The sequence below is a fragment of the Anolis carolinensis genome, chromosome 4, assembly GCF_035594765.1.
Source record: "Anolis carolinensis isolate JA03-04 chromosome 4, rAnoCar3.1.pri, whole genome shotgun sequence".
In the NCBI taxonomy this organism is placed as follows: Eukaryota; Metazoa; Chordata; class Lepidosauria; order Squamata; family Dactyloidae; genus Anolis; species Anolis carolinensis.
The window spans coordinates 245,818,487-245,931,184 of NC_085844.1; the positions used below are offsets into that span (position 1 = coordinate 245,818,487).

The 112,698-nt window shown below is 40.3% G+C and overlaps 1 protein-coding gene across 4 annotated transcripts; it reads left to right on the plus strand.

The window, feature by feature from the left end:
• The first annotated feature begins 17,964 nt into the window (after nucleotides 1-17,964).
• On the plus strand, nucleotides 17,965-86,265 carry uckl1 (uridine-cytidine kinase 1 like 1). 4 transcript variants are annotated; one of them, XM_062979074.1, is made up of 15 exons: nucleotides 17,965-18,096; nucleotides 41,653-41,846; nucleotides 43,092-43,198; nucleotides 48,717-48,887; nucleotides 51,228-51,299; nucleotides 55,028-55,217; nucleotides 57,233-57,294; nucleotides 66,748-66,767; nucleotides 73,401-73,499; nucleotides 75,457-75,550; nucleotides 76,680-76,742; nucleotides 80,067-80,189; nucleotides 83,589-83,696; nucleotides 85,401-85,557; nucleotides 85,834-86,265. In XM_062979074.1, the coding sequence occupies exons 1-15, from the start codon at nucleotides 18,038-18,040 to the stop codon at nucleotides 85,908-85,910; spliced, it is 1,596 nt and encodes a 531-aa protein (XP_062835144.1). In that variant the 5' UTR covers nucleotides 17,965-18,037; the 3' UTR covers nucleotides 85,911-86,265. The 4 variants fall into 4 exon arrangements, with proteins under 4 accessions (XP_062835144.1, XP_062835146.1, XP_062835142.1 ...); XM_062979076.1 differs by lacking the exon at nucleotides 17,965-18,096 and adding an exon at nucleotides 24,873-24,995; XM_062979072.1 differs by lacking the exon at nucleotides 17,965-18,096 and adding an exon at nucleotides 31,518-31,917.
• Nucleotides 86,266-112,698: the final 26,433 nt, after the last annotated feature.

The window sequence follows — 112,698 nt, forward strand, 5'->3', positions numbered from 1 at the left end:
ATCTGTACAAACCACGTGGCAGGATTCTGTCCTTCCAATGCCACAAGATCTGTTGAAAGCAGTTGTTTGAAGCTACACAATGTTTTCTGGGTATTTTTGACAATCAGGTTCTCTATTGAGTGAATCGTAGCTTCATAAAGTTAGAAGAGACCTCAAGGGCCATCCAGTCCAACCCATTCTGCCATGCAGGAAAACATAGTCAAAGTCGTCCTGACAGGTGGACATCAATTAGACCCCCAAAGAAGTGCCCTAATAGTATTTGCATGCCCCAAAATTCATGAAAACGGTGTGCCTAAATTACACAGCTCCCATCCTAATCCTAAAGCGAGGCTTAGCCTGAAAATGAAATGTGAAATTAAACTTCAATGCCCTAAGTGTGCATAGGATTGGCCTTCCAGTTGCAAACATATGCTTAAAGTGAAAGGACTTGCAGGGGAGAGAAAACAGACACATCAGTCAAAGTGTGCAAGGGTGGGCATTGGAGGGAGGAAATAGCACAGTTAATATTGGATGGTCTTGAAGACAATGTTGCTGTAAACTTTTGTCTACAAACAGCATTATGGTGATGATCCAACGCAGGGAAATTCCTGTGTATACTCGTGTACAAGTCTAGAAACTTTAGTTCAAAAAATCAGTCCAAAAAACCTCGGTCAGCTTATCTGCACAGATCAGTGTAAGTACTGTATCTTAACTCTTTCCAAAAAGGACAATCCTTTTTTCCAAAGCAGAGTGGTGACAGGTTAGAACATTATCCATCCTGGGAGAAACTAAAAGATGTACCGATCCCTTATACTCTCTCCAATATGGTGCCATTTCTGGAACCTTTTTTGAATGCCTGGGTGAGAAAATGTTTTCAGTTGCAGCCAGAGGAGGGTGGTTCAGGAGAAACACTGGCATGTTTCTCCTCTTGATGAAATTACCCTCGACTTATCCATGGATCATATCAAAATCCATAATGATGGCCCCAAAACCTGCCCTTGACTTATACATGAGTATCTACGACAGGCCCTTTAGCTACTGTATTTTTCCATGGAAACCCAACTCCACGGAGTCCAAAGAGCCTGAATTCTGTTGCTGGTCCTCATCCAGAATAGACGCATAGCATCAATGGGAAACCCAATTCCACAGAGTCCAAAGACCCTGATTCCTATCACTGGTTTCCAACCAAAATAGACCCATGGCATCAAGGGAATTTACTTACATGTTGGCTCACTGTAACAATTTTTTCCATGGGTTTCTTAGGGCCAGGCAATATAATTCAGGCCAAAGTCTTGTTCTAGAACTATTGATGGCCTCCAAACCAGTCCAAAGTCTTGTCCTAGAACCAATGATGACCTCATATATCTGCCCTCGTCTTATACATGAGTATGTACAAGCCATATTCATGTATAGCTACTGAAGTTTTCTATGGAAACCCAATTCTACTGTGTCTAAAGAGCCTAAATCTTATTGCTGGTCTCCAACAAAAATAAACACATGGCATTAGTAAGATTTGCCCATAGGTTGACTCACAGTTTAACAATGTTTTCCATGTGTCTACTGTAGTTAGGACCAGGCAATACAATTCAGATTTACTGACAATCGTCAGACTTGAGAGCACCATTGGAGGAAGAAGATACTCCCATCAAAGTCAATGGGGAAGGATTCACTATATATAGGAAGACTTTGCTTCTTCTATTGAGCTATGATTTGAGACATGTCTTCTTCATGTCAACATGCCAACAGAGAATGGTCACATGACTTTTGACTACAATGCCCCAAATCCCCAGGCTGGGATTCTGGACATTGTAGTCCAAAAAAGTCACTTTCGCAAGCAAAGAAAGCTTGAACACTGGTATGCAAAACCTTCCATCCCTTCCTCTTTTTCCTTTTTCGTGGTACCTTTCCAAAATGTCGTTCTTTGATTTTCGTTTTCTTTTAAATGCCAGGCATTAATGCATATGTGTACTTTGAAAAATTCTTTTAAAAAAAGATTTCCAGTCTATCACTTGTAACCATATATAAATAAATATATATAAATATATATTAAAAAGTGTTTATTTGCAAAAAAAAATCCAACAAAAAAAATCAAAAAAATCAAAACGTTTTAACTGTAATCTATCTTATACACTCCTGATTTGTGACAAACTGTCCTTTTGGTAATCATTGATTTTAAAAAAAATTCCTCAGCTTGAGTACTGTAATAAATAATTATTAATATCAGCGCCACTGAAACCCTTGAAGGGACAAATCTATGTACTGTATGTATTTAAAAAAACCCACGGCTGTATCAAATAAATGTTTATTGCCTTTTTTGTACTTTGGTGTGAGTGTCTACAGTGCAAAAAAAAAAAAGAGTAATAAGAAAAAAAATGCATATTTTCATTCTGGTCCATAATTCTTTGTCCATTTTGATGTTCCGTTTTGCAATGGGAAATGGCATTGAACATTAGGGATGAAATGCTTTGCTGATTTTCCTCTGATAAAAAGCAATGAGTAATTTTAGTAATTCTGTTCCTCTCACAAGAAACTGCATTGTTTTCAAAGACCAGTTATAATCAAAAACATTACAGTAGAGTCTCACTTATCCAACGTTCTGGATTATCCAACGCTTTTTTGTAGTCGATGTTTTCAATATATCATGATATTTTGGTGCTAAATTCGTAAATACAGTAATTACAACATAACATAACTGTGTATTGAACTACTTTTTCTGTCAATTTTGTTGTATAACATGATGTTTTGGTGCTTCATTTGTAAAATCATAATCTATTTTGATGTTTAATAGACTTTTTCTTAATCTCTCCTTATCCAACATATTCACTTATCCAACATTCTGCTGGCCAGTTTATGTTGGATAAGTGAGACTCTACTGTATATGGAAAATTTCCATGTTCTATTTTTGCACCGAGAACACTATTTTCTGTGCAAGGGGTTTTTTTTTGTACAGAAATGTCTTTTCAGTGTATAAAATACTGTTTTCTGTCCAAAAACTTGAATTTTGCTCAGAATACGTTTGTAAGCACAACATTTTTGGGTTAAACCACTGAGCTGCTGAACTTCCAGACCAAAAGATCGGTGGTTTGAATCCAGGGAGTGGGGTGCGCTTCTGCCAACATAAAAATCTGAAAACATGCAAATATGAGTAGATCAATAGGTACCACTCCAGCGGGAAGGTAACAGTGCTCCATGCAGTCATGCCAGCCACATGACCTTGGAGGCGTCTATGGACAACGCTGGCTCTTCAGCTTAGAAATAGAGATGAGGACCAACCCCAGGAGTCAGACACGATTGGACATAATGTCAGGGGAAAACCTTTACCTTTACCTTTCTGTACAGAAGTATTATTTTCAGCATGTTTTCATGGGGGTGCCTAGCTCAACAGCAGTATGTGTGAAAAAGATCTTTCAGTCCTCGTGGACAACATGAGCCAACAACGACATGCGGCAGCTAAAAGAGCCAATGGGCGACTAAAATGATCAAGGGTCTGGAGAACAAGCCCTATGAGGAGCGGCCTAAAGAGCTGGGCATGTTTAGCCTGCAGAAGAGAAGCCTGAGAGGAGACATGATGAGGGCCATAGATCAAGATGAGAGGGGAGTTCATAGGGAGGAGGGAGCAAGCCTGTTTTCTGCTGCCCTGGAGACTAGGACACGGAACAACGCCTTCAAACTACAGGAAAGATTTCACCTGAATATTAGGAAGAACTTCCTCACTATGAGATTGTTTAGCAATGGAACTCTCTGCCCCAGAGTGTGGTGGAGGCTCCTTCTTTGGGGTCTTTTAAACAGGCTGGATGGCCATCTGTTGGGAGTGCTTTGAATGCAATTTTCCTGCTTCTTGGCTGAATGGGTCGGACTGGATGGCCCACAAGGTCTCCTCCAACTCTATGATTTTATGCACAGGCAATATTGACCCCCTTTGACAAAGCAAACATGTTTAAATTTTGAACAAAATAGTTCTTCAGTTGTGCAGAAATGTTATTTTCTTTTAAAAAATCCTGGTGCAGATTTTCATCATTCTGGGATTCTTTTCATCGGGGTTCCTCAACACTTGAGAAATTTGTATTCAAATCTTTTAGAACGTGTGGGTCCCCAGATGTTTTGGCCTTCAACTCTCAGAAAGCATAACAGCTGGTAAACTGGCTGGGATTTCTGGGAGTTGGAGGCCAAAACACCTGGGGACCCACAGGTCGAGAACCACAGTTTTAGAATATTTTCACATCCCAACTACACACAGCTGTCATCAAACAGCTCATTTCCTGAAATTCAAATTAATCATTTGACTTCAATGAAAAAAATACTCAAAAATAGTACTGTATATACTCGAGTATAAGCCTAGTTTTTCAGCCCTTTTTTAAGACTGAAAAAGCCCCCCTCGGCTTATATTCGGGTGAGGGTCCTGGTTGGCTTATATTTGGGTCAGCTTATACTTGAGAATATATGGTACATTTATTATTTTTCTCTATTATTATTGCTACAATTACATTTATTTTACTCTATTTTTATTATTAATAATAATACATTTATGATTTCACTCTGATATTATTATTATATTTATTATTTTACTCTATTTATTACTACGTGTATTATTTTCCTGTATTTATTATTATTATTATATTATGACACAGCAAACAAGATAGATTAACTGGTTATAGCTCACTGCTATGCAATCCTGGGAGGTTGAATTTGGTAAGGCACCAAGAACACTAAAGACCTCATAAAGCTACAACTCCTGTGATTCCATAGCATAGAGCCTTGGCAGTTAAGGTGGAGCCAAACTACATGAATGCACCAGTGTGGATGTACCTTACATTTGGACAAATCCTTGGGAAGGGACTTCAAATAAATATGGGATTGCTAAAGAGGGGGAAATGTTAGCTTGGCATTTTAGTTGCAAATTCTCTTTCTTGTGTGTGTTTGCTTTTAATCCTTCGATGTGTACATTGTTGGTAGGAGGACAAGCAGCCCTTGAGAGAGCGGCTGACAAGCCTTCTCCATCTGCTCCCCGCAGCCCCAGCCTGGCAGCTGTCTCCAGGGCCTGCAGTTGTAAAACCAAAGCTGTTCCATTGCTTGAACATGACCCACCCGGGAACAGCTGGATGGAGCAGAACGACAGAGCCACCTGACACATTGGCAACGAGGCAGAGAAGCATCAGGTGGAAGAAAGCCAACCCAGACATGCAGCTCTGGGGAGAAACAGAGAGAAACAAGCGTGCAAGGAACCCTTGGAAGCTAGTGTTCCGGTCCTTTGCAAGAAAAGGGCATTGGCACAACCAAGGAACATGCACCTGCCTGACTTCTAAGAGCTTGTTCATCTGTTGGATTATTCCACTAGGAAGCTTGCTATGGTCAAAGAAAATGCTGACACCCAACACTATGAGAAGAGCACAAAGCAATGTCTTTTCCTCCCCTGACTTCAGGGCATAATTCTGCCATTATATTCCATAGAGTAGTGGTGTCAAACTCATTTTCTTCAAGGACCACATCAGCCTTATGGTTGCCTTCAAAGTGCTATTGAATCCATGGATAGAGAACTATAATTTTTTACATACGTAGTAATTGGAGCTCTTTAGTTTTTACCCGGAGCCCCCAGTGGCGTAGTGGATTAAAGCCTTGTGACTTGAAGGTTGGGTTGCTGATCTGAAAGCTGCCAGGTTCGAATCCCACCCGGGGAGAGTGCGGATGAGCTCCCTCTATCAGCTCCAGCTCCATGTGGAGACATAAGAGAAGCCTCCCACAAGGATGGTAAAAACATCAAAACATCCAGGCGTCCCCTGGGCAATGTCCTTGCAGACAGCCAATTCTCTCACACCAGATACGACTTGCAGTTTCTCAAGTCGCTCCTGACACACACAAAAACATTTTACTCAATTTGGCTCCCCAGATGTTATCGAACAACAACTCCCATCATAGTCAGAAGAGACCACAAGGGCCATCCAGTCCAACCCCCTGCCATGCAGGAAGACACTTTTGATTATTCTCTATGTGGACTGGGGATAATGGGAATTACAACCCAACAGCCCTTGTGGCTCTGGGTTTGTGGAAAAGTTAAAGGGCATTCTAACATCAAACATCATATCCACAAGCATTGTATTTAATTCCAAACCCCACCCTCCAGACTAAACAGAACAAATTGCTACCTTCCAGATGTTACTGTATTACAATTCCCATCAGCTCTAGTGATGATGTCTAATGATGAGGAATATCAGAGTTGGAGTCTAGCATTTGGAGGTCCACATGAAATGACATGACGGGCCAGATTCGGCCCACAGGATTTGACACACGTGCCATTAAGGGAACACTATAGGAAAATAGGAAATCTTGCAGATAGAAGTGAAAATAAAATGCTCCATGCCTCAACTTGACTAGAGTTTCCATCATCCCCAAGTCAGCAAGGCATTTGAGTGTATTGGTTGAGATGATGGGCAATGTAATCTAACTCATCCAAATCATGCCATGTTGAGGAGGGGATCTTCATCAGTTCACCCCAAAGGCTATGTTATTTTCTACACAGAAAAGCCGGCAAACCATGGAAGGGGAAAAAAATCCAGCAAAACTGATTTGCCAATGACCAACAGTGTTATAAAAAAAGGATTATACTGCTGTGAAATCATTTTCTGAAACCTTAGCCTCTGGGGAGAGAGAGCAGTCTAGAAATAAAGATTTATTCTTATTCTTATTCTTAAAGCATACTGATATAAACAAGGACTTTTATACTTACTTCCCATGCAATCTAGGTATCAGGTTTTGCTATGGTCCCTGTGTCAATAGGAAATCCCCAACTGTCCCTGTCACTCTTCTATTTTTACTTGGCATGAGAGGCTTTGTTTTTCTTTTAACATTACCTCTTGTATTAAAAAATAGCAGCTTGTCTAAGACCACACAGCAAGTAGACAACTGACGTGAAACATATGTTACTTCCACACTTAAATCTTTTAGTGCTGCAGAAATATTGCTTTCTCACAATTATGTGGAAATAGAATGACAATAATGGCCTCGTGTGGCACTTAATCTAGTTTCCATGCCTTGCAATATTCCCTATGGTCAAGATCAGGCATGGGCAAACTTTGGCCGTCCAGGTGTTTTGGACTTCAACTTCCACAATTCCTAACAGCCGTAGGCTGTTGAAGTCCAAAACACCTGGACAGCCAAAGTTTGCCCATGCCTGATCTACAATGTCGAATTAATGCAATCTGACACAACTTTAAATTCTATAGCTCATTACTTAAGAAATGATGGGAATTGATGCCTCACTAAATTACAACTTCCGGGATTCCATAGCAGCTAAAGTGGCATCAAGTTGCATTCGTTGTATGGTGTAGATGCACCCAAAAGCTCATGGCTCCCGTGATTTAACAGTGGTATGGTGTGATGCTCAAATTATTATTTCATGAGCAGTAGATACATTGATTTATTTCCTTACCATCCTTTTCAAGCCACTGGGTGGAGCTGAAGTGGCATAACACCTCTTTTCAAGCATGACTCAAATGTTTACAAGTGCTAAAAACATCAATTTAAAGTATGCCTTTTCACACATGGACAAAAGCTAAGACTTAAGCACTATATATACATACACATAGGCAAGCACACATTTAGTGGATTTGCCCATTTTGTTTGCAGCATTTGTGAGGCATGCAGATCAACATGCCCTTTGTGAATGCACCTGGAACATGTAGGATTTGCATCTGGAGTGGATGAACCTAATGATCTCCAGAGAAATGAATGTAATGGCCATGAATGCAAATCTCACTTTTTCCCTGGCTGAGTGATATTCTAGGAAGGTACAGCAAAATCTGCAAAACAGCAATATCCTTTCAAGGGATCAATTAAAAAGCGCAGAACACATCATGCAAGCTTTCAAAGCTTCGCTGGCTTCTTCCTCAAGCAAAACATGTTTTTAAAAAATCATACAAGAGAAGGAAAGTAACTGCGGGTGCATCTCGAACAGAGAAAGAATGCATTTTGGGACCACTTTAAATGCCTTGGCTCAATGCTATGGAATCCTGAGAGTTGTAGTTTTATAAGATCTTGATCAAACTACAACTCCCTGATTCCATAGCATTGAGGTATGGCAGTTCAAGTGAGGTCAAACAGTGAATATGTGCATCTCTGTCATTTGAAATGTGGTGCCAGAAAAGAGTGCTATGGGTATCATGGTCTGCTCAAAATGCAAATGAATGAGCAGTAAGCAAATGGAGCTTGAAGTCTTCCTGGAAGCCAAGATGACTAAACTGCGGTTGTTGGACTTTTGATGCATCATGAAATGACATGACTCACTGGAAAAGATCATGATGCTTGGTAAAGTCAGCAGTGCTTGGAAAAGCAGAAGACCATGTGCAGCAGAGGGATTGTTTCAATCAAGGAAAACTGACTGTCAAAGCTGACCTGATGGCAAATAACAATAACAAATGTATTGGTATCTTGTTGGGTATGTTGAGTGATTTCAGCCACTGCAAGAACAACGGGTTCAGAAGCCCGGTGTGTCTAACTAATCCAGAAGGCCAAATCGGGCAGACGGGTAAAAGGCAAAACCAGAAGTTTTTTCTCAATGGTCAAAGAGGATGTCAGCAGAGAAAGCACACCAAAGTACTGATATATTATATTAACTATGACTTGTTTAAATTGTTTTTAAATTGTGTTGTCTGATGTCTAAATTGTTATTTTATGATTTTATGTGATTATATTGGGCTTGTTCCCCGTGTGAGCCGCCCCGAGTCCCCTGTTGGGGAGATGGAGGCGGCATACAAAAATAAATTTATTATTATTATTATTTTATTATGACACAGCAAACAAGATAGATATGCTGGATTTCGTATCACAAAATCACAAGTTGAACACTTCCCAAGTGTCTAGGACTGTGTGATATATTTTGGATGATGCACGCAGATTCCAGTCGGGTGGCCTTTTGCAGTTGGCAGATCGTGATTTTGTCAATGTCTATTGTTTCTAAATGCCGACTGAGATCTTTTGGCACGGCACCCAATGTGCCCATCACTAACGGGACCACCTGCACTGGTTTCTGCCAGAGTCTTTGCAGTTCAATCTTGAGGTCCTGATAGCGGCTGAGTTTTTCCTGTTGTTTTTCGTCAATGCGACTGTCACCTGGAATGGCGACATCAATGATCCAACCCTTTTTCTTTTCCACAACTGTGATGTCTGGTGTGTTGTGTTCCAGAACTTTGTCAGTCTGGATTCGGAAGTCCCACAGTATTTTTTGCGTGCTCATTCTCCAATACTTTTGCAGGTTTGTGATCCCACCAGTTCTTTACTGCTGGCAGGTGGTATTATTATTATTATTATTTTGCAACGGTGAACACAGAGCATTTTTATTTCATTTGACAGCCATTCAAGAAACTCATGACAGTTCCTGATTGGTTGGAAAACAGACCGGCTAGGATCCGCATCCTGAGTGGCTCAGGACTCCATCTGATGTTATCGCTGGTTGGCTGTTAGTGGTGGCGGGAAATTTGATAAACAGTCATTGGAGCATTTGAAATGCCAGTCCCTTTAATGGTTCACCTCCAAGAGGGACAGGATCTGAAAGGAATGTGATGCAATACTATGTCATGGGTCCATGACAAGTTCAATTGTCTGGCTAATCCAATTAATCCAATATGTTCAATGGATATTTGGAGATGATGTTCATCTCAATAGTTGGCTTCCTCACAGATAGCCCCAATCTTATCAATGACAACAGGAAGTGCTCTTGTAAGACAATTACCTTCAAAGGGTCCTGGCTCAGGAGGGAAATCAGGCAGAAAAACTCAGTCTCGTGAGAGATGCAAAAAGCAAAGTTTATTTTCACCACAGCTGTGAGAAGGCAAACAGCCGTACACCCCAAAAGGTTTGTACTTGCAAATGGTTGCCGCAACATGTGCGTAGCAAACAAAGAATATATACCTTTGGCTTATCTAAAATTAACCAATGTCTGAGGATCTTCGTCACCTTCCACACCTACTTGGCATAAGTGATACCTGTGACCTCACTTGTTGATTTCAAGCTAACTTTTGGTCTTGGAACCTTCTGGAGAAAGGCACTAGCTCATAAGAAGGGAGGGGCATATGCAGAGGCAAAGCTACATAGGCAAAAGTTTATTATTTTCTGTCTTATGGTCCCTTCACTCTGACATACATTAAGTAATCCCACCCCCACATCTCCCAGTCATTTGTCAGAGGATTATCGAAATTAAAGGCAGGATTCTTGGGTGCAACCAGACAATATTTCAGGAGCAATTTACACAAAGGGTTAATGTAAGACAAAAAGCATGGCTCACTGGATTTTAGGGACCTTTGGTTTCTATTTCATATAATTTTATATACAGTAATTCATAATTGCGGAGTCTTCCATTCTTAAAATATAGAAATCTCTCCCACTGCAAGAAATAAGCTTTTTATTCAGCAGACCTCCAATTGTTTCCCGCAGTGGACCTCTCTGCCTCAGGGTCTGATTCCTTGGAAGATTTTAAACAGAGGCTGGATGGTCATCCGTCAGGAGTGCTTTGATTGTGCTTCTCTTGCATGGCAGGGGGTTGGACTAGATGGCCCATGTGGCCTCTTCTAACTCTATTATTATATGATTCTATATAACTACTTATTGTAATATTTATTTATTGCCGGTGCAGCATCGTTTTAGTTAACATTTTAATAATCCGTGTATGTGTGCTTATACTTAGATATAATAATTATATATACCGTATATACTCGAGTATAAGCCGACCTGAATATAAGCCGAGGCACCTAATTTTACCACAAAAAAACCTAGGAAAACATTGACTCCAGTATAAGCCGAGGGTGGTAAATTTCAGAAATAAAAACAGATACCAATAAAATTACATTAATTGAGGCATCAGTAGGTTGAATGTTTTTGAATATTTACATAAAGCTCTAATTTAAGATAAGATAGTCCAACTCTGATTAAATCATTATTCTCATCTTCTTCAATGTAAATGTGCTTATGTATCCTTTTAATAATAATAATAGAGTAAAATAATACATGTAATAAATAAATAAATAAATAATACAAGAAAATAATATATGTAGTAATAAATAGAGTAAAATAATAAATATAATAATAATAAGATCAGAGTGAAATAATAAATGTATTAATAATAATAATAATAATAAAAATAGAGTAAAATAAATGTAATAGTAACAACAATAATAGAGAAAAATAATACATGTAATAATACCAATAATAATAGAGAAAACTTATAAATGTACCATATATTCTCGAGTATAAGCTGACCCAAATATAAGCCAACCAGGACCCTCACCCGAGTATAAGCCGAGGGGGGCTTTTTCAGTCTTAAAAATAGGGCTGAAAAACTAGGCTTATACTCGAGTATATACAGTGTGTGTGTGTGTGTGTATATATATATAATAAGATTAAAATGTATGTATTAAAACACATAGAACAAATGTTGACACCAATGCTAATAAAATCTAAAGTTAAAACTCACCGTTTAAAACATCCTGCCAAAAACATATCTTTGTGTATGTAGATATAGAGAGATAGATATGCAACCTTTTGAACAATAGTGGATGCTACCCTACATCTTATCTGGGAGGAAGACCAAATATAAACCAAATAAATAAATAAATAAATTGCTCCTTTTGGGGGAACCCTTAATTTGTAAGTGGATATTTTAACCCTTTCTGACCCTGAATTTGTAAGCTGATATTTTAACCCTTTCTGACCCTGTTGCTATTAATGGCTCCCCAGACAGCTGTTCCAAGTGCCAGAGAAATAGTGCTCTGTTTTCTCTCTCGCACCTTTGGCCTCAGCAAGAATATGTGCTTTTTCCAAGGCCGGATAAGTTATCAGAGCCTACTGGTTTGGAAAGCGGAGAGAGACGTGTCCTGTTCTCCAGAATTAAACAAGGAGGAACGTGTCTGAAGGTGCATCTACACTGTCGAATTAGTGCAGTTTGACACCAGTTTAATTGTCACAGTTCAATGCTGTGGAATCCTGGGACTTATAGTTTGGTGAGGCACCATCCCCCTAACAGAGAGGGAAGAAGATCTGGTCAAACTGCAGCTCCAGTGGCAGTTAAAAGAGATGTCAAACTGAATTCATTCAAAAGTGTAGATCCACTCTGTGTGTTCATATATAAGTGGGTTGTTGTGTGTTTTCCAGGCTGTATGGCCACGTTCCAGAAGCATTCTCTCCTGACGTTTTGCCCACATTTAAGGCAGGCATCCTCAGAGGTTGTGAGGTAGATCATATATACAGTATATACTTGAGTATAAGCCTAGTTTTTCAGCCCTTTTTTAAAGACTGAAAAAGCCCCCCTCGGCTTATACTCGGGTGAGGGTCCTGGTTGGTTTATATTTGGGTCAGCTTATACTCGAGAATATATGGTACATTTATAATTTTTCTCTATTATTATTGGTATTATTACATTTATTATTTTTCTCTATTATTGTTGCTACTATTACATTTTTTACTCTATTTTTATTATTAATAATAATACATTTATTATTTCACTCTGATCTTATTACAGTAGAGTCTCACTTATCCAAGCCTCGCTTATCCAAGCCTCTGGATAATCCAAGCCATTTTTGTCATCAATGTTTTCAATGCATTGTGATATTTTGGTGCTAAATTCGTAAATACAGTAATTACAACATAACATTACTGCATATTGAACTACTTTTTCTGTCAAATTTGCTGTATAACATGATGTTTTGGTGCTTAATTTGTAAAATCATAACCTAATTTGATGTTTAATAGGCTTTTCCTTAATCCCTCCTTATTATCCAAGATATTCGCTTATCCAAGCTTCTGCTGGCCCGTTTAGCTTGGATAAGTGAGACTCTACTGTATTATTATTGCATTTATTTTACTCTATTTATTATTACATGTATTATTTTCCTGTAATATTTATTATTATTATTATTATTATTACATGTATTATTTTACTCTATTATTATTAAAAGGATACATAAGCACAGTTACATTGAACAAGATGAGAATAATGATTTGATCAGAGTTGGACAGTCTTATCTTAAATTTGAGTTTTATGTAAATATTCAAAAACATTTAACCTACTGATGCCTCAATTAATGTAATTTTATTGGTATCTATTTTTATTTCTGAAATTTACCACCCTTGGCTTATACTGGAGTCAATGTTTTCCCAGTTTTTTGTGGTAAAATTAGGTGCCTCAGCTTATATTTGGGTCAGCTTATACTCGAGTATATACGGTATAAGTGCTTTTTGTGTCTTATAAACTCACCTGGGTGTATGGCATTCTTGCAACTCTGCAGCCCAACACTGGGTCAACATTGCCATATAGTTGCTGAATGCAAATTCTCTTATTTGAACTGGATTATATAAATATACACTACAATACAATCCAGTTCAAAGATGGATTCAAGAAACTGAGTCATATGACAATGCTAATAGGGCCTATAGGTCCTTATCGCAATACACGGAGTGCATCTACACTGCAGAATAAGTGCAGTTTGGCTCCACTTTTACTGCTACCCCTTACTGCTATGGGGTCCTGGGAGCTGTAGTTCTACAAGCGCAATAACTTCTCTCCCAGAGAGTGCTGGTGCCTTACTAAGCTACAGCTCCTAGGATTCCGGACCACTGAGCAAAGGCACTTAAAGTTGTGCCAAAATGAATTGCTTCTACTGTGTAGCCCAGGCATGGGCAAACTTCGGCCCTGCAGGTGTTTTGGACTTCAACTTCCACAATTCCTGACAGCCTATCAGATTTTTTATTATTATTATTATTATTATTAGTATTAGGTAGTGATGGGGAAATCCAATCAACCCTCATGATTCCATAATTATGAATATTATTATTACTACTACTATTACTACTACTACTATTATTAAATGGTAGTGATCCAATCAACTCCCCTCCATAATTACATTATTATTATTATTATTAGTAGTAGTAATACTATTACTACTACTACTACTACTACTACTATATGGTAGTGATGTGGAAATCCAATCAACCCATAATTCCATTATTATTATTACTACTACTACTACCACTATTACTACTACTATTATATGGTGGTGATGGGGAAATCCAATCAACTCCCCTCCATAATTACATTATTATTATTACTAGTAGATCTATTTATTTATTTATTTATTTATTTACAGTATTTATATTCCGCCCTTCTCACCCTGAAGGGGACTCAGGGCGGATCACATTACACATATAAGGCAAACATTCAATGCCTTAACATTGAACAAAGACAAAGTCAAACACAGGCTCCGAGCTGGCCTCGAACTCATGACCTCTTGGTCAGAGTGATTTGTTGCAGCTGGCTGCAGCTGGCTGCTCAACAGCCTGCGCCACAGCCCGGGCCCTATTATTACTACTACTACTACTACTACTACTATACAGTAGTGATGTGGAAATCCAATTAACCCCTCATAATCCTATTATTATTATTATTTTATCAACATTATTATTATTATTATTATTTCTATCCTACTTTTATATCTTCAACCTGAGACCTAGGCTCCTTCTACACTGCCATATAATCCAGATTATTAAATCATATAATCCAGATTATTTGAACTTGATTATATGAGTCTACACTGCCATATAATCCAGCTCAAAGGAGATAATCTGGATTTTATCCAATATTTATCCTCTAGACTGGTTCACTATCTGATGTCCCTGTCCCTCGAGGTTTTTATTCTGATCCCTTTCTCACCCAGAGTTTTTAATTTTTAATCTAGTTTTTAAATGTAGTGTTCATGCGGCCCGCCCTTGTTATATTGCTGTTTTGATCTTATGTTGTACTGTTTATTTTATGTATTGTATTATTTAATTGCATTATGATATGGTTATATTGTATTGTCCTGGGCATGACCCCATGTAAGCCGCCCCGAGTCCCCATTGGGGAGATGGTGGCGGGGTATAAATAAAGTTTTATTATTATTATTATTCTATATGGGAGTGTAGATGAGGCCCTAAAACAGGGGTCCCCAAACTTTTAAAGCAGAGGGCCGGTCCACAATCTTTCAGACTGTTGAGGGGCCGAATTATCATTTGAAAAAAATAATACAAATTCCTATGCACATCTCACATGTCTTATTTGTAGTGCAAAAACAACAACAAGAACAAGAACAATGAAAGAACAATACAATATTTAAAAATGAAAACAATTTTAACCAACATAAACCTATTAGGATTTCAGTGGGAAGTGTGGGCCTGCTACTGACAAATGAGATAGTCAAGTTAATTAGGATTGTTGTTGTTGTTGTGTGCCTTCAAGTCATGTCAGACTTTGGCCGAGCCTAAGTCTAAAATTTATTATTTATTTACTGCATTTATTTACTACATTTATATCCCACCCTTCTCACCCCGAAGGGGACTCAGAGCAGCTGTCTGTACATACATTATATTATTAGCATAACACAATATTAGCATTATATATTACTATATTGAACTATACCACTATACTATTATATAATATGTAATATATAACATATCATTAATATTATTATATGGTATTACTATTAGTATTATATTGTATAACATAAGATTATTATCAATATTATATGTATATACAATCTATATATATAAAATGATAAAGTTGTTTGCGCAGTGACTATAACAACAAAACTAAACATCCCAGAAATACGAAATTTGGCAACACAATGCAAAAGGCTTGCCTCCCAGTTGTAACAACACAACCACACCACAAAACCACACAGGACCCACAAAACTCACAACAACGCATCATGCGATAACAACACAACTAAACACCCCAGAAATACGAAACTTGGCAACACAATGCAAAAGCCTTCCCTCCAGGTTGTAACAACACAACCACACCACAAAACCACAATCCGGACCCATAAAACTCACAACAACGCATCGTGACTATAACAACACAACTAAACACCCCAGAAATACGAAACTTGGCACACAACTAAACACCCCAGAAATATAAAACTTGACAACACAATGCAAAAGACTTGCCTCCCGGTTGTAACAACACAACCACACCACAAAACCACAATCCGGACCCACAAAACTCACAACAATGCATCGTGACTATAACAACACAACTAAACGCCTCAGAAATACGAAACTTGGCACACAACTAAACGCCCCAGAAATACAAAACTTGACAACACAACACAAAAGCCTTGCCTCCCGGTTGTAACAACACAACTACACCACAAAACCACAATCCGGACCCACAAAACTCACAACAACGCATAGTGACTATAACACAACTAAACGCCCCAGAAATACAAAATTTGACAACACAATGCAAAAGCCTTGCCTCCCGGTTGTAACAACACAACCACACCACAAAACCACAATCCGGACCCACAAAACTCACAACAATGCATCGTGACTATAACAACACAACTAAACGCCTCAGAAATACGAAACTTGCCACACAACTAAACGCCCCAGAAATACAAAACTTGACAACACAACACAAAAGCCTTGCCTCCCGGTTGTAACAACACAACTACACCACAAAACCACAATCCGGACCCACAAAATTCACAACAACGCATAGTGACTATAACACAACTAAACGCCCCAGAAATACAAAATTTGACAACACAACGCAAAAGCCTTGCCTCCCAGTTGTAAGAACACAACCACAACACAAAACCACAATCCGGACCCACAAAACTCACAACAACGCATCATGACTATAACAACACAACTAAACGCCCCAGAAACACAAAACTTGGCAAAACAATGCAAAAGCCTTGCCTCCCAGTTGTAACAACACAACCACACCACAAAACCACACTGGACCCACAAAACTCACAACAACGCATCATGACTATAGCAACACAACTAAATGCCCCAGAAATATGAAACTTGGCAACACAACATAAAAGCATTCCCTCCCGATTGTAACAACACAACCACACCACAAAACCACAATCCGGACCCACAAAACTCACAACAGTACATCGTGACTATAACAACACAACTAAACGCCCCAGAAATACAAAACTTGGCACACAACTAAACGCCCCAGAAATATAAAACTTGACAACACAACACAAAACCCTTTTCTCCCGGTTGTAACAACACAACTACACCACAAAACCACAATCCGGACCCACAAAACTCACAACAACGCATTGTGACTATAACAAATACAAAATTTGACAACACAACTCATCCACCTCCCCAATCACTACATTCACACTTGGCCTCCAAAAAAACAATTACAATAATAACAATGACAACAACAACAACAATAAGAAACCACACAATCACAGGCAAGAAACAGCCAGGCACTGAGGCTGAGAGGCCAGTCAGTGCTACACTGGGCCTCCAAAAAACAATACAGTAGCATCTAACTTATCCAGCCTTCATGACCACAACAACAACAATAATAATAAACACATACACAGGCAAAACAAAAAAAGGACTATTGTACCACAATAAAAATATAAACCGCACTCAGCAGAATCAGACATTACAACTAACAACAAACCAAAGACAACAGGGATCTCAACCAATTATCAATCAACACAAAAATTGAAGAAGGTAACAGACTTCAAATACTACTACTAATGTGAGTATAAAGAAGGGTGGAGGTCACAGCATCAATACAACGTAATGTAGACTGACCAACACCACCAGACTAAGCCACAGCAACGCGTGGCCGGGCACAGCTAGTATATTATATTATTAAAACTGATATAAAAATATTATATTATAAAACTGAGGGCGGGGGCCAGGTAAATGACCTTGGAGGGCCGCATCCGGCCCCCGGGCCTTAGTTTGGGGACCCCTGCCCTAAAATCTTAAGACTGTATAACTCTTTCGGTTTCCTTTCCCTGGTTTGAGTCCGCTTTCCAGAAGACTCCAACTCCCATCCTACAAGGGGAGGCGCGGCTTCCTGGTTCTTGTAGTCCTGGGAAGGGCAAAGCCGCGTGGGAGTCAACAGGGCCGTCGCTCTCTGCGGACTACACCTCCCGTGATGCCCCGCGGCGGCGGACGGAGAGGGAGGAGAGCCCCGCCCCTGGCTTGCCTAAGCCCCGCCCCCTCCTGGGCTGGCTAACAGCTGATCGAGAGCAAGCAGCGCGCCATGGCTGCAGTCCCGGCCGGGCTGGGAGGCGGGGGCGAGGGCAGGAGGGGCGAGGACAGGTAAGCCAGCCAGGCAGCACACCTGGGGGACCGGTGAGGCCTTGGGAGGGGAGAGGGGCGGGGGGAGAGGCTCTGGAGGGGAGAGACTGTGTGGGATGACCAAGTGAGGGCTCAGTTAGTGCAAAACCCACAGACTCCATGGCCAGGATATGCATTTTCAGTGGATATCAAGAGGCGTCTAAGTTTCCAACCCAAAGGGTTCAGCAGGTTTCCTTGGCTAGCCTACTTACTGCATGTACGAGGTGCACTCGAGAAGTACAGTATGGTGTTTGGAGGAGAAGTTGGGGGTAAAGGTGCTCATCAGAAGTTTGCTAAATAATAATAATAATAATAATAATAATAATAATTGTGCCGTGCCAAAAGATCTCAGCCGGCATTTGGAAACAATAGACATTGACAAAATTACGATCTGCCAACTGCAAAAGGCCACCCTGCTGGGATCTGCACGCATCATCCGAAAATACATCACCCAGTCCTAGACACTTGGGAAGTGTTCGACTTGTGGTTTTGTGAAACGAAATCCAGCATGTCTATCTTGTTGGCTGTGTCATACAACATCGTTGTGTCAATAATAATAATAATAATAACTTCAAAGACTCTGGCAGAAACCAGTGCAGGTGGTCCCGGTGGTGATGGGCACACTGGGTGCCGTGCCAAATGATCTCAGTCGGCATTTGGAAACAATAGACATTGACAAAGTTACGATCTGCCAACTGCAAAAGGCCACCCTACTGGGATCTGCGCGCATCATCCGAAAATACATCATACAGTCCTAGACACTTGGGAAGTGTTCGACTTGTGATTTTTGTGATATGAAATCCAGCATGTCTATCTTGTTTGCTGTGTCATACACTAAAATAATAATAATAATAATAATAATAATAATTACAATCTGCCAACTGCAAAAGGCCACCCTACTGGGATCTTCATGCATCATCCGAAAATACATCACACAGTCCTAGACACTTGGGAAGTGTTTGACTTGTGATTTTCTGATACGAAATCCAGCATATCTATCTTGTTTGCTGTGCCATAATAAAATAATGATAATAATAATAATAATTTATTTATTTATTTTTAACCCACACTATCTCCCCAAGGAGAATCAGGGCGGTTTCCATCAAAAGCGGCAAACATTCAGTGCCATAAAACAGACAAACGACACATCAATCAGCATGATAAAAAAAACAGGCAGGAAGCAGCCAGGCTTTGAAGCTGCAAGGCTTTTCAGTGCTAATCAGGGCAGCCAGTTGCAACATTCACACTTGCAAGCGGCAAACATTCGGTGCCATAAAACAGGCAAATGATACATCAATCAGCACGATGAATAAAACAGGCAGGAAGGAGCCAGGCTTTGAAGCTGCAAGGCTTTTTCAGTGCTAATCAGGGCAGCCAGTTGCAACATTCACACTTGCAAGCGGCAACATTCGGTGCCATAAAACAGAAAAGCAACACATCAATCAACATGATGAATAAAACAGGCAGGAAGCAGCCAGGCTTGGAAGCTGCAAGGCTTTTCAATGCTAATCAGGGGAGGGCCAGTTGCAAGATTCACACTTGCAAGCGGCAAACATTTGGTGCCATAAAACAGACAAGCAATACATCAATCCGCACGATAAAAAAAAAAAACAGGAAGCAGCCAGGCTTTGAAGCTGCAGGGCTTTTCAATGCTAATCAGGGCGGCCAGTCGCCACATTCACACTTGCAAGCAGCAACATTCGGTGCCATAAAACAGACAAGCAACACATCAATCAGCACAATAAAAAACAGGCAGGAAGCAGCCAGGCTTTGAAGCTGCAGGGCTTTTCAATGCCAATCGGGGGGGGGGGGCAGTTGCAACATTCACACTTGCAAGCAGCAAACATTCGTTGCCATAAAGCAGGCAAACGACACATCAATCAGCACGATGAATAAAACAGGCAGGAAGCAGCCAGGCTTTGAAGCTTTTCAATGCTAATCAGGGCAGCTAGTTACAAGATTCACACTTGCAAGCGGCAAACATTCGGTGCCATAAAACAGACAAACAACACATCAATCCGCAAGATAAAAAAAAACAGGCAGGAAGCAGCCAGGCTTTGAAGCTGCAAGGCTTTTCAATACTAATCGGGGGGTGGTCAGTTGCACCATTCACACTTGCAAGCGGCAAACATTCGGTGCCATAAAACAGGCAAACGACACATCAATCAGCACGATGAATAAAACAGGCAGGAAGCAGCCAGGCTTTGAAGCTTTTCAATGCTAATCAGGGCGGCCAGTTGCAGCATTCATGCTTGCCTGAAACAGATAAGAGTTCTTTCTTGTTCCACCCTGGACTTTCCACAGATATACATAAACCTTCCTTGCCTAGTTTCTCCATACCTCACAACCTCTTGAGGATGCCTGTTGCCATAGATGTGGGTGAAATGTCAGGAGAGAATGCTTCTGGAACCTGGCCAGACAGACAGTGCGGAAAGCTCACATCAACCCAAAACAAGAACAGTATAAGCTTATAATTACTAGCCAGTAATGACCCAAAGTTAGAACTTAAATAAACATATGTCACATTACACACATTGGTTGCTAAACAATTCGTGTGATGGGAAAATGCAATAAAAGTCTTTGATAGACATCAAAAAACTCTACTGTAATGTTAAATCTTCAAATAATAATAGCCAATAGTAATGTATTACAGTAGAGTCACTTATCCAACATAAACGGGCCGGCAGAACGTTGGATAAGCGAATATGTTGGATAATAAGGAGGGATTAAGGAAAAGCCTATTAAAAATCAAATTAGATTATGATTTTACAAATTAAGCACCAAAACATCATGTTATACAACAAATTTGACAGAAAAAGTAGTTCAATATGCAGTAATGCTATGTAGTAATTCCTGTATTTACAAATTTAGCACCAAAATATCACGATGTATTGAAAACATTGACTACAAAAATGCGTTGGATAATCCAGAACGTTTCATAAGCGAGTGTTGGATAAGTGAGACTCTACTGTACATGCAAGGATACCAGGAGTGTATGATGTGCAGAAGGAAAGGGTGATTGACCAATTAATAGCATGTGCTCAAATTGTTTTAGTGAGGGGTTGGAAAGATAAAACAAAGCGGACTCAGACAAATTGGTATAATTATATAGTTAAGACATTAAATGTGGAAATAACACATTGCAAATTGAACAATATGGATAAAATAGAAAACGTTATAATAATTAAGAGTATGTGGGATCCAGTTAGGAATTGCTTAGAGAATGTGTAGAAAATTTGAGATTAAGGCTGATATTTCAAATGTAATTTCTGGAGTTAATTGTACATACTGTATGTCCAAGGGGAAAGGGTGGTAGGTGGGAGTGGGGTAAAACCATAAGATAAATAAATCAATAAATCAATAAAAAAAGGAGAAGGGGGCAAACTTGTTTTCTGTTGCCGTATTGACTGGGACATAGTGGAGCCATGGATTCAAACTGCAGGAAAGAAGATCCCACCTGAACATTAGGAAGAACTTCTTGACAGTAAGAGCTGTTCAACAGTGGAACACGTTGCCTGGGAGTCTGTTGGAGTCTCCTCCCATGCAGGATTTTAAGAGACTAGATGGCCATCTGTTGGGAGTGATTTGATTGTGTTTTCCTGTCTGTCAGAATCAAGTTGGGTTAGATGACCCTTGAGGCCTCTTCCGACTATGAGTCTATGAGATGGCATCCAAAGTGTTAGCACAGTGTGACATGTCACCATAAGAGTTGGCATGGTAGGAGATGGCACCATACCATGGATTGAAATAGCACCGGCGGAACTGACGTTGTATGAGATAGCAGCAAAAGTCTCTGTGTGGTGTGAGATGGCACCCACAGTGTTAGCCTGGTATGAGATGGCAGCAGAGGCATTGGCATGGGGTGAGATGTCAGTGCCAACTCTTATGGCATCATAAGAGTTAGCATGGTGTGAAATGGCACCATAGGAATTGGTATGGTGCGAGATGTCACCTTAAGAGTTGGCACCATGGGAGTTGCCCATGGTTGAGATGGCAGTAGAGGCATTGGCATGGCATGAGGTGGTACGCAATGGGTTGGCATGGCTGAGATGGCACTACAGGTGTTGGCATGAGGTGAAAAGGCAGCCAAGGCCACCATAAAAACTGGTATGATGTAAGCCGTCACCATGATGTGAGATGGTACCACAGTTGGAGTTGTGTGAGAAGGCAGCAAAGGTGGAATGTGATGACACTACAGCATTTGATGTACTGTGAGATCACACCAAAGGAGTTAGCACCAAGTCAGAGAGTGGCAGTAGTGTTGGTGTGGGGTACAATGGCAACTCAAGAGTTGGCATGGTGTGAGATGGCATCATAGAACTTTGTGAAAATTGGAACCAAAGATATTGACATGGTGTAAGACAGCACCATGGTGCATGCTGAAACGAAACCATGCTGGCCTGTTTGTAGCTCAGTTTGCTTGTTTCACAAGGAGTTTACTTGCAGCCAAGTTATGATGACCCTATGAATGAGAGCCCTCCAAGGAACCCTTATTTCTTTTGCACCATGCAATTGTACCATTGTGATTCCACTTTAGTTGGCTCTGTTCCAATCCTGGGATTTGTAGTTTAGCCAAAGCTTTGGAATTTTCTGCCAAGAATATCATAGAAGTGAAATCCCAGAATGTATTTACACTGTTGCAGCTTGCCTCCTCTTTAACTGCCATGGTTCAAGGCTATGGAATCATGGGAGGTGTAGTTTTACAAGGCCTTTCAGCTCCTCTGCCAAAAAAGACTGATGCCTCATCAAACTGAAAATCTTAGGTTTCCATAGCATTGTACCATGGCAGTTCAAGGGGTGTCAAACTGCATTAATTCTATAGTTTAGATACACTCATAGTTCCTTCCTGCTTTCGTTTATCTTCAAGCTTCTAGTCCTCATTTCCACATCCCACCCCCAATTTCCTTCTCTGCAAGTGCAGCTGTTTCCTACATTCCTCCGAACTGCTTTTTCCAAATGAAGGCTTGTTTGTGCAAACTGTTCAGCTGTCATAGAGAAGGGAGTCAGGCACAAAATATATCTTCTCTCTCTCCATGTTTGGTGTTATGTGTGTGTCAGAAGTGAAGTGTGTTTGAGTCAGAGCTTTGGGAGGGGGGAGTCCCATTTTTGCACACATTTTTTGCCATGCTGGTTGCTGAATTCTGAGAGTTGGAGTCTTTTGTTTTCATAGGAACTTTTCTGAACTGTGCTCAGGCCAGCTGCTGAAGCTCTTGCACAAAACTGCAACGAAAGCAGTGTTCCAGCCGACTGGCTTTCCCTCCTGTTTTGTTTTCCTGGACCTGGAATTTAATCCACAGTAGAGATTAGCTTTCTGAGAAGCATGAAGCTGGGTTAACCAGTTGCTGAATTGCCTGGTTATTCTTTCATTCAAACACCAGCGATATTCTCTTTTACAAGGCTCTCTTCAAAGCAATGCACTTTGTGCCCAAAAAAGATGCCCTCTCTGCCACTGTGTGCCTTTAGTTTGCTCCCAATTCATGGCAAGCTTAAAGAAAACTCAAACTCTGTTATAGGTTTACTTTTGCTTCTCCATAAATTGCAAGACTTGCTCAAACTATTTGTAGTTCCCTTCTTCTGATGTTGAAAGAGAGATGATGAGAGCTGCAGTCCAACAACATCCATAGGATCGCACTCTTCCTGATCTGGTTTACATATCACCTGTAGTAGCCCACCTAAGTGGAATTCTTGGTCGCATCTACATTGGAGAATTAATGCAGTTTAATATCACTTTACCTGTCATGGTTCAATGCTGTGGAATCCTGGGAGTTGTGGTTTTACAAGGTCTATATCCTCCTCTGCCAAAGAGTGCTAGTACCTCACCAAACTGCAACTCCCACTATTTCACCCCAGTGATCCATGGCAGAAGTAGAACACTCTCTAATCTAGGATAGTCATGAAACTGCATTCCAGGCATCATTCCAAAATCTATAAAAGATCCTACTGGCCAGAATTTTTTTAAAAAACACACCCTTTTCCCTTCTCGGCAACAATAGTTTTCTGATTGAATGGTAAGAAAAAACAGCATCCATTGAAACGCAAACATTGGCCTGTTTCCTCCAGGGATTAATTCTGAATTCCATGTGCATGAATTAATAACAGCACACAGAGTGGTATGCATCTTGAAAGTGTAGCTACACTAAAGAATTGATGCAGTTTGACATCATTTTAACTTCCATGGTGCAATGCGATGGAATCCTGGGAGTTCTAGTTTGGCGAGGCACCAAAACTCTTTGGCAGAAAATGCTAAAGACCTTGTAAAACTATATTTTCCATGATTTCAAGGCATTGAGCAGAGTGCCAAGGAAAAAGAGTTGCTGTAGAAACTGGAAGTCCTGAATAAGGATTGAATTCATATTGAAGTAAGTGGTAAACTTAGGTCCAAGTTGTACCAGTTTAGAGGATTTTGGATCATAAAACCTACTTTTTCTATTCAGAAAGTTAGCATGTCATGAGACAAGAGAGTTTGAAATGCTGATGTTCTGGATGCAAAGATTGTGATATATTTTGCTTGAAGGAGTCTTGCGTCACCAACTGGCCTAGTCCAGGTACGGGTCAGCCATCGCAGGTCCAGAGTTAACTTGCATTATCAGCCTTGTATTTTGGCCAAAACACAAGCCTTTTGTTGCACCCATTTGATCTAGAGGACACGGCCCCCTCTATAAACCATTAACTTTCAGAAACAGCTTGTACTTCTCTTCTTGTGGTTGGAAGCTCTCTTTTTGCCAAGCTGCGGTGAAAGTACATTCTGTCTCTATGTGTCCGCATACACCGGATGAAGTTCACAACTATTGGGGTGCATCCGTATGGTAGAATTAATGCAGTTTGACATCATAACTCAATGCTATGGGATCATGGAAGGTCTTCAGCCTTCTCTGACAAAGGTAAAGTAATGTCATGCTGCATTAATTTAACAGCGTATATGCAGTCTAGTTGTTGTTTTCCTAGTATGGGAATAACTTTTCGTGTAAATGACTGGTACTTTGTGCTCATGTGCCACTAGGAGGCAATGTAACCATCCCAAGGGGAGGGCAACTCAAACTCAATGGGAAAATTGCCAACTGTAGGTCAAGTCAACAGCTATCTTTCCTTCTTCTGCATTGAGCCCCTATATTGGGAGAAAGGAAGGATAAAAAAATAAACAGATAGATACATTTGCTCTCTTGCACTTAGCTCCACAAAGCACTTTTTTTCAATGATAGCATTCCTTCTGTCTCAGCGGCTATAGATCTTGAAAGCTCCGTCCGCTTGCACGTATATACTTAAGTAAAGATCTTTTTATTGTTTCAGCCTATTATATAAGCACTTAGTACTTCTGTTAATCCTTTAGCTATAATAACATCGTACATTTAGCCCCCCCCCCCCCCCCCCCCGTATCTATGGATTCTGTATGCACATTTAAAATATCCCCCAAATGCATGCCAATGTGCCTTGAAGTCACTTGTCAACTTATGCCAATCCCATTGATTTTGTGGTATTTTCTTAGGCAAGGAATCCTCAGAGGTGGTCTTCCTCTGAAATAGAACCTACAATATTTGTTTGTCTCCCATCCAAATACCAACCAGGGCTAACCCTGCTTAGCTTCCAGAATCAGACTGGATCTGGCCTCTTTAAGGTGTTTAGGCTTCATTGAATTCCAAAGGGCTTTCTCTTCCACAGTAGCCAATTGACGATATTTGGTCTAATTGGGGTTTCCAAACACATGACTAGACTCCATGTGCAGACGTATTCAGTTGGCATATAGGACAATGTGCCCGCCCGTTTTGTATATGTATGTACAGTAGAGTCTCGCTTATCCAACCTTCACTTATCCAACATTCTGTATTATCCAACGCAGTCTGCCTTTTAGTAGTCAATGTTTTTGTAGTCAATGTTTTCAATACATTGCGACATTTTGGTGCTAAATTCGTAAATACAGTAATTACTACATAACATTACCATGTATTGAACTGTTTTTTCCATTGATTTGTTGTAAAACATGATGTATTGGTGCTTAATTTGTAAAATCATAACGTAATTTGACGTTTAACAGGCTTTTCCTTAATCCCTCCTTATTATCCAACATTTTCACTTACCCAACGTTCTGCCGGCCTGTTTATGTTGGATAAGCGAGACTCTACTGCATGTCCATTTGGCGGCCACTTCATGTTTACTTTGTGTTTTAAAAACTGGTCCAAGGAAACTCCAACATCTGATGAAAATGCCTCCAAAACCCCTTGAGGAAAATTGGGGGCATTTAGGGACAATCCTTTTGGTTTGATTTTTAAAGAAATCTTTTGGCAGATCCGGGGGTTGCATCTAGCTTGCATTTTGTTCATTCCTGATTTACACCATGCAAAGAGCTTTGTGTGTAGGGAAACAACAAGAATCTGAAAATCCACTCTCTTAGCCTCTGAGAGTAAATGTTTCTCAGAATCTGGCCAACTCTAAATTCATTTTCAGACTCAGCATCATGGCAGAAGTCAGCCCTCATCCATCCTGTCCAAATGGACACTTAGAAGCTTTTTCAGAAGACAACGAAGATGCATGGCGCTCCCATTGAGGAGGAGTTTTTCCAGTTCAAGTTTTAGCCTGAAATTTGAAGGAGCTATCTATGATGCTGGGCTTGTTTTGGGTGTAGGTTCAGCACCTTGGATAGTATATCCCACTGGTATTTGGCACTGCCACCATTGGCAAGAGAGGAATATACTGGGTAAACTCCAGGACTTTCCCAGAATCTGGAACTTGGGAAACAGATCAAGGTTCTTTTTGATTGTGGCCTGAATATTGGGTGCATACTGATAAAGTAGCAAATCAACCTCTTCCCAATTCTAAGTAAAAGTAAATATAATACAACCTCTGTATTCTCAAGACTGGCATCGACAGTTTCATTTATTCCAGGCATGAGCAAACTTTGGCCCTTCAACTCCCACAATTCCTAACAGCCGGTAGTTTACCCATGCCTGATTTATTGTCATCCAACAAAATATGCTCTCTCTGGGCATTTCTAGATTCTCTACTGTAGCTAAATGGCATTTTTGGGCCAGATGTCCTTCATCCATCTCAATAGGATTTGCTATTAGTCACACAGAGTCCAGGAACATATCCTGTGGATACAGAGGTCATGGTCTCCTTTTTTGGACAGCACCCCCTAAACCTCTTTGCCACTGACTGGGGATTTTGGGAGAACCTCCAATGCTGATGTTGGAGATGTAACCTTCGTTCTCCCTGTTCCTCTCCTAATTTAGGTCAAATTTGGTTGGCAATTTTTTTTTCGTGTCAGGAGCAACCAGAGTTGCTTCTGGAGTGAGAGAATTGGCCGTCTGCAAGGACGTTGCCCAGGGGACGCCCAGATGTTTTGATGTTTTACCATCCTTGTGGGAGGCTTCTCTCATGTCCCCGCATGGAGCTGGAGCTGATAGAGAGAGCTCATCCGCGCTCTCCCCGGGTGGGATTTGAACCTGGCAGCCTTCAGGTCAGCAACCTGAAGTCACAAGGCTTTTATCCCCTAGGCCATCGGAGGCTCCGGTTGGCAATCAAATTCTAATATGTTTACAAGTGGTGATACCTACCTGGAATGTGTGGAACCGTTTGTGAATTTGTTTTGCATGAAAATATTATTTTATCTTTATTTTAATACTTCGTTTCCATAAATGTGTTCCATGTTCAGGCATAACTAATGCTGTCAGATTGAAGACTGGAGGCGACTCTTTTACCTTTTATAGATGCGTAGAAGAGGAAATTTCAACAAATGTTAGTTGCTTTTTGGTTGCATGACAAGCAGCACTTGCTGAAATGTCTTCTTGTGGTTGTGGTACGCCTTCAAGTCATTTCCAACTTATAGCAACCCCAAGGTGACCCTGTTGTTGCGTTTTCCCTTCTACATAATCTAGTAGATGTTTCCAGTTTTCACTTTGATAATTAAGTGTACAACTTCTATGAATTATTGGTTTGGCCCTGTGTAGGAGGAAATAGCTTTGGAGAGGAGGAGAAGGAGAAGAACAGTATTTGCCAAGGATAGGAATTGGCACCTTATCATGCAGTTTTCCTGCACAGAAAACATTTGTGTGCATGCGGATAATAATAATGATATTGATAATAATAATAATAATAATAATAATAACCTCAAGATTGAACTTCAAAGACTCTGGCACAAACCAGTACAGCTGGTCCCGGTGGTGATGGGCACATTGAGTGCCATGCCAAAAGATCTCAGCCGGCATTTGGAAACAATAGACATTGACAAAATTACGATCTGCCAACTGCAAAAGGCCACCCTACTGGGATCTGCACGCATCATCCGAAAATACATCACACAGTCCTAGACACTTGGGAAGTGTTCGACTTGTGATTTTGTGATATGAAATCCAGCATATCTATCTTGTTTGCTGTGTCAGACTATGTCGTTGTGTCAATAATAATAATAATAATAATAATAATAATAACAACTTTATTCTTATATCCCGCCACCATCTTCCTGACGGGACTCGGGGTGGCTCACATGGGGACGAGCCCAACAATAACATAGGTTAAAACACAATCCATGAACTAAAACAATATAAACAATATAAATATAGATAAAACAACATAAAACAAACAGCAATTAACCTTAAAAACCTGGCCATAGATACTGCATATACGGAGGGAGGCTTGTGCAGAACTCTTTCTGACAGGGACATTTACAAATTGTTTCCCTTACTTTTTAATATATCTGTGATGAATTCGAATGGTATATTGTCTGAACTATGGTTTGATGTTTAATGTGCGATGCTTAGTCCCATTACAATGGGTCAACTCAGGAACTCCCAAAAAGCTGATGGAGGGACATGGTGATGTAAAATAATTGTTAACTAGAATAGGATTTGGGGTATCCTGGATAAAGCAAATTAGCTGTGTTGGTCTTTTGCCTAAAAAGTGGCATGTGAACGTTAATATTCATACATTAAACTAACCTTAATGATATATACATTATGATCTCCATGGAACATATCCAGAGGAAAAATGGTCTCTTGAGAAATTTGCTTGCTCTCACAGACAATCCCACATACTATTTCCCTTAGAAGTCGCTATATGAGAGTTGCATTGGAGGAACTTCCTAGAGAGATTCCCTGTTTAGGAATCTCTAGATCTTCCAATGCTAGCACTAGAAATGAAATAATTCACTAGCATTTGGCCACATCCATAGTTTCATCTAACCATTGTCTGACCAAGAGGATCTTATTGTACATCAAGTAAAGACAAAATTCAGGGACTTTGGAAAGTTGCAAAGCAATGCCTTTCTTCTGCTAGCTTTGCCATTTCTTTCATTACAAAAGTCTGTGTGGCATCTTACTCTTACTCCAACTTTGGACTTGTTTTGGAGTATCTAAGGGCTGGGTTTATTTCCCACAACAGAACCTGGGTTGTCATAAGACGGTGTAACATACACTTGGGTCAAATATCCCGTCAACTTGCTGGGAATGCAGAGTGGGAATTCCTTGCCGGGGGCGTAGCACAAGGTGACGAAGAAGCAAGTTTATTCTTAAGTGGCTTTATGGCTCAGTGCCCTGCTGAGCTGGCTTTCACAGAATGGTGCTTACACAAGACCCCTTGTGTGTGTCTGTGTGTCTTCAAGGCCCCTGTTGATTTATGGTGACCTCATGAATTCCTTAGGGTTTTCTTAGACAGGGAAGACCCAAAAGAGGTTTTGCCTGTTCCTCCCTTTAAATACTGCCTACACCACTTGGGATTTATTGGCAATCTTCCATCCAAGTACTAGCCACAACTGGCCCACCTTAGCTTCAAAGATCAGGTGGGATCTGGTGTCTTAGTATCCTCTCATAATTCAACAAAGTGGAGAAAACTCAGAGAGAGGATCCAGTGGTGGCTTGAATATTAAGCTAGTATTCTGGGAGACCATAGTTCAAATCCTGGCTTGGCAACTGGGTCCATCACACTCTCTCAGCCTTAGAGAATGGCAATGGAGTCTGAAGGAATCTTGACAGGAGAGCCTTACGACAGAGTAACCATAAGTCAGAGTTGATTTGAAGGCACACAACAATAACAGTAAATAATTTCATCTTAACTGACTATAGGTAAAGGTTTCTCTTGACGTTAAGTCCAGTCGTGTCCGACTCTGGGGGTTGCTGCTCATCTCCATTTCTAAGCCGAAGAGCCGGCGTTGTCCGTAGACACCTCCAAGGTCATGTGGCCAGCATGACTGCATGGAAGGCCGGTGCCTTCCCGTCAGAGCAGTACCTATTGATCTACTCACATTTGCATGTTTTCGAACCGCTCTCCGGATTTGAACCTGGGACCTTTCAGTCTGCAAGTTCAGCAGCTCAGCGCTTTAACACTGAGCCACCGGATGATCCATAATCCCGGGGTGAGGAAGATGTGGCCTTCTAGATGCTGTTGAACTACCACTCCCGTATACACTTTCCAAAATTCCTCCTTTTCTGAGCTTCTTCCCCTCTTTTAAAGATTGGAAAAGCAAGGCCAAGCCAATAAATCTGTGAATCTCTGTTTAGTCCTTCCCTGCTACTATTTCATTGATGTTGCATGCCTTCAAGTTGTTTCCAACTTGTAGTGACCCTCCAATGACTGTCATCTGAGACAAAGAGTGTGTGACTCACCCAAGATCACCCAGTGGGTTTCCATGACCAAACAGGGATTCAAACACTATTCTCCAGAGTCTTATCCAACGCTCAAATCACTATGCCATGCTGGCAGAGGCATTCAAGAACTAATTAAGCATCTTCTATCTTGCCTTTTCTCATGTTCTTCTGTTCTGACAGCCTGCAATTCCTTGCTGATCTAGCACGTCTTTCATGTTCTGCCAGCTAGTGTCCCTCCCCATCTTTGAAAGTGACCATTTCGATTGGTACCAGTTGTACCATACCTTCCTTATCCAGTGACGTCAGGTTGCGTCCAAAGCTCAGTAGTGGGGTACATCCATTGTGCATGCAGGATCTAGTCCACCTGTTGTTCACTTTTGAGATCGGAGAGCTACTTCCATCCAGAGTGAACCATGATTTCTTTGGGATCATAACTTCTTAAGACCTTCCCTGTTGCCCAGATAGGACAGAGCTTCTTTGTAAAACACACACTTTGCATAGAGAAGGACCTAGAGGTTGTCTCTCCAGCATGACCAACTAAAGAGATCTCAGGTAGCTGCCTGCAAAAGGCTTCAAGGACTCCATCAAGGTAGGCATAGCTGAGCAACAAGATGCAACGGAGCTGTGCTGCTCATAGTGCTTCTCCGATGAGCCCAGGATAGACTCTGAATGTCTCATAAACATCCGCTTGTGGCCTTGGGCCAACTGCCGTATTTTGGTGTCCCAAGAGCGGAGGGGCTACTCCGGGTTGTACTGTGTAACTGCTCTTCTCTTTGCAAAGTCAGTGCTATTAATATCAGGTAATGAACATAATCTCTAAGTTAAGCTATCCTCTTAAGCAACTCTCACCCGGTTCTCCCTTCTTCTCTCCCGGTCCTTCTCTTGCGGTTGCCACGCCAGAGCCTTTCGGGTTTTCTCAAAACATTTGGCAGGCACTTCCCAAGTCCTATTTTCCATCCCGTATTACCCAAAAGGATAGACCTGTATTACTTACCACTTTAATAGTCGGAATGCACTCAGTTTGCTTCCATATGTATTCCCTATATGTTTTGAGCTTGGGATGAGACACCCACGTTCAACACCGACACACAAACAACTTGTAAACTCCCTACTAGAGTAAACGGAAATATCACACTTAGACCCTTTTGCATCTAAAGAGGGAAATGAATAGATCTCCCAACTACTCAGGAGTCAGGATCTCAGGCTGTTGGGCCCTTGGAGCTGAAGGCAGGTGAGTTCTGTCATTTTGCTTTCTCTAAATAACTTAATGTTTGTTTGCATGGGGGAATGCTTTGCCACAAGAAGTAGAGAAGGGGAACAAGGAGATGAGATGTGTGGTGGTAGAAATGGTTGGGGGAGAAGTTGCATCATGTTGGGTCAATGTTGTTTGGCTAGGTATGTTTAGCTTGGAGAAAATAAGGCCATGTTTAAATATCTAAAAGGCTGTCACTTTGAGGATGGCAGGCTTATTTGTTGCTGCTTTGGAGACTAGGACACAATAGAGCAATGGATTCAACTTGCAGAAAAAGAGATTCGACCTAAACATTAGGAAATACCTTCTGGTGGTGAGAGCTCTTTGACAATGAAATACCTGTCTGCCTTAAAATTTAGTAGAGTCTCCTTCTCTGGGGGTTTCTAAGCCGAGGCTGGATGGACATCTGTTGAGAGTGCTTTGCATGTATTTTCCTGTATTGCAGGGAGATGGAGTGGATGGCCGTGTGGCCTCTTCCAACTTCATGATTCTAAAACAAAAGGTGCAAATGACACTAGCTTTATTATTATCTTTATTGTCTGCAAGAACTGGGTGTTTTGCAAATATCCAGAAACAGTTGGATATGGAAGACTGAGTTAAGAATTCGGCATCTTTGGTGTTGTTGATTGGTACCAATTTAGTATGTCTTCACTGGGCTGTAGGAGTGGAAATAATATTTGGAACTATTTTAAAAAGAGTCAAAACCATGTTTTTTCAGTGTTGAGAAACCCTGGCTATAAGACTCCAGCACCGATGAAAATATTTGCAGTTCCAGACCTGTTCTGCGGAAAATTTACATAAGATTGATTTGCATATAAAGCAGGGAACGGCATTATCTGCATAGGTAACATATACCGTGCAGAAAATGGATGTTTTTCTGTGCTAAGCAACCATGTACAAATTTCCACAGAACAAACCCCAACTTGCAAATGACTTTTGAAGATGGTGTAGTTTTCGAAGATTTTCTTGCAACAGGAAATATATTGCTAAAACCATTCCTTGCTTCTTAGAGATACTTAAGGAAGAATAACATCCTTGCAAGGCCAGTCTTTTGGAGAATTGTTCTGTAGCTCCGTGCACATTAGTCCAGGTGGGAACCCAATGAATGTAAATTGGATGCCATAAGCCTTAATAAAACATGCAGACTTTAGATGTTGTTTTTTTTAAAAAAGCCCATTAGCAGCCCATAAAATTAATGGGGATTATGAAATAGTTATTTTAAAAAAGCGTAATTTAAAAATCCATGGCTGTTAAGGTGGTGTCAGTCTGAATTATTTCTACAGTATATATGCATACCTATAATCCAAATTTTCCTCCGACAATGTTCAATCCAAAACTACCCTTCTGTAACTTGAGCTGATTATAAATGGTACTGTTATCCATTCAAGTTGCACAGGATCAATATTGCAGTGTCAAAATTACATTGGAGATGTTGTCAATGCCTAAACAGTTGGGACCATTTATGACTGTTACGTCCAAGGATACAGAGGATTTGGGGAAAGGGCTTCATTTGGGTAACCTGAGTGAATTAATCCACTTCAGAGGAGCATTGCTTCATACCTCTTTATTTCAAAACAGAAATGAGAATTTACTGACGTCATATTATTTCTGGTATCGCGCTGCAAGGATGGAGATATTATGGGAAAATGAAAGGATCTATCCAGAGAGAAATGAATAAATAGCATGTAGGCTACAGCTTTATCTTTAACAAAGGGTCATTTACACCAGCCATGGGTAATTCCTGATTTATACTGTACAAATAATTTATTTATTAATTTATTTATTAATAAATGATTTATTGCCCATTCCTGATTTATACTGTACAAATAATGCAGTTTGACACCACTTTACCTGCCATGGCTCAGTGCTATGGAATCTAGTGCTATGGAGTTTTGCAAGGTCTTCTCTGCCAAAGATTGCTGATACCTCTCCAAACTGCAAACCACAGGATTTCACAGCAGTGAGCCAGGGCATTTAAACCAGTGTCAAGCTGCATTAATGCTGCAATGGAGATGCACTCGAGGTAATGTTAGAGAGAGAAGAAAGCCTGTGTAAATTACCAGTAAGTTTTGGCATATTCACAAGGAGCAGCAAGTCGTCTTTCCATCCCTTTGGAGATGTGTATTCTGAATGCAAACATCTTGCACATGGAAAGCAATCCTGATGGGCCTGGTTTTGTTTTCCATCTTAACAGCAGAGCTTGCTTGTGTCAGCATCCCTTTGAGACTCGTGTTTGCCGGTTAATTGGTACAGCAGCAACGCACATAAGTGAACCTCCCACAACGCTTTTTCCTCTGGGGTGGATTTTTCCCCTCCTTCCTCCCCAGATCTTATTCCTTATTGCCACCTCTAAACGGAATTGTTGAGGTTATTTGTCATATGGGGGGAAAGCAAGTGAGCACCAATCTGTTTTGCATGAAATTGATGCATATGCGTAGTTAGGGTTGCCAGGTTGGGAGTATCCCAGACCGAAATCTGAGAAGTTCATATATCTGTGTGTGATGTTCTAGAAGGCTGGCCCTGGAGGTGACATTAAGCACAAGACATGATCAACCACAGCTGCACAGAATAAAAAACACCAAGTCTAAGGAAGCATCTACACCAGACCTGCACAACCTGGATTCAAACTAAGGGAAAAAAGACATCACCTATTTTATTTATTTATTTATTTATTTATTTATTTGCAGTATTTATATTCCGCCCTACTCACCTTGGGACTCAGGGCGGATCACAATGGGCATATCCCAGGCAAACATTCAATTCCATTGACATACACACACACAGACAGAGACACAGAGGCTATTTAACATATTCCAGCTTCTGGCTTCATGAGGGTATGCTCAATTCCGGCCACAGGAGGAGCTGTTGCTTCATAATCCACTGTGACGCCGAGTCCTTGATGGAATACTTCCTCATCTGCTGGCACGCAGGCTGCTGGACATTTTTATGGCAACGTAAATTAGTTAAATTAGCCACCCCGGGTAAGCGGTCCCTAAATTTTCCTGCTGACAGATGCAACTGTCTTACGGGTTGCTTAGGTAAACAACGAGCTGGTGCTATTTAATGGTTGGGCACTCGATCTGATTCGGGCTTTGAACTCATGACCTCTTGGTCAGTAGTGATTTATTGCAGCTGGCTACTAACCAGCTGTGCCACAGCCCGGCCCTAAACATTAGGAAGAATTTTCTGATGGAGTCTTTTAGAGCAGAGGCTGGATGACCATCTGTCGGGGGTGCTTTGATTTTGTTTTCCTGCATGGCAGGGGGTTGGACTGGATGGCCCTTGTGGTCTCTTCCAACGCTATGATTTTAACATTTGGCTCGTGAGCCACATGCGGCTCTCCAAAGTATTTTGGATGGCCCAAAGAGGCTTCCACTCTCACTGGTTCCCTTGCATAATATACCTGCCATGACTTATTCACATTCAGCAACGTTTGTGTAGAATAAATGCAGTTTGACACCACTTTAAAGGACATAGATCCTCCGTTGGCACAGTGGGTTAACCCGCTGAGCTGCTGAACTTGCTGACCAAAAGGTCAGTGATTTGAATCTGGGGAGCGGGGTGAGCTCCTGCTGTTATCTCCAGCCTTTAGCTCCAGCTTCCAGTTTGAAAACATGCAAATGTGAGTAGATCAATAGGTACCACTCCAGTGGGAAGGTAACTGCGCTCCATGCAGTCATGTCGGCCACATGACCTTGCAGGTGTCTATGGACAACGCCGGCTCTTCAGCTTAGGAGTGAAGATGAGCACCAACCCCCAGAGTCGGAGATGACTAGACTTAACATCAGGGGAAAACCTTTACCTTTAGCTTAAGGACATGGCTCAACATTGCTCAAAGTTATCATCTAGCCCTGAAATTCTGTGGTAGGGATATGAGAACTTGTGGATATTAGCTTTATAGGGAATTTTGACTCTTAAAGAAAGCCCTCCAAAGTTGAAACTGCATTGTAGATGTCATGCAGTTTGCCACCAAGTATAAGGACATTGCAAAACTACAACTCCCAGGATTCCATCACATTGAGTCAAGGCAGTGTCGCACTGTACCCTTGGTCCAAATGTTAAGCCACTATTCCACACTGGGTTTCATTTACACCGTAGAATTAATGTGGTTTGACACTACTTTAGCTAACGTGGCTCAATGTGATGGGATGCTGGGAGTTGTAGTTTGATGAGGCACACTTTGGCAAACCGGAACCCATAGCGTTCCATAGCACTGAGCCATGGCAATTAAAGTAGTGTCAAACTCATAAAGAAGGCTGAGTGAAGGAAGAGAGATGCTTTTGAACTTTGGTGTTGGAGGAAAATCCTGAGAGTGTCTTGGACCGCAAGAAGATTCAACTAGTCCATACTCCAGGAAATAATGCCCGGCTGCTCACTGGAGGGAAGGATATTAGAGGCAAAGATGAAGTCCTTTGGCTACATCATAAGAAGATAGGAAATCTTGGAGAAGATAATGATGCTGGGGAAAATGGAAGGAAATAGGAAGAGGGGCCGACCAAGGGCGAGATGGATGGATGGTATCCTTGAAGTGATTGGCTTGACCTTGAAGGAGCTGGGAGTGGCGACAGCCGACAGGGAGCTCTGGCGTGGACTGGTCCATGAGGTCACGAAGAGTTGGAAGTGACTGAACGAATAAACAACAACAACAAAAGAAATAGGCGGAAATATACACTCACCCTCCATATTTCTAGTTTGGACTTTTGCTAATTTGGTTATTCGCATATTTTATTACAGTTGTTTTCTATAGGTTCTGTGGTCACTTCCTCCAGACATGCAGGAGAAGCTAGAGATTTCTACAGAGAGCAACTCTCTAGGAATTTCTGTGCTGTCCAGTGCATTTCTGTGGCCAGTTTGCTGTGGAAATCAACCATAGATTTGTGCTGGAAAACCTATTGGATATAATGGAACATGAGCCTCCACAGCTTTGGGTCTCCACAGGGGTCCAGGAGATACCAAAGCCCCACTGTATAGACCAGGCATGGGCAAACTTGGGCCCTCCAGGTGTTTTGGACTTCAACTCCCACAATTCCTAACAGCCGGTAGGCTGTTAGGAATTGTGGGAGTTGAAGTCCAAAACACCTGGAGGGCCCAAGTTTGCCCATGCCTGGTATATACCCATACAGTTGGCTTTGGATATTTGGAAGACTTAGATGTTTGTAATCCAGGGACTGCCTTTGCATTATTAACCCCTTGTTTACCTGAGCTGTGTTGCCCATTTCGGATTTTGGAAACTGTAGAGCCAAAGTCACCCTGCCCTGGACTAAACTTGTGCTTGTTGCCATTGCAATTGCGTCTGTTCAGCAAGTTTGGAAAGGTTAATAGTGGAAGATTGACCTCCGTTTTCATGATCTCCCGTGTCCTCAGATTTCAAGTTGTAGCAGCAAGCTTGGCCATGTGATGTGTGTTTTAAATATGAGATTCATACGCTGCAGGTAGAGCCTCTTTCCCACTGGTGGAAGCAGAAGATTTAGTGGATCGCTTCCCTCCTTGGTCCAGTTCAGCTTGTCTTGAAGAACTGGGATAGACCAATGAGGTTTAATATTTGGACATATTCTGCTTCACAATCTCATACTCTCCAATTCATAGGAAGGGTCGGTTCCAATTATTCCTCTGTCTTCCCAGTTGTCATGGAAGTTGTAGTTTTACAAGACTGGTGTCTCTTCAAGCTACATCTCCTAGGATTTCATAGCATTGAGCCATGGGAGTTAGAGCGGTGTCAAACTGCATTCATTCTGCAATGTAGATGCACCCTAAGATAGGCCTTTGGCATGGTTTGCTGAATCCAAACCACCTGATTTTGCTCTCACACACATACAAATCAATGTTGTGTTTCTCTTTGCTATTCTTTGAGCAGCTTGGAACCCGAGGTCCTGGGCCTAAATCCAAGGGCTCATTAATAGCTGACTGGCAAGTCAAGGCTTATATAAATTCTGTGGCTTGAATGGATCCACCCACGGATCTAGCAATTGGATTCAGGCCATGGTCTGGCCTCAATCTAGCTAAATCTGTGAGAGCTTCCTTTATACAATATATATATGTATGTATGTATGTATGTATGTATTTATTTATTTATTTATTTATTGCTGGTCTTGAATCCTCCAGCAAGGATAAGTTGGGTTGTAAACATGCTAGAGAGCCACTTATTGTTTGGTTCAGCACTTCTGCTTTTCACATGCCTTTGCCTGGCAAGTACAAACCAAACAGCTGATGTTTCAATTACGTGAATAGTTGGGAAGTATCCACAAAGCTGGAAGGTGCCATAAAGGCCATCTAGTCCATCCCGTTGCCATGGAATTGTGCATTTTTGTGCAGCAGGAAGTTTGAGTAGATGGACATCATGGTCCCTTCCAGCTCTGTGATTCTGCATTTCTATACAGCAATACACGATTCAAGCACGCTCGAAAGATGGCCATCCTATCTTGGTTTAAAGACCTTTGAAGATGGAAAGTCCACCACCTTCTGGCATAGTAGTTTCCACTGTCAGACAGGTCTTAACAGTAGAAAAGTTCTCCTTAAGGACTAGGTGGAATATGTATTCTATATCTGTACTAGCTAATGTGGGTTCCAGGAAAGTTATCTTTATTTATTTAATTTATATCCCACCCTTCTCCTGGCATGAAATTCAGATTGTATTTGCTACAATCCTATATGAGTTTTTACTGAATGTCAGTCTGCATATGTTATGTAGCAGAGGTGCTAAGAAATTAAAGTTATCTTTATTTTTTTAATTTATATCTCACCTTTCTTCTGGTATGAAATTCAGATTGGATTTGCTGCACTCCTATGTGAACTTTTGCTGAATATAAATCTGCATACGTTATGTAGCAGAGATGCTAAGATACTCTGAATTACAAAGATTGCTTGTTTGCTTGTTTGTTTTCTTGTGTCAGGAGCAACTTGAGAAATTGCAAATCCCTTGACCATCTGCAAGGACGTTGCCCAAGGGACCCCCAAATGTTTTACCATCCTATGGGAGGCTTCTCTCATGGGAAGCTGGAGCTGACATACGAGAGCTCACCCCACTCCCCAGATTTGAACCGCCAACCTTTCAGTCAGCAGCCCTGCCGACACAAGAGTTTAACCCATTGCGCCACCGGGGTCTCCTATTACAAAGATGAGTGACAGGACATCAGTAGGAAAGTGTGGTGGGTGATGTGCATGTGACAGGATGTACATCAGTCCTACTATACATCGTTCCCATTGCTAGCTCTGCTACATATATATGTAACAGCAAACTTTTATTGAATACGGCCATTCTTCAGAATTTGAATTCCCACACACATTAAGTCCACTTATGAAAATGCAACTCCCATATACATCATGGACCAGTGCCATACTGGTACTGGCTACAATTATTCTTTTTTTTTCCCCAAGGAAATTCCAGATACTGGTAACCAATGGAACTGGAATTGGTGCCAGTCCTTTGACCGCCAGGTTGAATAGCTCTGTTTTGTATACAGTTGGCCTTTGGTATCCACTGTGGTTTGGTTCCAGGTCCTCCTGTGGATAACAAAATCCATGGATGCTCAAGTCCCATGATATACAATGTCGTAGCAAAACGATGTCCTTTGTTTTAAAAATGGCAAAATCAAGGTTGGCTCCGTGGATGCAGAATCTGTGGACTTTTTAAAATCATCTTGTCCTTGACCCAATGCCAAGTTGCTTTTAAAAAATCATCTTGTTCTTGACCCAATGCCATCACTCCTTCGGATATGTGCAAGAACATGAGACCCGGGGTTCTGAAATGGGACAAAGCTTTCCCCAAAGGTGATGAAGATGGGGTGAGCATCTTACCTGGGAGCACAGAAGAAAGGCACTTTTTCTCTCTTTCTCTCGCTTCATCCCCACAGATCATTTTGAAACTCTTGTTTTGCTCGGTTGCTATAAATGCATCAGCGAAAGGGGATGCGGCCTGCCTCGGAAATGGAAAACCAGAGGAGGGGTTGGACCAGCTGGCCTCCGAAAGATCAGCTATAAATAACCTGTTCTCTGCTGTCCCTGGCGCAAAGGGAGCGAGCCCAGCCGCTGCTCCAGTCCGGGCACAAGCTTATCCGCCTGGCCCGGAGCCACGGCCAGGCCATGGTTTTTGCTGCAGGCCGTTGCCAGCCCCGAAAGAGCCCTCGGAGGAGGTTTATCTCCTCGCTTCCTGCACTCAGGCTGATAAAAAGGGGCAGCTTTGGTGACCTCCGTCCGGTTGAGCCCTTTGGGATTTATAAATATTAGATTGCTCATTGCGTGATTTCATGGCATATAAAAATAGAAGGCAGCTCGTTGTCCCTCTTTAGAGAGCCTGATCGGTGTCCTAGTTTGAGCATTGGGACACAGGCACATCTACGTTATAGAAATAATAATATGTCACTGCTTTAACTGCCGTGATGTGGTGCTATGGAGCAAGCATGGGCAAACTTCGGCCCTCCGGGTGTTTTGGACTTCAACTCCCACAATTCCTAACAGCCGGTAGGCTGTTAGGAATTGTGGGAGTTGGAGTCCAAAACACCCAGAGGGCCGAAGTTTGCCCATGCCTGCTATGGAGCCTTGGGAGTTGTAGTTTTAGTGGGTCTTTTCTGCTAAAGAGTGCTGGTGCCTTCCCAAATTACAGATCCCAGGATTTCATAGCATTGTGCCTTGACAGTTAAGGTGGCATCAAACTGTATTAATTCTGCAATGTCAATGCAACTTTCAGCTCCGTAGACCCTGCTCGTCCATAGAAATCCATTGGGTGATGATCAAGTCACACTCTCTCAGTTGGATGGCAAGAGTAACTCCCGAACAAATTTTGCAAAGAAAACTCATAAGTTCACCTTAGGGTTGCAATAAGTCATAGAACAACAAGTTTACTCCTGATAGGATCTCTGAGGTGTGAGACATTCAACTCACAGGATTCAAAAGAATTGAACAATTATTTATTATTTATTTATTTATTTCCAGCATTTATACCCCACCCTTCTTACCTGGAGGGACTCAGGGCGGCTTACAACAGTTGGCAACATTTAATGCCAAGAACATAATAATAAAACAAAAACAGTACATATCATCAATTAAAACTATAAAAATACATCATTAAAATAAATTATAACATTTAAAACATATGTAAATTAGATTCATTTGTCTAAAAAACCTCATGCTTCAGCCTTAATTCGGCAAATGGCAATTAAAGCAGTGTTAAAGTGCACTAATTCGACAATGTAATTGCGCCTTCGGAGTGACAACACTTTGTGCAGTAGTCTAGACTAACTAATAGTGAGTGGCCAAAGAATACCATATACCCTCCAATTACAGTATATTGATTTGGCAGACAGTCCCAACCAATAATTTGTTATTTAGCTTTTTCAATAGCTTTTAAAGTGTCCTGGTTTCTCTTTCTTCCTCCCACTTCCCTCTCCCTGAGTTCAAAGGACCAAAATAGTCTGCACTGAATTAATTCATGGTGAGAGGAAAAGGCTCAAACAAAAGCAAAATGCTGCAGCCTCTTCTGATTTGGGCATTTTTGCCTCATTAATAACATTTTCCATTGTGGCAACACTTCCATTTTGCTTGGCCGTACCCTGTCCTCCACGAAACGTTGGAGAGTGTGATGTCAAGTAAATTTTATAGCTGAGCAAGAATTCTTCATCCAAGTCTTGCAGTTTCAGGTTCAGCAGTCTTTTGGGTGAAGCTGTGCCCTTTCAGGTTTACCATCTCACCTACCCATTTATTTCTCCCCTTGTCTTTCAGCAACAGTAGTGCTGAATCCTTGGACCGACTCCTGCCTGTGGTGGGTACCACCAGGTCGCCCCGAAAACGGACCACCAGCCAGTGCAAATCGGAGCCGCCTCTCCTGCGGACGAGCAAGAGGACCATCTACACCGCTGGCCGCCCGCCCTGGTACAACGAGCATGGCACCCAATCCAAAGAGGCTTTTGTCATCGGTAAGAGCACTCTCTTTCCCACGGTGCCATTTGGGATGCCCACCCATTTGCACAGAGTTTGGAAAGACATTAGTTACCCTTCATTAACTTTTTTTGCGTTGCACTTAAACATTAGAAAGAACTTCTTTAAAACTGTAAGAACTATGCAACTGTGGAATAGTAGCAGAGGACTCTCTTGCTTTGGAGATCTTTAAACAGAGATTGGATGGGTGCTTTATTTGTATGGCAGGTGGTTGGAATAGATGACCTTTGGAGTCCCTTCCAACTCTTAAGACAAATTTGATCCTTTGATACTATGACTCCAGTTTTCCTTCCCTTCTTTCTTCCTTTCTTCCTTCCTTCCTTTCACCTTTTTTCCTTCTTTCTTTCTTTCTTTCTTTCTTTCTTTCTTTCTTTCTTTCTTTCTTTCTTCATTTCACCTCCCTTTCTTCCTTTTTTCTTTTTCAAAGTACAGTAGAGTCTCACTTATCCAACGTTCTGGATTATCCAACGCATTTTTGTAGTCATTTCAATACATCGTGATATTTTGGTGCTAAATTCGTAAATACAGTAATTACTACGTAGCATTACTGCATATTGAACTACTTTTTCTGTCAAATTTGTTATATAACATGATGTTTTGGTGCTTAATTTGTAAAATCATAACCTAATTTGGTGTTTAATAGGCTTCTCCTTAATCTCTCCTTATTATCCAACATATTCGCTTATCCAACGTTCTGCTGGCCCATTTATGTTAGGTAAGTGAGACTACTGTATTCTTATCTGGCCCTTTTTATCCTCAATTTCAGGGCAGCAAACAAGATAAAAAAGGTAACAACAATCTGAACAATTCCAAATTAAAAATTTGAAAACCAATTTAAACAAGACAAGAACATATGATGCATTTGAAGCAAGTTTAAAAGAACTTTAAAGGGCTGGAAGATTTGAAGTCACATACGTGCTCGAAAGTAAACAAGGCTCTAAAGTGTTTAATAAGAAGTCGTGTCTTGACTTGGCACCAGAAGGAATCCAACGTGGGTACCAATTGTAACTCTGTTGCCATTACTTAATTTACCTTTTAAAACAGGTTGCAAGACTTTCTTGTACTGTTATATCAGGCATAGGCAAACCTCAGCCCTCCAGGTGTTTGGGACTTCAACTCCCACAATTCCTAACAGCCTACTGGCTGAAGTTTGCCCATGCCTGTTTTATATATTGTTCCAAAAATTCCATCCCATGTTTTCATTCCTCTTCCATTTCCAACAGGCCTTGGAGGAGGCAGTGCCTCTGGAAAGACCACCGTTGCCCGGATGATCATAGAGGCGTTGGATGTGCCGTGGGTGGTCCTCCTCTCCATGGACTCCTTCTACAAGGTAAGTTGGGAGCAACTGCTACTCACTAATGGAACTTTGATTTATATATTTCAAATACTTACATTATATTCCAGATCACCTACTTACTGTAAACATAGGTTGAGTATCCTTTATCTGAAATGTTTGGGGCCAGAATAATATACTTTATTTATATTCCACTTTATCTCCCCAGAGGGACTGAGAGTGGATTACAGAAACACATATAAGGTAAACATTTGATGCCTTTTGCACAACGACATACAATGACACTGACAAGGTAAAGGTCTCCCTTTTTCAACTCTGGTTTCTGAAGGCAATGCTTAACTCTGGCCATGGGGAGGTGCTCTTGTTCCATTTTTCCATGCTGAAGAACCTGTTACCATAGACATCTCCAACTGTATTGCCGGCATACGGCAATATCTTATCTGTACGGGGTGTCCTTTTACCTTCACGCCTAGGTGGTAACTAATGATCTACTCACATTGCATGCTTTCGAGCTACTGGGTTTACAGAAGCTAGGGCTGACATTCAAGAGCTCACCCCAACTCACAGCTTTGAACTGCCAACCCTCCAGTCAGCAGATTTCCTGCATCTAGCGGTTTAACCCCCTGCATTACCCTTTGGGTTACAGATTTTTGTAGAAGTAGGGACACCGGACCATTGTGAAAGTGGGAAACCACAAATAAAGGTGTTGATGCTGGAACAGATATAAAGAAGTGATGTTCTTATGAGGTGGAGGAAGAGACCGTATTGTCCTGTATCATCTCTCTCTGGCAGCCTCTGCAATCAGATGAAATACAGTAGGGCTGATATTTCATAGAATCACAGAGTTGGAAGAGACCCCAAAGGCCATCCAGCCCAACTCCATTCTGCTATGCAAGAAGGCAGTCAAAGCACTTCCAACATATAGCTATCCAGCCTCTCTTTAAAAAAAAAACTCCAGAGCGGTCAATCAGCCATGAACTGTCAGTACGTTCTTCCTAATGTTTAGGTGGAATTTCTTTTCCTGCAATTTGAATCCATTGCTCCATGTCCTAGTTTTTGGAGCAGCAGAAAACAAGCTGACTTCCTTCTCAATATGACACCTTTTCAAATATTTAAGCATGGCTATCAGGTCCCCTCTTAACTTTCTCTTCTCCAGGCTAAAAATATCCAGTTCCCGAATGCATTCCTCATAGTCCTTGGCTTCCAAACCTTTGATCATTTGGTTATTTTTCCTTTTCTGGACACCTTCCAGCTTGTCAATATCCTCCTTAATAACATTGAGACAACATCCGTGATGCCATGAGATGCCCAGCTGGAACAGAGGATAGAACTAGCTTTGTTCCTCCGTGAGTGGAAATAACAGCAGAACTCCTATCCCCACCCTAAGGCCGACGACCCCACTAACATCTATACAGACAGGCTTGGAAACCTCCATAGGTTAATAATTTCATATGCTCAATGAGGCCTGTAAAAGTTCTTCCTTCTCACACCCCACCCCTGTCATCAAAGCTAAGGCATTAATTGTGGCAGTATCCATTTTTGGTCAGCCAAAATGTCATAACGTTCTCTGTACAAGATTTCCAACCATATTCATCTAACCACATGAGCGGAGGAACCATTCCAAGAAACTGTGCAAAACATTAACCAAAAGTAAAGCTTTGAGTGTCCTTATGGAGAGAAAAAACAAATAAACATAATAATAATAACAATAATAACAACAACAACAACAACAACAACAACAACAATCTGGCAACTGCGAAAGGCCACCCTACTGGGATCTGCGTGCATCATCCGAAAGTACATCACACAGAGACTTCGGAAGTGTTTGACTTGTGGTTTTGTGATATGAAATCCAGCATGTCTATTTTGTTTGCTGGGTCATAAAATAATAATAATAATAATAATAATAATAATAATAATAATAATAATAGTAATAATAATGCAGAGCAGAAGAGAAAACTTGCAAAAGAAGGCTCTCCACAGACAGTTCCTGGAAAAAACTGAGAGCAAAATTGACAAGGAAAAATCATGAATGTGACTCACAAATGAAACTTTGAAATAGGAGACAGAGGGCCTGATTCTTGCAGCCCAAGAACAAGCCATTAGAATAATAATAATAATAATAATAATAATAATAATAATAATAATACGAAATCCAGCATGTCTATCTTGTTTGCTGTGTCATACAATAAAATAATAATAATAATAATAATAATAATAATAATAATAATAATAATAATAATAATAATAATAAATCACACAGTCCTAAACACTTGGGAAGTGTTCGACTTGTGATTTTGTGATACGAAATCCAGCATATCTGTCTTGTTTGCTGTGTCATACAATGTCATTGCGTCAATAATAATAATAATACTTTATTTATATACCGCTCTAGCTCCTCAAGGGATTCAGAACGGTTTCCAGCATAACAGGAAACATACAGTCAGTTAAAACATACAGCAATTAAAACACTTATACACATAAACAAGAATACATAAAACAGATAATCATAAAACACATAACCAAGAATTAAAACCTAACGACAGGTTTTAATGCCAACAAATGCCATCAAAGCCAGAATTGAAAAGTCAACGACAGATTCCAAGTGTAGACTCTGCAAGGAAGCAGACGAAACGATGGATCACATCCTCAGCTGCTGCAAGAAGATCGTGCAGACAGACTACAAGCAGAGGCATAATACTGTTGCTCAGATGATCCATTGGAACTTGTGCCACAAATACTTTCTGCCTGAGACAAAGAACTGGTGGGATCCCAAGCCGGAAAAGGTCACAGAAAATGAGCATGTAAAACTACCTGGGACTTGCGAATTCAGACAGACAGAGTTTCGGAGCACAGTACTGCTGACCTCACAATCGTGTTAAAAAACAAAGTATCAATTGTCAATGTTGCAATCCCAGGTGACAGCAGAATCGACGAGAAGCAACTGGAAAAGCTGACACAATATGAGGATTTAAAGAACAAACTGCAGTGACTGGCACAAGCCAATCAAGGTGGTCCCAGTGGTGATCGGCACACTGGATGCAGTGCCTAAAGACCTTGGCCAGCACTTAAAAATAATTGGCGCTGACAAAATTTCCATCTGTCAGCTGCAAAAGGCCACCCTACTTGGATCTGCACACATTATTTGCCGATACATCGCATAGTCCGAGATACTTGGGAAGTGTCTGACATGTGATCCAATACAACAGCCAGCATAGTGATCGTGTTTGCTGTGTACTAATCTTGTTGTGCGTCAAATAATATAATACTTTAAAGTGTTCTCTTCCATGTCACTCTCTCTGTTTTCTACTCCTGAGTAAGCGTGCTTAGTTGCAAACCACAGATTCCAGAAAATTCATCCTTTTGTCTTATGTTTGCACACATAACAAACAAGGTACACATCCAAATATGCTCTGAAAGTATTGTGTTTATTAGTAGAAATAGGTTTTTCTAATAACAACCTCCTGGTCCCTTGTGATTTTTCCCCATCTGTATTATTTAATGTAAGCCATCGCTAACCAGCATTTATAAAAGGAATTCTAGAATATTTATCTGGTCTAGTTCAATAGAATTCCTCATTCTTTATTATGTTAGGAACCGCGGTAGTGCAATGGGTTAAACCCTTGTGCTGGCTGAACTGCTGACCTGAAGGTTGGGTTGCTGACCTGAAGGTTGCTGGTTTGAATCCGTGAGACGGGGTGAGCTCCCATCTGTCAGCTCTAGCTGGCGGGGACGTAACAGAAACCTCCCAGCTAACACATCAATTTCCCCTGAGAAACATCTCTGTAGACAGCCAATTCTCTCACACCGGAAGCAATTTTCAGTATGTTCCCAAGTCACTTCCGACACAATTACAAAAAACCCTTTGTTATGCGAGTGGGGCATAACTGGAAGTTGTGATTGAACATCTGGAGGATTTCATGATATTTACTCCTGGTTTAAATGCTAAGTTGACTGTAGGGCTTTTTTTTTTTAGCCAGCTATTCTGTTTTCTCATGGATATTGTAACTTTGCTTCTCAGGCTTTATTACCAAAACCTTGCACTGTTCACTTAATTTAACAACTATTAACTGCTAGCAACTAGTCAATAATTAATCCCAAATTAGCTTGTCTTTTTCATCCTTAAGGTGATATCGTTCACATCATGTCAAAGATTTATTCTAAATCTTTTTTCCGCCCTTTTAAGTCCCAGCGCAATCTGTTTTATTGCCTGTAATCCTGGGAGTCAAGTCTGTAACCAAGCTGAGCAATCATTAATCAGAAACCCGAGCTGGGATTTTGCCACCTTCCTAGTTTTCTAATATTAACCGGTTTAACCGCCTTAAACAAAGGCGAACTAATATAGGGCGCACTGTACCATCCATCATTCAACAACATTTGAATAACATATTCATTGCAAACAATCAGTGAACACAAGCAAGGGAACTGAAAGGCCATGAAATATTTGAATTGCTATGCAGTCCAAACCACCAATGAACACTGCAAGTGCTTTGGAAGACCATAAAATCGCTCTTCCTGGATGAAACAAAGAGTCCATTGAGAATGGCATGCCCTTGGGGGCAAACTTTGGCTCTCTAGATGTTTTGGACTTCAACTCCCACAATTCCTAACAGCCCAATAAAGGATTCCCCCAGGCAGGAAGCAGCCAGGCTTTGAAACTGCAAGGCTATTCAATGCCAATCAAAGTGGCCAGTTGCAACATTCACTCTTGCCTCAAACAGACAAGAGTTCTTTCTCCCAACCTGGACTTTCCACAGATATATAAACCCCACTTGCCTCATTTCCAACAGACCTTACAACCTCTGAGGATGCCTGCCATAGATGTGAGCGAAATGTCAGAAGAGAATGGCCATACAGCCCGGAAAATTCACAACTGTGGTGCAGCTGGTTAGTAGTCAGCTGCAATAAATCACTACTGACCGAGAGGTCATGAGTTCGAAGCCGGGTTGGATTAAGTGCCCGACCATTAAATAGCCCCAGCTCGTTGTTTACCTAAGCAACCCGAAAGACAGTTGCATCTGTCAAGTAGGAAATTTAGGGACCGCTTATGCGGGGAGGCTAATTTAACTAATTTACATCGCCATAAAAATGTCCAGCAGCATGTGTGCTGGAAGATGAGGAAGTACTCTATCAAGGACTCGGTGTTACAGTGGATGATGAAGCAGCAGCTCCTCCTGTGGCCGGAATCGAGCATATTCTAATGAAGTCAGAAGCTGGAAAAAATGTTAAATAGCCTCTGTCTTTGTGTGTCATATGTCTAATGGCATTGAATGTTTGCCATGTATATGTACATTGTGAGTCCCCATTGGGGTGAGAAGGAAGGGTGGAATATAAATACTGTAAATAAATAAATATTTTCTAGGACTGAGAATGTGTGACTTACATAAGATTGACCATTGGATTTTGATGGGCAAATGGGGGGATATCTAAAGTCATAGTCCAGCCTTCGAACTACTGTTATGAAGATGTAAATCTATAAAACCCAAACAGAATGCTGGCCTAATTCTCTGCTTTAATTTGGGATGCATTATTTTTTTTCTCCTCCTTCTGGCAGGTCTTGACCAAGGAGCAACAGCATCAAGCGGCCAGCAACGATTACAACTTTGACCACCCGGATGCTTTCGATTTCGACCTGATCATCTCCACCTTGAAGAAGCTCAAGCAAGGGAAGAGCGTCAAGATCCCCATTTACGACTTCACCACCCACAGCCGCAAAAAAGAATGGGTGAGCCGTACTTCTTCATTAACAGTTTGGTTTTTCCCCATTAAGTAATATGCTTTAAGTATCCAGAGTATTGTGGCTAGGAAAGGAGAGCATATTGTCAATGACTCATTTCCAGATTGAAATGTGGATTTATCAACCATCAGGAGAATCCACTGGAAATAATAATAATAATGAAGACTTTTTGTGCAGTTTTCCTCTGGCATTTGAATGTCTTGAAGTGTTACAGAGGAATTATTGTGTGAAGAAAAATACATATAGTGGGTTGCTGTGAGTTTTCTGGACTGTATGGCCATGGACAACCCAGTGATTCCAGCCATAAAAGCCTTTGACAACACAAAATACTGTATATTCTTGAATATAAGCCAAGTTTTTCAGGAGAAATTTTGAATTGTCCTATAGTGGATACAAATATATAGCAACTACTAGCTGTGCCCGGCCACACGTTGCTGTGGCGAAGTATGATGGTATGGGAAATGAAGTATTGAGGAATTGGTGGTAATTAAGGTAAAGGGTAAAGGTTTTCCCCTGACATTAAGTCCATTATAAATGGGTTATATAGCTGTGTGGAAGGGCCTTGAGTCTACACTGCCATATAATCCAGTTAAAATCAGATAATTTGTATTTTATAGGCAGTGTGGAAGAGGCCTAAGTGAGGCCTAACTCTGCCTGTCCCCTGGGCTGAGTGGGTTGCTAGGAGACCAAGTGGAAGGCTTAGCCTTCTAACTGGCAGCAATTGGATAAAAACAATCATTTCTCTCCCTCTAATTAGGACTTTATTTTTCTTTTCTTTTTGTTGTATGAACGTAGAGGCATGGATGAGGGGTTGTGCTGCCAAGTTTAGTGTTTCTGGGATGTGTAGTTTTGTTGTTTTGTCCTAGGCCAAAATTTCATTACCCTTTTATATATATAGATTATTCCTTGTGAGTAGCTGCAGTGGCGCAGTGGGTTAAACCCTTGTGCCGTCTGAACTCCTGACCTGAAGGTTGAGTTGCTGACTTGAAGCTTGCCAGTTCAATCCATGAGACAGGGTGAGCTCCCGTCTGTCAGCTCTAGCTTGCAGGGTCATGAGAGATGCCTCCCGGCAGGATGGTAACACTTCTGGGTGTCCCCTGGGCAACGTGCCTATAGAAGGATAATTCTCTCACACTAGAAGCGACTTGCAGTATGTTCTCAAGTTGCTTCTGAGATGATAAGAAATTATTCCTTGTATGTCTGGATGGAATAAGAGAGATTTTTTTCTCCCATATTAGGGTTGCCTACCACTTCTTTTGATCACTGGGGTTTGCCAGTTTTAGAGATGGGATGTATTTATTTATTTATTTATTTATTTACAGCATTTATATTCCGCCCTTCTCACCCCGAAGGGGACTCAGGGCGGATCACATTACACATATAGGCAAACATTCAATGCCTTTTAACACAGAACAAAGACAAGACAAACACAGGCTCCGAGCGGGCCTCGAACTTATGACCTCCTGGTCAGAGTGATTCATTGCAGCTGGTTGCAGCTGGCTTGCTCTCCAGCCTGCGCCACAGCCCAGGCCTATTTATACTTACATGTGCTTTTTTTTAATGGTTTCATGTTTGCAAGTTTTAGAATGAACAGTGATCTTAGACAGGTAAAGTAAAAGTAAAGGTTTCCCCTGACATTAAGTCCAGTCGTGTCCGACTCTGGGGGTTGGTGCTCATCTCCATTTCTAAGCCGAAGAGCCAGTGTTGTTCATAGACACCTCCTAAGTCATGTGGCCAGCATGACTGCATGGAGGGCTGTTACCTTCCCGCAGGAGCAGTACCTATTGATCTACTCACAATCAAATCAAGTATGTCAAATTAATCCTTCAATGAATGCATTTTCTCTCCCATTTGGAGTTTTCCTCTGACAGTCATGTTTGATGCAAGTCATTTAGTTGAATATATGAAAAGAAACATTACTGGTAGACTTTGGCCCTGTGCTTTGAGTCCATTTTTGTAAGTTCTGTACTATAAAGAGCTGGAATGTATTCTTCCAGATGCCTTCGTTTACTACTCTCAAAATCCTATTCCATTGACTATAATGGAATTGTGGGTCAAAACATCTGGAGAGTCAAAGGTTTCCCATCCTTGCCCTACAGAAAATAGCATTTGACCAACTTTGGCCCTCCAGATGTTTTGGACTTCAACTCTCGCAATTGTGAGAGTTGAAGTCCAAAACTCCTGGAGGGCCAAAGTTTGCCCATGCCTGCTTAATAGAGTAACTTGCTTAAAAACTATTGCTTGCTGTCAGCCCTCCCTTCACCTCCACTTTTTCACTTGGCCTTGTCTCTTTGTCTTAGGTTTTTAATGACAACCTTTTTCTTCCAGAAAACCCTTTATGGAGCAAATGTCATTATATTTGAAGGCATCATGGCATTTTCCGACAAGGAGCTTTTAAAGGTAAGAGGATCCGGGCCAGTTTGTGTTCTTTTTTTAAAAAAAATCATAATTTTGTCCTCTTACAAAGAAAGTCCGTGTTCATGTCAGAGCCGTAAAGCATTAGCAATACATTATGAACCAGCCAGGACCTGCAGTTTCACCTATCTACTTCCTTCCACTATTACAGTATGTAACAAAATTTGAAAATAAATTCTGTTCCTGGTTTGAACATGTCATTTCCTGCTTAATTGTGCAGTACTGACTTTGAAATTAGTTGCTATGCTCCAGAAACTTTGTTTTTTGTGGCTGCCACAAACTAGGTTGAATTGGTTGAGTCTCAATGAGCTATTTATTTAAAAAATATAGCAAAATGTGCTGCAGAATGTCTCTCCAAAACAAAGTTTTTACAGTTTTTTCAATGCTTCTATGATGGAACCAATTAGGAAATGACATTTATAACCTAGGAACAAAAGTCTTGTTACATAGTGTTATCTTTGACCCACCTGCTGTTTGGAATTAAGCCCCTGGCACCTTCTCTGAACTTCAATTTGCCTTGACTGACAAAGTTTCCTCACTTATGGCCCAAAAAGTCATTGAAAATACATTATTTTGGTCTCTGCTTTCATTTAAGAATATCAAACCTTGCAGCTCTAGCTAATGTAACAGTGCCCTCTAGTGTCCAGTTTAGGAATTTTCAACAGGGAAGACTTTCCTACAGCTTTCAAATCATTTAAGATTTATTTTATGATGACCTATCATTGGGTTTTCTCTGGGAAATAACGAACAGTAATTAAAGGAATAATAATAATAATAATAATAATAATAATAATAATAATAATAATAATAATAATAATAATTCCTTGACAAAAGTGAAGGAAAAGCTGATAAGGAGAAGACCTGGCTCTGGCTCACAAATGGGACCCTGAAGAAGGAGACAGAAGGCCTGATCCTTGCAGCCCAGGAGCAAGCCATCAGAACAAATGCAATTAAGACCAAGATCGAAAAATCAGCTGATGACCCAAAATGCAGACTGTGCAAGGAAACCGACGAAACCATTGATCATATCCTCAGCTGCTTTTAAGAAAATCACACAGACAGACTACAAACAGAGGCACAACTATGTGGCCCAAATTATTCATTGGAACTTATGCCTCAAGTACCACCGCCCAGCAGCAAAGAACTGGTGGGATCACAAACCTGCACAAGTATTGGAAAATGAGCATGCAAAGATACTGTGGGACTTCCGAATCCAGACTGACAAAGTTCTGGAACACAACACACCAGACCTCACAGTTGTGGAAAAGAAAAAGGTTAGGATCATTGATGTTGCCATCCCAGGTGACAGTCGCATTGACAAAAAACAACAGGAAAAACTCAGCCGCTATCAGGACCTCAAGATTGAACTTCAGAGACTCTGGCAGAAACCAGTGCAGGTGGTCCCGGTGGTGATGGGCACATTGGATGCCGTGCCAAAAGATCTCAGCCGGCATTTGGAAACAATAGACATTGACAAAATCACGATCTGCCAACTGCAAAAGGCCACCCGACTGGGATCTGCACGCATCATCCGAAAATACATCACACAGTCCTAGACACTAGGGAACTGTTCGACTTGTGATTTTGTGATACGAAATCCAGCATATCTATCTTGTTTGCTGTGTCATACAATAATAATAAGAATAATAATAATAAGAAGAAGTTTTCATATGAAATCCAGCATATCTATCTTGTTTGCTGTGTCATAATAAAATAATAGTAATAATAAGTTTATTTGTATCCCGCCACCATCTCCCTCAGAGGGGACTCGGGGCGGCTCACAGAGATATCAAATACAAAACAATAACAATATACAATACATCAATAAACAATAACATGCACCAATTGTAATATTTGCACATTAACCAAAAAGAATAAAAACACACTTATTAAAAACATAGAATTTAAAAACAGTGAGGTTGTAATAGTAGATTAGCAAAGTTCACATCATAGGTTGTAAACTCAAAACATAGATAAAGTTGAGGTCAATTTGGGATGAGAGGAACCCTGAGGTAATGTCAAGTAAACAAGGCAGTGACATCTCCAGCCCATCCCCTGTTCAAATATCAGCCAGTACGCCAACTCCTTAAATCAAGAAATAGTTTTCTAAGATCTACAGAGAGACTCGCAGGAATATCTCAGCAAGCGAGAGTCCAAAAGTGGCAGACTAAAACCCAAATCCTTGTCTGATACCAGATGAGAGACTCCCTCCTGGGCACACAGATGACTGAGTGACTTGGACTGCGCTCTGGCATCACGAGATGCAGAGCCAACCTTAAGAAATGGGGCTACAAAGTGGAGTACATGACATGCGAGTATGGAGAAGAGCAAACCACAGACCACTTACTACAATGCAGTCTGAGCCCTGCAACATGCACAATGGAGGATCTTCTTATAGCAATACCAGAGGCACTCCCAAGTAGCCAGCTTCTGGTCAAAGGAAATCTAGTATAATGCCAAGTTTTAACTTTGCTTGTGTTTTTAAATACATTACAACTGTACCCTCAGTTCGGTTCTTTTCGTTCGTGTCAGGAGCAACTTGAGTCGCTTCTGGAGTGAGAGAATTGGCCGTCTACAAGGACGTTGCCCAGGGGACGCCCGGATGTTTTGATGTTTTTACCATCCTTGTGGGAGGCTTCTCTCATGTCCCCACATGGAGCTGGAGCTGATAGAGGGAGCTCATCCTCACTCTCCCCAGGTGGGATTCGAACCTGGCAGCTTTCAGGTCAGCAACCCAACCTTCAAGTCACGAGGCTTTAGTCCACTACGCCATAGGGGGCTCCTAGTTCGGTTCTGATATGATAAATAAATAAAAATAAATATTGGGTTTAATAATAGTAACAACAACAACAACAACAGCTGTTTTTATATCCCGCCTCCATCTCCTTGAAGGTACTCGGGATGGCTCACATAGAGACAAGTCCAATCAACATAGATTAAAACAGCAAGGTTTGTTCAGGGTGGGGTTGCCATTGTCTTATATATACGTTTTTAAGGTTTTTATAATGTGTTTTAACAATGTTATTAACAGATCTGTTTATATTGTTTTGTTTTTATGATTGCAATTTGGGCATTACATTTTGCCAATTTTTGTAAGCCGCCCTGAGTCCCCTCGGGTGAGAAGGGCGGGGTATAAATGTTGTAAATAAATAAATAAATAAATAAATAAATGGTCTTTGGACTGAGAGTGTGTGATTTGTCTAAAGTTAGGCAGAAGATTTCTATGGTCAGCCAGGTTCAAGAGTCCTGGTTCACCATTCAAATCAGCGCAGCATGCTGCCGGTTGATAACAGTATTCAGATGTATAACCTTATTCTTCCATCCTTTGCATTGACAAGAGAGTTGTCATCAGTGCATTTGCCGTAAGTTTCTATATGGCAAGAGGTTGGCCATGATGTCTCCTGTCCCTTCCAAATCTATGACTTGGAGTCCCTCAGTGGTATCATCTGTTAAGAGCATGTCCTTCAAAGATATGCACCTGGTGCATAGAGTTTAGCATGGTGTCCAGGTTTCTGTGTATTGAATAGAGTGGAAAGAAATTGGAAAGAAGTGGAAAGAATAGAGTGGAAAGAATACCTTGCCCAAGGTAGCACTAGCAAGCATTTTTGACCTATTATTTTTAGGAAAGGGACCTCCTATGATTGCCATTCCTACTTCAAAGAGCGATAATATTCTATCCTGCTTCTTCTCTTTCATATGTCTGTGCTCTCCAGCTTCTAGACATGAAGATCTTTGTGGATACGGACTCCGACATCCGCTTAGTCCGGCGCCTGCGCAGAGACATCACTGAGCGCGGGAGGGACATCGAGGGGGTCATCAAGCAGTACAACAAATTCGTGAAACCCGCCTTCGACCAGTACATCCAGCCCACCATGAGGCTCGCTGACATTGTTGTTCCACGAGGTATGTGTCCCTCCCTTTGCCCTGTTTGATGGATCGCTGGTTTCTCAGGTGGGGTTCTGTCTCAGGCTGGTATAGCCTCATTTATCTGTGTCTCCAAAATCTGAAATGCTCCAAAATTGGAAACCACTTTCATTTGAATTGATGAGTCTCCACAATAATTGCAATTGGTTTTAAATGTTTTTAATGCTTAATAATTATTTATATCTTATTTCTGGATGTTATTATGCTTTGTGTGATTTTTGTCTTGTATTTTATGTTTAATGTGCTTTGATTTGTATTGTATCATATTTATACACTGTGTATTTGCAATGTGTCTCTCAAGTGGCCAAACTGTAAATAAATAAATAGATCAATTCTACTTTCAAGGCTGTGGCTGTGGCACTTCTGCTTGTTGGTTTGCAAAACCACAAAATACCCCAATAATAATGATGATGATGATGATGTTGATGATGATGATGATGTCATGACAAATGAGCACGCAAAGATACTGTGGGACTTCCGAATCCAGACTGACAAAGTTCTGGAACACAACACACCAGACATCACAGTTGTGGAAAAGAAAAAGTTTTGGATCATTGATGTTGCCATCCCAGGTGACATTCGCATTGACGAAAAACAACAGGAAAAACTCAGCCGCTATCAGGACCTCAAGATTGAATTTCAAAGACTCTGGCAGAAACCAGTGCAGGTGGTCCCGGTGGTGATGGGCACACTGGGTGCCGTGACAAAAGTTCTCAGCCGACATCTGGAAACAATAGACATTGACATAATTACGATCTGTCAACTGCAAAAGGCCACCCGACTGGGATCTGCGCGCATCATCCGAAAATACATCACACAGTCCTAAACGCTTGGGAAGTGTTCGACTTGTGATTTTGTGATATGAAATCCAGCATGTCTATCTTGTTTGCTGTGTCATACAATAAAATAATAATAATAATAATAAGAAGAAGAAGAAGAAGAAGAAGTATAATACAGGGTATAATACAATAAGAATAATAACATAATGCAAGATATATGTTGTAATTTTACTGATGTTTTAGTTTACTATGTCTTATTGTTTTTGATTATTTTCATCTCAGTGCTTAATTTTTTTGTTGTAAGTTTACTGTTGTTACTGTGCGTTATCTTGCATTATTTTGATATGTTTGTACTCATTTGAGGCATTGATGGTTTGCCTTTTTGTTTTGTGTCTGTAAACCACCTTGAGTCCCTTTGGGGAGAGAGAGCAGTCTAGAAATAAATTATTATTATTATTATTATTATTATTATTATTATTATTATCATCATCATCATCATCATCATCATCATCATCCTCTCCTGATGGCTTGAGGCAGGGTACAATAAATTCAGAAACAAATGAAAATAAAAATACATTAAATTTCTAAATTTCATAGATAAACACACACACATACATATATACACACACACATATATGAAAACGTATACCAAACACTGCTATAGAATTGACATACAGTGGTAACAGAATGCACATCAAAATTCATGACTGAAAGTTGACTGGGTGAAATGGCGGCCTCTAAAAACAATTTAAAATGTTCTCAATATAAGTGTTATAAATATAAATTCTAATCTTGGACATGCTTACAATTTTATATAATGTGATTTTATTTTGCAATGGTATCTGTTTTATATGAATTGTTGTTTTGTAGATTTTTTTATATGAATTGTTGTTTTTACATTGTTTTTAGGCATTGAATTTTTGGCTATTTATTGTAAGCCGCTTTGAGTCCCCTCGGGGAGAAAGGCAGGGTAAAAGTGATGTAAATAAATAAATAAAATGTTAGAAAATCACTAAAACTACGTAAAAATAATATAAAAACATTTAGAAAGCAAAGGCAAGTTCTAAAAGAATAAAACAATCCATAGAAAGCCCTCCTGCTTACATATTCAAAGCCTGCTTGAATAGGAATGTCTTCATCTTCTGGCAAAAGGAAAAGCAGAGAGGGGACTAGACTCAAAACACACACATGTTTTTCTTCTTTTTTTTGATTCAGGAAGTGGGAACACTGTAGCCATCGACCTGATTGTCCAGCACGTCCACAGCCAGCTGGAGGAGGTAAGGGCCACTTTTGCAATGCATGTGAACTATGCATTTGGGGTGGGGTGGCTTTTGGTTTGTAAGTACTAGGGATACCCAACCTGTGAATGCAATGTTGCAATTTTTTAACCTAGAGAACTAAAACATTTAGCAAAGGCCCTTGGGCAGCTGGAGGGAGGCTAAAGGAGGCTGCGCGATATCCCAAATCCCCTTGCAAACTAACCGCATGGGCCCCTTTTGTCATCACCACATTTAGTTGTCAGTTTGGGTTGGTACTTTCAACTGTTTGCTTCTCTGACCTTTTCCTCAACACTCAGTTCTGCTGCCACCCAACTCTTGAGTATTAGATACAGAGCTCCAAAAAGTTTCCTTTTGGGACTGCAGCTTTCACGGTTCTTTGATACTGTGTGCAATCCAAAAAGGTAACTTTTCAGAGCTCTGATGGGATGCAATATGTCATTGGCTCCCAAATTACCCAGAAAGTCCCCAAACCTGTCCCCGCAATCATCCAAGAGACTTGTACCATCCCAAATATCTCCACTTTGCTCATTATGTCTCGGAATAGTGATAGAAGTGATGCCACATTACTTCCCCGCTGCCCTTTTGAGAGCGTCTGCAGAGGAAAATGGAGATAACTGGCACCAAAGGGGCCGGGCTGTGGCGCAGGCTGGTAAGCAGCTGCTGCAATAAATTACTCTGATCATGAAGTCATGAGTTCGAGGCCAGCCCATGGCGGGGTGAGCACCCGTCAATTAAAAATAAAATATAGCCCCTGCTCGTTGCTGACCTAGCAACCCAAAAGATAGTTGCATCTATCAAGTAGGAAATAAGGTACCACTTATAAAAGTGGGGAGGCAAGTTTAACTAATTTACAATGTTAGAATGAGGAAGTGAGGAAGTGCCATCAGAGTGGATGATGAAGCAGCTGCTCCCCCCTGTGGCCAGAATCGAACATCCCCTCAGGAGAAGGTTAAATTGCCTCTGCGTCTGTCTGTCTCTGTCTCGGTTCGATGTGTTTATGGGCATTGAATGTTTGCCCTATGTGTGTATAATGTGATCCGCCCTGAGTCCCCTTCGGGGTGAGAAGGGCGGAATATAAATACTGTAAATAAATAAATATTCACATCTGACCCTATACAGTTGCACGCCTCTATTATAAAACTTCATAACTTCATGCTGCCTTTTCCACCTCACCTCCCATTAATGCTTGTGCATTCTTATGCAAAATTAATGGGTAGATTCATTGAAAGACATCTGCAATGTGGAATTAATCTAGCTTGACACCACTTTAACTGCTATAGCTAAATGTGATGGCATCCTGGGACTTGTAGTTTGATGGGGTACCAACAACCTTTGATGCAGCTCCCATGATTTTTGTTACAAGTGGTATCAAACTGCAGTAATCTTGTAGTGTAGATGCATCCTTAGAGTCATAGATTTGAGAGCTAGGAGAGACCTCATGGGATATAAAGTTTAAAAACTTTTTATTTTTCCGTGATCATCATGGCTACCCCTGAAACATTTCCCAAATCTTATATATGGACTCATTTATGATAATTTGCCCTCCATATTTGCTGAGGTTAATGCCACAGAACCCTCATGTGAATGAAGAAATCCCTAGGAATATTTGGGTCATCTAGCATGACTTCATGACTTCATGGTCTACTTCCATTTGCCATTGAACTGCATTGGGGGACCTGGAGATTTCTAGAGAGAGCATTGTAATCAAAATTGCAAATAATTAAATTTCCCAAAATGTCAAATCCACAAATGCTGAGTGCTAACTATGTCAAGACGGGATTTATAGTTTTCTCCAATCACACCCACCCTGGATATGCTGCACAATAGACTGAATGTCTGAAAGGCAAGCTGAAAAAACGGACTCATACACAACAGAGTGCTTATCAGTTGTCAGCAGATTTTAACTGAACCATGTGACGTTGTTCACTGTTTAGGAAAACTCCCTGAGTCAGTTTTCATCCAAACTCACAGGAGGCTTTTAATCTTGACTCGTTGCTCTATGTACAAAATATACACAGACATAGATCAAGATCCCCTCTATCAGTCACTGGCCTATAAAGTGATATACTCACAGTGTAGGTAAAACAGATATCAGCAATGGTTCTGCAAGAGAATTCAGCAAGGATAAATGGCAAGAGAAAATACGTGCTTTCTGCTCTCTTTTATATTTATTTATTTGCAGTATTTATATTCTGCCCTTCTCACCTCGAAGGGGATTCAGGGTGGATCACAATGCACACATACACGGCAAGCATTCATTGCTGGTTTTAGACATACAAGACAGACAGACAGATAGAGGTATTTTGGCATTTTCCAACATCAGTATCTGGAAGTTATGCTCAATTCCTGCCATAGGGAATGCTGTTGTTCCATACACTATGACGACGAGCCCTTTTGGTCGCAGAATTTTCCCTCCTTGCCAGCATTTTTTATGATGTTGTAAAATATCTCCCCACTTTAAGTGGTGCCTAATTTCTTTACTCACCGCTCATCTGTTTTTGAACTGCTTAGGTTGACAGTAAGCTAGGCTAATGGTCGGGCGCTCAGTCTGACCCACCCCAAAGGGGACTCAGGGTTGATCACAATGCACACATACATGGAAAACATTCAATGCTGTTTTTAGACATACAAGACAGGCAGACAGGCAGATAGAGGTATTTCTGCGTTTTCCAACATTGGCGTCTGGAGGTTATGCACGATTCCAGCCATATGGGGGTACTGTTGTTCCATACACTATGACGACGAGCCCTTTTGATCGCAGAATTTTCCCTCCTTGCCGGCATTTTTTATGATGTTGTAAAATATCTCCCCACTTTAAGTGGTGCCTAATTTCTTTACTCACAGCTCATCTGTTTTCAAACTGCTTAGGTTGACAGTAAGCTAGGCTAACGGTTGGGTGCTCAGTCCGACTCGGGCATCAAACTTGCCAATCTTCTGGTCGGCAGTGATCTATTGCTGCTGCCGATTAACCAGCCCAACCCTTTATACTCTCCCTTGCTTGTCACCAGCCAGGGACAAAAGTGAGTGATGAAACCCTCGTCATGAATGTCACATGGTTATGACCCGGCCTTTTCAGCATATCCCCTAAGTTACATACATATCACCACCCACTTAATCATTCAGCTGGTGTGTGATCTCATATCCATTAGAACTGTATTTTCCACCAGTTTTACACAATAGGGTTACAGCCAATTGTCAGGACCCAGGCTGCAGAGCACCAATAACCATGCGCAGAGACCAGAATCTATCTAATATCTTTATTAAAGGAATATATAAAGTCAATAAAAACAAGTGAAGAATATAGTTCAGAAGTAGACCTTTCAGGAAAGGTCAAATATAGTCCAAGAAAACAATGCCCAATATGTGATATTAGAGTCCAAAGTTATAATCCAATAACCGAAACACACACTTTGCCAAGCAAAGTGTGGGGAAATGACAGGGTCCTTTAATCCAATGGAGCTTGACAACAAGGCTGGAAGCAAACTAGATTCTTGGCAACAAGGCTTGATACGTGGCAACAAGAGGCAAGAAACAAGGACAAGGTCCGTGGCGAGGTCCGTGGAAACAAGGAAAGCTGGATGCAAGAACGAGGTCCGTGAAACAAGGCTTGGAACTTGGTCCTGGAGGCAAGGGACTGGAGTAGCGTAGTCCACACACAATCTCACTCCACAAGGTGACGAATTGACTCCGCAAGGATTTCTTTGCGGGTAAACACCTATATAGGATCTTGTTTTCCCGCCAAGGAACACTTTCCCTGGGAAACAAGAAACGAAACCCATACTGTGTCCAGATGCATGACTCCTTAAGATTTCCCAAGGGAAACAGGCTTAATCAGCTAATTGTCTGGCAGCAATCCTGGCGCTTCTGCGAATCGCCTCCCTAGCGCCTCTATCTCGATTATAATAATCCCGGCGAGAAAATGGGGGAGATTTCTGCTCAAGGCTTGTTTGGCTGACTTCTTGTGGGCAAACATCTTGCAGGTGCAAGGGCTCCAATTCTGGCTGAAACGGTGGGAAACCCAAGTTTTCCTCTTCATCTGCCACAATAGTACTAGGAACGGGACTACATGGCCCATGAGTCATCACACCAATGCATTCCTGTCTAAAAATGCATTATCTGTCTAACAAACTGGTATTGAGTTCTGGATCTGTTGGGATTTGGAGGATAGTTTTGTATGCATAGCTGCAGCTACTTTGCAACGCTACCTCCTGCCCTGAGCAAAAGTGAGAAAAATCCCACCCCATCCCCTAAATACTAAGCTGCTAACTACTCCCAGTGCTGTGAATAAGGGGATTGTACTCCTGTTCCATGTTTTGTTGTTGATTTCCCCTTTTGCCTCTTAATGCTGCGTCGGTGTTGCCCTGTTCTAATACCGGTTGCACGGTGCCCTTTGTTTCGTTGCTGCAGCGCGAACTCAGCGTCAGGTAAGGATCCCTCACTCTTTCTGTTCCTAACTCGACCTTCTTTAGGTTATTTTGCAAAAACCAAGGCATTTTAAGAACTGGGAGTGTACAAACCATTTTTTCCTATCTCCTTTTTAAATATATATGGATAAATGAGATTCTAAAAATCCAATCTAGTTTGGTCTTGATGTGATTCGGTCATCCTGTGAAAGGGAAATTCAGAATGGGAAATCACACAGAGCTGTCTCTTTAATTGCAATCTCTGCACAGACTCCACATCATAGTTAGAAGTGACCCCATGGCCATCTAGTCCAACCCACTTCTGCTCGGCAGGAAGACACAATCAAAGCATTACCAATAGATGACCATTCAGCCTCTGCTTAGAAACTTTCAGAGAAGGAGACTCCACCACATTCCCAGGAAATCTATTCCACTGCCCAAGAGCTCTAACCATCAGGAAATTCTTCCTAATGTTTAGGTGGAATCTCTTTTCCTGCAATTTGAATCGATTGCTCCATTGTGTACTAGTTCCCAGAGCAGCAGAAGCCAAGCATGCCCCGTTCTCAAAACGACTTCCTTTCAGATATTGAAACATGGTTCTCATGACCCTTTCTCTCAGCCTTCTCTTCTCCAAGCTAAACAATACCCATGTCCCTCTACCAGTCCTCATAGGGCTTGGCTTACAAACTTTTGATCATGGTGGGACTTATTCCAAGGAAACAAGAACACATTTCCACTGTCAAGCCCCTACAGCAATATTGACACCTTGACACATAAATAGGATCAATTAATAATCTCAGGCCCCTTCTACACTTCCATATAATCCATATTACCATGTTTCCCTGAAAATAAGACAGTGCCTTATTTTAATTTTTGCTCCCAAAGATGCACTAGGTCTTATTTTCAGGGGATGTCTTATTTTTCCATGAAGAAAAATTCACATTTATTATTGAACAAAAAAGGAACATTTTATATATACTGTACAGTAGTTGTCATCACAAACCAGCATAACTAGACAAACTGTGAATCCTATCAAGAATTTCTTGTTACTACCATTATTTCCATGTACAACACTCTATGGTACGTACATTTACCGATCCTGCATGCTCTGGTGTTCTCTTCGGCGGGCATACTTCCAAACAAAAACTTTGCTAGGTCTTACTTTCAGGGGAGGCCTTATATTTAGCAATTCAGCAAAACCTCTACTAGGTCTTATTTTCTGGGGATGTCTTATTTTCGGGGAAACAGGGTATCAAATCAGATAATAATAATATATAATCAAACTTTATTTATATTCCACCCTATCTCCCCAGAGGGACTCAGGGCAGATTCCAAACATAAAAGGCAAACATTTAATGCCTGAACACAATAATGATACACCCATAATAACAAAAATTGACGACCCAACATATAAAAACAAATTATGATTTAACAATTAAATTTAAATAAAAAAGCAACCTGTTATATCAGACATAAAACAAAACATCAGACATCGAACAGAAGCGTTAATTTCCCAGTTCCTTGGGTGCAAATAGATTGATCATTGCTGAAGATGTCTATTGAGCTGGTGGGGCAAACAGGGCACAGATACGGATGATAGCTATTAATCAGAGGTATAATTGTAGTATCACCATCTACTCCTCTGCCTCTTTGTAAGCCAGTGAATAAAGGTATGTCTTCGTCTGTTTCTTGAAGGCAGGGAAGGAGGGGCCATCTTCAACCCCTTAGCTCAATAAACATCTTGAGCAATGATCAATCTGTTTGTCCCCAAGGAACTGGGAAATTGACACTTGTCCAGGGTGGGAGAAAGAACTCTTGTCTGTTAGAGGCAAGTGTGAATGTTGTAATTGGTCAGATTGATTAGCCTCTCAACAAAGGATTCCCCCAGACAGGAAAGCAGCCAGACCTTGAAGCTGAATCATAGAATCATAGAATCATAGAAATGGTTTTCAGTGCTAATCAAGGTGACCAATTGCAGCATTCACACTTGCCTCAAACAGACAAGAATTCTTTCTCCCATCCTGGACATTATTCCACAGATATATAAACCCCACTTGCCTAGTTTCCAACAGACCTCACAACCTCTGAGGATGCCTGCCATAGATGTGGATGAAATGTCAGGAGAGAATGCTTCTGCGTCTATTGAGCTGGTGAGAAAACTCACAGCAACCCAGTGATTCTGGCCATGAAAGCCTTCCACAACAAATAGTGGATATATCTGCTAATTTAGGGGTACGGGAGAGTTCCTGTTCCAATAAGGCCTTAAAAACTCTTGAAAGAAGGGCTTGAAAGCTTCTAATGACTGAGAACCAATTAAAGGAAACAGAGTTTTGGCTTTATTCCCTCTTTTATGTTGAAAGAAATAAAACATTTGGAAGACAGGGTCTAGAAATAGATTCCTGCCGGCTAGATCTAAGTTGCCACGCCTTTTGCCCATTCCGGCATGCCTTGATGATTTCAATGTCATCCTTGGAATAATAGTTCCAAACGTCAAATTCACGGCCTCCATTCTCCATGCACGGCCCCTTCTCCACCCCCAATATTGAAATGCCTTGGCCAGCATTTGCTGCTTCGCTTTCCTTCCTTTGCTGCACCTCTCCGTCTCGTCTGTCTTCGCTTTCTCTCGTCTGCTTCCTGTTTGATTTTCAATGAAACAAGAGCCGGTGACATTTCGACATAGGCTTTTTCAAAAAAAGCGTTCTCAAGGCAGCCACTTTTCTTTCTTTCTTTCTTTCTTGACATTTTCTGAAACCTTTCTTCTCAATGAGGAAGGCTGCAGAAGAGAGGCAAAAAAATGCGAGACTTTTCAAAAACGAAAGAAAGAAAGAAAGAAGAAAGGGAAAACGGAAAATAAAACCCAGAAGCTCACACCTTCGAAGCTGCTTATCAGAATTTTCCACTACCGGTCAAAGACAGTAAAATAGGGGTGATTGGAAACTTTTGAGACCTGCGGTTGAAGTGGGGAGAAGAAGGGGGGAAGATCAGAGAGGCAAAGCCCTCTTGGCCACAGCTGCGAAATTTGGTTATTTTAGTTTTAAATGCCTTACGTTTGTTGTCTCCACTTCACTGTCTGCCATTCTGATTGAACTGTTTGGCCCTTCCACATTGGACAGTTGTAGTGTGATGACAGCACTTTCATTGCCATGGTGACATCCTATGAAGTTGAAGAGTATTTAGAAATCTCAGCTAGAGAAATCTAGTACTGGTCCAAATTGCAAATCTCATGATTTCATATGATGTGGCCATGGACATTAAATAGGAAATGCGGTGCTATCACTGTTGTTTAACTTCAGCTGCATCTACACTGTGGAATTAATGCAGTTTTGACACCGCATTAACTGCCGTAACTCAATGCTGTGGAATCATGGGATCTGTAGTGCGGCAAGGCACCACTACTACCAACATCAACAACAACACTTTATTTATATTCTGCCCTTCTCCCCGAGCAGATTACAGTGTAAATAGTACAGGCAAACATTCAATGCCTTGTTACAATACAATGAGAAACACATACACAGGCAAAGGCAAAGGCTTCTCCTTTCATTTCTGGCTCTGGAGGAGGTACTCTTCTCCATTTCCAAGCCGAGGAGCCTGCTTTGTCACCTCCTGGTCATGTGACTGGCATGACTGCTTGGAGCATCTTTATGCCTTTCCTGCCAAAGCGGTTCCTATTTATCTACTCACATTTGCATGTTTTCAAACTTCTAGGTTGGCAGGAGCTAGGGCTAAAGAGCGGGAGCTCACCCCGTCCTGCGGATTCAAACTGCCAACCTTCAGGTCAGCAGCACAAGGATTTAACCCATTGTGCCATTCAATGCCTTGTTACAATTCAATAAGACACATACACAGACCAAGGCAAAGGCTTCTCCTTTAATTGCCGGCTTTATTTATTTACAGCATTTATATTCCACCCTTCTCACCTCGAAGGGGACTCAGGGCAGATCACATTGCACACATAAAAGCAAACATTCAATGCCATGACATAGAACAGAGACAGAGACAAGACGTAGGCACCGGGCTGGCCTCGAACTCATGACCTCTTGGTCATGAGTTGATTTGTTGCAGCTGGCTTGCTTTCCAGCCTGCGCCACAGCCCGGCTTTGGAGGCATTGCTCATCTCTAGCTCCGGAGGAGATACTCTTCTCCATTTCCAAGCATAGGAGCCTGCGTTGTCACATCCTGGTTGTGTGACTGGCATGACTGCTTGGAGCATCTTTATGCCTTTCCTGCCAAAGCGGTTCCTATTTATCTACTCACATTTGCATGTTTTCAAACTGCTAGGTTGGCAGGAGCTAGGGCTAAAGAGCGGGAGCTCACCCCATCCCGCGGACTCAAACTGCCAACCTTCAGGTCAGCAGTTCAGCAGAACAAGGTTTTAACCCATTGCACCACCGTGCAGTGGGTTAAACTAACTTCTCAACCAACTCTCTTTGGTTGAGAACGCTAAGAACCATGCAAAACTATAACTCACATCGTTCCTCCTAGAGTTCTGTAGGGTGTAGCCAAGGCTACTAAAAAGTGGATTCGTTGCACCATAATTGCGTAGTATGGAAGGGCCCTTTAATAAATGACCTTTGAAAGCCATATTGTGCATCTACACTGCAGACTTAATGCAGCTTGGCATCATTTTTACTTCCATGGCTCAATGCTATGGGATCACAGGAATCATAGTTTTACAACCTTTACTTTGCCAAAGAGTGCCAGTGCCTCACCAAACTACAATTTCCAGGATTCTGTAGCAGTAGATTAAGCATGGGCAAACTTGTGCCCTTCGGGTGTTTTGGACTTCAACTCCCACAATTCCTAACAGCCGGTAGGCTGTTAGGAATTGTGGGAGTTGAAGTCCAAAACACCCGGAGGGCCCAAGTTTGCCCATGCCTGTGCTAGATGGTACCAAGGTCTTGTCGAAGGTTGCAAAATAGGAATGAATCCTCCATCTTTCTGTTGTTTGAATAATACCTCCCATTTTCTTTTTATGTAAACAAATCTCTCCTACTCCTCTCCTTCCTGGCACATCCACGAACATCCCTGGCCCATCGACAAACAGAGGAAACTACGCTGGGATATGTGAGGAACTCAGTTGCACACCCATGTTTTATTTTCTGGCTTGGGTTTACGTACTAAATTGTTTGAGCTTTGCATGCTCAGGGCTCTGTGGTGTGGATTAGCATGCCATCTTTAACACAGATGTATCAGCGGCGCATAGGTAATTATGACCCCAGGTTCTGCGATTGGGATGTGAGGCCTGGCATGTGTGCATACCAGCTTCATAGCGGCTTTTGAGTCCTAGTACAAGGGTTGAATGAAAAGTAATGCCTCCACCTTCATAACTCCTCAACAGATGGCAATACTGGTATTCGGCAGGTACTGGATTGTTCAGTAGACTCTCCTCTACAGTTCCATTTGGCGGGAAGCCTTAGCATTGAATGGTTGTGCTGTTAAAATGAGAAGTATGGAACCCTGCGCAGACGGTCGGTCAATGCGACTTAAGCAACGTGCAGTCATTGAATTCTTGACAGCAGAAAGTGTCATCCCAAAGGAGAAAGGTGTCACCTTCATTCTCATAACACAAGAGGAGTTCCTGGCAAATTTCAAGTCTGTGCGCTTTCGTTTCAGGCGTCTGCATCCTGGGTACCCATCGTGCACAAATCTTCCGATAACAAAGCAATAATGTGACCCACACATTCTTGTGAAATGCCAATTATGCTTGAAATTTCTCGCTGAGTGATACAACGACTCTCCTGAATCAATCTGTCAACCTTTTGCTTGTGAAACCCGGTGGTTGCTGTCACAGGACGTCCAACTCTTCGTTTGTCACGCAAGTCAGATGTTCCCACCTCAACATCTTTAAACTTACTCGCCCAACGACGCACAGTACTTACCGTGTTTCCCCGAAAATAAGACAGTGTCTTATATTAATTTTTGCTCCCAAAGATGCGGTAGGTTTTATTTTCAGGGGATGTCTTATTTTTCCATGAAGAAGAATTCAGATTTATTGTTGAACAAAAAATATGAACATTTATTATATACTGTACAGTAGTTGTCATCACAAACCAACATAACCAGACAAACTGTGAATCCTATCAAGAATTTCTTGTTACTACCAATATTTCCATGTACAACACTTTATGGTACGTACATTTACCAATGCTGAATGCTCTGGTGTTCTGTTTGGTGGGCATACTTCCAAACAAAAACTTTGTTAGGTCTTATTTTCGGGGGAGGCCTTATATTTAGCAATTCAGCAAAACCTCTACTAGGTCTTATTTTCTGGGGATATCTTATTTTAGGGGAAACAGGGTACATCAACACAATCACCATAAACAGCGTGCATTCTCTGACGAATCTCCTTTGGGGTGACACCTTCTGCTGTCAAGAATTCAGTGACCGCACGTTGCTTAAATCGCATTGACCAACCGTCTGCGCAGGGTTTCATACTTCGCACTTTAACAACACAACCGTTCAATGCTAAGGCTTCCTGCAAATGGAACTGTAGAGAAGAGTCTACTGAACAAGCCAGACCAGTACTGCCATCTGTTGAGGAGTTACGAAGGTGGAGGCATTACTTTTCATTCAACCCTCGTAAAAGGGTGCATCTACACTGCAGAATGAATGCTCTGGTGCAATGCTGTGGAATCCTGGGATTTGTAGTTTGATGATGCATCACCCCTCTTTGACAGAGAAGGCTAAAGACTTTGTAAAACTCCAACTCCTGGGATCCCATAGTATTGAACTAAGGCAGTTAAAGTGGTGTCAAACTGCATTCATTCTACAATGCTGATTCACATCAAGACTAATAATTCTATTAAGGCACAATGGTAAGAGCTTTTGTTGTCGCTTCTTTGGACTACATCTCCCAGAAGTCATAGCCAACATTTTAGTGTTCATCTAACCCAGTCATGGACAAACTTCGGCCCTCCCTCCAGGTGTTTTGGACTTCAACTCCCACAATTCCTAACAGCTGGTAGGCTGGAGAGTTGAAGTTCAAAACACCTGGATGGGAGGCCAAAGTTTGCCCATGCTTGATCTAAACTCCAGGCATAACATAATTGGCTGCGGGTTCTGGGATATACAGTCCAAGATCTGGCTGAGATTCTTTAGAAGACCTTCCAACATGTGGCTCTGACTCATCAGTCCCTTGCAACGCATTGTGTCTCTCCAGCAATTCTGCACCATCTTTTCCACTCCTGCTGCATCCTTCTTCCTTTTTGATTTGCCTGTTATCAGATGTTGCTTTTAAGCCTAGACTAGCAAATCTGCGCTTTGTAAAATCTTCTGAATTGCCCTCCACACTTTTAATCTTTCTTTTGTTCATCCTTAATTCCATTTAAGTATATGTGATTTGTGCATGCGTGTGTAAAAGAAAAAAGGAATTTGCATCAGATTGTTTCTCCATCTAAACCAACACACAGAGACCTGACACAATTCTAGCACTGCAATTAGATTTCAGACAAGTGGGTCCACAATCGAGCATCTTTTTCCTCCTCCAGTTTTCATTTCCACTAATTATTATTATTATTATTATTATTATTATTATTATTATTATTATTATTTATTAATCTCCAACAAATCTGCAGCACTTTACCTGTTATCTTGAGTTTACAACTTTTATAATGTACACTTTACTTAGTCTATTATCATAACCTCGCTGTTTTAATTCCATGTTTTATTAAGTGTGTTTTTAGTTCTATAGGTTAATGTTTAAAATTTTATAATCTGTGTATGTTTTTGTTTATTGATGTATTGTATACTGTTTTTGCTTTTATCTGATATTATCTGTAAGCCGCCCCGAGTCTCCTTCGGGGGAGATGGAGGCGGGGTATAAATAAACTATTATTATTATTATTATTATTATTATTATTATTATTATTATTATTATTATTATTACAGTATTACTATTATTACTATTATTACACTACATAATAACATTTGATAGAGTTTCTGTTCCTGGTTTGAAAGTCCTGTTTCCTCTTTAATTGTGTGGTACTTACTTTGAAAGAAGTTGTTATACTTCAGAAATAACATGTTTGTGGCTGCCATAAACTAGGTTGAATGGGTTGAGACTCAAGGAGATATTTATTGAAAGACTGGAACATAATGTGTTGCAGAATGTCCAGCAAAAACAATATTTTTTTGCAGTTTAATAAACTGTTATCGAAGCCTTTCATGGCCGGAATCGCTGGGTTGCTGTGAGTTTTCAAGGCTGTATGGCCATGTTCCAGAAGCATTTTCTCCTGACGTTTCACCCACATCCACAGCCAGGCTTTGAAGCGGAAAGGTCATTCAGTGCTAATCAAGGTGGCCAATTGCAACATTCTCATTTGCCTCAAACAGACAAAGCGTTCTTTCTCCCACCTTGAACATTATTCCACAGATATATAAACCTCACTTGCCTAGTTTCCAACAGACCTCACAACCTCTGAGGATGCCTGCCATAGATGTGGGCAAAACGTCAGGAGAAAATGCTTCTGGAACATGACCATACAGCCTGGAAAACTCACAGCAACCCAGTTTAATAAACTTTTTCCCCTGTTATTATGATAAAACAAACTAGGAAATTATTTATTATTTATTTATAGTATTTGTACCCTGTCCTTTTCACCCCGAAGAAACAAAAATAGTGTTGCGCAACGTTATTATTATTATTGTTGTCGTCTTGCTTTTGCTGTCTTCAAACAATACTAAAAATAATAAATTATGTATATTAAGCTTAAAATGTATAAACATTAAATAGAATTAAATATAGGACTCTTAGAATACATAGTCAAAACCAATAAAGCCATTAAGAAAAACCAAAAGAAAGCGTCCCCTTAAAGCCCTCATTTTTGTGACTCATTCCAAAACTTTGCAGGCATCCACTTTTCCAGGCATTTTTGCAGGATTTACGCCACCACCAATAGCCCTTCCTTTCTCGTTAACCCCGCCACATTCTTTTTACTTTGTGACTACAACTCCCAACTAAGAGTTTTCATTTCTCTAAGCTCTGCTAAATCACTTTCTTTTGGCTATCAATCAAATAATTTGGGGCCACTGGGTTGGGATGCACACCTCTATCCTAAGTTGAGGCCAATGGGAGATGGACTCCCAAGGGTTACTATAAATAGTGCAGAAGCAATAATATAATAATATACTTTATTTATAATCCACTTTAAATCCCCGAGGGGACTCAGAGCTGATTGCAGGTACATATTTGGCAAACATTCAATGCCGTTAAAAAGACAGATAGTACATAAACAGAGGCAAGGCTTCTCTTGTAACTAACTTAAGTAAAAGAACTGCACAAGTAGATTAACAACAGGAGGGAAATCACTTTCCCAATCTGTTTCTAAATTTTGTATCTTTTTCTAGCCTCCAACTGCCCAGCTAATGCCAAAAATTACTAAACAAGATCAAAAATACAAGTCCAGCAGTTCCTGATCTTTGGTCTTCCAGGTGCTTTGAACAGAACATCAACTCCCAAATTCCCAGCAATTGGTTGATCTGGCTGAGGCTTCTGAGAGTTGAAGTCCCAAACATCTGGAGGACGTAAGGGTGGCAACCACTAAGTAGACTCTTACTCTTTACTGAGCTGTTGTTCATGTTCGGGTTAGTGCCCAAGTTATAAACATTTGATTTACAATCATAGAATAGTAGAGTTGGAAGAGACCTCATGGGCCATCCAGTCCAACCCCCTGCCAAGAACGGGGAAAATCGCATTCAAAGTACCCCAAACAGATGGCCATCCAGCCTCTGCTTAAAAGCCTCCAAAGAAGGCGCCTCCATAACATTCCGGGGCAGAGAGTTCCACTGCTAAACAGCTCTCACAGTTGAAAGTTCTTCCTAATGTTCAGGTGGAATATCCAGAGTAAAGAATGGAGGTGAAACAACAGAAAGTGAGGGAAATCTAGCTATCAGAAGGGAAATTCACTCCTGAAAGAGTTATCATGGGGAAAAGCTATCTCCAGTGAAGCTTTATTATCAATCCTTGCTTCCACAACAAGGCAAATTTTAAAAATCTCATTATCACAGGGACAGAAAGGGAGGTGAAATCTTCTGAAGATGGGCACAGACAGCAAAACTAACTCCACAGGGTTGTTCGCCCTTCCCTATGCTATCCAAATCATATATGCATGTGTATATGTATATGTATATATTTGGTTGGAGATACAGTTAAAAATCTACCTGTTCCAATTTACAAACAAATTCATCTTAAGAACAAACCTACAGAATCTATCTTGTTTGTATCCTGGAGATTGCCTGTACATATACTAGATTTATTGGTGGCTGGAGAACCTCTGAAGACCCAAGCTCAAATCCTTGCTCAGCCATGGAAACTCACTGGGGCCCCATCTACACTGCCACATACTCCAGTTTCTGAATCTAGATTATCTACTTTGAATAGGATTATACGGCAGTGTAGACTCATACAATCTAGTTCAAAGCTCTGATAATCTGGATTATATGGTACTGTAGATCCAGCCTGAAGCCCCTCCTACACTGCCATATAATCCAGATTATTTATTTATTTATTTTATTTACTGTATTTATATACCACTTTTCTCACCCTGGGAGGACTCAAAGTGGTTTACAATATAATAAAGCAAAAATCAATGCCAAACATACGCTAAATCATATATCTAAGCAATAAACATATAATAATGCATTATAATAATAAAAACCATAAGGTAAAGGTAAAGGTTTCCCCTGACGTTAAGTCCAGTCATGTCTGAATCTGGGGGTTGGTGCTCATCTCCATTTCTAAGCCAAAGAGCCAGCGTTGTCCGTAGACACCTCCAAGGTCATGTGGCCAGCATGACTGCATGGAGCGCCGTTACCTTCCCGCTGGAGCAATACCTATTTATCTACTCACATTTGCATGTTTTCGAACTGCTAGGTTGGCAGGAGCTGGAGCTAACAGCAGGCGCTCAAGCCGCTCCCAGGATTTGAACCTGGGACCTTTCAGTCTGCAAGTTCAGCAGCTCAGCGCTTTAACACACTTCGCCAGTGGGGCTCCAATAAAAACCATAAAACCATAAAATACAGACAAAATTCAGACATTAAAACATAGAATTAAAACACCTAATATAAACATTAAAATCACATGATCCAAAATCATAGACTGGCACTGTTAACATTGTCAATTGCACATACTCCCTATTTCTTTCTTTCACTGCATTACTTTACTGAATAAAAGCTTGATCCCATAACCATGTCTTTGTTTTCTTTCTGAAGGCCAGGAAGGGCGCTGATCTAATCTCACTGGGGAGAGATTATATGCCTATATATATCTCTATCTATATAATACAGAGAATATAATATAATATCGTTTGCCTCAGCAACTCCCAGGATTCCATCACTTGGAGCCACAGCTGATATTAACTGTATTAATTCTAGAGGGTAAATGTCAAGAAATCCCTTCTTGATCCTAAACAGAGTCAAGATCCTAAGTGTAAGGAATTATTTAACAGCAAACACCACACTGCATGCTAATGAAGCCTTGGCACCTGTTGTTTTCAAAAGGAAAGCTCCCAAAATATTAGCTAGAAAAACACGCTGATCTCTATTGGCACTGCCCCTGGGGCTCACAAGGTCTGTGTGGTTTGTTCAGATGAGAAAAACAATGGGGATCTCGGGGTGGATTTATTTTCTTTGAGTGCAGCAAGAAAAAGCGCTTAACCAATGTGCATTTAACCTCCCTTTACTCCTCCCTTGGTTCTCCAGGGCAGCCCTGGCCTCTGCCCACCAATGCCACCCTCTCCCCAAGACCCTCAGTGTGCTGAAGAACACCCCACAAGTCAGAGGAATGCACACCATCATCCGGTGAGTTTACATTTCCTTTCCTTTTCTTCGTCTCGGAGGTTTCGTTTTGGGGAAAAAAACAAGATTGCAAAAACATGTTGAAATCTAGCATGCCATCACCTCTCCATATTGTCTGGGGCTACAGGCCCAGGACCTCCTCAAAAGTAGGAAAACCACAAATTTAAAAAAATGCTTTAAAATACCTCTTTAGGAATCTGCAAGTCCTCCAGTGTCACTTTATGAAAGTTGAGTGGAAGTTTGCCATGGAGCTGCACTGGAGGACGTATGGATTCCTAAAGAGACTGCATTATTCAAAACCACAAATAATCAAATCTGCAAAAATTCAATACGCAAATGTGGAAGGCTGACTGTATTTTTGGAAGAATTTGCCTAAAGTCTTTTTTCTTGGTGCAATTGATACAGTAGAGTCTTACTTATCCAACATAAACGGGCTGGCAGAACGTTGGATAAGTGAATATGTTGGATAATAAGGAGAGATTAAGGAAAAGCCTATTAAGCATCAAATTAAGTTATGATTTTACAAATTAAGCACCAAAACATCATGTTATACAACAAATGTAACAGAAAAAGTAGTTCAATACACAGTAATGTTATGTTGTAATTACTGTATTTACAAATTTAGCACCAAAATATCACGATGTATTGAAAACATTGACTACAAAAATGTGTTGGATAATCCAGAACGTTGGATAAGTGAGATGCTACTGTATTTGGTTCCGGGCTGTCTGACAGAGATGGTGTTCTCCTCTATGAATCTACACAGACTTTGAGATCTTCAAAGGATGATCTTCTCTTGCTCTTGTCATCCCTATGCTTTCTTTATGGTTGCTAAAAAACACCATTCCTATGGAGATTAAATGTTACCCTTATAGTCCAGTGGTTTCCAACCTTTTTTTGATCAGGGACTACTTTGATCAGGTATCACTTTGACAAGGGACCACTCTCTAACATTAGTACCAAAAGGGTTACAAATCAGTTTTTGGTCAACTTTAGATTTGGTTTGGTTATTTGAGGTGCTGATTCAGAAAATTGCATTGGATAGACCACATCGGTTCTAGTTTCTGATACAGAACATATGCCATCTGCTCGCCCACGGAAAACCATATTTAATATTCTAGAGCTGTTGTGATCTATCCAATGCAATTTTCTGAATCAGCACCCCAGATCATCCAAGGAACAGCCCTAAAAACAAAGACACCAAGGTGCCCCCACTTCTAGGCGCCACATGGAACGGCTCTGCTCAGGGGGAGGGGGGAGGAGGAGAAGCAGCAGTCAGGAGGCTTGTTGTTGCGCCTTTCCTGGGTAGTCAGCCTCTCCCCTCCCAACATCCTAGTTGACTATAAGAGGAAACCAATCGCTCTCGCTGCAACGGTGTAGTAATGGTGAGGCCATGGCCCATATTTTAGTTCTTGGAGACCACTGATGGTCCACAGACCACAGGTTGGGAACCATTGTTATAGTCCTTCAACTGGTTGGTGAAGCTTTTAAAAAAATTCTAGAATGCTTTAGGGAAATGAAATCCTGGGAGGTACAATGGTGCCAAAGGGCCACAGTTCCCTACCTTTTAGTTAGGAAAGGCTTCACTTTCCAAAAGGTTTGGATTGAGGTGTAATCTACCATTATATTTGGCTTTGTGTGCTAGGACTGAAAGAAGAAATCCCAACTGACGTTATAGCCATAGAGGGGTGGCAATATCATTCTCATCACTGGGGGCATATCCTTTATGTTACATCACTGAGGGACTGCTGAACTACTCAGAAGCTCCAGATGATAAATGTTGGTAAATCCAGACTGTGCTTTCCCTGTGTTAACATGAAACTTTAAGCTCTTTGGCCATTGTACAGCTTCTCCAGGACTTTATCATCCTTTGGAGCCAAACTATCTTCATTTTAAAGCAGGCGTTTCCATGTAGCTCATGATCCTTCCACAACCCTATCTCATTTTTCTTCTTATTTAGGGACAAGGAGACAAGCCGTGATGAGTTCATCTTCTACTCCAAACGGCTGATGCGCCTACTCATTGAGCATGCGTTGTCTTTTCTGCCATTCCAGGTAGGGTCTCCTTTAAATACACCTCTGTCATGTCTCCTTTACTCAACTTTTTTTCTTAGCTAAGTGGCCCAAGACATTATTACTATCCCTCATGAGGAGATGTCCTAGTCTTTTGATCATTTTGTTTGTCCTTTTTTCTAAGTTTTGCCCATCTCTACATCTATTTTGTTAGGAGGGTAGTAACCAGGATGGTACACACTATTCCCAATATAATTACACTGTAGATTTATTTTTAAAGGCAATATAGCATTGGCTCTTTTTCTGATTTTGTCTTTTTCTGATTTTGTCCAATATGGAAATCACCTTTTCAGTCTATTCTGCTTGAGACTAACAATAGGATTTAGTCCAATGGCTGTCGGATTCCCAATGCCTACATGTTTATTGACACTTCCAAAGAATTCTAAAAGGTTTTTTAGGCAGGCGTCTTTGTAGAAGTCATATAGATTCCCCCCTCTGCCCTTTAATGTGATTGATAAAGTTATTCTTTGTAAAACCTATTTAGTTGGTACAGAAATTAAGCTACGTGGCCTATAGTTTCTTAGATCACCCCTGGATTCCTTTTTGATTCCTTACATCGGCCATTCTCAATTCATTATTGTTATTTGCCATCAAACCTGCTTTGACTCATGATGATCCTATGAATGCAAGACCTCCAAGAGTCTCTGTTATGAAAAGCTAGTCTGAAGACTTGCAAACTCATGGCTGTGGCTTCATTAATTGAGTCAATGCATCTGCAAGTGGTCTTCCTTTTTCCCCACTGCATTCCAATTTCCTACTATTTCCCTTAGAATAGCCTTCAGTTTTCCTTAGTGTTGTTGCCAAACTCTGTAAACATTCAGCTGTCTCCTGTTGCTTATTTTCCTTGAGGTCACCACATTCAGCATGTGATCCTTGATTAGTTAGAACAGTGTTATTTGCAGTAGCCAAGGGCTGTAACTCTATCCTGTGTGGCGAATATGTGTTTTGACTGCAGTCCCATACAATGCTGTTCATATTGTATTAGGATCAGAAATGTTCATAGTAGCAGAGGATCGCTCTAGTTTCAAGAGCTCCATTTAGAAATGTGTCTATTCACATTGTCCCTCTTCCTGCCCAGATTCAATATTTTATTGTACTCTGATTTTTCTAGAGTTGCACAGTTCAGACGCCCCAAGGACATGACTATGAAGGCCGAGCCTATCGTGGAAAGCAAGTGAGTGAACATTAGGATCCTAGAGTTGTATGAGACCAAAAGGGTCATCCAGTCCAACCCCATTCTATCATTGTCCTGTTTTGTCTTTCAAGAATAGCCTTAAACACAGTAGTAAGTAAATGAAAACTGCTTTACTTCAGCAAAACATAAAGTACAACACACTCAGTGGAATAATGCAAAATGAAGCAAGGAAGTCTTAGGGCAAGCACAGTCTCTGATAAATTCCCAAATCAAACAGCAGTCTTACTTCAGACAAAGAAACAACAATAAATCCTTAGGAGCAGCTTCCCAGATGCAGACTTGAAGCAGGCACAAGGGGAGTGAAGAGTCAGTTTGTTACCAGCAAGAGCTGGCTGCACCTGCTTCTGCTTTATAGTCCTGAGTCCCCTCACAGCTGCTAGGGCAGTTCCTAATTATTCAGCTGCATTTTGGCAGCTATTCTAGCTGAACTATGTCTCTGCTCTGTTTCCTTTCGCCTCTCCTGAAAAGTGGGTACTTGCAAAATCTCCTCCTCAGATTCCAACTGCCCCTCTGATTCATGAACACTTTCCTGGTCCCCTTCCTCTTCTGAAGAAGAGGAATCTCTAACAACCAACAATGGGGGCCGGACTGTGGCGCAGGCTGGTGAGCAGCCTACTGCAGTAAATCACTCTGACCATGAGGTTATGAGTTCGAGGCCTGCCCGTGGCGGGGTGAGCACCCGTCAATTAAAAATAAAAAATAGCCCCTGCTCGTTGCTGACCTAGCAACCCGAAAGATAGTTGCATCTATCAAGTAGGAGATAAGGTACCACTTATAAAAAGTGGGGAGGCAAATTTAACTAATTTATGACGTTGGAATGAGGAAGTGCGGTCAGAGTGGATGATGAAGCAGCTGCTCCCCCCTGTGGCCAGAATTGAACATTCCCTCAGGAGAAGGTTAAATTGCCTCTGCGTCTGTCTCTGTCTCTGTTCTATGTGTATATGGGCATTGAATGTTTGCCCTATGTGTGTATAATGTGATCCGCCCTGAGTCCCCTTCGGGGTGAGAAGGGCAGAATATAAATACTGTAAATAAAATAAATAAATACATAAACCATGTAGGAATACAAAATCCAAGCTTTCCCAACAAATGACCATCCATCCTCTGCTTAAAAACCTCCAGTGAAGAAGACTCTGAGGCAGCAAGTGATGAGAAGGATTTGGGAATGATTGCATCTGATTTTCATCTGAAAAACATACCAGTTCTTTTTAATTCCAAGGCATTTTGCCTTTGCCTTCATCTATAGCAGAGAGAGTGTGATTTGCCCAAAGTCATTCATTGGGTTTCCATAGCCAGGTGGGGATTTAAGCCCTTATTCCCCAGAATCCTAGGTTCTGTTCCCTCCTCGTTGGCATATGACCGTACTTTCTGCTGTTTCAAGTTCATTTAAGGCAGCAGAGCCAAGTACAAGTGGCCAGCTTCCCAGCAGGAAACAGCTCTTCTATTGATGCTCAAGAAGATAATATTCCCACTTTAGGCAAATATGGCTTTCTAGCCACTTAGCACACTCCCCTGCTAAGAATACACAAGACAAAACACACATACACACACCTTCAAGTATACTCTTTGGAAAGTAAAGAGTTTTCTAATTGGGAAAGGATGGGAAACTGGCAGGAGTTTACTATTCTTGACGAAAATTGCAATTTTGAGCTGGACCCCAGTTTAAAGGGGGGTGATGCTGATTATTGAATTGGAAATGGAATGAGGATTTTCCAAAGTGGAGAGTTTGCTGGCAATCACCTGATACAACTTGCATGCTCATATAAGCCTACACTTGTCATTTTTGTTGTATCAATAGCCTGATTAGAAAAAAAGAAATATAGTCAGCCCCTCCACATTTGTTGGAATTAGGGACATAGAACCCTTGCAAAAGTGAAAAACTATAAATAATAAAATTGCTTTTTTGCCTGAGAAAACACTCTCTAGTAATATCTAGCTTCTTTTGCTGCCTTGTACTAGAGAATATAGATATCCCTGGAGTCTCTCTAAGAATCTTACGGTCCTCCAGCTATTTTCTTGCAGAAGGTGACCATACAGCTATACAGACCTATAGATTCATAAAGAGGATATTTTTAATTAAATTCACAGTCAAATCTACAAATATAGAGGGCTGAGTGTCATAGACTACCACTTATCAAAGCTGTTGTAGAGGAGGCCAGAGTTGTGTTTGTTTATGAGCTGTAGACTAAAAGAATGGTGAAATGCGAGTAGGGAAAGATTTATTTATTTTTATTTATGAAACTTGTATCCTGCCTTTCCCCAATCAAGGCATGGAATAATGCCACTCATGTAAGCCGCTCTGAGTCCTCTACGGGTGAGAAGGGTGGGATATACCATATATACTCGAGTATAAGTCGACCCAAATATAAGCCGAGCCACCTAATTTTACCACAAAAAAATTGGGAAAACATTGACTGAGTATAAGCCATGGGTGGTAAATTTCAGAAATAAAAATAGATACCAATAAAATTACATTAACTAAGGCATCAGTAGGTTAGATGTTTTTGAATATTTACATAAAGCTCAAATTTAAGATAAGACTGTCCAACTCTGATCAAATCATTGTTCTCATCTTCTTCAATGTAAATGTGCTTATGTATCCTTTTAATAATAATAGAGTAATATAATACATGTAATAATAATAATAATAATAATAAATAATACAGGATAATAATAAATACAGGATAATAATAAATGTAACAATAGAGTAAAATAATAAATGCAATAATAATAATAATAATAATAAATACAGGATAATAATAAATGTAACAATAGAGTAAAATAATAAATGCAATAATAATAAGAAGAAGAAGAAGAAGAAGAAGAAGAAGAAGATCAGAGTGAAATAATAAATGTATTAATAATAATAATAATAATAATAATAATAATAATAATAATAAAATAGAGTAAAATAAATAGTAGCAACAACAATAATAGAGAAAAATAATAAATGTAATAATACCAATAATAATAGAGAAAAATAATAGATGTACCATATATTCTTGAGTATAAGCTGACCCAAATATAAGCCAACCAGGACCTTCACTCGAGTATAAGCCGAGGGGGGCGTTTTCAGTCTTAAAAAAGAGGCTGAAAAACTAGGCTTATACTCGAATATATACAGTAAATGTCATAAATAAATAAATAAGGTGGCTCACGGCCAATAAAAACATACAATATGAAAATTAAGAATGAGTTAAAACCATAAAAATTAGCAAGTGCTGTTAAGCCCCTATTAAAACCCAAAAAAGATAAGATTGCAAGAATTAATTGTGGGTTTCTTTCTTCTCCGCCGTCTCCCAGATCACGGGTGTGTCCATTTTGAGGGCCGGGGAGACCATGGAGCCAGCCTTGCGGGCCGTGTGCAAGGATGTCCGGATTGGCACTATTCTCATCCAGACGAATCGTTATACTGGCGAACCAGAGGTAATAAATCTGGGATCTTTACTCCAGACTTGTTTACATTCTGAGATTGGGCATAGTTCAAGCCTTAGAAGAACATCTTTCCAGATGTTTTTTGGGGAAAATTCAATCCAGTGGTGGTCCAAAGACAAATAGGGACAGAGCTAAGAAAGCACCACCCTATTGGAGCTTAAATCTCTTACTGTTGGTAACTCAGAAGATTTAGAGAATGCATTTTGACCTTTCGCAGTGAGAAACTCTTATACAAACATTTTGATGCTACTACCAACTGGTGGTGCCTTGGAAAAGAGGTTATTCCAACAGAGCATTCCATATTTCACATTACTTTTAATGCAGTAGTTGTCAAATTTACCAGAGCCCCTGGTGGTGCAGTGAATTAAACCACTGAGCTGCTGAACCTGCTGGCCAAAAGGTCACCAGTTTGAATCCGTGGAGTGGAGTGAGCTCCCACTGTTAGCCCCAGCTTCTGCCAACCTAGCAGTTCGAAAACATGCAAATGTGAGTAGATCAATAGGTACAGCTCCGATGGGAAAGTGACAGCACTCCATGCAGTCATGCTGGACACATGATCTTGGAAGTATCTACGGACAACGCCAGCTCTTTGGCTTAGAAATTGAGATGAGCACCAACCCTCAGAGTCGGACATGACTAGACGTAATGTCAGGGGAAAATATTCACCTTTCCCTGTCAAATTTAGACCCTTAAAATGCTTTGGACGTCGGCTTCTAGAATTCCTCACCATTGGCCATACTGGATGGAGATCCTGGGAACTGAGGTCTAAAACATCTGGAGATAATGATGGGTCCAAGATCAATGAAGTGGTGGTTCCATTTCAGGTTGTGACTAGCTTTAAAGTAGCTGTTGAAAGTGCTAATTCTACCAGAGAGATAGGATTCTGGATTTTGGAGAGCTACTTTAAAGCCTGGATGCAAATGTAGTATGGGTTTATAGTCCCCTGTAGTGAGGTCCACATCTGCGTAGAGCAGTGGTTCTCAAACTGTGGGTCCCCATGTGTTTTGGCCTACAACTCCCAGAAATCCCAGCCAGTTTACCAGCTGTTAGGATTTCTGGGAGTTGAAGGCCAAAACATCTGGTGGCCCACAGGTTGAGAACCACTGGCCTAGAGAATGAAAGGCTGGCCTAGAGAATGAAAGGGCAGATGGGGAAAATAATGGAGATGATTTCATCCTTTCCTCCCCTGTAAGAATTCCAGTAACTCTGAAGAAGGACATTATCAGAGCATATCACTTCTTCTTCCCTCCTGGTGATTCTCCAATTCTGCAATAGCGCAGAAAGCCTGTGTTGTATATCCATTTTCCCCTCACAGAATCTGCAATAACATATGACTCAATGGGATTAAAATGTCCCCTTGTGAGGGCTAATACAGTAGAGTCTCGCTTATCCAAGCTAAACGGGCCAGCAGAACCTTGGATAAGCGAATATCTTGGATAATAAGGAGGGATTAAGGAAAAGACCATTAAACATCAAATTAGGTTATGATTTTACAAATTTAGCACCAAAACATCATGTTATACAACAAATTTGACAGAAAAAGTATTTCAATGTTATGTTGTAATGACTGTATTTAAGAATTTAGCACCAAAATATCACAATATATTGAAAACATTGACTACAAAAATGCATTGGATAATCCAGAACCTTGGATAAGTGAGACTACTGTGCTACATAATGAGTACCTGGCAAGTCCAACTTCCTGTTCATCAAATCAGAGAGTCAGTATGGCTGTCAGGATATCAAATAAACCTGCCAACTTTGTCTCAGTTTGTCACTCCTGGAAGTTAGTTAGTTCTTCATTTAGGTAGTTCTTCATTTCCATAGTGGATAAAAATTTCATAGGGCAACTCTATGGAGGAAATTATAGAATCATAGAATTGTAGAGCTGAAAGAGACCCCAAGGGCTATCCAGTCCAACCCCATCTTACCATGCAGGAATACACAGTTCAAGCCCTCCTGACAGATAATTCTCCAGCCTCTGCTTTGAAACCTCCAGAGAAGGAGACTCCACCAGACATGTTAAATTTTATACATGTAATACTATGTTATGTTGTTGTTCGGGCTTGTCCCTGTGTAATCCTGTGGCGCAGGTTGTAGAGCAGCTGCAATGAATCACTGCAATGAATCACTCTGACCAGGAATCATGAGTTCGAGGCCCGCTCGGAGCCTATGTTCGTCTGTCTTTGTTCTATGTTAAAAGGCATTGAATGTTTGCCTATATGTGTAATGTGATCCGCCCTGAGTCCCCTTTGGGGTGAGAAGGGTGGAATATAAATGCTGTAAATAAATAAATAAGAATAAAGCTTATTTATTATGGCAACTTATTCAACTGTTTGAACCTTTAAAATGTTCTTTAATCCCTTTTCAGTAGGACAGATTGCATCAGGTACTTTCAGAGACACACAGACCCAGTACTGGTTTCATAATAACTACAGTAGAGTCTCACTTATCCAACGTTCTGGATTATCCAACGCATTTTTGTAGTCAATGTTTACAATATATCGTGATATTTTGGTGCTAAATTCGTATATACAGTAATTACTACATAGCATTAATGTGTAATGGACTACTTTTTCTGTCAAATTTGTTGTATAACATGATGTTTTGTTGCTTAATTTGTAAAATCATAATCTATTTTGATGTTTAATAGGCTTTTTCTTAATCTCTCCTTATTATCCAACATATTCGCTTATCCAACATTCTGCCGGCCCGTTTATGTTGGATAAGTGAGACTCTACTGTATATTGGTTACACAGACAAAGGGGAACATTCACTCAGCATTCACTCCACATTAATGCATACTCACCACCTTCTTCATTCAAGCCATCTTTCATGGAGGCAGGTGGACAGGCTCTGCATTCCCCACCGATCTGCCACACTTTTCCAAGAGGAAAGTGTCTCTTTATGTAGCAGTTTTTCTGCTGTTGTTCTTGATTGTTTGACAACTTGTTATTCAGCTAAAATTTTCTGACACTCCATCAGTTGTGGACAGATGTTGTTTTTCTTCCTTAACATAATTGTTTTTGACCTCTTTTAAGTTTAAAGAATCATTGTCTCTGGCCATGTAGACATGTGCTATTTACACCAGAACTTCCCAATTCAGTTACCATCAGCAGTTCAGCAGTTTTTCTTCATCAGCATTTTTCTTCACCTCCTTTGTTTCTCTATAATGCAGTTTTCCAAGTTCCAAATTTCATAGGATGGTGCCTTCGGCCTTGGCGAGCCTAAATCGGCCCTTAGTCAAACCTCAATCATACAGTTTCATTCATTCCACTCTTGACAAACATTTCTTGCCATCGGATAGTTCTTTCTAATGTTAGGTGGAATTTTTTTCCTGTAGTTTGAGTAAGCGTTTTCCCTACTAGCCACTTTGTCTCCCTTCTCCAGCTGCATTACCTGAGGCTCCCAAAAGACATCAGCGAAGATCATGTTATCCTGATGGATTGCACTGTCTCGACAGGAGCAGCTGCCATGATGGCTGTGAGAGTCTTGCTGGTAAGAGAGAAAAAAAGGACCACTATGATTGAAAGAAGGCAAGGTCTTAGGAGGCAGTCGTCTTAGCAGAAGAAAGGTGGCACTTAGCTTGGAAGCAGGTGCAGGACATCAGATTTCCTTCTTAAACCAGTCTGGATAACATTGAAAGAGTTCCTTCTGAGCGTTCATCCACACCAGGCATGGGCAAACTTGGGCCCTCCAGGTGTTTTGGACTTCAACTCCCACAATTCCTAACAGCCGGTAGGCTGTTAGGAATTGTGGGAGTTGAAGTCCAAAACACCTGGAGGGCCCAAGTTTGCCCATGCCTGATCCACATTGTGGATGATGTGCCTTAAACTAGAATGGATCTATTCTTTTTAAAATATGTTTTTACTCGAAGTAAAACACACAAGCAATCATTGTAGAGATATATAAAACCACCAAAGCTACACAACCACATACTGTCCATTACAGCTAAACAACTATTAAAGATGAAAAACTATAAACTTCCCACTCTCTGTCTGACCAATTATCTTTCAGTGGTCTTCTCCATTTAAACAATATAGTGTAATCAGACTTCTACTTCAGGCCACACTCTCATAATCCATATACCCCAAAGTGGATAAATGTTCCCAATGTTGTTGTGAAAAAGTAATGAACAGTACTCAATCTTTCTTAAACTGCATAGCAAATTTGTCCATCTTGGCTAATTCAGAGATCTTCATCCACCATTCTTCTTGCATTGGGATAACTATCTCCTTCTGTCTCTGAGCATATACAATTCCTGCAGCAATTGTCATATAGTCTAGTGTTCTCCCAAATTTCCTTTCTAAATTTTGATATGTTTGCATTTTAATATATGCTCTTATCATGGTGGCGCAGTGGGTTAAACTGCTAAGCTGCAGAACTTGCTGACCGGAAGGTCAGGTGGTTAATCCATGGGACGAGGTGAGCTCCTGTTGTTAGCCCCAGCTTCAACCAACCTAGCAGTTCGAAACATGCAAATGTGAGTAGATCAATATGTACCGCTTTGACAGGAAGGTAATGGCACTCCATGCAGTCATGTCAGCCACATGACCTTGGAGGCATCTACAGACAACGCAGGCTCTGCGGCTTAGAAATGGAGATGAGCATCAGCCCCCAGAATCGGACTCGACTAGACTTAATGTCAAGGGGAAACCTTTCTCTTTAGCTATATGCTCTTATGGTTGCATTTTAACTATGTTTTAATATGTGATTTCAAGGATGCCAATGTGAGTAGATCAATAGGTACCGCTCCGTCAGGAAGATAACGGCGCTCCATGCAGTCATGCCAGCCACATGACCTTGGAGGTGTCTACGGACACTGCCGGCTCTTCGGCTTAGAAATGGAGATGAGCACCAACCACCAGAGTTAGACATGACTGGACTTAATGTCAGGGGAAACCCTTACCCTTTTTTCATGGATGTATTTGACTGTTGTGCCCCGGCTCAAGCCAAAATGAGAGACATGGTAATAAATACGTTGTTGTATCTGCCAGCATCAAACGTATTTGAGTCCATTATTTTCTGGGCTGTTTTGCAAGTTTATTACATATGCTCGACTGTCCCAACATTTTTCTCAAAGCTGCCCTTATACATCATAGAAAGCCTTCTTGGTGCCAAATACCATATATACATCTTCGTACATATTTTTTCTTTCAAATCGCTACTCAGAGTAAACTTCAAGCTTTTTGCTTCCTTTAGGATCACGATGTCCCAGAGGATAAAATCTTCCTGCTGTCTCTGCTGATGGCCGAGATGGGCGTCCACTCCGTTGCCTATGCCTTCCCTCAGGTGAAGATCATTACGACCGCCGTAGACAAGAAAGTGAATGACCTCTTCCGCATCATCCCTGGCATTGGTGAGCAGTCTCCGAGCGGAAACTCCAGTACAAAGAAAGAACCAGCTAGCTCAGGCATGGGCAAACTTGGGCCCTCCAGGTGTTTTGGACTTCAACTCTCACAATTCCTAACAGCCGGCAGGCTGTTAGGAATTGTGGGAGTTGAAGTCCAAAACACCTGGAGGGCCCAAGTTTGCCTAAGGCTGTGTTATACCATAGGATTTGCGCCTTTGGGATGGGCAATCCTTGCACGTTGGCCTCTCTTCGTGCTTGCTAACAACTGCTTTCTTCCCGCAGGGAATTTCGGAGACCGGTATTTCGGCACGGATGCCCCTCCGGACTGGAGCGACGAAGAAGACCTGCTGGACTCTTAAGAAAGCATCTAGACGCGTGATCCAGGAAAGCACTGTGAAGGAGGAGGAGGTTTTTGTCAAACGCACCTTAACCTGAAAGCCCCCTTTTCCTCAACGGCTAGCCCAAGCACCTGCAAAGAGACGATCGCCCGCAGCATAGAAATATCTTCTTACACATCTTTTGTCAGTGGCCGGAAGTGTCTTTTTCTTTCTTTCTTTCCTTGAGAAAAAAAGAAACAAAAGAAAATGGGAAAGAAGGAGAACAGATCCTTGCTGTCTTTTTTTATGTGCCCACGAGTGTTCCGAGTCTAGAGGCAGCTTATTTTAATTTAAAGGTTTTAATATAACTTATTTTATTAAAAAATAATAATTCAAATCCTGTGTCTGTTGTTCAGTGATGCTTTGGTTATAATATACTATTTTTGCCATACAATCTTGGAATAAACTATGCATGGAAATTATTAGAGTTAGGAGTAATTTACATAGAGCTGCAATTTGCATAGAGTTGTGGATTTGTAACTTGATTTTATGGCTCTTACTACAATACTTATTGCAAGCTAATGTCTACAAAATACAAACACACAGCTCAAGCCATAAGCAGTAAGATGGTCTGAGGATTAAGCGATAAATTGGGAATGTTTATGTAGTCCACAATGTCAGAATACTCAGCGAAGCCATTAAAATCCACAAGCATGTGGACAATTTCAACAGAAAGGAGGAAATGGTGAAAATGAACAAAATCTGGCTACCACTATTCAAAAACTTTAAAATCAGGACAGCAAATAAAGAACAACACTCAGAAAACAGAGAAATTCCAGACATGAATCAATCAGGGCCAGCTAACACCACCCAACAAAGAATTCCCCGGGCAATAAACAGTTGGATCTTGAAGTTGAAAGGCTATTCAATGTTAATCAAGGTGGCCAATGGCAACATTCACACCTGCCTCAAACAGACCAGAGTTCTTTCTACCCTGAACATTATTCCACAGATATATAAACGCCACTTGCCTAGTTTCCAACAGATCTCACAACCTCTGAGGATGCCTGCTATAGATGTGGGCGAAACGTCAAGAAAGAATGCTTCTGGAACAATGCCATCCAGCCTGGAAAACTCCCAGCAACCCAGGGAATATTTATTTTTGCAACTTTGAAATTATTAAGTCTTTTTGCAACAGAAAAAGCCCATGGGATCCATTTAAGTTACTCATTTCAGTAATATAATTTAGGATTCAAATTTGTTTTGCTACTGTCTAACAACCGAATGTCAGAAATCTTTTTCAAAGTCACCCAGAGATCCATCAATACATCCCAAAGGACATGGGCCAGTATCCTCTATCATGGCATACATTATATACCTGTATGCATATTTAGCTATGTATTGTGAAAATCAGTTGTGAAGACAAGCACCCTGACAAGAGTGTCCTGATGCACAACAGACTTTTTTGTTCATAGAATTAGAAAACACCCCCAAGGACCATCCAAACCAACCTCCATCTGCTATGCAGGGAGACACAATTTAAACACTCCCAACAGATTGCCATCTAGTCTCTGATAAAAAACCTCCAGAGAAGGAGACTCCACTACACTCCAAAGCAGCATATTCCACTACCAGATAGCTCTTAGTGTCTGGACGTGCTTCCTAATACTCAGGTGTAATATCTTTTTCTGTAGTTTGAATCCAAGGCAACTGCAGTGGCGCAGCAGGTTAAACTGCTGAGTTGTGGTTTGAATCCAGGGAGCAGGGGGAGTTCCTGCTGTTAGCCCCAGATTCTGCCAATCTAGCAGTTCGAAAACATGCAAATGTGAGTAGAGCAATAGGCAACACTCCGTCAGAAAGGTAACGGCACTCCACGCAGTCATGCCAGCCACATCACCTTGGAGGGTCTATGGACAATGCTGACTCTTCGACTTAGAAGGCTGGGCTGTGGCGCAGCTGGTTACTGACTGAGAGGTAATGAGTTCAAAGCCCGGCTTGGATTGAGTGCCCGACTATTAAATAGCCTAGCTTGTTGTTTACCTAAGCAATCCGAAAGACAGTTGCATCTGACAAGTAGGAAAATTTAGGGACCTCTCATGCAGGGAGACTACTTTAACTAATTTATGTCACCATAAAAATGTCCAGCAGCATGCGTGTCGAAAAATGAGGAAGTACTCCATCAAGGACTCGGTGTCACAGCAGATGATGAAGCAGCAGCTCCCCCTGTGGCCGAAATCGAGCATACCTCAGGAAGTGCAGTGCAGATGTACCCTTATAAAGGCCTCAGTCCCCAAAGAGATTCCAGCACTTTTGCCCAAATAGATATGGAAAAAAATGAAAAAAAAAAAGTTTGAATGCCAAACATCTAGGAAGTATCTGGAATTTTTTTTGTGTGTGTAGAAGGAATTGATCATTTCTACAATACCAGGATTCTTGGAAGAAAACTGACACATTCTTCATTAAGTGGTATTTTATGCTCTCCAAAATCTATCCAAATAATCATCAATGGTATTGGGCGAGTGACAGGGAGGAAATCTTATTATTCCACGAGGATGAGAATGTTTTGATTGCAAGTCTTTTATATGCTTGAAATGACTTGTGCTACTTTTTTTCAGCTTGAGCTTTTAAAATTGTCATATATGAATAGAAGACATTAGAGGAAAAATTGTTTCATATTATTATTCATTACTCAAAAACTTTTTTAAAAAATCTCAATCTTTCCGGAGAGGCGCACAATGATCAGTAATAAGGCATCCCTTGCCCTGGGGCTTAAACATCTGAAAGGTTTGACACATAAGTAAAAGAATTGGCAGGGAGGAGAAAAAAAAACCCGAGATGAGCATTAGCTATTCATTGCAAAGATCCTGTAAGTATTACTTCTAACAGAAAAGAAATAAGCTTCCGACACTTTCTCTGGTCAATGAATACCACCATTTTACTATGATATTTTGGATGGGGGGAGATAATCCTCCAACTACAGTAGAGTCTCACTTATCCAACATAAACGGGCCGGCAGAATGTTGGATAAGCGAAAATGTTGGATAATAAGGATGCATTAAGGAAAAGCCTATTAAACTGCAAATTACGTTATGATTTTACAAATTAAGCACCAAAACATCATGTTTTACAACAAATCAACAGAAAAAGCAGTTCAATACACAGTAACATTATGTAGTAATTACTGTATTTACAAATTTTGCACTAAAATATCACAATGTATTGAAAACATTGACCACAAAAACATTGACTACTAAAAGGCAGACTGTGTAATATAATACAGAATGTTGGATAAGTGGAGGTTGGATAAGCGAGACTCTACTGTATATCTTTTTAAAAATATCGATTCTGTCCTCAGCAGTATTTTTCACCCCTCCAAATTTGTTGCCATTCTGCAAATTTGATAGTATGTTTTCTGTTCCCACATCTAAGCCATTGATATAGATCAGGCATGAGCAAACTTTGACCTACCAGGTGTTTTGGACTACAATTCCCACAATTCCTAACAGCCTACCTGATTAGCTTTGCAAACTTCATGGCTACTCAAATGCTAATTCAAGCTTCCTAATTACAACTTGCACAATTTCTTTAAACAAACAAGGGTTCCTTCTCCTACCCAGGACATTCCACAAGTATATATTACGATTACTATATATACTACTATTTTGCACTTTATTGAGAAATCTACCTCTCCCATTTGATATACTTTGCACTTTGGCCCAGATCCTTGTTTTTACTCTTCTGCTTTTAATATCTTATGTTATATGTTGATTATTATGATGGTTTTATTGATATTGATGTTTTATTGTTGGTATAATTGTTTATCATTTTATTGTTGTATGTTTTCGGGCTTGGTCCCCATGTAAGCCGCTCCGAGTCCCCATTGGGGAGATGGGGCGGGGTATAAAAATAAAGTTATTATTATTATTATTATTATCATTATTATATATAAACTCCACTTGCCTCACTGCCAGCAGAACCTCTGAAGATGCCAGCGAAATGTTAGGAGAGAATACTGCTGGAACATGACCAGACAGCCCGAAAAACTCACAGTAAACCAGTGATTCCGGCCATGAAAGCCTTCGACAATACATCACCTTGAACTATTTTATTGTATTGATTGGAAATCAGCCCTTAATTAGCACAGAGATTGCTGTAAAAAAATCATAAGAAGACAAAGAGGGCTGGGAATAGTAACTACAAAAGAATTTGATTTTATCTTGAAGTATAAAGGATCAGATATAAAGGTGCTGTTATATGGCATACCACAAGGTGCCATTCTATCCTCAATGCTGTTTTTATCTACACAAAACCCCTGGAAGAGATCATCCTGAGGAATGGAGATTGAGAAGGATGCTATCAGGAGGCCAATTACTCCCAATGCCTTCGAAAACAACATCAGCTAAGGTTAGTTTGTCTCTTCTGAATGAATGTCTGGAGGAAGATAATGCGCTGAATGAGGGAAGACAAAACTGAAACTCAATCCAAACAAGATGGAAGTCCTTACTATTCAGGATTTTTTATTATTATTATTAGTTTTTAAAATACAATAAAATTATGAAGCTTAAATGATCAGAAATGATATAGACAAAGGAACAGAAATATCAAGAAAAGATAGGAAATGAAAGGGAAAAATATAAAGAAAAATTAAAGGATGACCTCCAATCATAATACAGTAAAGTCTCACTTATCCAAGCTTCACTTATCCAAGGTTCTGTATTATCCAAGGCAGTCTGCCTTTATTAGTCATTGTTTTTGTAGTACAGTAGAGTCTCACTTATCCAACATAAACGGGCTGGCAAAACGTTGGATGAGCAAATATGTTGGATAATAAGGAGGGATTAAGGAAAAGCCTATTAAACATCAAAGTGGGTTATGATTTTACAAATTAAGCACCAAAACATCATGTTAGACAACAAATTTGACAGAAAAAGTAGTTCAATACACAGTAATGCTATGTAGTAATTACTCTATTTACGAATTTAGCACCAAAATATCACAATTTATTGAAAACATCGACTACAAAAATGTGTTGGATAATCCAGAACGTTGGATAAGCGAGTGTTGGATAAGTGAGACTCTACTGTAAATGTTGCAATGTTTTGGTGCTAAATTCACAAATACCGTAATTACTACATAACATTACTGTGTATTGAACTGCTTTTTCTGTCAATTTTTTTGTTAAACATGATGTTTTGGTACTTAATTTGTAAAATCATAATGTAATTTTATGTTTTATAGGGTTTTTTCTTAATCCCTCCTTATTATCCAAGATTTTCACTTATCCAAGGTTCTGCCAGCCCGTTTATCTTGGATAAGAGAGACTCTACTGTAGTTATAAATACATATCATTATTCATAGCTTCCTGCCTACAAATACAGATACTTTCTTCTTCCAGTAACCTAACCTTGTTAATTATATCAAAGCCACAAATCACCAATTCATTTTGTTTCCTGCCCAAAAATAGTCAATACGATAGGTCAAATCTTAAAACAATCACTAACAACTGTACTCTAACCAAACCAAACATATTTCCATATTAAAATCTTCCATGACGCTTTCTAATTTAATAACTTGTGTATTGAAATCCATATTTCTACAACATATTAAAATTGTATTTCCCATTAACATCTAATATATTTATATATACGAAGCAATTGCTATCCTTTCATCCATCCATGTATTATTGTTGCACCCAAGGCCTGGAATCCTCTACGACCATAGCACCACACAAGAGTCCAAAGTTTATTGTAAAAACACATATACATATATGGAAAAAAACAGGAATAAGGAAAGGAGATGTATAATCCAAAAAAGGGGTAGCAATAAATGGTAACCAGGTAGTAATCAAAATATCTCATACAAATCCCAAGGTAATGTACTCCAGGAATAACGAGAAAGTCACAAGCACAGCATAAGTCCACAAGCAAAGGTATACTTAGTAAAGCTTGAGCAAGAATATAAACCAAGAACATAGAAAACTTCCAGGATACTTAAATCCAAAACCAAGACTCAACTTGAGACAAGAGCCAGGAAATTCAGGCCTAGCTTCTCTCTTGAATACTATGTTGCCTGAACTAACTCTTACGTAAACAACTTGGCAATTAATACACAGCCATGAAGTCATTTCTTTTCCCATGAATTCTCTTCTCAACTTTCCCATGTAAGTACTCTGATCAGAGCTGTCTATTTTCTGCTCTAATCTGTAAACAAAGGTTTTTGTTGACCTCCGGAGCTTCCGATGTTTTTCTCTGGGAGCCTTCCATATCACTTAGCTCATCATCAGACTCCTTATCTAATGTTGCATTTTCTGGCTTCTCTAACTGACCTTGAAACCCTGCACTTTATGAACCAGAAATTTCCCAGAGAGAACCATAATTTCTCTGTCTTGAATTTTCCTCACTTTGTGCCCCAGGAAATCTCACAGCAAATCCCACAATTATCTCTAAACCATCAGTGAATCTATCAGCCTCAGGCTGTACTACAACCATTATAGCCAAAGTATTCTATAGCAGCTATATTTTTCCTTTACTTCCCAAATCTCTAGTTAAAATTAAAGCCAGTTATAGTAAAATAGAGTTAATTATAATTACAACTAATTATAATCTAGGGTGCGTCTACACTGTAGAATTAATGAAGCCATGGCTCAATGTATGGAATCCTGGGAATTTTCGTTTTCCAATGTCTTTAGCCTTCTGTGTATTGCTATGAAACAGGACAGAAGGAAAGCGAATAGGAACAGAATCGAGTCATTTGCAAGGTGATGCCAAAGAAAAGTTTTTCTAAGCAGACAAATAAATTGAGTCTTTGGAGCAAAGAAGTCCAAAACTCTTCCTAGAAGCCAAGATGGCTAAACTGGTGGCCATATCTTGAAACGATATGACTCACTAAAAAAGACAAGAATGCCTGGTGAAGGAGAAAGTAGTAGGAAAAGAGGAAGACCACATTCCAGATTGATAGATTCAAATAAAGAAGCCACAATCCCGAATGTTCAAGATGTAAGCCGTGCTGTTGAGGATGGTAGGACTTGGAGGCGTCTCGTTCATGGGATCGCCATAAGCCGACATCAACTTGACAACAGTTAACAGCAAATGGAGAAACTTCTTTGTGTGCTTGTTGATATATATTTCCCCTACAAGGTTTTATTGTATGCTCTCTCACACATTCTCTCTTTATGCGACTCCCACGCACAGTTCACAAAACCTCCCTGATGCATAAAGAAAAGACAGAAAGTAAATTGGTCTAGCTGCCTTCTTGCAACCAATGCTTCTCACCCGCTTCGAAAAGAAACCTTGATCCAAACACGCATGTATGAGCTTAATAAAATTTATTCCAAATAGGTGTTTATAAATAAACCCAGGCATTTCACCTTCCATCTTCCTTAATGATGTCTGTTAAACAGAAGTATAAACAGCATCTCACAGCACTTTACAGGATTTAGACAATGGTTTTGGAGGGAATTGGCATCTTGTTGCTTGAATTAAAGCCATGTGTTTTCTTGTCTGTAGGTCCATACATTAGTTCTCTTCTCAAGTATGATTTTCCTACAAGTAAATTTCAAATTTTTGTTTATACCCTGGAATTTCTAACAATGGTTGATTATAGCTAGTTATAGTTAAATATGGTTAGTTATAATTACAGGTAATCTAAGGTGCACCTACACTGTAGAACTGTCATAGCTCAATCTTATGGAAGCCTGGGAGATGTAGTTTTACAATGTCTTTCTCCCTCTCTGATAAAAGAGTACTGATGCTTCACCAAACTACAAATCCATGGCATTTCGCCATGGTATGATCAGATGCATGGAATTGAGCCTCTTTGGAAAGAGACAGGTGGAGTATCCCTTATCAAACCTTTTGGATTTTTTCCTCCAGATTTTGGAATAGTTGCCTATACATAATGCCTAGAAATAAATATTATTATTATTATTTTATGACACAGCAAACAAGATAGACATGCTGGATTTCGTATCACAAAATCACAAGTCGAACACTTCCCAAGTGTCTAGGACTGTGTGATGTATTTTCAGATGATGTGTGCAGATCCCAGTAGGGTGGCCTTTAACTAGTAGGATTGGCAAATCATAATTTTGTCAATGCCTATTGTTTCCAAATGCCGGCTGAGATCTTTTGGCACGGCACCCAATATGCCCATCACCACTGGGACCACCTGCACTGGTTTCTGCCAGAGTCTTTGAAGTTCAATCTTGAGGTCCTGATAGCGGCTGAGTTTTTCCTGTTGTTTTTTGTCAATGCAATTGTCCCCTGGGATGGCAACATCAATGATCCAACCCTTTTTCTTTTCCACAACTGTGATGTCTGGTGTGTTATGTTCCAGAACTTTGTCAGTCTAGATTCGGAAGTCCCACAGTATCTTTGCGTGCTCATTTTCCAATACTTTTGCAGGTTTGTGATCCCACCAGTTCTTTACTGCTGGGAGATGGTATTTGAGGCATAAGTTCCAATGAATCATTTGGGCCCACATAGTTGAAATGATTAGCAAACGAGTGCAAAAATTCAAGAACTGGGCATCGCCTGGTAGTGATCAACTTTATGGATTTTGGCTCAAATATCTGATTAGTTTCCATGGAAAAATGGCCCAACAATTCAATGAGATGCTGCAGAAAGCAAGTATCAGTGAATGGCTAACAACTGGAAGAACATACCTGATACAAAAGGATCCAGCAAAAGGAGCAGCACCAGGAAACTACAGGCCAATAACGTGTCTGCCCATTATTATTATTATTATTATTATTATTATTATTATTATTATTATTATCATCATCATCATTATTATTATCATTATTATTAGACATGGCATTCATTTATGTTTCACATATATCTTATTTGTATGTGTGTGTGTGTGTGTGTGTGTGTGTGTGTGTGTGTGTGTGTGTGTGAGTCTATACACAACCAGCCCAAAGGTCATTTTATGCACAACTTTGTGCATGGAACAAAGTTTGTGCATATTGAACCATCAAACTGCAAAGATGTCACATTCACAGGTCCCATCTACACTGCCATATAATCCAGACATGATTTCAGGTGGATTATATGGCAGCGTAGACTCATATAATCTGGTTCAAAGCAGATAATCTGGGATCAAATACTAGATTATATGGCAGTGTAAATACAACCTCAGTGCCATTGAGGCACTGACCAATCTTGGACTTTGGAGATTTTGGAATTCCATGCTAAGAATGCTCAATCTTTTATACCAAGGGAAGTCATAGAAATGTAATAAAATGGTATAAATTGTAGCAGACATACCAAACATGTGCGTTTGGTGGTGGAATATCAAGAGCAGTCACAATGTAAAAAGTAGTTAAAGCAACAAATGTAGGAGAGGTTTGTCGGTCACATCGCCCTTTCTTTTTCTATAGAGTTTGGACACCGGCTGCAATGGAAAAACTGACGTTCGGTTTCCGGAAGGCAAGAAGAGAGATCATAGAGGATAATTTTTAAAATGACACTTCAGCCTTTTGATCACATTTGCTTCAGAGGGTTTGCTCGCAGACCTCCATATGTCATTTCAGGCTGATATAGGGTGACCTAATTGTGATACTTTTAGCCAAGCTTATCTGGAATCATTTTGTAAGGTTAAAGGTTTATTAATAACTAGCATATATACCAGGCATGGGCAAACTTCGGCCCTCCAGGTGTTTTGGACTTCAACTCCTACAATTCCTACTGTCCCCTAAAGTTTTGTCATTAGAATAAAATGGGAAGGAGACAATGTGCATTGATTGGGATAAAATGTCATGCATCATACCTCTGTTGTAATCTATAGATTGTTATTTTTAATAAAATAGGATCTGTATCAATTGCAGCCTCAATTGAGATTTTAGTTGGATGGGATATAGATTGTAATTGATTAGCTGCATGTTATTTTTTTGTAATGAACTATAGATGACAAATTATTGTAACTTGATGAATTAACAAGTTATTATACATGAGCCAACAATGTGACTCAGCGGCTAAAAAAGCCAATGGGATTTTGGCCCGCATGAATAGGAATCTAGTGCCTAGATTCAGAGAAGTCCTGTTATCTCTCTATTCCGCCTTGGTCAGACCACACCTGGAATCACATTGTGTCCAATTCTGGGCACCGCAATTGAAGTAAGAAATTGACAAGCTGGAATGTGTCCAGAGGAGGGCAATTAAAAGGATCAAGGGCCTGAAGAACAATCCCTATGAGGAGTGGCTTAAAAAGCTGGGCATGTTTAGGAGATTCCACCTGAACATTAGGAAGAACTTCCTCATTGTGAGAGCTGTTCAGCAGTGGAACTCTCTGCCTCGGAGTGTGCTGGAGGATCCTTCCTTAGAGGCTTTTAAACAGAGGCCAGATGGTCATCTGTTGGGGGTGCTTTGAATGCAATTTTCCTGCTTCCAGCTTTATGATTCTATGATTCTGATTCAATGCAGCTCAATTAACTGCAATTATTCTTTGTAGAATAATTGCAGCTAATTGTAGAGTTCCATGATAATTACGGGTGGATTGTAGATTAATAATTGCAGCTTCCACAGATTATAAATGGCACCAAGTACCAAGGTATTTGACAGTAAAAATAACAAGATAAAGAAACAAAGTTGTTGCCTTATAATACATGAACACAGTTTAGACATTTATTTTGTCAAAAATAACTACTTAAGCATAAATATTGCTTGAAAGTAACAGAAATGATTATTTAAAAACCGTTAATACATTTGAATGCTAGAAGCCACTCACCCCTTTCCATCCACTTTGCTGTTATTATAATATCCACAATAGAACAATGTTGCTATATGTGGCAGCTATATGTGCCAGGCAATATACCCAGACAATATTAAACTATAAAATTTAAATTAGCATTTATTATTATAAATGATTTTATTGTGTTTTCATCTTATGTCTATGAACACCTAAGTTTTAAAAGTCTTATATTTTTAATATATAATATTAATATAATATAATAATAATAATATAACATTGATGGAAGTCAATAGTAGAAAACTGCTTAAAGCGCAAAAGACAAAGAATGAATACCATCAAAATACAATGCAGAGCAGAAGAAAAAACTGGCAAAAGAAGGCTCTCCATGGACAGTTCCTGGGAGAGCAAAATTGATAAGGAAAATACATGGATGTGGCTCACAAATGGAACTTCGAAAAAGGAGACGGAGGGCCTGATTCTGGCAGCCCAGGAACAAGCAATTAGAACAAATGCCATCAAAGCCAAAATTGAAAAACCGACTACAGATCCCAAGTGTAGACTCTGCACGGAAGTAGATGAAACGATCGATCACATACTAAACTGCTGCAAGAATATTGTGCAGACAGACTACAAGCAGAGGCATAATACTGTTGCTCAGATGATCAATTGGAACTTGTGCCACAAATACCATCTGCCTGTGACAAAGAACTGGTGGGATCACAAGCCGGAAAAAGTTACAGAAAATGAACAGGTCAAACTACTCTGGGACTTCCAAATTCAAACTGACAGAGTTTTAGAACATAATACTCTTGACCTCATGATTGTGGGGGGAAAATAAAGTATGGACTGTCGATGTTGCAATCCCAGGTGACAGCAGAATTGACAAGAAGCAACTGGAAAAGCTTACATGATACAAGGATTTAAAGATCAAACTGCAAAGATTCTGGCACAAGCCAGTCAAGGTGGTCCCAGTGGTGATCGGTACAATGGTTGCAGGGCCTGAAGGCCTTGGCCAGCACTTGAAAACAATTGGCATTGACAAAATTACTATCTATCAGCTGCAAAAGGCCACCCTACTCAGATCTGCATGCATTATTTGCCGATACATCACATAGTTGTAGACACTTGGGAAGTGTCCAACGTGATCCAATGCAACAACCAGCATAGTGATCTTGTTTGCTGTGTGCTAATTTTTGTGTATATAATAATAATAATAATAATAATAATAATAATAATAATAATAATAATAATAATAATGTTCGACTTGTGATTTTGTTATACGAAATCCAGCATATCTATCTTGTTTGCTGTGTCATAAAATAATAATAATAATAATTACATCACACAGTCCTAGACACTTGGGAAGTGTTTGACTTGTGATTTTGTGATATGAAATCCAGCATATCTATCTTGTTTGCTGTGTCATAATAAAATAAAATAATAATAATAATAATAATAATAATAATAATAATAATAATAATAATAATTTTCTCTCACTATAAACAACGTGATTTTATGGTGACCTAGCCCTATGTGGCAGAGTAGGATAGAGACCTTTTAAAAGTTCCATAATGCTGAACCATGATAATTTATTGTGATGCCAAACTGAATTAATTCTGGAAGCACCCTGGGATCATTCTTTCAAAGTCAGACTAAAGCCAGGCATAGATTTTAGTTTGATGGGGAAGCCAGCAGCTGCCATTGGTTGCAAGGTTACATTTAGCTCACCCCACACTTTATTCCTAGGCAGGACCTTGTTTCCATTGTGTCCATTTTCCGGCTATAGAAGAATCTTGAAGCTTTCCACCCCTCCCTTCTCACGGCAGCTTTGTAGTTTTCTTCATTGGCAGTCTGTGCTGGAAATTTCAGGTCGACTTCCTGCCCAGCCTGCAGCCACAAAGGCATTGAGCCACCGTTGCCACAATCAGATGTTCTTGAATGAGAGCCTCTCTCAGGCTAAAAATAGAGCCAGCCCCTGGCCGCGGATATTAAACCCAAGCACTATATCCGTTTGACCATCTTGCCACCCCTTTTTATCAGAGATGTGCAAATTGGAGTTTTTACAGTTGAGATGAGGTTGAGGGTTTTGCAAATGCACACACACAGTTGTTATTTTTACCTATCTTTGTGGGGTGGAACAAAAAGCACCTTCAAAAAGAGTGAGCTCAGAAAACATTCAGTGTCCAACAGACAAAAATGGAGAGCGAATGGCATTTCATCTTGATAGAGGTGAGATAGGGACACATCTAGATTGACAGAGTCTTATAGCTGGAAGGGAACCTAAGGGCCATCCAGACCAACCCTCAACCGTGCAGGAACACACCACACAAAATTCTTCTTGCACCTCAGCAAGGGTCCATCTTGCTCTCATCACACACCACTGAGACAGACTTGATATAAACAGTTTATTGATAAAAAGGTAGCAAAAAGTAAGGCAAAAAGCAATAAGGAAATGCACAAATCCAAAGAGAATTCAATGTCCCAAAGCAGCAAGTAAATCCTGAGATGGTACAGCTTAAAACAGAAACATGATCTTCAAAGCAGGATCCAACGTACATGATTCAAACAGGAACATGAATGCAAAAAGACTTTCCCCAAAATACATAGGCAATACTGGAACTAAGACTGCATAGGCAAAACTGGAACAAAGACTCGAGGCTTGAAAACAGGAGATCTTGCTATGAAAGCAAAGTTGCTTGATCTGAAATGTGTCCACACATTTCACCTTATTTATCCATTCTTACAAGACATGAAGGCATTCCTTTGACCTTGAGTTCCCAGCCTTTTAGCAGCAATCCTTAGTGAATGCCTGGGGAGCTTGGTTCTCAGACTCAGCCTTGTTTCTCTGTCTAATTGGATTTGCTCATTACCACTTTCAGAACCACCTGGCTGTTATTGACTTTCCCTGCCCGCCTCCCGTTCTGAGAACTGAGAAAGGTAACTCTGATCTGAATCCTCTGTTATCTCATCTGGGCCTGCTAGATCATCTTGGCTGCCTGCATCTTGGCTGCCTGCCTGCGGCCTTCTCTGAATCTCTGGCTGCTCAGACTGTCCAACATTTCCAGTTTCAAACTGTGCAAACCCAAATCCCCCTTCATCATTAGACTGAACCACAACAGTTCTCATGAGGGATGACCATCTAGCCTCTGTTTGAAGGCCTCTAATGACAGAGAGCTCACAAGCCTCGGAGGCAATCTATTCTGCTGTTGTAAAAAAAATCTTCCTAAAGTTTAGATTGAATCTCCTTTCTTGTAATTTGAATCCATTGGTTTGTGTTCTGGCCTCTGGAGCAAGCTTGTTCCCTCAACACGACAGACTCTAAAATATTTAACCATGGCCATCATGTCTCCTCTCAGCCTTTCCTTGTCCAAGCTAAACCCAGTGCCATCCAATTCAACCTCTTTCTGTCATTCAGGAAGACACAATCCAAACCTTCCCAACAAATGGTCACCCAACCTCTGCTGAAAAACCTCTGAAGGAGACTCCACCACACCCTGAGAAAGCTGGCTCAATCATTGATTCAGAGGTTGGACGTCATGGATCTCCAGCTGTCAAATCCTGATTGACCCAGAGATGGGAATCAATGTTTAAGAACGGCTCTCATGTCTCCTCTTAAACCTTCTTTTTTCCTCGATAAACATTCTCAGCTCCCTAACCCACTTCTCATAAGGATTCACGGTTGACTATTTTGGTTGCCCTCCCTGGATACATTCTAGCTTTTCAATATACCGTATATACTCGAGTATAAGCCGACCCGAATATAAGCTGAGGCACCTAATTTTACCACAAAAAACTGGGAAAACATTGACTCCAGTATAAGCCGAGGGTGGTACATTTCAGAAATAAAAACAGATACCAATAAAATTACATTAATTGAGGCATTGGTAGGTTAAATGTTTTTGAATATTTACATAAAGCTCTAATTTAAAATAAGATTGTCCAACTCTGATTAAATCATTATTCTCATCTTCTTCAATGCAAATGTGCTTATGTATCCTTTTAATAATAATAAAGTAATACATATAATAATAATAATAATAATAATAATAATAATAATAATAAATAATACAGGAAAATAATACATGTAATAATAAATAGAGTAAAATAATAAATGCAATAATAATAATAATAATAATAATAATAAGATCAGAGTGAAATAATAAATGTATTAATAATAATAATGTACCATATATTCTCGAGTATAAGCTGACCCAAATATAAGCCAACCAGGACCCTCACCCAAGTATAAGCCGAGGGGGGCTTTTTCAGTCTTAAAAAAAGGGTGGAAAAACTAGGCTTATACTCGAGTATATACAGTACTTCTTGAATTATTCCTACACACAAAAAGCACAGTTTACCATGCTTCAGCAACTGCTTCATTGAAAGCTAACCAATATGAACACGTGGAATGAAACAGGCAGGACAGATAAGCCAGAAGAACAGAAATAGTTTGAACCTTCTAGAAAACATCTAAGGCTTCTTCCCAGTTTCCTCCAGATTTTTTCCCTTTCACCAGCCTCCACTTATGATTTCTATTTTGAAACTTCATGAAAACATGCTGGAAGTAACCTGATGAGATAGGCTTATTTTCTTTGCCCTTGTCTCTGCTTTGCTGTTCATACATGCTCAATAAGGGATTTTAGGGGCAGCTGCTGTTTTCTTTGCTTGTTGTGGGTGATCCTTCATGGCCAAATGTGATTGCCTTCCAAGGGTAGAGTCTTGGCAGTGGGTCCTTATGTGACTGTGGAGACCTATTATGGATCTGCATGTTTTTTCCCCCCAGTTAGGACATACTTTTCCAGGTGGAAGGCAGTCCTGATAAGAGTTGGCTTCGGGTGCCTTCTTTCTCTTGACATGTTTCACTCTTTTGCCCCCCATTCCTGCATGTTTAAAATTCACAGCACTGTTGGCAACAGCTGACCTCCAGTTATAAGGCTCGAGGGCTAGGGCTTCCCAGTTCTCTGTGTTTATGCCACATTTTTTAAGGTTAGCTTTGAGCCCATCTTTAAATCTCTTTTGCTGTCCACCAACATTGTGTTTTTTGTTCTTCAGCTGAGAATGAAGTAACTGCTTTGGGAGACAATGTGGCATTTGGTCTAGTGAAGTTGATCGTAGAGGATAATGGCTTCGATGCTGGTGGTCTTTTCAGAAAACACTGACATTTGTCCACCTGTCTTCTTCCCAAGAGACTTGTAGGATTTTTCAAACGCAACACTGATGTAATCTTTCCAGAGGTCCAAAGTGACATTTATAGAAGTCCATGTTTTACAGGTGTAAAAGATAGTTGGAAGAACAATAGCTTTATAAATAAGTGTTTTGGTATCTCCACAAATGTCCCAATTCTTGAAGATTTCCTCTGCTTCATTAAAAAAATGCTGCACTTGCAGAGCTCAGATGGTATTTCCACATCAATGTTGACTTTTGCAGAGAGGTGGCTGCCTAGGGAGCAGAGATAGTCAACATTTTCTAGCGTTACACCATTAAGCTGTATTTCTGGCATTGCAGAGGGATTGGTATATGATTTTATATAAAATAGAATATAATCTGTCTCTGTTCAAACTTCATTATGTTGTCTATTACTGTAGGCACACTGCTGCAAAGCAATACTCAAAGTCTGTGTTTCTCCATCCTTCCTTTGCATCCTTGAGCCGCAGTGGCACAATGGGTTAAACTTTTGTGCCAGCTGAACTGCTGACCTGAAGGTCGGCAGTTCGAATCCACGAGATGAGGTGAGCTCCCATCTGTCAGCCCCAGATTCTCATGCGGGGACATGAGAGAAGCCTCCCACAGGATGGTAAAACATTTGGGTGTCCCCTGGGCTATGTCTTTGTAGATGGCCAATTCTCTCACACCAGAAGCGACTTGAGGTATGTTCTCAATTTGCTTTTGACACGATTTTTAAAATCCTTCCAATGCTGATGCAGATCAAAAGTTATTGGAAAAAAAGTGGAATTGGGCAGACATAAAAAGTCTTTGTAAAAAGGAGCCATTTCATCAAAAACTTACTTAAGTGAGGGAAGCCTCTTGCCATGGGGAAGTTTATAGAGAATGATGAGATAGACTCTCTTTACTTGCAGTCTTATGCCATTAGTTTGTGTCCTTTGGGACAACAGAAAACAAACTTGCCCCTGTCTTCCACATGACCTTATTGTGACAAGACTGCAAGTGAGCTTCAACTGGATGCAAATTAAAACTCAGAGAAGTCAGAGTCCAGTAGCCAAACCACGACACCACACTGGTTTGCTATATGACATGCCTTAAGATATTTCACAGTGGCTACCATTTCACTGTGGCTGAGGTGACAAGGGCCACCAAAGGATGTGTCACTCTGTTAGTTTTGTTTTCATTGTGTTTCTCAGAATCCCACCGGCCCTTTTCAGACAAATGCATTTCCTTACACATCCTTTTAGAAAGGGGAATGCAAAGGAACAGGTCCTTCTAGATACACAGGTGCCTTCTTTAATAGTCTTGCAGACCATGAGCTGGGATACCTTTGTAAAAATGACAAAATCTCAGTGAATGTGAATTATTTTATTTTATTTTATCCCTTGGAGAAGTGTGCCTGAAATAGCCCTCTTTCAATGACCTAAATAAATGGCCAGGCACTTTGCTTTCAGTCCTGAAAAGAGCTATTTTTGGAAACTATAAAAAATGGAAAAATATAACTGACCTGGGAGAAGTGCTGCCTCCATTTGTCACTGATCTGATCGCCATTCCAGATTCAGAGATCATGGGATTGTAGCGTTGGAAGAGACCCCAAAGGCCATCCAGTCCAACCCCTTCTTCCAAGCAGGAATACCCAGTCAAAGAAGGCTAAGCAAGCCTGGCTTGGCTTTGTCCTCTTCTGGACACATTCTAGTTTAGCAATATTCTTCTTGAATTGTTGTGGCCAAATCTGGATAAAAATATTCCCAATGAGAGCTAACCAAAGGGTAATATGACTTCCCTTGATCTAGACCAGGCATGGGTAAACTCCAGCCCTCCAGGTGTTTTGGACTTTGACTCCCACAATTCCTAACAGCTGGTAGGCTGTTAGGAATTGTGGGAGTTGAAGTCCAAAACACCTGGAGGGCTGAAGGATGGAGAAATGCAAATGTTTGGTCTTCAGGTTGCAGCAGTGGTTTAGCAATATCAAAATGGAAATCATAAGGAAAACAGGTGGGGAAAATGCACCATTTTGGGATGAAGGTTTCAGGTACTCTCTAGGAAATCAGAATAAATTTATTTTCTTATGCAAGGCTTACTTGACTTGGTTGTGTCCTTTCAACTGGACATATTGTCAGGTTTCAAAAAAGATTTGCCAAAGTATGTTGATCTGTTCTTCTTTTTTTCTGTATAGGAACAAGAAAACTTATTGCTTTGTGTTATTTCTGCCTCTGGCATCAATTTTTCTGCTTAAGTAGGGATGCCCAGGAACACATCTACTTCAATAATTGAGGCTTGTCTGTATTTTAGTGTTTCACAACTAGCTTTGTTAAAGAAATATCTAGTTTAGAAGTGAAAGTCCTTGGATTAAAGTGAAGGTGTGTTTGGATTTCAGTCTGAACTTTAAAGGAGCTATCCAGGGTGCTGAATTTTAACGCACTCTGAACATATGCCCAGCACCTCAGAAAACTCCTTCAAAGATAAAACTAAAACCAAAAATGGATTCACCTCCTAAGTCATATAGAAGCCACTCAATGCCTTTAGTGCAAGACAAGGCCTTCTCTCCCACTGAGATCCCACTCTCTTGCCATCAGAGGAAATCAATGGTAACCCTCTGAACAAATCTTGCCAAGAAAGCCATGGTGGTCATGTAAAAAAGCAAAGGATTATTGGACCAAGATACACAAAAAATTACAAAAGATGTTACAAATCAATATAAAAACGGACCCGAAATATTATTTATTAGGATTACTAGATATCAAAGAAGACAAAAATATAGAAATTTTATTTAACTATCTGGTTACAGCCACAAGGATGGTGTATGCTAAGTTATGGAAAGATAAAGACACCCCGAAAATTAGCAGGTGGTACACCAAAATTCTCAAGATTATGAATATAGATAGGCTAACATATTTATTATCAAATAATTATGGCAAACCAAAAAAAACAAACAAACTGGGACTCTATCAAGGACTACTTAAAGAGTGTGAATGTTAAAATTCTGATTTAAAACACAAACCTAGAATATATACATAAATGTGAAGGCTAGGTGTAAGGTATAAGATAATTTACTCTTTAAGATATACATCGGTAAGGACAGCAGACTTTAGATGGAAGTCCATATATATGTTCACTGGGGGGGGGGCAAAGGTGAAAGGTGTGAGATATATATATATATATATATACTAGCTGTGCCCGGCCACGCGTTGCGGTGGCTTAGTCTGGTGGTGTTGGTTGTATTTATGCTGTGACCTCCACCCTTCTTTATACTCACATTAGTAGTAGTATTTGAAGTCTGTTACCTTCTTCAATTTTTGTGTTGATTGATAATTGTTTGAGATCTCTGTTGTCTTTGGTTTGTTGTTAATCATGATGTCTGATTCTGCTGAGCGTGGTTTATATTTTTATTGTGGTACAATAGTCTTCTTTTTTGTTTTGCCTGTGTAGGTGTTTATTATTATTGTTGTTGTAGTGGTCATGAAGGTTGGATAAGTTAGATGCTACTGTATTGTTTCTTTGGAGGCCCAGTGTAGCACTGACTGGCCTCTCAGCCTCAGTGCCTGGCTGCTTCTTGCCTGTGATGGTGTTGATTCTTATTGTTGTTGTTGTCATTGTTATTATTGTAATTGTTTTTTGGAGGCCAACTGTGAATTTAGGGATTGGGGAGGTGGATGAGCACTGAATGGCCTTGTAGCCTCCGTGCATGGCTGATTCTTGCCTGTGTAGGTGTTTATTATTAGTGGGTGAGTGGATGGATAGATAGAATGGGTGCTCTCCTTGTTTCCTTTATTCCTATGCTGTTCCCTTTCTCTGCTCTGATCCTGAGCTCGCTGATAAGAACACACTGGTAAGAAAGGAGGGTAAATATAACCGGATCAATTGTCTTTCTCTCCCTTTTGCTCTTGGCCTTCCAGGCAGAGAGGGAGGGCTCTTGTCCTTGGCGTTCCTTCGCTTCCCTCCCCTCCCTCCTTCGTTCTATCCGTTCCAGCCTTTACCGCCTGCAGAGCCTTGGAACTGGGTCAGTGGGTTGGATGGCGAGGAAAGAGAAAAGGAAGAGGCCTCTAATTGAAATGCATGGACTCCATGCCATGGGGTGCTGGGATTTGTAATTTGCATCCAGTCCAACCCCTTTCTTTCTTTTTGTCATGGAGGAAGACCCCATCCAAACCACTCAGACAGATGGCCATCCGGTTTAGTTGTGTTGTTATAGTCACAATGCATTGTTGTGAGTTTTGTGGGTCTGGATTGTGGTTTTGTGGTGTGCTAGTGTTGTTACAACCGAGAGGGAAGGCTTTTGCATTGTGTAGCCAAGTTTCGTATTTCTGGAGCGTTTAGTTGTGTTGTTATAGTCACGAGGCGTTGTTGTGAGTTTTGTGGGTCCGGATTGTGGTTTTGTGGTGTGGTTGTGTTGTTATAACTGGGAGGCAAGGCTGTTGCATTGTGTTGTCAAGTTTTGTATTTCTGGGGCGTTTAGTTGTGTTATTATAGTCATGATGCGTTGTGAGTTTTGTGGGTCCGGATTGTGGTTTTGTGGTGTGGTTGTGTTGTTATAACCGGGAGGCAAGGTTTTTGCATTGTGTTGCCAAGTTTCGTATTTCTGGGACGTTTAGTTTTGTTGTTATAGTCACTGTACAAACAACTTTATCCTTTTATATATATAGATATATATATATATATATATACACACGCACACACACACACACACACACAGACATATTTATATATTCACACATTGCTCTATATATGTAGTTTCGTGTCACCTGTCCTATCTTGTTTATTTTCCCCTTTTTATTATTATTATTATTATTATTATTATTATTATTATTGACACAACGACATTGTATGACACAGCAAACAAGATAGGTATGCTGGATTTCGTTTCACAAAACCACAAGTCGAACACTTCCCAAGTGTTGTTGTTATTATTATTATTATTATTATTATTATTATTATTATTATTATTGGCTTTTCCATTTACTAATTCACTGTGGGGATCATGAAGTTTATGTTTGTTATTGTTTTTATATGTAATTTCTACATTTTATTTTATTCGTGTATCACTCTCTTGGAAAAATCACTAATAAAAAGACATTTTTTAAAAAAAGAATACCCTGTGATATGGTTTCTTTGACATACGTTGGAAGCAACTTGAAGGCTTACGACCACAATAATAAATAGTTAAGTCAATAAATAGGACTTCAGTTCTGGGCAGTACTGTTCAAGAAAGACATGGAAAAGCTGGAATGTGTCCAGAGAAGGGCATCAAAAACGGTTGAAAATTTAAAAGCCATTAATCTCTCTGAGGAGCATCATTGTTCATTTACAAGCAATGGTGTCAAACTCATTTTTAATGAGGGCCACATCATCCTTATGGTTGCCTTCAAAGGGCCATTGAATCCATGGATGGAGAATTTGCAGACACAGAGGGACAACTATAATGTGTTTACACAGTGGCCAGTGCTCTTTAGTTTTTACCCAATTTGTGTCCCCAAGTGTTGCTGAAAAATAACTCCCACAACTTTTGATGAGCCACAATGCAGGCTGGGGATACTGGGAATTGCAACTTAATAACCTTTGTGGCTCTGAGGTTGGGGAAAGGCATCATATCCACAAGCTTTGTATCTAAATTCAAACCCCATTATCCTGAATGAACAGAACGAACTGCAGCCTTTCAGATGTCATGGTATCCCGACTCCCATCAGCTCTAGTCACAATGTCTAATAATGAAATATAGGAGTTGTAGTCCAACATCTGGAAGGTTACAAAAATTATATATATTTAAAGTGCAGTGTATTCAGAAATTAATTACAAAAGGAATTTAGTTTTAAAAAAGTTTTGCCTATTTGTTAAAATGGAACTACAAGGCCTTTAACTGTAAGAAACAACTGGGCTATTTATTTCATTGTTTCAGCCAATGTAGGTGGAACAAGCACAAAACTTCAAATAAAAACAGGTAGTACTATGCATATTAACAAAGTGAACGAACTTATTTGGTCTTTTCTTATCCTACACAGGCATGCAGACATAAAATACTAATCCGTATTCAAGAACTGAGAAAAGGAACCAAAACCAGAAATTCCCATTGAGTGAGCTATGGTAAATAGTTATATCCAAAAGTCTACATGAGACATAGCTTTTCCAAATAATACCAGTGCACAGATGTGACACATTATCTTATATATTTCATTCAACTCTCTAAATCAGGCATGGGCCAACTCCTAACAGACTACCAGTTGTTAGGAATTGTGGGAGTTGAAGTCCAAAACACCCGGAGGACCAAAGTTTGCCCGTGTTCACTCTAAATCATAGATCCACACTATAGGACAGAAGAGAAGATCCCTTTATCTGACTTTCATCCTTGGGCAGGCATGTTTGAAGTGACCCTCCTTCAAATATAAAAGTCCTAGACCTAATTGCAGTAATGCACCATTAGAGCCCTCCCGACAGATGGCCATCCAATTTCTGTTTTAAAATCTCCAGAGAAGGTTTCCCAGGCAAAAGTATATTCCACTGTCAAACAGCTTTCACCATCAGATAAGCTCTCCTTTATCAAGCTCTTTTTTAATTTAAAAAATATATCATTATTACAAAAAAAGAAAGCATGTTCAACATAAACACTCTCACAAATGAAACAAAGAACCACATCCACGACAAACTAAACAAAATTGCTAGCTTAAAAAAAAACCCATCCATTACTCCTCATATTGGGATAAATGCAGTATAACTTCCCACACTCGAGTCAAGAGACTACAAAATAATTATTATTGTAAAAATTATTTGTTATCCACTCTCCTCATGGCCTGAGGCAGGCTGCAACATAACAAAACATTTTATGCTATTGCCTAAATATCAAAGAATAAAATCTAGTCTTGAAAACCTACAAGCATTACACTTTGTAACAATATTTGAAAAAAAAATCTGTTCCTGGTTTGAACGTGTTATTCCTGTTTAATGATGAGATACTTACTTTGCAAATAGTTGTTATACTTGAGAAACTTCATTTTTGTACCTGCCACAAACTATGTTGAATTAGTTGAGACTCAATGAGATATTCATTGAAAAACTATAGCAAAATGTGCTGCAGGATGTCCTATAAAAACAAAGTTTTTGCAGTTTAATAAACTGTTCCCATGTTTTATGATGGAACCAATTAGGAAATGGCATTTATAACCCAGGAACAAAAACTGTGTTATATAGTGTCATCTTCCTCTTTTTTTCTTTATAAATCATAGAATCATAGAATTGGAAAAGACCTCGTGGGCCATCAAGTCCAACCCCATTCTGCCAAGAAGAAGGAAAATCGCATTCAAAGCACCCCCGACAGATGGCCATTTTGAACATTTTCAAAATCCAGTTACTTGGAGGATTGATCATAATTTTCCAGCTCCGAGCCGGCAAAAAGCCCTGTGGCTAGAACCATGCAATGAAAACTTCATAGTAAACATCCTTAATTTGCTCATTAGGAAACTCCCATAAAAACAACGCTGTTTTCTAATGGATTCTAAACTATATATCTATTTATATACAGGCAAAAGTGGCAACCCCAAAGCTTCTCTCATTGCAACCATAGCCGCTTAGAAAGTAGAAATGGTGAGCTGTCTTGAACAGAGATGAACAAGCACATTTCATGATTTGTGATTTGGGTCCCGAAACGCATGAATCATTCGATATAAGTTGGGTGGGAAACACTGAATGTCTTCCAGTCCAGTCATAAACCTGTTAGAGATTCAGAACTAGGGTTTTCCTGATTGATAAACCAGCCTCCGAAAATGCCAAACCGGTGCCAAAAAAGGTAGAAAGTGCCTCCTCCAGGTGGAAAAAGAAAGAATGAACGAACAGAGAGAGAAAGAAGTCCAGTTGCAATTACTTTATGGAACAATTGTGTCCTCTTTCTCTCCCCCTCCCTTTGAATAAGTCTTCAATATACTATATCTTTTGACTTTATATGGGGTTCTGTTATCTTCTCCTTCGAGGCCTTTCCTGCTGCCTCGGCTTGGTCCAGTGGTGTCATGGAAATTTCACCACAGACGTTTTCGACGAACAAACAGGAAACCCGTTGCTGGTGTGGCAAATTGTGAGAGCCAATAAAAGCAGGTAAAGGGCTGAAGGGAAGAAAGGAACCGGCGAAACGACAGAAAGGGTGCCGGGTCCAGTCCAACATTACCAGCTTCCCTTCCTTGCATCTTCCTTTCAGGTAAGGAAAATCCATTCTGAGTCAAGGAACCCTCCTTTGAAAAGTTTCAAAGCTCTTCTCCCAATGCTTTTTTCATCACCATGGGGCATTTTATTATTATTATTATTATTATTGATTTGAGTTTGCATTTGTATGTGAGCCACCCCAAGTCCCCTTGGAGAGATGGAGGCGGGATACAAAAATAAACTTGTTGTTATTGTTGTGTTGTTATTATTATTATTATTATTATTATTATTATTATTATTATTATTATTATGCCACCTAGAGTTTCCAAAACAATTAAAAATATTCAATAATTTAAAATATGGACCATCTATGTGAAGAAGCAGGACATAACCATAGATATGACTTGCAGGAGAAAAATAGCTGGGTTTAGATATTATCAACTTTGGCTGGTAACATGTGGATGGGTGATCCTGCGGAAAGCTGGCAACTTTGTTGGTTTTTACATTTCAAAAGTTTATTTAAACTTTTTCCTGGTGTCTAAAATTTCAAAAGGCTAAATTACCTTTGAAAAGAATATAAAGCTTCTTAGTTTATAAGCAATTCAGCAAAAGCAACAATTGCATTTCAGCAACAAGTACTACAAACAGGTTTAAAATAAAATGAAACGGTTTCAAAAAAAAAAGTCAAATTAGGAGCATTAGAAATCATTAAATAGTTAAAATAGGTTTATTTGTTGATTTACTTTATTTTTATCGCTCTATTCTCACATTATAGGGTTAGTCTGATTGTACAATACAATGCATTTTTTAAAATGTGGCATATAAAACTACACCATCTGTTTCCCAGGTGATGTGTTACTTGTCAAATCCACACATTCCTGCTGTTTCTTGTGTGACTTCAAGTCATTTCCAACTTTTGTGAGCCCTAAAGCGAATCTATCACCATAGATGTTCTTGGAAAGACTTGTTCATTGCTTTTCTCTGAGGCTGAGAGAGTGTGACTTGTCCAAGGTCACTCAATAGGTTTCATGGCCAAGCGGGAATTCAAACACTCCAGGGTTGAAGTCCAACTTTTGAACCACTAAACCAAGGACACACAAGGCGAGCCAGATGTTTTTTATAAGCAGAAACTGATTAATCAAGTCATCTTTTATGAGATACATAGGGCTACTTAGAAAATTAAAACTAAGCAACATTTGCCTATTGAAACATACTATAACTAAAAGCTACATGTTATTTGGGAGCCCTGAATGGCGCATCAGATTAAACCGCTGAGCTGCTGAACTTTTTGACGGAAATGTCAGTGGTTCAAATCTGGGGAATGGGGTGAGCTCTCGCTGTTAGCCCCAGCTTCTGCCAACCTAGCACTTTAAAAACATACAAATGTGAGTAGATCAATAGGTACCACTCCAGCGGGAAGGTAATGGGGCTCCATGCAGTCATGACCTTGGAGGTGTCTGCAGACAACGCCGGCTCTTCGGCTTAGAAATGGAGATGAGCAACAACCCCCAGAATCGGACACGACTGGACTTAATGTTGGGGAAAACCTTTACCTATACCTACATGTTTTTGGGGTATTTTGGTTTAGCAAGGCAAGGCCTGGTTAATTTTCTGACTAGATTTAGACTGCCATACAGTGCACTTAAACTGCATCATATGGGTCTACACTGATCATATAATGCAGTTCCAACAAAATGCAAAAATAGTTTGCATTCCATTAACTCAGCAGGAGGGGTGAGGAGAAGGGCAAAGCCTTACCTTGCCAGTCGGCACAAGCAAAAGCAAACTGCTGCAGTCAATCCAGGCTTCTGATTCCTTCCTAATGAATAACCTTTGCCATCTTGATCCCACTGTGACATTGTTTAGTCAGATGTGCCCCCATTATCATTTGTGAAACGTTGGAAGACACTTGTACACGTGTGTCAAATGGGAAAATGAATAGACTAGCAAGTGATCTCTTTGGAGGAGGGGAATCCCTATAAATTTTACAATCTGTCTCTTGTTGGATCAACTAAACGGTGCGTAATACAACACACTAGCTTTGGAAGGTTCACTCGGGTTCTTCGTCAGGTAAAAGCATACCCCTCTGGGAGCTGTGTTTGTAGCCATAGGTCTCTAAAACTGAGCGGGAGGACTCAACAAATTCCACAGTCCATCCCATGGCTTGGCCCTGAGTTTCCAGTTTTCTTGGAAAAAAATGTGGCTAGGATGAGGGTAGAAACGCTCCATGTGGAATTCCAGATTCAAAAGTTGCTTTGAGTTCCCTTGGGGAGATAAAGCGGGACATATTGCCTCCATATGTTAGAGCAATATCGGAGTTGCGACCTTTTGGAAAAGTGCTCAAGACTTGGCTGTTTGGTTGTGCATTTAAGTAAATCAGATCTAATTTGCCAAATAGTCACTGTTGAATGTTTTTAGGTTGAATGTTTTTAGGTTGAATGTTTTTAGGTTGAATGTTTTTATATTGTGGAATGATATTTTAAATTGTAAGTTGCTCGGAGCACTCTGGTGGAGAGTGACTAATTAAGAAATGAAGTGAAGTGAAGTGAAGTGAAGTGAAGATAAATAAATATAATGATGATGATGATGATGGTGTAATAAGACTCCAGCATCCCACACTATTCACATGGAAGGCTGAAAGAGTAACACCTTTGTTTTTGGATGCCTCAGTGCACATAAGCCTGACACAAGCACACACAGAGACACTCAGACAGAACCTATTTTCTTGCTTTAAACTTAAATATTTAAAATTGTTCAGTTTTTAAAATGGCATTTAGCATTCTTTTTTGCCTATCTGGAGTGGTTTAAGTATTGGACCTGGAGACCAGAGTTCAAATCCACGCTCAGCCATTAAACT

Excerpts from the sequence above, each read along its gene's own strand:
- uckl1 (XM_062979072.1), top strand. The coding sequence starts at position 31,850 with ATGAATAGATCTCCCAACTACTCAGGAGTCAGGATCTCAGGCTGTTGG. Across the intron at positions 31,918-41,652 it reads GCCCTTGGAGCTGAAGGCAG|CAACAGTAGTGCTGAATCCT; the intron begins GTGAGTTCTGTC and ends CTTGTCTTTCAG. Across the intron at positions 48,888-51,227 it reads ACAGCCGCAAAAAAGAATGG|AAAACCCTTTATGGAGCAAA; the intron begins GTGAGCCGTACT and ends TTTTTCTTCCAG.